This window comes from Schistocerca serialis, chromosome 4 (genome assembly GCF_023864345.2).
Source record: "Schistocerca serialis cubense isolate TAMUIC-IGC-003099 chromosome 4, iqSchSeri2.2, whole genome shotgun sequence".
In the NCBI taxonomy this organism is placed as follows: domain Eukaryota; kingdom Metazoa; phylum Arthropoda; class Insecta; order Orthoptera; family Acrididae; genus Schistocerca; species Schistocerca serialis.
In genome coordinates, this window is record NC_064641.1 from 7,337,499 (window position 1) to 7,481,677 (window position 144,179).

The 144,179-nt window shown below is 39.1% G+C and overlaps 1 protein-coding gene across 1 annotated transcript; it reads right to left on the reverse strand.

Moving 5' to 3' along the window:
- Positions 1-15,363: 15,363 nt before the first annotated feature.
- LOC126475055 (DNA-directed RNA polymerase II subunit RPB2) lies at positions 15,364-103,862 on the reverse strand. The gene is made up of 21 exons (XM_050102607.1): positions 103,733-103,862; positions 103,413-103,633; positions 94,168-94,372; positions 93,685-93,812; positions 89,697-89,855; positions 82,219-82,383; positions 77,050-77,246; positions 76,496-76,615; positions 73,040-73,226; positions 60,646-60,802; positions 56,975-57,132; positions 56,217-56,452; positions 52,947-53,169; positions 44,824-45,068; positions 31,386-31,479; positions 19,946-20,068; positions 19,341-19,559; positions 19,082-19,189; positions 18,725-18,999; positions 15,828-16,023; positions 15,364-15,695 (listed from the first exon to the last, which is right to left on the reverse strand). Exons 1-21 carry the CDS (start codon positions 103,746-103,748, stop codon positions 15,606-15,608), a joined length of 3,522 nt encoding a protein of 1,173 aa, XP_049958564.1. The 5' UTR covers positions 103,749-103,862; the 3' UTR covers positions 15,364-15,605.
- Positions 103,863-144,179: the final 40,317 nt, after the last annotated feature.

Here is a 144,179-nt window from a genome sequence, read left to right on the forward strand (position 1 = left end):
TGAGGCAATACTGCCCCCAGTACTTATTTTAGAAGCTAGATTAAGAAAAGGCAAACCTACGTTTCTAGCATTTGTAGACTTAGAGAAAGCTTTTGACAATGTTGACTGGAATACTCTCTTTCAACTTCTAAAGGTGGCAGGGGTAAAATACAGGGAGCGAAAGGTTATTTACAATTTGTACAGAAACCATATGGCAGTTATAAGAGTCGAGGGGCATGAAAGGGAAGCAGTGGTTGGGAAGGGAGTGAGACAGGGTTGTAGCCTCTCCCAGATGTTGTTCAATCTGTATATTGAGCAAGCAGTAAAGGAAACAAAAGAAAAATTCGGATTAGGTATTAAAATCCATGGAGAAGAAATAAAAACTTTGAGGTTCGCCGATGACATTGTAATTCTGTCAGAGGCAGCAAAGGACTTGGAAGAGCAGTTGAATGGAATGGACAATGTCTTGAAAGGAGGATATAAGATGAACATCAACAAATGCAAAACGAGGATAATGGAATGTAGTCGAATTAAGTCGGGTGATGCTGAGGGAATTAGATTGGGAAATGAGACACTTAAAGTAGTAAAGGAGTTTTGCTATTTGGGGAGCAAAATAACTGATGACGGTCTAAGTAGAGAGGATATAAAATGTAGACTGGCAATGCCAAAGAAAGCGTTTCTGAAGAAGAGGAATTTGTTAACATCGAGTATAGATTTAAGTGTCAGGAAGTCGTTTCTGAAAGTATGTGTATGGAGTGTAGCCATGTATGGAAGTGAAACATGAACGATGACTAGTTTGGACAAGAAGAGAATAGAAGCTTTCGAAATGTGGTGCTACAGAAGAATGCTGAGGATTAGATGGGCAGATCACGTAACTAATGAGAAGGTACTGAACAGAATTGGGGAGAAGAAGAATTTGTGGCACAACTTGACGAGAAGAAGGGATCGGTTGGTAGGACATGCTCTGAGGCATCAAGGGATCACCAATTTAGTATTGGAGGGCAGCGTGGAGGGTAAAAATCGTAGAGGGAAGCCAAGAGATGAATACACTAAGCAGATTTAAAGGAATGTAGGCTGCAGTATGTACTGGGAGATGAAGAATCTTGCACAGGATAGAGTAGCGTGGAGAGCTGCATCAAACCAGTCTCAGGACTGAAGAACACAACAACAACAACAACAACAACAACAGTCTTAAGTTCCCTATTTTGTTTAAAATTTTATTTGCATCCTCAGTAAACCAGTGCTCATTTAAGTAAACAGCTCTAATATTTGCTCATTCTGACAGAATGATTTCCAGTTAGTCTATTTTGGAGCTTTTACTGTTTTAAGTAGGGCCTATCAGTGTTTAAACCGTTTATATTCTAGTGGATAACATATCTACTTTGACTATTACTTATAGGCTTTAGCACATTTCTTCCAGATAATGGTTTGGTTTTGTCTTTCTTAATGCAACACAAGTTTTTCACCCCATCACTACCTATCAGTTTCCCTTATTTTTGAGCCCAACCTATTTACACCATTTACGCCATCTTTGGCAAGACACTTTGCACTTCGAAAAGTGTGGGGATCAATGTCAACGGCTCCTAGTTTATTGCACTGTTCTTTAATATTGTCGTTTATTCTCTGCACATAGCTGTCACTCATCGATCTCCTGTAGACAATGCCACTGATTATTATTCTGGAATTTGTGTAGAGGCGTCTGGCCTTTCGCATAATGCTCCTTGTGTGGTTTACAATTTCTTCTTTGCTGTTGTTTAGAAACGAATTTGATCCCACGTGAATAAAAGCAACGATTGGATTCCTGTTACGCTTATCTGCTGTGCTCTCACTTGAGTTTAAGACGTTGTTTAGATGTGTATGCAATTGATGCTTCCTGATTCCCGGTCGAACGCCGATTTCGCAATGCGCTACCAGTAATAAGGAGTTCACTTTCTGTCTTGCTATAAGGCTTCTTGTTGTCTTTTTTGTACGTTACGCTGATCCACTTAAATTTGTTTAGTTTTTCCGTATCCTTACTTACTTTTCTTTCGTAATGGCAGCTAAATTTTTTAGTGGTCAATCAGTTGTGTCACTTCGCGTATTTGCCGATGTATCCATCCAATATTGGCGTTTTTTTCACATACACAACGTTTTTTGTGTTTTAAGGCAATATTTTGCTGCTTTAGCAACGTCAGTCCTATTTCAGATCATCAGTGTAACTTTGAAGAATATGAATAATTTCGTCTTTAGAACTCAATGTGGATGTTAATCGTGCATTTTCGTCACTTATGTAGTCGAGGCATGTCCATTGAACATCGTCATTTATAAATTTCAGACACACGTTTGCGCACTTTTCGTGTAACCAAAAGTTGCACGTAATGCACTGAATTCCTTTGACTTATGGGAGCCTTTATATTTTATGAAGTAACAGCTTTTTCATGAGATGAGAAAAAATTTTATTTTCCAAGCACAGATCAAAAACTAACAAGAATAAACAACTCGTAACCAAGCCGACTACGGCAAAGGTAAATAACTATCAGCTGCAGCTTTCACCCGCTGTTTTTGGCGCAGTGGATAAATGACGTCGCCACATTAGCCCCCCTCCTTTTGAAACCGGGTGCACCAGGTATGTGGGGAAACTTGCACTTGATTTTTCTACCAGCTCTCGTGAAAACATCTGGTGCAGGCAATGGCTGCTCCTGTTCTGCACTTGCTGCCTCGTTGTCCTCTTCTGAAACCGAGGGCTCGGCGAGACTATCTGCTGTTTCTTTGGCCTCCACGTTTGAGGGTGATTTTGCAGACCGAGGAAGGAGTGTACCCTCTTCGGTGTAAGCAGGTTTAAGCCGCTCAATTGAGACTGTCTCTTCTTTACCATCCTTATCGATTTTGAAGCTGTGGCTTCCTCTTGTGATTACCCTGTATGGTCCAGAGTAAGGCGAAACAAGCGGCGGGCGCACCGTATCATCCCTAAGCCACACGTGGGACGTTGCTTGCAGGTCTTTATGTACAAACACTCTCCGGTCTCCATGTCTGACAGGGTTAGTGGTTTTGATGTTTCTCATTCTAACGCTGAGTTGTCTCGCGAATTGCGTGCATAGCTCAGGGGCGAACGGCTGTGTAGATGCTGGAACGATGAATTCTCCAGGAACCCTCAATTGCTCGCCATAAGCCAATTCTGCGGAAGAGCATTGTAAGTCCTCCTTCACGGCCGTTCTCAATCCGAGTAGGACCAGCGGTAGCGCTTCAGGCCATGACGTGGAACTACACATTAATGCAGCTTTGAGCGTGCGGTGTAGTCGTCCCACCATTCCATTACTAGATGGATGATAGCTTGTGGTGCGTAGGTGGTTGCATCCGCACAATAGTAAAAGTTCATTGAAAAGTTGGCTTTCAAACTGCCTTCCGCGATCTGTTGTTATGTTTTGCGGAACGCCAAACCTGGAGAACCATGAATGCAACAGTGCTTTTGCAACCGACTCCGCAGTAATGTCTTGTATTACAACTGCTTCTGGCCACCTGGTAAAACGATCAATGATTGTGAGCAAATAGCGTTGTTCTGAAGAGCATGATAGCGGGCCCACAATGTCCACATGTATATGTGAAAATCTTGCAGATGGCGTCGGGAAGTCAGCAACAGGTGCAAAGACATGTCTGCTGATTTTATTACGCTGGCATGTTAGGCATGCACGCGCCCATGCACGACAATCTCTTTGTATTCCAGGCCACACTACTTTGGAGGAAACTAACTTGGCTGTAGCTCGTACTCCTGGATGTGATAGGTTATGTAGTGCACTATAAATCTCGCGACGATATTCTTCTGGTATGTAAGGTCGCTCCTTTCCTTTTGCTACATCACACCAAATTCCGTCTGGAACATTTGGGACAGACACACGTCAGAGCTGCAGCGCAGTTCTCTGTTCCTCTATTAGACGGCGCAAGAAAGGATCTTCTCGTTGTTTAGACGCTAACTCGGTCCAACGAATTGAATTTAAACTGGCACAATTCCTAGACAGGCAATCTGAGACCAGGTTGTCTTTTCCTGAAATGTGACGCACGTCAGTTGTGAACTGTGCAATGTACTCGACTTGCCTGCACTGACGTGGTGAATTGAGCTCTGTGTCTCGTCGAAATATAGCTACTAACGGCTTGAGATCGATAAAAATTGCAAAGTGCCTCCCTTCGACAGACGTGCGAAAATGTTTATGGCTAAGTAAATAGCAAGCAACTCACGGTCAATAGCACTCCATTTTTGCTGCTGTCGAGTCAGGTTTTTAGAGAAAAATGCGAGCGGCTGCCATCTGCCATCAACTTCTTGCTGTAGCGCTGCACCCACTGCTGTTTGGCTCGCATCAATCATGAGCGCTAAAGGAGCGCTCAATCTTGGATGTCCCATTAGTGTTGCCCGAGAAAGACATTTCTTTAAGTCATGGAAAGCTGCTTCTGGACTCCATGGAATTTTACGATTTCCTGTTGTATTTTTACCTGCAAGTAACGTTGTGAGTGGCTCTTGGGCGGAAGCTAATTTAGGTAAGTGACGTCTGTAATAGTTGAGCATGCCTAAAAATCTGCGAAGTCCTTTGTAAGTTGTGGGAAGGGGCATCTGTTGTACTGCTTCAACCCGCTCAGGCAAAGGTGACAGGCCTGCTGCTGAAACCAAATATCCCAGGAACTTCACCTCGCGTTTTCCAAACGTGCACTTTGTTTCATTAATAATTATACCATACTCTGTCGGACGGCGGAAAAGCTGCCGCAGATGTTCGACATGCTGATATACAGAACCAGAGAATACTAAAATGATGTCCATATAACAAAATACGAATGGTAATTCTCGAAGCACCTCATGCATGAATCTTTGCCATATTTGGGCAGCGTTTCTGAGGCCAAATGGCATAAAATTGTACTCAAACAAACCGAATGGTGTGATAGCTGCTGTTTTTTTAATGTCAGATGGAGCCATGGGAATCTGGGAAAATGCTTTGGCGCAATCAATCACACTATATATTTTGGCATTGCTAATCGTACTGTTAAAATCAGTCACATTGGGTACTGGGTAGCGGTCGGGAATTGTGCGGGCATTGAGCGCCCTGTAGTCTCCACATACTCTCCATGAATTGTCTTTTTTACGGACCATGTGAATTGGAGATGCCCATGAAGTCTGTCGAACTCAGCTCGCGCCGCGAGCAGCTTCTCTGGAGGCAGACGCCGCGGGCGGAAGGCAACGGGTTGACCTTGTGTCGTGCTGATGTGGTGTTGAGTATTGTGTCTGCATTTCCTGGTTGCGTTGACGGGTTCGGTAAGTGCTGGAAAGTCTTGAAGCAGTTTACGAAAAAGTGATTCCTCCGACAGTGCTCTGATATTGCCTACAGTATACGCATCGTTACGACTGTCGGGTGTCTTCTTGCGTGACGCACACGTGTGCGCCCCGCTTAGTTGCGGGTACGAACTCGTATCACAATATCCCGACGCGGATGACGCGGTAGAGGAGCCGGAAATCTTCGTGCGGAAAGACACGGGCACATCGCGCTGCACTTGAACCGACGCGGAAGACGCAGTAGGCAATATCCCTTGTGTGGGAACTGTCACCAAACGACGGTTAACCAGGTCGCGCATAAGTCGGTAGTTCCGTAAAAAGTCCGCTCCAATTATAGGACTCGGCACATCAGCAACCACAAAAGTCCATTTTGGATGGAAGTTGGAATTCAGATGCAATGCCAACTGTTTCTCACCATAGGAAGATATTCTGGAATTGTTTGCCGCAGTCAGCACATGTTGCGTTGTTGTCGTGAGTATATCACCTCTCTTTCTTGGATAAACACTGACTTCTGAACCTGTGTCAATCAGAAACTTCTCACCTGAAGAGAGGTCCAGCACGAACAATCGGTGTGATTGGTTGACTGCAGATACCGTGGCGTTTTCACCTCTTTGAATCACGCTATGACTCGGCGCCTATGTTGTTGTTGACGAACGTTAGCGCCCTTTAACGCCCGCCTTTTAACTTTGGGCAGCTGCGGGGTTGAATACATTGACGGGCAGTGTTACCGAAGCGTCTGTGGTACCAGCACCACTGATCTGTCAAATCCTGTTGGATAGCATTTCTTCGTCTTTTCCAACTACGACTTCGTAGCTGCTGGTGGTGTGAAGTTACTTGCACGTTGAGTTTTGCCACTTGTGCTGCCAGTTGCTGTATGGTGGGTTCGGTCGATGAGCACTGCTGTTGGGGAGTATTATTGCATGTTCCTGGCTCACTGACGCCAGATTCCATCACACTACACGTTCTTGGGCCTCTATCCTGGCTGTAGTTGAATTCGGAACGCGCAGAAACTTCGGTTAAGGTGTTTGCGATGGTGTCTGCCTTTTTTGCTAAGACTTGCAATGGTAAGTCTGCTTCTGCTGCAATGACGGCACGGATGTTGGCAGGAAGTTTACGAAGCCATATTAGACGTAAAGACTCTTCAGGTAGGAGTTCCGAGCCGGCTAATGTACGTAAGGCTTTGAGTACTTGTGACGGAGTCTTGTCGCCCAAATCTTCGTATGCGAAAATTTTTTGTAGTCGCAAATCTGGTGACAACGTATAATGCTGTATGAGAGCTTCCTTTAGCACAAAGTAATTTTGTTGCGACAAGGTTTCTTCTACTTGCTCTATCACTTCTAAATTTAGATGTGAAACCACTATATTAAATTTGTCAATGTTGTTAGACACCCCACGCTGCCGAAATATGCACTCAGCCTGCGTAAACCAAAGCTGGGGGCGCGTCGGCCAGAACGCGGAAAGCTTAACATTTCCGTGTCGCGCGTAGGTACTCCCATCTTTTGCGTTAACATTTGTCGTTCCGTTTTGTGGCGAATCAAAGGGCGTGGACCGCGATCCTTGGTCGAACAGACTGTAGTCTTCAATCTTGATTCCACTGCCCTATGCTTTTGTCTCTGAATTCATTATTCTCGTCGGTATATATATTTTCTTTATGCTTCTGCTACGATTTTTCGGGGTCACCACTATGGGAGCCTTTATATTTTATGAAGTAACAGCTTTTTCGTGAGATGAGAAAATATTTTATTTTCCAAGCACAGATAAAAAACTAACAAGAATAAACAACTCGTAACCAAGCCGACTACGGCAAGGATAAATAACTATCAGCTGCAGCTTTCACCCGCTGTTTTTGGCGCAGTGGATAAATGACGTCGCCACAGACTACATGTTTTTTACACTTTCTGCACGAAGAACCATTTAATTTCAACTGATTTTGGAGCACCCAATCACCACACAATCCTACTGGCGCCATGTTGAGTTGTACTTTGGCTTGAAGTGATGCTATTTTTTTTAGTATTAACATTTCTTTAAGTACCTCCAGTGTCCCAATGACTGTAGAACAAAAGTAATGAGACTGTGAAATAGCATATAACACATTATTAGCAGCAAACGACCAGTTACTACAGCCTTTAGTCGCAGCAGAAGATATACCACGCGGGAGAGCATTGTACACACATTCATGGAATGCATATCCATTGATAGTTTGCTATCAGTCATGAAGGCCAGTGGATTGACAGCCTCCATATTATCATAGCATCCAATGTTGCTGAGGCTGTATATCAGTGATGTGTTTCTTCTTCCTTCATTTTATTTTATTTCTGGTGTATAACGCTTTCAAAAAGCAAGTCTGTTGCTGTTAGTGTTTATGCAGTGTTTTCTTTTGCATAAAGGGTGGTGTCATCAGCAACCTAATACGTGGTTGTTACGACCTATATTCACTGACATGAAACAGGATCAGGAAAAATCCAATGATGGATACCTGGTGTATGTCATGCTCCACTTTTTGTTCTTGGGAGATTTCTCCATGGATTGACACCACCCGCCTTGGTTTTCAAGGTCAGATTGAGGAGTTGCCGTAACACCTCCAGTACTGTAACACTTAAGCTTACTAATTGTAAGCAGTACCGGTATCTCGTGAGAGATGCAATTGGAGGCTCTGCTGACATCGCAGTATGTCAGTGCCACTCTCTCTCTGTCTTCAGTTTCCTCACTCATCTTTGTGTGTCAGTGCTGCTGTAACCATAAACTTTCCTTTGCAAAAACCATACTGTGTGACCTAGAATTCTTTATTGTCTCCAGAGTAACTTAATATCTGGAATTTCATTACAGACTCCATATTTTCAACTAAGAGTGGTATTACTGAAATTGGTCTGAACTGGGCAGTTCACATCGGTCACATTTTTGCAGACTGTCTGCGCATGCCAGTTTCAGAAATTCTGGGAATACACTAAACGATAAATACCTATTGGTTACTGTGGCTAGAGGCTGAGTAAGCTACAGACTGATTTTCTTTACGCCTGTGCAGGACGTGTCACAGATATCTGCCTACTCTGAATGTTTATAAGAATTTACTATTTTGACAGTATACTTAGGGCATACTTACTTCCAGTTTTTAATAGTGCAACATCTTATATCTTTTCATATGGGCTGTAGGATCTGACCTGAGTCTGGAATTTCACTCTCAATGTTTTTCACTACCATAAAATAGTAGTGATTGAAGAAATCACCGAGGACAGTAGTTTTATGGATACTGCCAGCAAAGTGTCATGAGCAGCCAAGGTGAGACGCACTGTGTGTCCTGTTCCTATTCCTGCTCTAAATGGACACTGTACGAGGCGGCACATACAGACATGCTGCATGAGGCAGCACTGTATTTGTAAGAATACCTGGAATAGATGCTGTTAGTCACTGGTAGTGGATGTTGGAGTGCCATGTGCTATCATTCTTCACAAGGACCACAGGAGAGCACCAAGGAATCTCTGAAGGTTCAACTCTATATGAGCGTCTGGCAACTGGTGTACGATTCCCAATGCTGATACAGTGTTCTACCAGGGGCTGCTTTGGCTGTCTCTTCCTCAGTCAGGCCAGAACCAATTAGCAGTTCTGTAGCATTTTCTGGGTGAATAATTCCTCACTGATGACACTAAGCTGCCCTTCCTAGACTGGTTTCAGCTCTCTCTACACACCTACAGGGATGAGTTGTGGCTGCTCATGACAGTTAGTGATCCAAAGTTCTCCTGGACCACCTGGAATGCTTGTTATCATTGCTGGCATGTGAGTCAGTAGGTTTTTCCAGTTGACAACAGCTTAACATCGCAACTGATGACTGGAACTCTTCTCGTTGATGGTGGCAGGATAACAATGTATTCAATAGTAAAAAAGAGCATTGCTTGTTATGAATTCATTGGAATAGCTTCATTAATCTGGAGCTCTGATCTTCCACAGTCTACGGCTGCTTGTGATGCCTGCAAGATGTTCCATTAAAAAAAGTTCTTGGGTATATTCTGTTAAAATGACAAATTTTAAGAACTGTGTTTAATCACCGATCATTATTCTTGCAATACATGTTTCTTTCACTGGAGGGACTGATGACCATACATGTTAAGTCCCATAGTGCTCAGAGCCAACCTTTCACTGGAAGTATTTCCCATTTGCAACTTTCAGCACAATCGCTTTCATATCATGGGAGAGTCTTCTTTAGCTAAGACTACAAGCATCCTACTCTACAGAAATGAAAGCCCAAGATGACTAGCACTTGGCCAAGTTGGCCACTGACTGTATAACGTCAATGAGATTTCGTGACATCTCAGATTGTTGTCCATATATTTGCGTCTGTGATGACCTCACTTCCATAAATGGTCACTTTGCTTAGTTTTCCTGAAGTCAGTGGCTAGACGAGCACTGGTACCTCTGTATGACAATGAGGAATGGCTACTGAATTGACTTCCTCCAAGATATGGTGATGGGCTTCATCCAACAGATTGACTGTAGTCATATTTAGTTGACTGGCGTAAATAGAACAGTTGTAACGAGTGACATCTGATGGGATAGGAATCATCAAAAACTCGCCTTCTTTTCTGCAGTAGCATACAATGTGTCCTGGTCATCCACAGTGGAGAATCACTGTTGTGTTTTGCCTGCTGTCCTATAAATGTCCATTCCCCTGTGTGGTGGTGGAGATAGCTGCTAAAGACCAATACACCTATTCTTCAATATTCTCCATTACCTCCTAATGCATTAAGTTGATGTTCATCTCTGGCCTGCTCCGTCTAACAGTCCTGGAAGCTATGAAACACTACACCTGTTCTCTCACTACATGAGAGAGAGAGGCAAGGTCATGATGATCTTCCACAACTGCCATAGGGATTGCATTCAGGAGGTGGTTATGTGTTTTTCACCTGACACTCAGCAGTTGCTTTTCCTCAATGCATTGATACCATCTGACGAGTTCCTCAGTAGTCACGGCATCCTTTACCAGAAGAGCTTAGTATATCTCTTCTGCAGCTACTTTCATCAAGTGTGACATTTCGTTGGCATTTCATGCAGATTCACAATGCGGCATATGCCACAGAATTCTGTATGTACAATTGTTGTTCCCCCATGACAGTGGGTCCTGTTCTTCAGTAGATGTTCTGCTACACAGACTTGTTGCCAGTTGTCACCAAACATTTTGTTATGTTCGGCTGGAATTCATCCCATCTTTGACATTGCTTTTGTTATTTTTGAAGAACCTGTTGTACCTGGCAACTTGATCAAATCCTTTGAGCCATTTTGTTGGGTCCTGACTGACATCTCTGAAGTACAGCGACAGATCACTAATGTGCAGATTGACTTACTGCTGGCTTGGAATCCATAGGTCTCCTGAATATATAGACCTTTGGAACAATTGTATTGCTTGTATTCAGGTTCCTATCACTGTAGATGACACTTTTTACGTTGCCCAATTGAAATCACAGTAATGTGGATATTTTCAAGTAACCTGTGTATCCATCACACAATGTAACATTGTAAATCCACTAGTCCAAATCTGAAAAAAGGGTAATCAATGAAATACAACACTTAGCATTATAACTGTGTATGTTAAAAACACCAATGTACAGCCAGAACAGAAGTGACCACCTGGTCGGAGATTGGGGTCATTTATGCAAATATCTTAATTCCAGAATGCTGGTGTTTATGCAAAAATCAAATATTCCAAACAAACATATTTCAAGTACATTCCAGAAAGGATAAATACTAAATAACAAATAATTATTTGTGTTCAGGTTTGAACTTATGACCCACAATAGGCCAGTCACTAACCACTACACCACACTGCATGCACAACAGCTCATGGCAGTATATTTAAGTTGTTCAGCCAGGTCCGAAGATAGAATGAGAATTGTGGTTACTTTATATAAAGGAAAACTTAGCTGGAGAGCAATAACAACTCTGCATTCAACAGGATTGTGCCAGTTTTCACCAGTTCACCCAGTGACTCAAAACTTCCATAAAAGGATAACCTATGAATAAATAGAAGGCACCTTGTGTAGAGAAGCATCTTGTCTATTAGCATTCACTTGTATGTACAAGTCCAGGAGTTGATGTTCAGGAATGGTTTTAAGGAGAAACAAAAGTTCAATTGATTCCACGAGAATGATGTGTAGCACATTAATTCAAGCATTGTGGGTTAAGTGAGGAATGAAAGGCAAGACCTATAATTTTTATGATAAAAGTTACCGTTTTCATGTGTAAATATGAGCCCAAGATGATCGGAAACCTCTGGGTGACACCACTGAAAGATGATGATGAAATTTGGCTTGTGGGGCACTCAACTGCACGGTTATCAGCGCCCATACAAATACCCAACCTTTGCTCAGTCCAATCTCACCAATTTCATGAATGATGATGAAATGATGAGGACAACACAAACACCCAGTCATCTAGAGGCATTACTGAAGGAGAAAGGCATTCATGAGACAAATAGTTTGTAAGGAAATATAGTGTTTTATTATTGATTTTATAATGCTAGCAACAAGACGTAGTGAAAATTAACCCCGGAGCCTGGGAGAGGTCTGCTCAGGGCTGAGCCTCCGGCAGCTGGGCCCCAGGGGAATCAGCAGACTGTCCACCAAGACACAAGTGACTGTGGCAGCAAACTGTGCTGTAGACACTGTGCTGTAGACACTGTGCTGTAGACACTGTGCTGTAGACAACGACATCCACCAGTTGGCCACCTGGACTAGTCACCGGCTCTATTCACAGAGGTTTGTGCTATCAGCTGAGAGCAGATGCTAACAGTAGAGCACTGCTTACCTGAACTAGTCTCTCCGAATGGCTTAAGTCCACTCCAGTCAGTAACAGAACTGTTTGCCTTCTATTCCATCCTTCCACAGTCTGGTCTGTGTATGTAGAAAATGGTAGTTGGTATGCAGAGTTGGAAAGTGAGTTTAGTCTCTAACCACTTTGCCCTAGCATCATTAATCCACTTACTTTGACTACACATGTCAACTGTGATAAATTAAGTAGTTGAACCACAAAGAGCAAGAAAAGTCTCAGAGTTACATTAAATTTCTTTGATTTTTAATTAATTGTGCTCAGTTCATAGTTTTATTTGTAAAGGTCCCTCAAAGTTACACTGGGCTTGCCAAATAATGTTTACTGAAGAGTAATAAGCATTAATACGTTCGATTAAAATGTTTATTTTGCATGTTAATATCAAACTGTAAAGATAATCACACTGCTGTGAACTTAATCTATTTCAAATTGTGGAACTATATTCTGTTATGGGGATTATGTTTCTAAAAATTGTATTGGATAATTTTGCAGGGAACAATATTTTAATTCTTTCTTGTAAATATGATTTTTTTTGCGTTCACTGTGTGTTTTTCAATATTAGTTGTTGACATATATCTGACAAGTAGCAGATAATTTTGTTTCCCACAAAGATGGCATTTACCTCATGGAATTCTTAATGGGGGCAGTTGTAAACAAACTTTTCTGCAATGTATAGCATACCGTGTAAAAACAATATATATAGTTAAATGAAAGATTATACATATTTTAAATGGGAAATGGTGGTGTAAATCACCTTTGGACTAATATCTGAAATGTTAAATCAATTAATTATCTAAGCTCAAATACTAATACTTCAATTTCTGATCCGTGTAGAGGATTTTGAGTAAAAAATTACTGCCGATCCTCTAGGACAATATCTAAATGACAGTACCTTTGCTGAGAAGTGTTCTCTCTTAACAGATGTAATATTCTGCCTCCATAGGAATATATGGTGCTACGTAACTTACTTTAAAGAGCATTACACGAGAACGAAACTAGAGTGAGGGCTTAAATAATGACTAGGCTTAGGATGACTAAGAAATCAGTATGCTGAAGCAGTGAATAATTTCTTTATCTTAGCAGTATTATTATTATTTCTTTCCAAACTAACAAGTTGCGTCAGCCTGTGCCACCTGTCCTGATACAGGCACAGGGTGTTTCAAAATGACTATTATGGTTTTATTAAGGCTTTGTAGCATTTATGTTCAACTTAAAATTATACATAATACATCAAATGAAAGAGGAACTAAAAACAGTTTTGTTTCCTTTGCACAAAGGAAGAGCATGGAATAACCAAGAGTGACTGAAGAACCTGCTGAACGAGTGAGATTCTTTCATGTGTAGCCCCAAGAACTCTATTCAGAAGGCTGGTTGTGAAGTAGCAATTCCAGTGGAGACTTAAGATTGCTGTTACAAGTTATAAAGCCTATAGACTTCTGTGAACATACAAACTTTTGCAAATGAAATGTTGCTACCTGACTAAGATTTTTTGGATCATGTCGTCTTCAATGATCAATTCACATTTCATCTAAGTGGAAACATGGACAAACACAATGTGTGGATCTGGGGTCAGCAAATTGCAACAAGATGGTACAGTTGCAATGGCAATCCCCTAAACTGAATGTTTCTTATGCCATATTCTGACAAAGTTTATGGGCCTTTCCTTTTTGGTGAAGCAACTGTGACTGGTGTTTCTTACATCGATGTGCTAGAACTATGGTTCTCTCCTCCATTGGAAGAAGTTGAACCACAGAACTTTATTTTCCAGCAAGATTGTGCACCACCTCATTAGCATAACTCAGTACACGCTTAGTCAAATGAAAACTTACCCGACTGCTATATTGGCTGCAAGGACTTGGATGATAATGATAATAGTACATGAGTTAGTCGAGCAATGGTGTCTAATTGCATCCAGTTTCCTCAGTGGCTCACAAGGGAAGTAGTGCAGAAGGACAAGAAAAAGAATGAAAACTTTGAGGAGCCTCAGCATCTGTGAAAGTCCAGTTCTATACAGAGAAAGTGTGTGTAGTTACATAGTAATCATGTTTCCAACCACAGATTAATATGGTAAGCTGAATTATGAAGTCAGTGATGGTATTCACAGACCTATTGCATAGTTAACTGAAAGTTTGGTAATCTTATTTGGCGCATTCATATATTAATGTGGATATTCCTCAGCTATCTGGATCTGCCAATGCGTAGCATAGGTAAAGGACTATTGGATGGTGGGGCAGATTATTTTTAATGTTCATCAATCAGTTAAATTATTAAAGCCACAAGATGGCATAAATTGGTAAAGTTTAGAACCATTGTGTTCAAATTTGAGCTGCAGACATGCTGCCATGGGCGTAAATGCTTTTCTGGCACTGTCATCCTTCTGGCGACAATAGATTATCGAACCTAAATGCCTCCAACCACCATGGTATTGAGCTCAATGGACGGACTACATTCTCTCAGAGTTGGCACACTGCTGTCTATGAGTATCTAAAACCACAGTCTAAGCCCAACTCTGCAGTGGACTCCGAGATTGTATCACTTTGTTACAGATCTTACGACAACAGTGTGAAAGCTACCACCATATTTGACAAACTTGCTTCCATCTCCATGGGAACCAGTCTTGGGTAAACTCAAATTAGTAGTAGCTAGGTTGCAAGATAGTACGCTTCTGCCTCATTATTATGTGAGCCCACAGCTTGATCAGTGAGCTGATGGTATCACAGATTCACCAACACTTATGTAAGAACTGTTGCACATGCATCCTCCCCAAACCCTCCCTTGTGTGTGCATGACCAACAATGATTCTTTCACTCTCACTCCTCACAATAATTCTTCTCATTTCTGTGGTAACACATGTCAATACCACCCCACAGAATGTCAACAGGTAGGTAAGTTTCCATCTCATGCCTATAGGGGGAGGGGGACGGGGAGGGGGAGGGGAAGTGCCGGAGTTTGAAAGAGAATCAGTTCTGTATTGGCTTTTGTGGAAAGTGTCAATTTCGTGCTTTGAGTGTGCAACTGATAATTGCAGTTGTAGCAAAGATACACTCACAACCATGCTAAACTATTTCAGTTGGTGCCAGAAGAACAATGAAATGTTTAAAGAATTCATAAGCTTAATTTGCAACCATTTCAATTATTTAAAAAAAAAAAACAAAAAAAACTGTAATATGTATTACCTGTAGAACATAGCCATTGAGACTGTTCACTTATGGAAATAAGATAGCTACATTTAAAAGAACGAATTTTTTTTATACAATTATAATTTAATTTATCTTTACTATAAACAGTTACATAATAAAATTGTACAATATCCTCAGGATATATGTGAACAAGCAACACATCACCACAAATCATAGGTGTAAAATACACATTTTCACTATCCACTGTCAAAATAGAAATAGTTCACGTTCTACTGGAAAGCCAATTTACAAATCTCCATATTGCAGACTTTTAAGAATTTATTTCCATTTCCATTTGCGGAGTACACAGTACTCATAACATCTGATAATGTCTGGTTGAATATTTAAATAACCATCAAACGTGGAGCGATATTCATAGCCATAAGTTCCTGGAACAACAGTTTCGCTGCGTATGGTAGCCTCACCTGTGATATCTGTAAAATAAAAATAAAAATAATAATAATAATAACAACAGTAGTAGCATGTTGAAAATGAAGGTCATTAGTTAGAGACAGAGCACACTATTAAATTATACTAACAGTCTTTGTAGCATGTGGGAAACATACCTGAGTCTTATTCTTGCAGCCTTTGCATTCAAATGTGTTATTTCTTAAGTTGGCAATTGCTATAAGCCCACAGAAGTTGCACACATGTATCCGGTAAGGATCGGAAACTTCAAATAACCTCTCCCTCAAAAATTGTGCTGCTCCGTGAGCAATTTGACAATCTCGCTCCATCTCTCCAAATCGCAAGCCTCCATCCCTGAAGAAGGAAATAGTAATAACTTAGTGCTGTGGTGTGTGTGTGTGTGTGTGTGTGTGTGTGTGTGTGTGTGTGTGTGTGTGTGTGTGTGTGTGTGTAGATATTATCCATTAACTTGGAAAGACAGAGTGGACAGGACAATCATAATTTTAAATGGAGAAACACAAATGCCAGAATACGGAATGAATAAATTCAGAATGAACGAAGCCAATGAAAAATGGGAGTGGGGGCAAGAATGATTGAGAAAGCTTTGACTACTTTAGCTATGCTGTAATAGTCTGACATACAACACAGTCTAAAGTGAGTAGGAGGGGGAAAGGAAGAGTTAATGAAAAAGATACTTAGGGAAGTTTTAGCATGGAGTTACACACCAGCAACTTTTACACTCACAAGGAACAATCATTTTGAGTGTTCTGAGATGTGTTTGTTAAGCAAAGTAAATTATTACGTTGTGTATGTGTCCAGACTACTCTCGAAAAAAGTGATAGTCGATTAGCCGAATATGTGTAGTTCATTCAGAAATCAAACAAGTAGTAAACCATTTGAATTGGAAAACCTGTGTGGACCACATTATTCACATAGTGTGTTGTCTCCATCACCAGCTTTCAGCCAGATTGGATAATGCACTGCTACCAAGGGCATATTTGCACAGGTAAATATGGCTATATTACAACACAATAACAGAGGAGAGACTTCAAAATGTTGTTTAATCTCTCCTGGAAGAAGAAAGGTATGGGGTTTAGGGAAAAAAAAACGGGGTTCAACTGATATGACCTTTGCAACAGGAACACCACTCTAAAAATATCTGGAAAAGGATAAAAGCATCACACTAGTTTTTCTAGAGATAGAGAAAGTCTAAAAGATTGTGTACCACGATCAAAAATCAAGGAATTCCTAGAGAGAAGAAATGTATGCAAGGCACTGATTGAGAAAATGAACATATGCTGCAGGAGATGTGTCAGCTGCATTCAATGGACAGAAAATGATAAGAGCGAACAATGAGAGACCAACACAGAATCCAGCAGATGAGTGCCTTGCCTCCAATCCTCATCACTGTGATGGACGATATAAAAAAGACAAAGGAACAATGTGGACCTAAATTGAAAGCAATGGTGTTCGCTGTTATAATCTGGGGAGATACAAATGATATCCAAGAAAAGCTGTATATCTGGAACAATCATCTTGAGTAGTTCAGTCTGAAAGGCAGTGAATCAAGACTATAGCCATGACAGTAATCAGACAAGAAGAGCATCCGAGTTCCAGCCAAACTGAAGACATGTGGAGAATGTGCAACATTTCTCATATTTGGGGAGTGTGACAGTGCTGAGGTGAATAAAAAAGGGTAACATAAGAAATTAAAGACACAGAATGGATGCAGGAGTAAAATCCTGTATTAGAAAAATTCTGTCAATTCAAGGTGACGCGAAATGGATCACAGAAACCAAGATAGACTAATTCCTTGAAATAATGATAAACGGAAAATAACTTGCTGGAGACCATCAACCAAGGTGAAGATGCATCAACAAAGTTGAGGATATCACCAAAAGACACCATGCCGTCCATATAATGGATGAAATCAATGGAAGTTTATAACATATAGTAAACCACAACAATCTGTGGAACTAAGTTAAAGACTGTCATATAGTGGAAATTCAGTGTAAAGTGGAAAATAAACTATTTCAGGGCGCAAATTAATTTTACACAGACATTCTTGTATCAGGCATAGAGACTAAAACAGATTCTAAAAAATCAAACTGAAATGAAATGCTTATCATTTATGTGTAAGAATGTAGTGTATATGACATTTTGTAAGAGAAAAGGAAAAGTGACATTCTAAATAAAGACTGTTTACAACCTGTCTGCTCTTCAATTTTTTTTTTAATTTTTTTTTTTTTACCAGAACTAGGACCACATCCACCTCTATCTCAATGACCTATGGCTGGCATTCTTTGTATTAAATAATCAAGATTGAACAACCTAGTCTTAATGTTTTATGGAAACAAAATAAATCTGACAGCAGCAGTATTTGTGTGGAAAGAATAGTGGTATTGTAAATGAGACTGTGATGTACTAATAAGACAATTTTTGGAGTATTACAGAAATTATGCAGTTGGATCCATGAGGACAAGCATAGAAAAAAGTTTGAAGAGGCTCTTCACCAGCATCCGCGAAATTGGAGTAGCAACCTGACAAATGATTTGTAATGTGACAAAATGTCCAGTCGATTCAAAGCCATCATTATTTGTATGGTTAAACTGGATGGACAAGTCAGTAAAAAGATTAAGAGAATGCAAGGGCATAGTATGTTCAACAGCACCATGCCAAATGAAGCACCACAGTGCTCAAATTCTAAGGGAGGGGGATAGAGAGAGGGGGGAAAGGAGGGAGATAGAGAGAGGGAGGGGAGGGGGGAGGGAGAGTACCATAAGTAAAGATTTAAAGGAGATGAAAATTGAATTATAATTTACTTTCAGACAAGGTGCCACTATTTCTGAAGCAACTTTACAATGCTTTGTGTAAGTACGGTATGCGAGAAAATTTATTAATAGTACTATTGAGAATAACTAGTGTGGAAACATTTCTGTTGTTCTGTAAAACTAATACACAAAGTTAATTATTGTGAATTTTAAGAAAAACAATGCTGATGCACCCAAAATTCTGAAATAATATATGCCCAAATCTATACTATAGAGAACTTTACCTGGCTCTGCCCTCCATAGGTTGACGCACCAATATCTGAACTGGACCACGTGCTCTGCTGTGAATTTTGTCGTCCACCATATGCTTTAAGCGCTGATAGTATGTGGGCCCTAAGAAAACCTGGGCATTAATTTTACGCCCCGTGTGACCATTGTACATAACCTCATTTCCACGTAACTGATATCCGTACTCTTGTAGAAGTGAGGAAATTTTCTGCACATTTACAGCATCATTGAAAGGGGTTGCATCACCAATTTCACCCTTGTTCGAGGAGACCTGGAAGGAGAAAAGTGTGTATACATGAACTGTCCATAATGCTATTACACTTGCACAACGCAGTGTTTGGTGTTATACAAACCTTCCCTTGCAAGCACTCAATCAAGTGACCAATCGTCATTCGAGATGGAATGGCGTGTGGGTTAATGATGATGTCTGGTGTGATACCTTCGCAAGTGAATGGCATGTCCTAAACAGAGATTATATTTTTTAGGGCAGGAAGATACACTTCACTAAACAAAATCAATAATTTCTGAAACTATGCTGCTGCTTCTCATAATACTTTTTACTGAAGCAAGTATAATAATTTTTAATAACATGTTAATATTCTAAATAATTACCTCTTGCCGATATTGTATACCACAGGTTCCCTTCTGGCCATGACGAGAGGCAAATTTGTCACCAATCTGAGGTATGCGTACTGAGCGGACACGTATTTTGCAGAACTTGTAACCCTCAGAATTTAGAGTCAACATCACTTGATCCACAATACCTGTCTCACTGTTTCGAAGGAATGTGCTTGCATCTCTTTTTGTGTATCTTTTCGTTGTTCCCTCCAACTGCAGGCAAAACATTCATATTCAGTTCTCCTCCTAGCTGTGGTGCACTTAAAGTACTTTTACTGACTATACTCCTCCTTACATCCTGATGGGTTTAAATTAGTTAATAATTCTTCTTCTATACATAGGGATAGCAAAGCTCTTAAATTGGTATTATTGTTAAAATTCAACATACACAATTAAAAAGTTATGTGCTGTGCTTCAATGTACTGAATTCTAATTTTATTCAAGCTTTTTCTCCTTGAAGTTATTTTAGTATCAATGTTATGCTTCACAAAGATTTTCTTCACTATGTATTACATGCAGAGGAAGCCAAAGAATATAAAGTAAACTCTGCAAAGTAGGAGCTTTTAGGGCAGATAATCAAGATCTATAGAAATACTTACCTCGTCTTCATTGTCTGGTAGTGTAATTGTCTTTCCAATCACAACATCATCCCCAGATACACGAATACCAGGTGATATAATCCCGTCGTCATCAAGTTTGTCATATAAGGCATTACGCATACCCTGTTTGAAGAAAATTGAAATTCAGTCCTCTGTAAGCAAGGCAGTAATAGAGACAACTTCGAAATTTGCACACTATTAACATTGAGACTCATACCGTGGTTTAGTTACTGGTTTGTCATGGTATTATACACTGATAGAAAAAGATCTCAATATCAAGGAGGAGTTGTGCGAGAAACTGAAGTTGGTAGGCATGTTTCTACATCTGAAAGACAATGCCTCTTCAAATTTCACCCTAATTGCCCATGACTGGCACTCGTAGTGCCACTAAAAGGATGCAAATCAGGTTTGCTTTAAATACATGTGGAATGGTTGTGAGCATAAGTTGCCTTGAGACTCACTACTTGATGTTACTCAAGAATATCTTTCAGGTGACACAGATGTCATTATCAACACCTCACTGAGTTTGAATGAGTTTGTGCAACACAGCTACAAGAAGCTGGGTGTTCCTTCTACGATACTACAGAAAGACTTGGCAGGAATGGACACACTGCACGTAACTGCTGGCAGCTGTGGTCATGAGAATGTAAAACTGTGAGGAGACCAGGCTCTGCCGAGAGGGAAGACCACTGTGTTTGGCATAGGGCTCTGGTGCATCATACTGCATCCCAACAGTAATTTAAACAACAGTTGGCACTACAGTGACACAATCAACTGTTGCACATCAGTTACTGCACCGAGGAAGGTGGCACAGTGGTTAGTACACTGGACTTTGAATTCTGGGGGACGGTGGTTCAATCCCGTCTGGCCAACCTGATTAAGGTTTTCCGTGATTCCCCTAAATCGTTTCAGGCAAATGCCAGGATGGTTCCTTTGACAGGGCATGGCCGACTTACTTCCCCACCCTACCCTAATCTGATGAGACCGATGACCCTCACTGTTTGGTCTCTTCCCCCAAATAAACCCAACCTCCCCACCAGTTACTGCAAGAACAGCTCCTAGCCAGACGCCCTGTAGTGTGTATCCCATTGACCCCAAATCACTGTCATTTGTGACTTTTTTGTTGATCCATTATGGATCGTGGGACGATGGCTGTCATGAACTTCTTGATGCAATAATTTACCAACAGCCATATGTATTGTAGAAATTTGTTTTATTTTATGAACTTCTATGTGCTACCAGTTTCGGCATTATATTGATGCCATCTTCAGGCCCCACTCGTCATAGTCGTAAAATCACTATACACGGAAGGAGCCATATAACTGGATCCGTGAATCAATTTGTCCTCCAACAGGTCTTGGTGGCCAGGCGACACAGACTCAGAACATAGAAGTTCATAAAATAAAATAAATTTCTACGATACATACGGCTGTTGGTAAATTATTGCATCAAGAAATCTCGACTTCAGTGGTGCCAAGTGGGAGCTCATTCGATGGCAAGATGAGGCCTGTTGTGTTTTCTGGTGAAATATGGTTCTGCCTCGGTGCCAGTGATGGCCTAGTGTTTGTGAAGAGAGGGCCTGCAATCAACCTGTCTGCATACTTGACGCACTGGACTTAAACCTGGAGCTACTATCTGGATGGTGCAATTTTTATATGATAGCAGGACCACTCTCTTAGTTATCCCATACACCCTGACTGCAAATTTGTATGTCAAACTAGTGATTCCACCTGTTAAGCTGCCAATCATGAGCAGAATTCCAGAGGGTGTTTTACAGCTGGATAACGCTCACCCACATACCGCTGTTGTCACTCAACATTCTCTGCGGAATGTTGGCATGTTGCTTTGGCCTGCTCAATCACCAGATTTGTCTCTAATCAAGCACATACGGGACGGCATTGGACAACTACTCAGTGTCACACACAAGCAGTATTAACCATCCCTGTATCGACCAACAAGTGCAACAGGCATGCTTGCATTCAACAGTCTGGTAATTATATCTGTTAATGAGGTACCAGCATTTCACATTTGCAATGGTTTATCTTGCATTTACGTTAACCTTAATCTTGCAAAGTTAATCACTAAAATATGTTACCTAGACAATTGTATTCCCAAAATTTCATTACTCTACATTAATTATTTTTTGGTTTTGCAATTTTTTCCCATCAGTGTACGTATTAAAATGAACATTTACATAGGTAATACAAAAATATAAGGTGTTAATCTACAAAGCAATAAAAAAATCCACCACTAACTTACATTAAACCTCTCAAAAATTCTATTTGTTCCCAGACAAGGTTCATCTATTCAGAATATATACGACAGTTAACTTCAATTATCCATAATTTATCATGTACATTAACGATCATACAACTCGTTCATAAACTTTGAGAATTATGCTCTGACAATTACTTTTGCTTTGCAGGTCAAATGGAGAGGTAAATTCATGACCCCAATTGGCACTAATAACTGCAAATTTTGTTACTGGATAACAAAGCAATCATCATCTACCCTAATCACTTAACTGCTCATTTGGTCCTGCACCATTGCTAAAATTACTATCTGGACACATGGCAACATATTTTCTCTACATATTCTACAATACCCATTTTACTTGCCCCTTCTCTGCAATAAACCACCATTTGGTCTATTCTACTGGCCCACCAGAAACAACATACTGATTCAAGGTTTAATGAAGCTGCATAACTGCCCCATCAGTTTGCAAGCCTAACACCCATCTTCTGCAGGACAGAACATATTAACCCTCTCGTAACACGTAAAGTGTATTACGAAGATACAGATCTGCGGGATCAGTCTTATGTGCACACGAAGTCACAACTTGACACTTATTTTGTCAGGTTTTTTGGTACTGCTGCACATACGCAAAACATTATTTTTCTTTCTACTACAGTCAACCATTATCTTGTGACTAGTGGTGTACATACTAAAGTTTGATTGAACAATTATTTTAACTCCTACATGTTGTGACAGAATACTGAAGTGTGTTTATACCCATGTTGGTCAAAACATTCATTTTTGCTACCACAGATATGATCACATCATACACATATCTACACACACATCCGTTACCAGCAAGCAACCACAAGGTGCATGGTGAGGGTACCTTGTACAACTCTTAATCACCACCTTTCTTGTTCAACTCTCACATAGGAATTCCCCATTTGAGTTCACAGAGCATTTTCACACACTATTGATGAAACCGTCTGATAACAAATCTAGCAGCACAATGATCCGGTGAGGATCCCAAGACTTTGGCAGTATTCAAGAACGTGTACCACAAGTGTTCTGTATTCTAAGAATTTTTAGCATATTGCAGCCCCATCAGCAGATTTTTCACTATATTAATGTTCTCTATTCAGTCTTCTTTTACATATGAGCTACATTTTCCTAGAATTCTCCAATAAACTGACAATCACCACCACCTCTCCAAGTGACCTTACATGATCTTTCCATTTCATATCACTTTGCAACAATACAGCTACATACTGAACTGACATAACTATGTCAAGCAGTACACCACTAATACAGTATTCCAATTTTACAGGATTCTTCTCCCGACTCATTATCCTACTTTTTCCAAACACAGAGGAAGCCAAAAGTCATCACACCAAATAGAAATCCTGTCTACATCATAGAGTATCCTCCTTCAGTCACCCAATGACAACACTTTCCAATACACTACAGGGTTTCCAGCTGTCGCAGATTGCTGCTCACCCAATCTGTCAGATTATGCTTTCTTAGCACACTCCTGACAATACCCTTGATTCTGATGAAAACTTACTGACAAGAATAACATACTGGGTTCTACTAGTCATAAGTCTTTTGAGCCACTCTCGTATCTGGGAACCTGCTCCAGATTTTCGTACCTTCGTTAACAGTCTGCAGTGGGTCACCGTATCAAACACTTTCCATAAATCGAGAAATGTGAAATCTGCTTCTTGTCCTTTATCCACAGTTTGCAGGCTATCATCCAAGTAAAGTGCAAGCTGAATTTCTCTAGAGTGATTGTAAACCTGTGCAGATTTGTGGACAGAAGCTTTTCTGTCTCAAATAGATGTATTACATTCTAACCTAGAATGTGCTTAAGGATTCTGCAGCAAACCAATATTAATGATGCTGGCCTGTAATTTTGCTAGTCCTTGTTCTTTACCCTTCTCCTATACAGGATTCACATTCACTTTTTCCATTTGCTTAGGACTTGGTGCTGGGCAAGACATTAGTGACAAATACAAGCTAAATAAAGGACCAATGCCAAAGAGTACTCACTGTAAAACTGAGCTGAGGCTCCGTCTGGCCCTGGTAACTTATTTGTTTACAACTCTTTCAGTTGCTTCTCATTACCAGGATGACTATTTCCATATCCTCCATAAAGGAGTCCATCAAATGATGGTATGTCTCTTGATTTTCCTGCATGAAAGATTTTTTTTAATGTGAAATTTAAAACTTCAGATTTCCTATACTGTCTTCTGGTGCCTCCTAGACTGGTTGACAAAGGACTGGATAGAAGCCTTTGACGCATTTACTGATCACAAGTATTATAGGGTACAGCAATCAGTTGCAAATATTTGCTGTAAGCTTTACTACTTGAAACGAATACAGTTACTGGGCACAACTGTTTCCCTATGGAATCAAACCACTTATGTTGCATAGGACCTAAACTATCTCTGGTTCTCGGTATCTTCTGCTACAGTATTATAGTCTAACTAGTTTACACTTTGTGCATCGCTCTTTTTATAGAAGTAAGAATTTTTATTAATTTTCATATATGTCAACATTTACACATTCTTCTCCACACTGTGAGTGCAACTATTTTTGCTTTCTCAACATTTTCTGAATTTTATTATTAAATCTCGGTAGATCTTTTCCATCCTTAATCCACGTTCTCAGCACATTACATGACTTTTTCAGTTTGAACTTTGTCCACAGTTCCTCTTTGTTCATCATACTGGAACCAAATGGTTTCCGATCTCTAAGCAGAAAGCTAATGACTTATTAAAAACTCTTTCCAGGGTGAAAAAAATAAAATAAAAAAAACACGGGCCTCCACAGTTCTTGATGGATTTATTAATTTCAGAATTTCAGTAACCATCATCACTATGGTGACATGATCACAAATATCTGTGTATATACTGACAATGTAATAAGGTCTTGCCTGTCTGTAACAACACACATAAAAAAATGTTTTGCATCAACCTGGTTCCCAGAACTCGGGAAGATAGACGTTGACTGTGGATATCTTATCACAGACACAGTCCCTCTGACTATTCAGAGATGTCACTAAACCCGCCCAAAGATGTAAACAACCACACATGAGAAGTGTCTATTAGAGGGAGGGCGCCCGACAGCTGATCACTTCCTGTCATTTCACGAGGAAGGAGGTATACGGCTCATTGTTATCTGTAGTTCAACCATGCCTAAACAGTCAATACTACAGTTCGATCGAGTCCGCATTGTTACTTTGTGCTAGGAAGGGCCCCCAACAAGGGAAGTATCCAGACATCTCAGAGTGAACCAAAGCAATGTAATGTATTGCGAATACATAGAAAGAAGGATCCTTTATTCTATGATTATATGATAGCGGAACAAACACTGATAGCAGTTACTTCTGTAAAATATCTGGGAGTAAGCGTACGGAACGATTTTAAGTGGAATGATCATATAAAATTAATTGTTGGTAAGGCGGGTTGAGATTCATTGGGAGAGTCCTTAGAAAATGTAGTCCATCAACAAAGGAGGTGGCTTACAAAACACTCGTTCGACCTATATTTCAGTATTGCTCATCAGTGTGGGATCTGTACCAGGTCGGGTTGACAGAGGAGATAGAGAAGATCCAAAGAAGAGCGGCGTGTTTCGTCGCAGGGTTATTTGGTAAGCGGGATAGCATTACGGAGATGTTTAGCAAACTCAAGTGGCAGACTCTACAAGAGAGGCGCTCTGCATCGCAGTGTAGCTTGCTGACCAGGTTTCGAGCGGGTGCATTTCTGGATGAGGTATCTAACATATTGCTTCCCCCTACTTATACCTCCCAAGGAGAACACGAATGTAAAATTAGAGAGATGTGATTTGAGACTTTCTCGGCGTATTCCATTCGTGAAATCTTCTCGGGTGATCAGCCAAGTAAAGGCGTCGTCTTCTCGCAACGTTTCGAAGGGTTTCGTACCCATCATCTTCGCTTGAAGATGATGGGTATGAAACCCTTCGAAACGTTGCGAGAAGACGACGCCTTTACTCGGCTGATCACCCGAGAAGATTTCACAAATTAGAGAGATTTGAGCGCGCATGGAGGCTTTCCGGCAGTCTTTCTTCCCACGAACCTTATGCGACTGGAATAGGAAAGGGAGGTAATGACAGTGGCACATAAAGTGCCCTCCACCACACACCGTTGGGTGGCTTGCGGAGTATAAATGTAGATGTAAATGATGTTCAGACATGGAGGAGACACACAAACTGTCGATGACATGCCTCGCTCAGGCCACCCAAGGGCTCCTACTGCAGGGGACCTACCTACGGTTTATGGCTTGGAGAAACCCTGACAGCAATGCCACCATGTTGAATAATGCTTTTCGTTCAGCCTCAGGATGTCACGTTACGACTAACTGTGCGCAATAGGCTGCATGATGCGGCAACTTCATTCTCGATGTCCATGGTGAGGTCCATCTTTGCAACCACAACACCATATACCATGCTACAGATGGGCCCAACAACATGCCAAATGGACTGCTCAGGATTGGCATCACGTTCTCTTCACCAATGAGTGTCCCATATGCCTTCAACCAGACAATTGTCAGAGATGTGTGTAGAGGCAACCTGGTCAGGCTGAACGCCTTATACACACTGTCCAGCGAGGTGCAGCAAGGTGAAGGTTCCCTGCTGTTTTGGGGTGGCATTATGTGGGGCCGACATAAGCCACTGGTGGTCATGGAAGGTGCCGCAACGGCTGTACGATACGTGAATGCCATCCTCCAACCGATAGTGCAACCGTATCAGCAGCATATTGGGGAAGGCATCCATCTTTAAGCATGACAATTCGCACCCCCCATCGTGCACATCTTGTGAATGACTTCCTTCAGGATAACAACATGGCTCGACTAGAATGGCCAGCATGTTCTCCAGACATGAACGCTATCAAACATGCCTGGGATAGACTGAAAAGGGCTGTTTATGAACGACGTGACCCACCAACCACTCTGAAGGACCTATGCTGAATCACTGTTGAAGAGTGGTAGAATCTGGACCAACAGTGCCTTGCTGAACTTGCGGACAGTATGCCACAACAAATACAGGCATGCATCAATGCAAGAGGACGTGGTGCTGGGTACTAGAGGTACCGGTGTGTACAGCAATCTGGACTATCGCCTCTGAAGGTCTCGCTGTATGGTGGTACAACATGCAATGTGTGGTTTTCATGAGCAATAAAAAGGGCGGAAAAGATGTTTATGTTGATCTCTATTCCAATTTTCTGTGCAGGTTCTGGAAATCTCAGAACCAAGGTGATGCAAAACTTTCTTTGATGTGTGACATTGTTTCAAATATTTCCAGTGTGTGCAGGCTGCCTCACTAGCTGCTGAAGACAGTTTTTGAAAAACTGTGTTCAGAACTATTTCACAAGACACTGTCGGTGCCACCAGCAATTAATCCATAGATATAGAAGTTTATGCTTTGTACGATGAAGTTGCCTTCAGCTAATACAGCATGATGATGGTACTTCCACGTTTCTGTCTAGACAGTCTTTGAATGTTACTACAACTGTTACAGCAGAATCGTGTAGCAGGAAAAAACATCAAATGATTAAATTCCATTCACCTACGCCGGTTACTAATTCAATGCCTCGCTGAAATATTTCAGAGTTTTATACTTTAGGTTTCATCCAACCCTCTGTTCACAATACAATTTGAACACAACTGCTTTCCTGGAGGGTGATAAACTCTGAAACTTTGTTAAGAATGCTCTGACAATTTACTGTTAAAATTTTTACATTGGAAATGTGTGTACTTTGCACACAAATCTGATTTGCTCTACCTGTACTGACTGGTAGGTGTTCATGAAAGAAGCTCAAACTACAGCCAAGCCTATAAAGTCCCCATGCACTCTCCACAAGTACACTGCCACATGAATAGCCATTTCCTCTGTGTGTTGCATCCCTTATCTGTCAAAGAGAGTTCTGCAACTCTCCATCCCACAATGTATGTTCAGAAATCTGCAGCCAAGACTGTCAAAACACTCATGGAGAGATGAGACCCTCTTGCCTGCTCCAAACCAAAGGTCTCCCATCAATTCTAGATATGATACTGCAAATTGTAAGCTCTGTTTGTACCCACAAGTGAAGCCAGCAGTCTTCACAACTTCCACCAGCCAGCCACAAGAACTGAGGATGGCCTCAGAACCCAAGTGACGTGTCGCTTTTGCTGACATCAGCCGATACTTGAAGACAACTGCAATCTGCACCTTTGACAGTTGTAGGCAGAGCATCCTCCTCATCTCTGATTAAGCCACACCCAGCAGACATACCGATCACATAGTGGACTTCTTTCCAGCCCTGGACACTATAAGGCACTCCATACTGCGCCTAACATTGAGGCTCCTCGTAACTAGCCAACCTTTCCCCATTTGCTGCTCAGTCCCTGTTGAAGGATTGGCCACTTGTCCACTTCCTGAATGAATAGATGAGGCCTGACGACCAGTCCCCTCATTGACTCTCCACTTTAAGCGACTCAAATGAGTTATTACCTGTCACTCACTAGTTGGCAAGGGCAGTTCCCTGCATCAGGTACACTTTAAGGTGTAGCGACAGCAGAGCCCGTAGGCAAAACAAATGGCACCTGAAGTATCCCAAGCAACATGAGAGTTCCTCCACTGCCACTACACCACATGGCAGCAGCCTGCAGACAGCTGACCGCTGCCAACAATGTCTTCAGCTGTTTGCAAACTGTGGCCAACTCCTCCTGCATCTGCACACTGTGTGCACACTCCCCATCTGTCCTAATACTAAAATTTGAACGAAAACAACATAATAAAAATGATGAAAACAAACCTTTTTGTCTTTTAGACAAGGATTTGTGACTCCACGATGGCAAACAACCTACTCTCCCAGTTGTTAAGGAATGGAGGATGGTGCCTGACTGAGCTCTTTACAATAGTCGTCGGCTGTTCAGACCAAAACAAATGACAGCGGCAATACAGGCAGCCTAAATCTACAGCACACAAAACTATAATGCAAGACTATGCCTCTTAAATGCACAAACACCTAAAGAATTTAAGAAATTAACTACAAAATTTTGTACACACAAACTTCTACTATGAAGCAAGTAATATAATGCACAAACAAACTGTTCTCCTGTTGATTCCCTGAAAAACCGGCACATGACAGCCAAAAATTCCTGTTCGTTTCACAAGCTTGTGTCTCATGCATCTCACAGATGTGAACAGGCCACTGTAAACCATTATAACCACTGTTCAGTATGTTATGTAGGCATTATGACAACCAATCAACTAGCTGAGCAATCAGACGGATGGCAACTGACAAACTACAGTTAAGTTACTGTTTATATGCTGCTTAGTCCACAAAAAGCTTTGTTTTGTAACTTTCGGGATTGGATCTTCACCTGTCAACCAAAGTTGTCTGAACTGCGTAGGATGGAACAGTACCTCAGTGCTGAACAGTCATTTTCCTATTTTTATCGTGTTCAACTATGCTACCCCAGACCCTCCTTTTTATGTTTGGCATCTGTTCCTATTTTGTATCATCGTCATAACCAATTGTTTTCAGTCTATTTGGACAGTTCTGTCTTTTCTACCGGTTTCACAGCAGTCCCAGTAATTACAGGCTCTGCAGCAATTATATTTTAGGCAACCTATGGTATACCCTCATTTTTCTCACTGCTAAAATAAACCACCACCCTCTTCTGTACATTGTTACCTCTTCGGACAATAGTATGTAAAACATACCCACATACAGGGTGTTTCAATAAGAATGACCTGATTTCCGAACTCCATATTTACTGATAAAAGCATACTACAAACTCACAAAATCTTAAAAGTTTTAGTTATGTTATTACAAATGCTCTGTGTGTCCACCACCAGCAGCACAAATAATATAGCTAAATTTATCAAACTTTACACAATGTATCTGCTTTTACAGACACCACGCTGCCTGCTGTTCTGTTCTTCACTTCTTCTCAACACAAGGTAAAGGGGAGATGAACACAATTTCCTTCACACATCCCCACAAGAAAAAAAAAAAAAAAAAAAAAAAAAAAAAAAAAAAAAAAAAATATCACAAGGGGTCATGTCTGACAATCTTGGAGGCCAAGAATGCAAGACAGGGCATCATCCAGCATTGGGTAAGAGTGTCATTGAGAAATTCACATGCCAATGCAGTGGTGTTCCACCCTTTTGGAACATGAAGTCATCAGAGTCCTGCTGAAGCCAATTCTGCAGCACTTGAAGGTAGCATATTCCAGCCACTGTGTTTTCCTCAAAAAAGAATGGAGCATTCATTTTTTCACGAGAAATGACACAAAAATGTTCATTTTGGGTTAATCTCTATCGTGCTCAATAATGTCATGAGGGTTCTGGAAGCCGATATGCGTACGTTATTTCGGTTTACTTTACTGCTAACATTAAATGTTGCCTCATCACTGAAAAGCAATCAGAGTGCAAATATATCTTCTTCCATGTCCTTTAGCAGAGTATTGCTGAAGTCAACTTGTTTCCTTTTATCACCAACCTAAAGAGCTTGCACTAATTTTAGTCTGTATGGTTTATACATCAAACGACACCTTAACACTTGCCGGACAGTCTTACCAGTTCTCTGCTTGTGTGGCAAGTAGACTTCCATGGGCTCTGTTCAAACATTTGTCAAATTCTTTCCACAATGTCATCAGTATGGCAAGATTGATCTGGACTCTTATCTTTGCATAAGCATCCTGTCTCAAACTGGCGATACCAATGATTAATTTTTTCGGTGCTGACAGATCAATGCCAAAATGCCGACAAAGAATTCTGGACTGAAATCACTGACTGACTCGATCTTTGTAAACCGCAGCACACAAAACACCTTCTGTTGAGCAGACACCATCTTACTCTGACTGACTACAAAGTGAGAAGACGCAATGACTGACATCTAACTGTGTTTTTTTAACTTTAGGCCACTCCAACCCAAACATCACATATTTAAATGGGAACACCTACGTTATTCTATTATCTTTGTTGGAAGTTTGAAGTGGAAATAGTGCATTAAAATGAATTTTATGCTGCAGATGCCAGGCATACTTTATGGCAAATTAATATGTAGACTGGAGAGTCAAGCAAATTGTTTGAGAAATTTGATGATCTAATTATCCTCCCCAACCAACATGTGGCTGGGGGGAAAAAAGTGGCAAGTGGAACACTGCAAATATGAGCTAAAAATTGCTCTTACCTGACAGGTCTGCCTTGTTGGTTTTTCAAATTGTTCCTCTTGATCACCAATCCGCTTTGATTCAGCATCCTTGTAAGATCGGAAGAAAACTGACCTGAAAGATTTTGATATATCAATTATATCAATTGACTTTAAATTCTTGTTTCTATAATTATGCACTGTTAGATACCGGCCAACCCTCTCCTCAAGAATGAGTAGTCAATGTCAAGAGAGTGAGAAGTGCATGACTACACCCTCAAATGAAGATCAATGTAGATTGTAACCATACTAACACCACAAAGGAAACAACATGCAAAGCAGAATATTTGTGTTTCAATTATATTTTTCATTTTAGAGGTAGCCTGTATATGAATAAAACAAAAGTTGAACAAGACAATTTCTTACTATAATTAATGAAGCCAAATTAGGCTTTTGCTGAGCAATAAATATGCACAAGCTTGAAACAACTTTACTTGATGTTGGGCATCACAAATAAGCATTAAATGTGTTTGTGACAATTTCTGGCTTATGCTAAACTTTCAAGGGCCAAAAAACAATGAAATTTTTGGACTCTGTTTTCTGCTTTTAACTCTGAAACAATACATCCTACAGAAAATTTCCAAAACACCAGAATGAAGGAGCATAAAATTTTGTGTAAAATGACCTACTGAAGAGTTACAATTGACAGCCATTTCACCACTATCAGCAATTTATACCAAATTGGCAGAAAGGTGAATTACGCTCACATGTCAACACCTGTAACTCGAATACAGCTACTCCACAAGGGAAATGTCAGGCATGAAAGTTATAGAGCATCAATTTCTACTTAAAAAGAGTTCAAATATTACAATCCACTCTCTTCTTCGGAAAGATAAAAATAAAAATGTGAATAATTCATAGTGCTAAAGAAGAAACGTGGACGAAATTGTGGACATGTCGAGTTCTGTGAACATTTGTAATTTCTAACTTTTCTCCCCCCATTACATGATGTTAATGGGGAATTTCAAATACATATTATTCATATGAAAGTAATTCTCACATAGGTAATACTAGTCACAAAGGAGATAAGCAGAACAAGCACTAGCTTTCACAAATTAGTTTTCATCCTATGAATTAGATAGATAGCGCATTTTAATGATATCAGCAGCACACCTACAGCTAAACCAAGATGCCACAGCTGTACAATAAACTGACTAATATTAAGGTAAGTTCAAAAGTGTATACTTAAAGAAACAAATAATTAAAAATGAAAAAGATTACTTTCATTTGCACCACGGACGTGGGAGATAAGGAAGGCTCTCACTGGCTTGCTGGTGGACTTTTATTTCATTAAAGCGCTCTCTCGTGACCCCCCCCCCCCCCCCTCCACACACCACAAATTCTTTAATCACCAAGCCATAAAGCACTTATCACCTTAATCCATACTTCACTAATCATGCAGACCAAATATGGACTTATAAATCCTGGTCTCAGTCAGAAACATTCTGATTGCAAGATCAGACAATCAACCAAACATGATAAGTCTTCTAATGAATAGAGATTAAAAAAATACCTGGCACATGAAGTAATGCAACAAAACTTTTAATTTACATAAAATGTTAGTTTCTTATGGTACCTTTTTTCAGTTGTTATGAGACACTTTCCTTATTGCTTCACTTACACTCACTCTTAGCTCTTCTAAACAGCTGGTTCAAGTTAAAATCACTAACTTTGAATGTAATAATCTCAGTTTTCATTCTACTCAGAAAATAATGAGAAAATCTGCATGTGACAGCAATGTTTTTACATTGTGTAATGTATTAATATTGTAGTTTTCTTATTCTTACGGATGCAACTTTGGCAATTTAGGTTATGTGCAGATTTTTTTGAAGAATTCGGTAGGTAGGGTTTGAGGGGGAACAGTGACACCAACTTGGCCGAGAACTAGGAAAAATGTGGGGTGGGGAGTGGTAAGCACGCAGAAAATTTCGTATCATACTGCCACCCATGGGAGCATATACTACACACCTCGGCTTCTTATTAACATCCACAATGTTCAACCCTCGAGTGGGCGGGCTGTTTTTCATAACACGAGCAGGTGCGTGGTGCACTTTGTACACATGAAAAGAATAGGTTTCCTTATGTCACCAAGGTAAGTCACATATGATCAAAATCACAGTTTAATCTTAGTTCATGTAAACAAGGAGAAAATAAACTTACATAATATGAACTAAACTACTGTTTTATTAAACAATAATGAAATAAATTCTCACTATAACTCTCTGTTCCCAAGGACAGGTGTTAAAGAGACAGTAATACGCATTTGAAGCATTAAGCAATGCAGCTGCATCAGATCTCGGTCAGCTGCTTATTTGATCACTAATTATCTTGTAGACAACTGCCCTAATGTGGGATTATGTTGCTAGTTCGTAACTGGGGTAATTTTTTTGAATTTATCGTATATTTTTTCTCGCCTAGCTCACTTTGTATTTTATATTACTGCTGCTCACTTGGGCATACGACAACACAATTTATCGCTGTGTTACCTGAAGCAATACTGAAGGAATAGGTATAGGTTTACAATTGTGAAGCAAAAATGGGACTGCACAAAATCTTTTTACTTTTGGTTGGTGTACTTTATACACAGGCGTGCCCATTCGAGGCTAAAAAATGCAGTTTGCCTGACTAAATTCATAGTCAGAAATTGAATCGATTAAAACTAGACAAATATTCAGCAATAGTACACATTTCCGCAGGGGCTGGTTAAACTAGTCAGGAATCAGCAAACACAAGGGGTTATGTTAGCTGCTGATTCAACACAGCCAATGAGCGAGCAGCAGGTAGACAACATGTCTGAAACCAACAAATGAAGGCATACAGTCACATTTTCAGATCAATACAGATGAGGAATCCACTATGAAAAACCAGCTTGTTCTCATGTCTCACTGAAATTAAAACCCCTGAAGTTGCGCATCTTTTTTTGACCCTCATTGATTAGGTGAAAATAATTTCAAATAATGATACTGATGATAATGGTAAAGGAAGTGATGTAAAAAATTAATGTAAATCAATTCTTTTTGTTTACTCAAACAACGGAAAATCCAGGATGGAATGTAACAATATTCCGAGAAGGACAGTTGCCACCCACCATACAGTCGAGATACTGAGTCACAGACAGGCAAAACAAAAAGCTTTAAAGTGTGAAAATCTGTTTGTTGTGCCTATGTGCGACTCAGCATCTCCGCTATAAGGTGAGTGGCAACCTTCCTTCCAGAATTCTTTTTGTTCATTTTATTTCTCTTTGTACGAGGGCAGTTCAATAAGTAATGCAACACATTTTTTTTCTCTGCCAATTTTGGTTGAAAAAACCGGAAATTTCTTGTGGAATATTTTCAAACATTCTCGCTTCGTCTCGTATAGTTTCATTGACTTCCGACAGGTGGCAGCGCTGTACGGAGCTGTTAAAATGGCGTCTGTAATGGATGTGCGTTGCAAACAACGGGCAGTGATCGAGTTTCTTTTGGCGGATAACCAGGGCATCTCAGATATTCATAGGCGCTTGCAGAATGTCTACGGTGATCTGGCAGTGGACAAAAGCACGGTGAGTCGTTGGGCAAAGCGCGTGTCATCATCACCGCAAGGTCAAGCAAGACTGTCTGATCTCCCGCGTGCGGGCCGGCCGTGCACAGCTGTGACTCCTGCAATGGCGGAGCGTGCGAACACACTCGTTCGAGATGATCGACGGATCACCATCAAACAACTCAGTGCTCAACTTGACATCTCTGTTGGTAGTGCTGTCACAATTGCTCACCAGTTGGGATATTCAAAGGTTTGTTCCCGCTGGGTCCCTCGTTGTCTAACCGAACACCATAAAGAGCAAAGGAGAACCATCTGTGCAGAATTGCTTGCTCGTTATGTGGCTGAGGGTGACAATTTCTTGTCAAAGATTGTTACAGGCGATGAAACATGGGTTCATCACTTCGAACCTGAAACAAAACGGCAATCAATGGAGTGGCGCCACACCCACTCCCCTACCAAGAAAAAGTTTAAAGCCATACCCTCAGCCGGTAAAGTCATGGTTACATTCTTCTGGGACGCTGAAGGGGTTATTCTGTTCGATGTCCTTCCCCATGGTCAAACGATCAACTCTGAAGTGTATTGTGCTACTCTTCAGAAATTGAAGAAACGACTTCAGCGTGTTCGTAGGCACAAAAATCTGAACGAACTTCTCCTTCTTCATGACAACGCAAGACCTCACACAAGTCTTCGCACCAGAGAGGAGCTCACAAAACTTCAGTGGACTGTTCTTCCTCATGCACCCTACAGCCCCGATCTCGCACTGTCGGATTTCCATATGTTTAGCCCAATGAAGGACGCAATCCGTGGGAGGCACTACGCGGATGATGAAGAAGTTATTGATGCAGTACGACGTTGGCTCCGACATCGACCAGTGGAATGGTACCGTGCAGGCATACAGGCCCTCATTTCAAGGTGGCATAAGGCCGTAGCATTGAATGGAGATTACGTTGAAAAATAGTGTTGTGTAGCTAAAAGATTGGGGAATAACCTGGTGTATTTCAATGCTGAATAAAACAACCCCTGTTTCAGAAAAAAAATGTGTTGCATTACTTATTGAACTGCCCTCGTATTATCAAAAATTAGATATTCGATACAAAGCATAAGTTTAAAATAGGAATAAAGATAACTTTTTTTGGGCAGATACTTTATATCAAGGAAATGTTTTTAATTGTGATTCAAAAGAGGGGTGTCCATAGTCTGGGTTTTTTAAACTCAGGTAAATACGGTAAATTTTAAGCCGATGGAGGTTTATAGAAGTCTGTTCCCTCAATTCCAGCAGGTAAGAGTAGGCAGCTGAATTCATGAAAAGGATGAAGATTTAAAGTTAAATGTCTCATCAATGAGTCTCTGGAGAATGAGCACAGGTTTAGTTAGGGAACGATCTATGCCCTTCTCGAAGGTCCAGGAGACATCTTGATTAGTTTAGAAAAACCACAGGAAGCATGAAGCACAATGACTGGACAGAATTTTGATATTCACTTCTCTCAATTTCTAGTCCTGCGTGCTAACCTGTGTCCCACCTTGCTCTGTCAGGTGAACTAAACATGACTTCCTAGCACAAAACTGAATCACTGGCAATAAAACTGGTCCCATATGCATACAAGAAGGAAAATTACAGTCAATTTCATATGAGGAATTACCCACGAGTGTCATTTATTGGATACTTACAGAGTATATGTAGAAATGAATGTTTAAATCACATTTAAAAAACTGATTTTTTGTCACTTTGTTACTTTAGATGAGTCACGGGTCAAACCCTTCACACCATAAATAAAACAGCCATCAAATGATTAGGTGAAACCTGGTGAGACTTTACAAAAAAAGGCAGAGTTAATCTCATCTGGCAGAAAGGATGGACAGTATACACGGAGGTGATAAAAGTCATGGGATACCTAATAATATCATGTCAGGCCACCTTTTTTCCTAGCGTAGTGCACCGACTTGACATGGCGTAGACTCAACAAGTCTTTGCAAGTCTCCTGCAGAAATATTGAGCCATGCTGCCTCTATAGCCCTCCATAATTGTTGCCGGTGCAGGATTTTATACACAAACTGACCTCTCAATTCTGTCCCACAAATGTTCAATTGGATACATGATGGGTGATCTTGATGGACAAACCATTTGCTTGAAAATGCCAGAATGTTCTTCAAACCAGTCATGAGCAACTGTGGTCCACTGAGACACACACATTGTTTGGAAACGTAAAGTCCATGAATGGCTCCAAATGGTCTCCAAGCAGCCAAACATAACCACTTCCAATCAATGATCAGTTCAGTTGGACCAGAGGACCAAGTCCATTCCATGTAAAAACAGCCCACACCATTAATGGAGCCACGATCAGCTTGCACAGTGCCTTGTTGACAACTAGGGTCCATGGCTTCGCGGGGTCTGCACAATATTCTAACCCTACCATCAGTTTTCACCAACTGAAAGTCAGACTCATCTGACCAAGCCACAGTTTTCCAGTCATCTAGGGTCCAACCGATACGGTCACAAACCCAGGAGTTGTGCTGCAGTTAATGTTGTGCTGTTAGCAAAGGCACTCACATTAGTTGTCCAATGCTATAGCTCATTTATGACAAATTTCGCTGCACTATTCTGATGGACACATTTGCCGTATGTCGCACACCGATTACTGTGGTTAGTTCATGCAGCGTTACTTGTCTGTTAGTGCTGATAACTCTGCACAAACGCCACTGTTCTCTACCATTATTGAAGACAATCGGCCATTGCATTATCTGTGGTGAATGGTAGTGCCTGAAATTTTGTATTAACACTATCGATCTCTGAATACTCAATTCCCTAACAATGGCTGAAACGGAATGTCCCGTGCATCTAGCTCGAGCTACCATTCTGTGTTCAAAGTCTGTTAATTCCTGTTGTGTGGCCATAATCACATCGGAAATCTTTTCACATGAATTACCCGAGTAGAAACGACAGCTCTGCCAATGCACTGCCTTGTGTATGCGATACTACTGCAATCCGCATGTGCATATTGCTATCCCACGACTTGTCACCTCAGTGTATTCTGGGGTGCAAAATTCGTTATTCTTATTGGTTACTTTACAAATTGCAAAACAGTAGAGAGTAAATACTGTTGAGTACTTCAGGACCAAATGGATTAAAAAATATGACAACAGGCCTGGATTCCCACAAGGGGGGGAAGTGGGGGGGGATCTAGTTTTTTCATGACAGTGCCTGTTTCTAGAAACACACTGACGTTTGGAAAACTCCACCTTCACCAGATCTGGCACCCTCTGGCTCTGGTTTCCAAAAACTTCCACATCTGAGGAAATATGCAGCTTGCACACACTGAGTAAACTGAAAAGTTTAGTGTGAATGGCACCATGTCAACTACAGGGCAGAATAACAGATGTCCCACGGAAATGACTGTGCCAAATATAAACTAAGCTAGATATTTCCTTATTGATAATGAGTAATCAGGTCTACATAGAAGTAAATTCATACTGCTGACCTAATGGTTTTATTTTCTAATGAAATGTTTTGACAGAGCACTTTTCTACAATCATGGCATTCAAGTATGAAGAAACAAACTGACATCTGCTATTAGGCATGATTTTATTACCACTGAACTGTGCATTTTGAGAGTAAAGCCCCATATCTTCAGGCAGTACTTCGTTTTACATATTATTTACAGAAACTGTGTTAATATATATCTGAATATTCCCCCCCCCCCCCCCCCCCCTACACTGCCACTCTTATGTCAGAAGGTAAGTCTCGTTTCCAATACTCTAACAAATTAAATTTTCCTTTAAAGTTCTAATTATTTCAGCTGCTAAGTTTTAAAACACACTTTGCAAAAATTTTAACTTGTAAACTTCTGTGTTTTATTTGCTTTTTAGTTTAATCCACATTTATAAATGAAGAGCATCATTTCAAATCATACTAAGTTCAAAAAACAAATTTTACAGGAAGAGCAAAAAAACTGATTACTCCTGAGCTGGAAAATTTTTCACAAATTGTAAAATTTGAAGTTGCTGTGTTAGAGGGTTACTTCCAAAAACAGGAAAAAGTGAGAGCAATTTGCATTTGTGTTCTTCACATTTAGGGAAAATGTGTTTACTTAATATGCTTTGAGCCAATGATTTATAAAATATACAAATAAAAATGCTCACTGAAGTAAATACATAACTAACAAATTATTTTTGATATTATAGAACTTTGTCTTTTAATAAGGAATTGAATTTTCCACAATACACATTCTAATGTACAGAGTGTTCATAACATCCTCCTTGCTGTCAAGTGACTAATAGGATTTATATCAAACTAACATTATATTTATATAATAGAGGGAAACATTCCACGCAGGAAAAATATATCTATAAACAAAGATGATGTGACTTACCATACGAAAGTGCTGGCAGGTCGATAGATACACAAACAAACACAATCATACACACAAAATTCTAGCTTTCGCAACCAACGGTTGCTTCGTCAGGAAAGAGGGAAGGAGAGGGAAAGACGAAAGGATGTGGGTTTTAAGGGAGAGGGTAAGGAGTCATTCCAACCCCGGGAGCGGAAAGACTTACCTTAGGGGGGAAAAAAGGACGGGTATACACTCGCGCGCGCGCGCACACACACACACACACACACACACACACACACACACACACACACACATACACATACAGACACAAGCAGACATTATATTTAAAATCATGTTAATACACAAAAAATATCCCATTAACCATTTTTATGTACAATTCACATTATCTTTCTGCTATAATTCTGTAATGATATACTGTATTGGTTAAATGCTTGGTTGTGTTCAACTGTTAATTCAAACTCTAAATCGTGCCCCCCCCCCCCCCCCCCCCCCAAGTTGACACACCAACTTCTTCCTCATTGGCACCCACTGGCAGTTACAAACCATGTTTGCATAGAAACGTATATCTTCTATAGCCATACCCTCAGCCGGTAAAGTCATGGTTACATTCTTCTGGGACGCTGAAGGGGTTATTCTGTTCGATGTCCTTCCCCATGGTCAAACGATCAACTCTGAAGTGTATTGTGCTACTCTTCAGAAATTGAAGAAACGACTTCAGCGTGTTCGTAGGCACAAAAATCTGAACGAACTTCTCCTTCTTCATGACAACGCAAGACCTCACACAAGTCTTCGCACCAGAGAGGAGCTCACAAAACTTCAGTGGACTGTTCTTCCTCATGCACCCTACAGCCCCGATCTCGCACTGTCGGATTTCCATATGTTTAGCCCAATGAAGGACGCAATCCGTGGGAGGCACTACGCGGATGATGAAGAAGTTATTGATGCAGTACGACGTTGGCTCCGACATCGACCAGTGGAATGGTACCGTGCAGGCATACAGGCCCTCATTTCAAGGTGGCATAAGGCCGTAGCATTGAATGGAGATTACGTTGAAAAATAGTGTTGTGTAGCTAAAAGATTGGGGAATAACCTGGTGTATTTCAATGCTGAATAAAACAACCCCTGTTTCAGAAAAAAAATGTGTTGCATTACTTATTGAACTGCCCTCGTATTATCAAAAATTAGATATTCGATACAAAGCATAAGTTTAAAATAGGAATAAAGATAACTTTTTTTGGGCAGATACTTTATATCAAGGAAATGTTTTTAATTGTGATTCAAAAGAGGGGTGTCCATAGTCTGGGTTTTTTAAACTCAGGTAAATACGGTAAATTTTAAGCCGATGGAGGTTTATAGAAGTCTGTTCCCTCAATTCCAGCAGGTAAGAGTAGGCAGCTGAATTCATGAAAAGGATGAAGATTTAAAGTTAAATGTCTCATCAATGAGTCTCTGGAGAATGAGCACAGGTTTAGTTAGGGAACGATCTATGCCCTTCTCGAAGGTCCAGGAGACATCTTGATTAGTTTAGAAAAACCACAGGAAGCATGAAGCACAATGACTGGACAGAATTTTGATATTCACTTCTCTCAATTTCTAGTCCTGCGTGCTAACCTGTGTCCCACCTTGCTCTGTCAGGTGAACTAAACATGACTTCCTAGCACAAAACTGAATCACTGGCAATAAAACTGGTCCCATATGCATACAAGAAGGAAAATTACAGTCAATTTCATATGAGGAATTACCCACGAGTGTCATTTATTGGATACTTACAGAGTATATGTAGAAATGAATGTTTAAATCACATTTAAAAAACTGATTTTTTGTCACTTTGTTACTTTAGATGAGTCACGGGTCAAACCCTTCACACCATAAATAAAACAGCCATCAAATGATTAGGTGAAACCTGGTGAGACTTTACAAAAAAAGGCAGAGTTAATCTCATCTGGCAGAAAGGATGGACAGTATACACGGAGGTGATAAAAGTCATGGGATACCTAATAATATCATGTCAGGCCACCTTTTTTCCTAGCGTAGTGCACCGACTTGACATGGCGTAGACTCAACAAGTCTTTGCAAGTCTCCTGCAGAAATATTGAGCCATGCTGCCTCTATAGCCCTCCATAATTGTTGCCGGTGCAGGATTTTATACACAAACTGACCTCTCAATTCTGTCCCACAAATGTTCAATTGGATACATGATGGGTGATCTTGATGGACAAACCATTTGCTTGAAAATGCCAGAATGTTCTTCAAACCAGTCATGAGCAACTGTGGTCCACTGAGACACACACATTGTTTGGAAACGTAAAGTCCATGAATGGCTCCAAATGGTCTCCAAGCAGCCAAACATAACCACTTCCAATCAATGATCAGTTCAGTTGGACCAGAGGACCAAGTCCATTCCATGTAAAAACAGCCCACACCATTAATGGAGCCACGATCAGCTTGCACAGTGCCTTGTTGACAACTAGGGTCCATGGCTTCGCGGGGTCTGCACAATATTCTAACCCTACCATCAGTTTTCACCAACTGAAAGTCAGACTCATCTGACCAAGCCACAGTTTTCCAGTCATCTAGGGTCCAACCGATACGGTCACAAACCCAGGAGTTGTGCTGCAGTTAATGTTGTGCTGTTAGCAAAGGCACTCACATTAGTTGTCCAATGCTATAGCTCATTTATGACAAATTTCGCTGCACTATTCTGATGGACACATTTGCCGTATGTCGCACACCGATTACTGTGGTTAGTTCATGCAGCGTTACTTGTCTGTTAGTGCTGATAACTCTGCACAAACGCCACTGTTCTCTACCATTATTGAAGACAATCGGCCATTGCATTATCTGTGGTGAATGGTAGTGCCTGAAATTTTGTATTAACACTATCGATCTCTGAATACTCAATTCCCTAACAATGGCTGAAACGGAATGTCCCGTGCATCTAGCTCGAGCTACCATTCTGTGTTCAAAGTCTGTTAATTCCTGTTGTGTGGCCATAATCACATCGGAAATCTTTTCACATGAATTACCCGAGTAGAAACGACAGCTCTGCCAATGCACTGCCTTGTGTATGCGATACTACTGCAATCCGCATGTGCATATTGCTATCCCACGACTTGTCACCTCAGTGTATTCTGGGGTGCAAAATTCGTTATTCTTATTGGTTACTTTACAAATTGCAAAACAGTAGAGAGTAAATACTGTTGAGTACTTCAGGACCAAATGGATTAAAAAATATGACAACAGGCCTGGATTCCCACAAGGGGGGAAGTGGGGGGGGAAATCTAGTTTTTTCATGACAGTGCCTGTTTCTAGAAACACACTGACGTTTGGAAAACTCCACCTTCACCAGATCTGGCACCCTCTGGCTCTGGTTTCCAAAAACTTCCACATCTGAGGAAATATGCAGCTTGCACACACTGAGTAAAATGAAAAGTTTAGTGTGAATGGCACCATGTCAACTACAGGGCAGAATAACAGATGTCCCACGGAAATGACTGTGCCAAATATAAACTAAGCTAGATATTTCCTTATTGATAATGAGTAATCAGGTCTACATAGAAGTAAATTCATACTGCTGACCTAATGGTTTTATTTTCTAATGAAATGTTTTGACAGAGCACTTTTCTACAATCATGGCATTCAAGTATGAAGAAACAAACTGACATCTGCTATTAGGCATGATTTTATTACCACTGAACTGTGCATTTTGAGAGTAAAGCCCCATATCTTCAGGCAGTACTTCGTTTTACATATTATTTACAGAAACTGTGTTAATATATATCTGAATATTCCCCCCCCCCCCCCCCTACACTGCCACTCTTGTCAGAAGGTAAGTCTCGTTTCCAATACTCTAACAAATTAAATTTTCCTTTAAAGTTCTAATTATTTCAGCTGCTAAGTTTTAAAACACACTTTGCAAAAATTTTAACTTGTAAACTTCTGTGTTTTATTTGCTTTTTAGTTTAATCCACATTTATAAATGAAGAGCATCATTTCAAATCATACTAAGTTCAAAAAACAAATTTTACAGGAAGAGCAAAAAAACTGATTACTCCTGAGCTGGAAAATTTTTCACAAATTGTAAAATTTGAAGTTGCTGTGTTAGAGGGTTACTTCCAAAAACAGGAAAAAGTGAGAGCAATTTGCATTTGTGTTCTTCACATTTAGGGAAAATGTGTTTACTTAATATGCTTTGAGCCAATGATTTATAAAATATACAAATAAAAATGCTCACTGAAGTAAATACATAACTAACAAATTATTTTTGATATTATAGAACTTTGTCTTTTAATAAGGAATTGAATTTTCCACAATACACATTCTAATGTACAGAGTGTTCATAACATCCTCCTTGCTGTCAAGTGACTAATAGGATTTATATCAAACTAACATTATATTTATATAATAGAGGGAAACATTCCACGCAGGAAAAATATATCTATAAACAAAGATGATGTGACTTACCATACGAAAGTGCTGGCAGGTCGATAGATACACAAACAAACACAATCATACACACAAAATTCTAGCTTTCGCAACCAACGGTTGCTTCGTCAGGAAAGAGGGAAGGAGAGGGAAAGACGAAAGGATGTGGGTTTTAAGGGAGAGGGTAAGGAGTCATTCCAACCCCGGGAGCGGAAAGACTTACCTTAGGGGGGAAAAAAGGACGGGTATACACTCGCGCGCGCGCACACACACACACACACACACACACACACACACACACACACACATACACATACAGACACAAGCAGACATTATATTTAAAATCATGTTAATACACAAAAAATATCCCATTAACCATTTTTATGTACAATTCACATTATCTTTCTGCTATAATTCTGTAATGATATACTGTATTGGTTAAATGCTTGGTTGTGTTCAACTGTTAATTCAAACTCTAAATCGTGCCCCCCCCCCCCCCCCCCCCCCCCAAGTTGACACACCAACTTCTTCCTCATTGGCACCCACTGGCAGTTACAAACCATGTTTGCATAGAAACGTATATCTTCTATAGCTCTCCAATCATCCACAACACTTTTATGCAGCAAATTATTCACATTAGTCTTCTATACTTCAATCACTTTACTGTATGGCAATTTAAGTTGATGAGCATGTTTGGTTTTCTTTTCCCTCTTTCGGCTTCCTCTTTAATCACCACCTACAGCAAGTTCTTCCCCCATAAATGAAAAAGTGGTTCCCTTACACACAATTCCCAAGGAAAAGATAACTCATTATTGGACATTTAGCACTGTTGAGAAAAGTGGCCTATTTTCAGTACAACAATTGGAGCAAAGTAATTAATGAGCTTCATATAGTGTTAACATTGCACACAACACAATTTGAAACAGCTGGTTTTCAGTTGCTACTTACACTGTTAGAGAATATGGATTGTGACAATCGGATTTCACATTATGAAAGATTCCTTCAGTAACTATATGAAAATATATCATGGCAGACACAACACGATTTGAAATGATGCTCCTCATTTGGCCATTTTAAGTCGGTATTTGTACTTTAAAAATTATGTAGATAAATTAAGCAGATTCTACCTGAAGAAGCCACGCTCCACAGCTGAAGCATTCATGATGACACTGTCTTCTTGGTTGTAACCTGTGTAGCACAAGATGGCTACAACTGAATTAATACCAGCTGGAAGTTCTCTGAATCTTAGATATTCCATAGAACGTGTTGTAACCAGTGGCTTATGAGGATAATACAGCACATGAGCCAGGGTGTCCATTCTTACGTGGAAATTTGTAATGTAAACACCCATAGCTTGTTTACCCATAGCACTCTGCAACAAAACATCCCAAGATAATACAGTAAACATAAAAATTAGAAAAAATCAGGGATAACATATGCAGCATTTTACTTATCAAATAAGCAAGATCAAAGATTTTTTTATATACTGAAGACAACACTGAAGAGACTACTGAAAAATAATATCTAAAAATAAAATTTCAGAAATATTCTCCATACACATTGTCAATGTCAGTAAAACTTTCCTGCATATCCATTTCAGTTGCAATCTAACAAAGATGGATGGGAATGGCATTTGTGAACATTAGATCAGAGCAACAAACTTCTCCACATTCCACCAGCTTGCATGAAAGGCTGCACAGAAGTTCAAGATATGAATTGTATTTAGTGAAAAATTTATGCTACTACCTTTTCTTTAATTGCTTCTTAAATTCTGGTGCTGAAAGCTTCTTCCACAGACAGGTTTCAGTTCAGATCCCTATAGGTCAAGCACAAATGCACCAGCGAGCTAGTGGCATCTGCTACTGAGTGAGTTTCATACACAATAACAGTTATACAAAGTTACAGATAGATATTTTCTAAAAACACAATATGTGCACATATGGCTGCACCAGTACTTCTGACACATACTGCTTTACAATTCTCTCCGACCTATATTTAAACACTGTATTAGCTAATGCAAACACTGCCTCCAATAAAAAGCACACGATCCCAAACTGGTAATGCAAGTAAAAAGTTAATTTTTGCAGTAATTCAGTGCACTCCATGTTACAGGTTCAAAAATATGCAACAAATTTGGTTTTAATGCAAGAGGGATTTCCTTTTAATTTAACAGATTCTCATTTCAGGTACTATCAGAACGTACACTAATATAAATATGTGATTTTCTGACTTCCATTGACTCCTCTGAAAAAGTTGTACTGAATGTGCTTTTGTTACTTGTTATCTTCACCGTGTAGAGATACTGAGCCCTGGACATAAATAACTTTTTCACACAGCTATGGATTATGCACGAGAGGCTTTAACTGTCTTGAAAGAAAGTTACCCCCACTGAAGAGAGGGGATATATGTAGCTCTCTTAAGAGAGAGAGAGAGAGAGAGAGAGAGAGAGAGAGAGTTTAAGAAATATGTTGCTCAGCCCAAAGTGGTTAATAGTTACCAGGTGCAATCTGCTGCATTATCAGACCAATTCACCACCACCACCACCACCACCACCACCACCACCACCACCACCACCACACCACACCACCACCAGAGTTTTGTCAGGCCGTGACTAACAGCAAACTTTGTATATAAGAAACTACGAGGGTAATCCCAAAAGTAAGGCCTCCTGTTTTTTTATAAGTACATAGACCTGTTTATTTCTACAATGGTTTACATCAGTTTAAAGCTTGAACATTTAGCTATTTTTTGGCAATCACCATTTCTGCCAATGCATTTTTGTAAATGCTGTGGCAGTTTTCATATGCCCATGTCATACCAGCTCGCCACCATGCTGTTTAGAAAGTTGTGAACCTCTTCTTTCACCTCGTCGTCTGAGCTGAATCGCTTTCTGGCCAAATGTTCTTTTAACCTAGGGAACATGTGATAGCCACTGGGCACCAAGACAGGGCTATAGGGTGGGTGGGTGATTATGTTCCACTGAAACTGTTGCAGGAGAGCAACGGTTTGCCGAGTGATGTGTGGGCAAGTGTTGTCATGGAGAATGTGTACGCCCTTGCTCAACATTTCTCTTCTCCGGTTCTGAATTGCCTGTTTGAGTTTTCTCAGAGTATCACAGTACCTGTCAGCGTTAATTGTGGTCCCAGCGATTCAGTTAACTTTCTAAACAGCATGGCGGCGAGTTGGTATGACATGGGCGTACAAAAACTGCCACAGCGTCTACAAAAATGCATCGACAGAAATGGTGATTATGTCGAAAAATAGCTAAATGTTCAAGCTGTAAACTGATGTAAACCATTGTAAAAAGAAACAGGTCTATGTACTTATAAAAAAATAGGAGGCCTTACTTTTGGGATTACCCTCATGCAAGACTTATCTAGAATCTAAAACGTGAGCAAAAAGTAATGGGAATTTGTTTTTTGCAAAGTGTCTTTTTGCCAACATGAATTCTCGCTCGCTTTGAAAGTTATCACTCTCTGCCAGCACTTTTTCGAATCTTGGAAGGACTTCTGGAACTCACTTTTCATTATGGTATTCAGCTCCTTCGGCGATCCTGTTTTATCTCATCTATAGTGGCAAAACAACAACCTTCTTGATGGTTCTTTTCAGAAAGAAGTCCCAGAGGGCCATGTAAGGCAAATACAGTGGCTGAGTCAACATAACTGGTTTGTTTTTTTTGCCAAAAAATTACAAACAACCATTGAGGTGTGAGCAAGAGCATTATCATGATGCAGTTTCCAAGAGTAGTTCTGCCAAAATTCTCTTCAGATTTCTTCATGCAAATGGCACATAACTTCCAGGCAGTATTCCTTAGTGATTGTATGACCACAATGTAACAACCTCAATATGCACTATCCCATTGTAATCTAAGAAAACAGCAAGAACAACTTTTAAATGATCAAATTTGTCAATTTTTTTGGGTCCTAGCTCTTCAGGCAGTTTCCAATGGGACAATTGGGTCTTCATTCCAACCTCATACCCATATACACATGTATGAGGGCTATTCAGAAAGTAAGGAACATTTTGGCATTTAAACTAAGTACAAGAAATACATTTTATTATAAACATCTGAAAGAGCGACCGACTTAGTACTTTTCCACTTAGTCACCAAACACACTGAGGCACTTATCACAGCGGTGGACAAGCTTCGAAAGACCTTCATCGTAAAATTCTGCTGCCTGACACTTCTGAGACATCAGCCAATGACTCACACTTGCCTGGAGTTCCGCGTTGTCATCAAAGCCTAGCTTTTGAGTGACAATTTCAAACAACAAAGTCTGTGAAACAATGTTCAGGCGTCCACTCTTCTCTTCATCATGAACACTGGTTCGGCCATTTTTAAACCGAATGCACCATTTCAGGATAGAACGTTCACTCATTACGTTGTTTCCGTACACTTTGTAAAGTTCACAATGAATTTCTATAGGTTTTAGGATTTTTATCAACAAAAACCTTATCACAGACCGCACCTCACAACTGGCAGGATTGCAGCGCACATTTCAAATTCGAATATTGGAGGGGGAAAAGAAAAAAACAGGCGCACAGAGGCATTCCTGCTATCACGGATGGATGCCGACTGAGCTGCCAAGCACGCACATACCAAAATATACACGATTGGCGCGCGTTTATCGGCGTCAGACGGAAACCTTCCCTACTCTCTGAATAGTCCTCATATCACCACCTGTTATCAGCTTCTTTAGAAGTTCTGGGTCATTCTATACTTCACGGAGCAATTCCTGAGCGATCTCTCTGACATTGTTTTCAGTAGAAATTCAACAATTCTGGAACGAACTTTATTGCTACTTGTTTCATGCCCAAAATGTTCGAAAAAATTGCTTGGCATAAGCCAAAGAATATGCCAACATCATCAGCAACCTCTCCGATGGTGATTTCGCAACTTTCCAGAACCATTTTCTTCACTTTTTCCACATTATCGTTGCTTAATTGATGCGCCAGGGCACCCAGGGTGGTTGTCATCTTCAACACCACCTCTTTGAAACACTGGTATTAGTCAAACTCTTGTCTTACTCATATCTCTTCACCAAAAGCCACAGTCAACATTTAAAACACAGTGCTGTACTTTATTACATGTTTCAAGTAAAATTTAACACAAATTCTTTGATCCCTCTTTTTCCAACATAAAAATTCGCTGAGCACTCAAAAACACACGTAACCTTTTCGACTGTCAACAATACAATAAATATTCAAAACAGCTGATTATGCAAACATATGTGAGGAATACATGTACCAACACCACAAAAAATTTTGAAACTCTGATGTATAAAGCCCGCAAAATTAAAACATTCCTGTAACTTTTTTATCAAATCTCTTAAGTTCTGCTAGCCAATCAACTGACGACAAAAACATAAAAACCATTAAAATTAAGTGCGGGCCTTGGGCTGTTTCAACATAATCCAACAGCTGTAACACACTTGTACATGCTTCATATCCTCCTACGCGGAAACATGCAGCCTTCTGTGACAAGACAAACAACCAGTAACAGACTGACAGTGGCACTACGCTGATCACCACATAATCTTCTGATACAAAAGAAGCATTCCGATTAAAAATCATGTGCGAAAATGTGATATAGAGGTGATGTGGAAAATTTTACCGGCAAAAATCTATTCCAGAGACATGTTAGCACTGTGACCCAAAGTAGTTGATGGAACATTAGAAAATCATGGCAGAGTTGTGTATTGTGTTCTTTATACAGTTCATTGTATTGCAGTTTCCAAACTGGGATAAAAATTCTGTGGATGAAACAATCACAATGCTAAACATACCAGGTAGCCAACCTTAATTTTGTTTGTGCAGTACAATATGCATAGTGTGTGCAGACAGTAATGTTATCTAGGGGTAGCATCTGATTAGTTATCAAAACATCCTCAGTCCCAGTTGGAACCACGCCACCACTTAAATTTTTTATTCAAAACTTTTAGCAATGGAGGCCAAGGGATTCCAGAATATGTCGCCCTCATTCTGCCAACGCCCTTGTCAAAGGGAACGAAGGAGCAGACAGAGCTTCAGGGCAATCTCTTGCTCTTGGGGCAGGAAACTGTCCCAAAAAGGCAGAAGAATCAGCAATTGTCAACAGCATGAGGCTGCAGAATGCAGAGGAAACCACTGCATTAAAGACACACTGTGTATCCACAGGACATATGGCCTGTAATGGAAAGAGTACCATGATGATCTCTCCACTGGCAAAAGTTTTGCAATAAATTTCAGCTAGTAGTTGTGAATACTCTGTTCAAGAATCACAAGAGGAAGAGGTATATTTGGAAAAGGCCAGGAGATATGGGAAGATTTCAGTTAGATTACATCATGGTCAGGCAGAGATTGCAAATCAGATACTGGATTGTAAGGCGCAGCCAGGAGCGGATATAGACTCAGATCACAATGTAGTAGTGATGAAGAGTAGGCTGATGTTTAAGAGAGAACTCACGAAAAATCAGTACACAATGAAGTACCCAGGAATGAAGAGAGACGCTTGAATTTCTGACGCTATGGATACTCTGATAAGGAACAGCTCCATAGGCAGTTCAACTGAAGAGGAATGGACATCTCTAAAATGGGCAATTACAGAAGTTGGAAAAGAAGACAGGTACAAAGAAGTTAACTGCGAAGAAACCATGGGTAACAGAAGATGAAAAAAGGAAGTACAAAAATGTTCAGGGGGAGTACAAATCACTTAGGAATGAGATAAATAGAAAGTGTAGGGAAGCTAAGTTGAAATGGTTGCATGAAAAAAAAAAAAAAAAAAAAAAAAAAAAAAAAAAAAAAAAAAAAAAAAAAACCATTGTCACAAGGACTGACTCGGCATATAGGAAAGTCAAAACAACCTTCAATGAAATTAAAACCAAAGGTAGTAACATTAAGGGTGCAATGGCAACTCCACTGTTAAAAGCAGAAGAGAAAGTAGATAGGTGGAAAGAGTTCACTGAATGCCTTTATGAAGAAGAATCAGAAATTAAAAGTTCTTTGGATTACTTAAGATCAAATAAGGTAGTAGGGATTGATAACATTTCAGCAGGATTTCTAAAATCATTGGGGAAATTGGCAACAAAATGACTTAGGAAAATATCATCCGCACAATTCCGAAGACTGCAAGAGCTGTTAAGTGCAAAAATTATCACACAATCAGCTTAACAGCTCACGCATACAAGTTGCTGACAAAAATAATACAGACACGATGGAAAAGAAAATTGAACATATGTTAGATGATGATCAGTTTGGCTTTAGGAAAGGTAAAGGCACCAGAGTGTCAGTTCTGACATTGCAGTTGATAATGGAAGCAAGACAAAAGACAAGTTGAGACACATTCATTCATAGGATTTGTCAACCTGGAGAAATCATTTGCTAATGTCAAATGGGGCAACATGTTCAAAATTCTGAGAAACATAGAGGTAAGGTATAGGGAGATATGGGTAATATACAACATGTACAAGAATCAACATTAAGAGTGGAAGATCAAGAACGAAGTGTTCAGATTAAAAAGTGTGCAAGACAGGGATGTGGTCTTTCACCCCTACTGTTCAGTCTATACATCAAAGAAGCAATGATTGAAACAAAAAATGTTCAAGAGTGAAATTAAAATTCAAGGTGAAAGAATATCAATGATAAGATTTTCTGATGACATTTTTGTCCTATGTGAAAGTGAAGCAGAATTACACGATCTGCTGAATGGAATGAACAGTGAGTACAGAATAGGGATTGAGAGTAAATCAAAGAAAAACGAAAGTAACAAAAAGTAGCAGGATTGATGGTCATGAATCCGATGAAGTTAAGTAATTCTGTTGCTACCTAAGCAGCAAAATAATGTGTAATGGACAGAGCACGGATGCCATCAAAAGCAGACTAACACTGGCAAAAAGGGCATTCCTGGCCAAGAGAAGTCTATTGATATCAAACATAGGCCTTAATTTCAGGAAGAAACTTCTGAGAATTTATGCTTGGAGCACAGTATTGTATGGCAGTGAAGCATGGACTTGGGGAAAACCGCAGAAGAGAATCAAAGGACTTGAGATTTGCCACAGACAAATGCTGAAAATTTGGTGGGTTGAAAATATAAGGAATGAGGTGGTTCTCCACATAATCAGAGAGGAAAGGAATATATGGGAAACACCGCAAGAAGAAGGGACAGGCTAACAAGACTTCTGTTGCAGCATCGGGGAATAACTTCCATGGTACTACACAGAGAGCTGTAGAGAGTAAAAACTGTAGAGGAAGACAGAGATTGGAATACATTCAGCAAATAATAGAAGTGCTACTTCGAGAGGATGCAGTTAGCACAGGAAAGGAATTCGCGGTCGGCCACATCAAACCAGTCAGAATACCGATGACTAAAAAGAAAAATCACAGTAAGAGTTGGCACTGAGGGTTACAGCGCACTCTGTAGAGGCTACCAGCTATCATCTTATCTGTCCCCAAACACAATACACAGCAGATTTCAAATGGTAACACTAGTCTGTTTTGTTTTGGGTTCGAAACAACAAGTTCCACTTTCTGAGGAGTTTTTCTGCTTTTGGCTTCTTATGTAACACTTGCATCTCACCCCAAATCATTTGAGTACCTTTTTACAACACTGCACCAAAAGCAGGAACACACTTCCGTTTCATATCTTTGTATGGTCTTCTATTTACAAATGCAGGGTCCCACAGGCACACAACTTACACAACTTAAAGAAGTTCATTCTGTAGAACAATATCACAGAAATTTTTATTCATATTTAAGTGAGTTTCATCCTTTAAGATCATATTACACATAGAGATATTAACAGTGGTATTCATTCCTCATTGTGTGGTTCTCTTCTTGCCCATCCATGTCATTACATCATATATAATTATGACTTTAAACATGCAAGTGGCCGATAAAAGTGTTTGTGGAGGACAATATCATGCTGGTTCTCAAGAACAAATTAATAAACCGCTCAAAAAAGTTTTGTAATGCCTTCATAAGTATCCTAGTTTGTAGAGCATTGCATCAGCATGGCAACCCGTGTGACCAACACTTATTCTCCATCATTCACTTTGTACTAATCATGGAAGTGCGTGGCTGACAGTTTCCGCAAAGGAACAATATGGCCTACTATATATACTAAAATAAGTGATACTAAATATAATACAAAGTCTTGCACAGTAATATTTTAAGTGTTAACATTAATTTGTATGCTTTACTGATATTTCGCATCTCAGCACATATTTTGCAAATTTATAACAACCTGTAAATTAAATTTATTCCTTTTACTAACCTGGTAAGTGTTCCTAGGGCTCTGGTTGTGGTCAGGGAATGGGATGATGGAAGCACATACACCAAGAATCATTGCCGGATGGATTTCACAATGCGTGTGTGTTGAACAATAGGCATACGATTTGTCATGACGCAAGTCATCTAGTGACATTGCAATCATAACAGTTTCTTCTTCAAGTGTATCAATGTATTCAACCACACCCTCAGCAACAAGCATCTGCCACCTAATTACAGTAAAAACAGCATTTAAAACAATCTTTCACATATAATATCTAATACTTTTAATAAACTTTCATACCAAGCAATTACAAACAGTAAAAAATATATTTGCAAAGGGGTAAAATAGTGTAAGTATTGAAAATATATATTGTGTGTGTGTGTGTGTGTGTGTGTGTGTGTGTGTGTGTGAGTGGTGAGTGAGTGGTGAGAGAGAGAGAGAGAGAGAGAGAGAGAGAGAGAGAGAGAGAGAGAACCTTGCCCTATTCCACTAATACATGGAGTGGGGGGAACACTGTCTGCCTGCCTGCCTCCACATATGTCTTAACAACTTAAATGATGGGAAATCAATGTGGACTCTAAACGCTTAATGCCATCCAGGCTGTGCGAGTACATATCTTTAGCTCTAATCTTGCACAGCTTTTAGAATAAAACAAAGGAGCATCTGTGCAAAATTTCGTTCAGATTGGAGATTATCAGGTTGGAGACGATCAGGTTGGAACCACTGAGGAACCTGAAGAGGAATGGCCTCGTACACAGGAGAGGGACATAAATGGTCACAGGTCTGTTTGAAACACACTATACAAATGCTGAAAAATCTGAACTAGCATATGCTTTTAGACAGATGTCAACTGTCCTGGGTAGCTTAGTTACAATGTCACAAGAAATGTTTAACCCTTCACGCCTCAGCTGTAGTGTCGCAGAATGTTACTATCTTTGTTGCTAATGTAAAGTGATGGGATAGGAGATAATAATGTTGCCTAGTTGTTCTTCCATGAAACTTGTCACAGTTTCCTTTGTCAGTGGCCACTTGAACGTGACATGGATCTATACTATTACCATTTCGTTCGTGCTAGTGGTCTGCAGCTGGGACTTTGCATTATGGATTCCGTAGCCAGGTCTTCATCTACTGTTTGTGTTACAGACCATGACTTTCAGGATACTGTTTTAAAATGGTCTGAAGATGGTTTAGTACATAATGTTGAATCAGATGGTGACAACAAAAGTAAATGTGAACAAAATTCAGAATAGAAACTGTGTGAAAGTGAAGACAAACTTGTTCTGTCACTGTGAATTTCTTGAATGAAACATGTGAGCAAAGTGATGAAGATGGAAGTGTAGAAACTTAATCTTTAGCTGAAGGTTCTGCAAGAAATATATTTGGTCAAAACAAATATTGCAGGTCGTCAAAGCTCCATCAAACGATGGTCAATGTCATTATTTTTCTGCATGTTGTACATAAGTTGGGTGAATGGGTTTGTCCTTCATAATTCCCACGAACAGAATACTTAGGTGAGCTGCTTTAATTTTCTGAAGAAGCTTGCAAACTCATTGGCGACACCACAGATAAAAAGTGAGTGAACAACTAACTATCATATCCCCCTAAACTTCACGCATCCAGTAACTGTGTTTTGAATGTAGCAGAACGAAGTGCAGGAGTTGTTGCAGCATGATTGGAAAAATGCAAAACATGCTCCATCTGTGACTTAAAAATAAGAGAAAGGTGCATTATATTTGCCATTGTTGCAAGAACCAAACCCAACTAAACCTCTACAAAAATTTCCAGCGAATGCAAAGAAAACCTGAGAACATAATTAAAAGCCTATAAAGTACTACAGCAATTTTAATTTTTTAAAAATGTTTTATGGGAGTTTATATTTTTATTGTTACATATATAACAAAAAAATATAAACTCGCACGGGGTCCCGGGTTAGATTTCCGGCAGTGTCAGGGTTTTTCCTGCCTCGATATGACTGGGTGGTGGTGTGTCGTCATCATCATCATCATCATCATCATCATCATCATCATCATCATATAACAAACAATAAAAAAGTAAAATTTAGAGTGCAAGGTATTTGAGTTTTCACAGCATCACCATTGTCATGTTCATTTTGTGCAATTTTCTGTTTGAATGTTTTTTATGTAAAAATAAACTTTAAAATTTATTTGAATATATTTTTGTTTGGTATTAATGTAAACTTTTACACAAACAACTGAACTGTTTCACTGAAATTGGTGACTGCAATTTTTATTGTTATTTAACAACAGTGGTCTGACCTGGGATATACCGACAAAAAAATTACCTGTGAAGCTAAAGGATAAATGAGGAATCTATAATACACAGAACCCACATTTTGCTCCCGAAAGATTCACAAAGATGAGATCAGACTAATTACTACATGCACATAAGCATTTAATGTCATTTTACTGTTGTTCAATGACAATGGAATAAGAAGAGATCCTAATACATGGTACAGCGAGAAATACCCTCTGCCATCCACTTTATAGTGGTTTGCTGAGTGGTGGGCGTGTGTGCGAGTGTATACCTGTCCTTTTTTCCCCCTAAGGTAAGTCTTTCCGCTCCCGGGATTGGAATGACTCCTTACCCTCTCCCTTAAAACCGACATCCTTTCGTCTTTCCCTCTCCTTCCCTCTTTCCAGATGAAGTAACCGTTGGTTGCGAAAGCTTGAATTTTGTGTGTATGTTTGTGTTTGTGTGTCTATCGACCTGCCAGCGCTTTCGTTTGGTAAGTCACATCACCTTCGTTTTTAGAAATATTTTTCCCACGTGGAATGTTTCCCTCTACTATATCTAATGAATGTTTTCCTAGACAACCAATGCACCTACATCAATCACTCTCCAACAGCCAATGAGCATCCAGTAGTGTTCAGAGTGCTCTGCTTGGAATGTCATACCCAATAGGAGCATTCAACATTATTGTAGCAGATTGTTTAGTGAAATTTTATTCCACTTGTGAGTTGCCTTGGCTGATGGTTGTGACAAGCAACAAATTCTACACAAGGAACAGGACAGTTTTCAGTATACACCCTTACACAAAGTGCAAAGCACTTGTATGGGCGAACTGCAACTGCCACTTGGAACAGGCAACAATGTAATCCCCTTCCATTTCCTAAACTGTGGAACTGTCCATGTTCACGGATATTGCTACAGTAGAACAGTAGTACACAGGAACAGTGTATAGGGATCCCAAGTGAACAATAAAAAAGAAATGACTCATCATTACTGATTTAATTGAGGAATGTTACTACTTACCCATAGTTGTCATAGTCCCGCTCTTTTAATCTATCAATGTGTCTCTTCTTTAGGAGTAAACTACCATTTTCGACAATGAGCAGAGGTCTACAGATTCGCCCTGCATCAGTGTAAATTCGTATTTCTCTGTCACGAATATCACGGATCATAGACACTTCACTCACAATGATATCCATCTGCCGTCGTAGTTTCCTCAGTGTTGCCATTAATTGTTCAGGGTCACGATGAATGCCAACCTATACACATAATTTAGCAGCATTAAGTACTGTCAACATGATACTATTCACAATATTAATGACAAAATTCGAAAACTCAATGCTATATCAAATTTAATTCTCTTTAGAAGATTCGACATACTTTCCAATGGAAGCAACTACTTTGCTGAATACCCAAAAGCACACCATACATGTATTATTCCTACAAAATCAGGGATCACTCTGAAGATAATTACAGCCCTCACAACACATCTTTGAAGTTTCATTATTTTCAAAAATGGTTCAAATGGCTCTGAGCACTATGGGACTCAACTTCTGAGGTCATTAGTCCCCTAGAACTTAGAACTATTTAAACCTAACTAACCTAAGGACATCACACACATCCCTGCCCGAGGCAGGATTCGAACCTGCGACAGTAGCGGTCTCGCGGTTCCAGACTGCAGCGCCTAGAACCGCACAGCCATTTCGGCCGGCCATTATTTTCCCTGCAGATAAGAGTGCTATGTAGCTCATGACCATCTAAAACAAATTTCTAGTACATACCCAACAGCCATTGACAAAAATCTTTGTGGCATCAGCAATTGCAGATGGGGCAATCTCTTCTAAATTTTCCATGCTCCATTCTTCCAAGAACTCCAATATTGGAGATGGCTGAGATCCTACAGATATGTAGGCCATCAGCGCCAGATTTTTTACCAGACCTGGAAGTTTTAAGGAAATAATTAGGAAAATAAAATACCATTTTTACAAAGAGGGACTCTGATGACTAGGGGTCTAACAGCACTTAATACAGGAATATGCAATATACCTTTGTAAGCAAATCACAGTTGTGAATATCAGAAATAGAGCTCCACTTGGCAGATATTTCACGCCAAAAATAACACAAACCTATTCTTCCTGACTGAAGAACTATATCAGATACAAAGGAAAATATAATGTGTGTACAGTGCCATTAATCTGTATCCATTTCAGCAGAGCATTATGAAAGGTGGCTCAAATGTAATATCCCATTCACTAAGGTCACTGATGACTGATCACTGACATACATTTGGCAAGGAAAACACTGCTGTATCCATACATCAATGGAATTCTAATCAATACTTCAGCTGTGATGCCACAGTTTCTTTACTGTGTGGACTTAGTAAACAATTTAAAACTACTGTGTTGTCCATACAAAAGGTACTTTAACCACAGTAATGAGACTGAATAAAATCTGTATTTGATAAATAAAAGACACATCCAGAAGATTTCATAATGGTGCATAATTAATCAATGGTTACAGCAAAGACAGTATACACTGCATTAATATTTGTAACTGAATTGTTTTTCTTTTACTGCTGTGACTAATTCAAAATTTTTCACTCTTCTGTCTACAACCTGAAAAACTCTGTATATTAGTTAATAGGCACACAGGCACGCAAATCCATACACTATGGATTGGTGCCAGTAATATGGTTCTTAATTTATAACAACCTACTGTTAGTAAGGCAATTTAGCTGATAATTTTTTTCCATCTCAGTGTTGGGTCCCACTGACTGCAGAAGTGCTAATAAACACAATGATGATCAGATTAATGGAAAACCTTTTGTCATTAGAAGTAGCTATAAACAGTAAATAATTCCTGCAGTTTATGGGAGAGTATATGTAAACTTTGTAATTACAACTCTCTTCCCTGGACTTGGCAAGCCTGGCTAACAGCAAAAATGCTGAAGGTTTCTGGACACTGCTGCTTCCTGATGAAATGATTCCATGAACTACCCTAATTTATAAACTGGTGTTTTTACTAAATGGTAACCTTGTGTAAATAACTAGAGATTTAAGGCTTCTTGAAAACAAAATGAACTATATCATTTCCGTGAGAACTGATGTGTTTGATTTTTGTGACTCTTGGATTTTCTCGTTTTGACCATTGGTCTACAGAATTTTCTTCACTAATATTTCTGATGATGTTAGATTGCTCTGTTTGGGAGTTAAGTAGATCATGGCAATGATATATGACACATGTTTGTTGTTCAGTGATACAAATTTCGAACCTAATGGAATGGAATCAGTTTGTTTCAGAGCTAATAGTAGTATACAGGTGGTTACATTTCTTTAACTGTCTCGCACGTCAAGGCAGGGCTAGTAATATTTGAACTACTTTGTTCATACCCCTGGTTTTGGGAATTAATCCAGGTCTGCCAATAAATTTTTCCTACAATGGCATAATTTCCTTGTGAAGTGCACACCTAACTACACTAGGACTGCTTTGACGCTCACCACTGCGACTACGAGTTGCAAAAGTAAAAATATGTCTATTATATGTATCAGAGGACTGATCGTTATTTAGAAACAAACATAGAAAAACAAACTTATACAATGAACTTGCTTTGGTGCCTACATACTGTTTCATGGTCATAATCTCTAAAACTGTTCCTTTACCATTTCAGATTTATTATTGACTTCCATACCCAGATTCGCTAGTTTCAATACTTTTTATCATTCCCTTATGTTATATTTATGTGACCCTCAATCTTTTGCTAAGCACAAGCTGCTAAGCTATCAGGAGAAAGGCTGCTGTTCCTAAAACCTGTCTTTATGGGATTATTCTGCCCTTACTATAACCTCCAAGAATTTTTTTACTTGGTTTGGACATTTCTAACTGTGTTGAAATAAAAAATTTCATTTATATAGTGATAAGCATTTCAGCTACATCTCTACATCAGAGGATTTAACTGAAACGGAATACAATATATATGTAACATGTTTAATTTCATTCAGGAACATAATTTACATTTCAGTACACTGGAGGGTTCAAGGTGTGTGATCATATTAAATTACTGTTTATCACCTCCATGAAAAGGTCTTGGTGCACTACAGAAAAAATTAAGTTGTCTATTTAAAAATTATTCAATACCACTCGGTAATCACAAAGTGTATTCACAAAATAATTAAATTTTGCTGTCTGAAGCAGAAATATGCTGTTATTAACAAGTGTGTAATTTGTGAATTTAACATGTTTTCACTTGCAGATCTCCATGGTACTGAATCAAGGTTATGGCCAGCCAGGAGTGGGCGGAAGGAGACAAAAATTTTCCTGCTGCTTTGACTACAGAGGCTGTCTAGTCTACATGACCCTTCACACACTACTGTAAGCTGCTCCAGAATGAAGTGGCATTCCTCATGCCCAATGAAGAGCAGAAAATTTTAACAGCTGTGTGTTAGCTATGCAAAAATTATACGTACAAAGTCTTTCAGTGACCCAAATTATGAGTTTGAAGAATCCTAAGTACAATCTTTGAAGTGTTGCAGTTCTATAAAACTTGTGTTTTCTGAAATAATAGCGTTTGGCAGTAATTTACTAATAGAACAATCAAAACATAATTCATTGTTAATAATATATCTGAATACTTATCCTTATTTGACTATTCACTTGGGTTAAATTTTTAAGTATGAGCCAAGGCATTACAACCACTGCCCACAACAAGAATGAAATCACTTGGTTGTGTTGTGGGAAACGAAACATATAAGAGGGCCAGAGGAATGAAGAATCATTTGACCAATTAAATGGACTGAAAAATAAGAAAGCCACTGATGTGACTGACTGCTACAGGGCAGATTATTACGGCAAAACACAAGGAAATGAAATCTCCAAGCATGCACTGCACCACAGACTTGAGGCAATGGGAGCAGTTTTATACAATAAAGGACATTCACCTGAGCTTGCATAGGATTTGGGATAATAATCTACAGCACCTTAACAGCAACAGACTACAGGAATATTGTCGCAGGCATCTTCCAGCAGGATAATTGTGTGTCATACGGCAAGAAACATGCTACAGTGGTTTGAGGGGCATCACAGTTAACTTAAGCTGATATCATGGCCACAAAACTCGCTTGATATGAACTCTAGGGAACAAATCTCTGATGATACACTGATGATACAGGGTGCCAGCTCCGCACTCACAAATCACAAGTTTACAATTTGCAGGAACTACAGACCTGTGTGTAAAAATCTAGCACCAGGTACCCACAGATTCGTACTAAGGATTTATTTATCAATGCATTCTATCATGCAGAACTACTGCTGTATTGCATTCCAAAGGCAGACCAAGAAGCTGTGAAGCAGGTGATCACAATGTTTTGACTCATCAATGTACAGCATATGAATCATAATTGTTTAAAATGACAAAACTATCAAATAGCACCATTGTCAGCTGTGAGGATATACGTACCTACAGCAGCACCTTCTGGTGTCTCTGCTGGACAAATCATCCCCCATAAAGTATTGTGTAGCTGACGGGGTTTTGCCAGTTTGCCATCTCGTCCTATAGGTGAGTTCACTCGACGAAGATGGGACAGCGTTGACGCAAATGTAAGCCTATTCAGCACCTTGTCATGAAAGAGAATCTTATATAGGATTTTTTAATATTTTCAGTAGACAAATAATAATTGACACTGATAAACATATAAAATTTATAGGATAACAAAAAACCATCACTATGTCATTATGTTTTATAACCCTTTCTCATCTATTACACATGCCAAAGCCTGATACTTCCTCTTCCTCCTCCACTTCTTTAGTCCAAAGACAGGTTTGATACAGTTCTCCAAGCTAGTGTATCCTGTGCAAGCCTCTTTGTCTTTGTACAACTTCAACTGACATTCACCTGAACCTGCTTACTATATTTATATCTTGGTCTCCCTCTACAATTTTTACCCTCTGCCCCCCCCCCCCCTCCCCTCCACTTCCCTCCAATACTAAACTGATGATTCCTCGATATCTCAGAATGCGGCCTTTCAACTGATCCCTTATTTTAATCAAATGACAGTGTAAGTTCCTTTCATTTCATCCATGTTTGACTACCATACAAAGCTACTTTCCACAACAAATACATCCAGAAAAGACTTCCTAGCACTTAATTTTATATTAGATAGTAACAAATTCGTCTTTTTGAAATTCTTTCATCACTACTGGCAGTCTTCCTTTCATGTTATATCTAAGGCAACTATAGTTCTTTTTCTGCACCAATAGCAAAACTCATCTATTATACTGTCTCATTTTCAAATCTATTTCCCTCAGCATCAACTAATTCAATTTGAGTATATTACGCTGCCTTTTTATGCTTTTGTCAATTTTCATCTTATATCTTTCACTGTCATTCTTTTCAACTACTTTTTCAAGTACTTTGCTGTTTGACAGAATTACAAAATCATCAACAAACCTTGTTGTTGTTGTCATCGTCTTCAGTCCAGAGAGTGGTTTGATGCAGCTCTCCATGCTACTTTATCCTGTGCAAGCCTCACCATCTCCAAATAACTACTGCAACCTACATCCTTCTGAATCTGCTTAATGTATTCATCTCTTGGTCCCCGTCTACAATTTTTATTCCCCAAACTTCCCTCCAATACCAAACTGGTGATCCCTTGCTGCCTCAGAATGTCCCCCACCAACCAGTCCCTTCTAGCCAAGTTGTGCCACAAATTGCTAGTTATGTGATCTATCCTCTATTCTACAGTGGTCTTCTGTAGCACCACATTTCAAAAGCTTCTATTCTCTTCTTGTCTAAACTATTTATTGTCCATGTTTCACTTCCATGCATGGCTACATCCCATACAAATGCTTTCAGAAACGACTTCCTGACACTTAAATCTATACTCGATGTTAACAAATTTCTCTTCTTCAGAAACGCTTTCCTTGCCATTGCTAGTCTACATTTTATATCCTCTCTAGTTTGACCATCATCAGTTATTTTGCTCCCCAAATAGCAAAACTCCTTTACTACTTTAAGTGCCTCATTTCCTAATCTAATTTCTTCAGCATCACCCGACTTAATTTGACTACACTCCATTATCCTCGTTTTGCTTTTGTTGATGTTCATATTATATCCTCCTTTCAAGACACTGTCCATTCCGTTCAACTGCTCTTCCAAGTCCTTTGCTGTCTCCGACAGAATTACAATGTCATCGGCGAAGCTCAAAGTTTTTACTTCTTCTCCATGAATTTTAATACCTACTCTGAATTTTTCTTTTGTTTCCTTTACTGCTTGCTCAATATACAGATTGAATAACATCGGGGAGAGCCTACAGCCCTGTCTCACTCCTTTCCCAACCACTGCTTCCCTTTCATGCCCCTCGACTCTTATAACTGCCATCTGATTTCTGTACAAATTGTAAATAGCCTTTCCTTCCCTGTATTTTGCCCCTGCCACCTTCAGAATTTGAAAGAGTATTCCAGTCAACATTATCAAAAGCTTTCTCAAAGTCTACAAATGTTAGAGATGTAGGTTTGCCTTTCCTTAACCTATCTTGTAAGACAAGTCATAGGGTCAGTATTGCCTCGCATGTTCCTACATTTCTACAGAATCCAAACTGATCATCCCCAACCATGACTCATTAAACTGATAGTTCAGTAAGTTTCATGTCTGTTACCACCTGCTTTCTTTGCAAATGGAATTATTACATTCTTCTTGAAATCTGAATGTATTTCGTCTGTCTCATACATCTTGCTCACCAGATGGAAGATGTTTTGTCATGGCTCTCTCTCCCAATGCCATCAGTAGTTCTACAGGAATGTTGTCTCCTCCCGCGGCCCGGTTTCGACTTAGGTCTTTTAGTGCTCTGTCAAACTCTTCACGCAGTATCTTATCTCCCATTTCATCTTCATCTACATCCTCTTCCATTTCCATAATATTGTCCTCAAGTACATCGCCCTTGTATAAACCCTCTATATACTCCTTCCACCTTTCTGCCTTCCCTTCTTTGCTTAGAATTGGTTTTCCATCTGAGCTCTTGATATTCCTGTATGCAGTACCTATCTTGCCCTTAGTGGTATATGCTTCTATATACTTACATTTGTCCTCTAGCCTCCCTGCTTAGCCATTTTGTACTTCCTGTCGATCTCACTTGTGAAATGTTTGTATTCCTTTTTGCCTGCTTCATTTGCTGCATTTTTATGTTTTCTTTTTTCATCAATTAAATTCAATATCTCTTCTGTTACCCAAATATTTCTACGAGCCCACATCTTTTTACCTACTTGATCCTCTGTTGCCTTTGCTATTTCATCTCTTAAAGCAACCCATTTTTCTTCTACTGTATTTCTTTCCCCTGTTCTTGTCCAATCGTTCCCTAGTGCTCTCTTTGGAACTCTCTACAGCCTCTGGTTCTTTCAGTATATTCAGATTCCATCATCTTAAATTTCTACCTCTTAGTAGTTTCTTCAGTTTTAATCTACAGTTCATAAACAATAAATTGTGGTCAGAGTCCACATCTGCCCCTGGAAATGTCTTACAATTTAAAACCTGGGTCCTAAATCTCTGTTTACCATCATATAATCTATCTGAAAGCTTCCAGTGTCATCAGGCCTCTTCCACGTACAAAACCAGTCTCTGGACTGAAGACCACAACAACAAGGTTTGCCAATGAACTCTTAATTCTGTCAAACAGCAAAGGACTTTGAAGAGCAGTTGAACAGAATGGCTATGAAAGATACAAGATTAAAATTAAAATAAAGGCAGAGGAACGTTCTCAAATTAAATCAGGTGAGGCCGAGGGAAATATATTTGGAAATGAGACAGTATAATAGATGAGTTTTGCTATTGGTGCAGCAAAATAACTAGAGTTGGCATAGGGATGACATAAAATGGAGACTGTTATAAAGATTTTATTCCTTTTCCAATTTTTTTCTTTGGTTTTCCATACTGCTTGCTCAAAGTAGATATTGAATAACATCGGACATAGGCTACAACCCTGTCACACTAATTTCTCAACCACTGCCTCCCTTTCATGACTTTCAACTGAAGTGCCAACTAGTTTCTGTGTAGGTTGTGAATAGCCTTTTGCTTGCTGTATTTACCCCTGGTACATTCATGATTTTAAAGAGTGTATTCCAGTCAACATTGTCAAAAGCTTTCTCTGATGACCTAAAATAAGAGTTGTAGGGCCAGTATTGTCTAGCTTCTTCCTACATTCCTCTCGAACCCAAACTGATCTCCTCAAGGGCAACTTTTCCCAGTTTTATCATTCTTCTATAAATAATTCGTGCAAGCATTTTACAACCATGACTTCTTGAACTGATAGTTCACTAATAGCCCCCACCTTAGCCTTCCTTCTTTGGTGCTGGAATTACTACATTCTTATTTAAGCCAAAAGGTATTTTGATAGTGCCTGTCTCTTACATCTTGCACACCACGTGGAATAGTTTTGTACTGGCCAGCTTTTCTAGGTATATAAGTAGTTCTGAGGAAATGCCGCCTACTCCACGTTCCTTGTCTTGATTTAGGTCTTCCAGTCCTTGTTAAAATCCTCTCACAGTTTCATCATCATCATCATCATCATCATCATCATCATCATCTCCTTCCTCTTCCCTTTCTACAATATTGCCTTCAAGTTAATTTCCCTTGTACAGTCCCTCTATATAGTCCCTCCACTTTTTAACTTTCCCTTCTTTGCTTAATACTGTTTTCCATCAGAGCGCTTGATATTCACATGCTGCTTCTATTTTCTCCAAAGGTCTCTAATTTTCCTATAGGCAGAGTCTATCTTTCCAGTAGTTATAAAGGGCAAAGCAAATAGAAGTGGCGTAAAGAATGGATATGACTGGACACGAATGTCTGCATATAACCACACTCTTGTCATGTATTCCACACCAGTTCTGAGCATAGTGCAGACTGTGACAGTGCAAGTGGAGCAGTGCAAAGGGGACAACAGTATTTACAACGGTGCAGCCTGTGTTTGTTGTGAAAAGTTACGTGACAACAAACTCATGGAAATGGTGTGGCCAGTTGTTTACTGAGAAATTTAATTTTGCCAACGTGCCAGAAAAGTGAGCCACACAATGCTTAGTCTAAAAATGGCGTCAGCAGGATCTGTTTTGAACAAGTCAAAAAGTTCTAAAACGTCTTCTCGCACCAGAAAATATGGCTGCAGTTCATCAGAAAATCTTTCAGAGTCCTACCAAATCAAACCAATGCCTGCTGCAAGAGACCAGCATATCACATCAATAATGCAAGCGAATACTCCACCTGGACCTGCACGTCCATCCCTTCCGAGCGTCTGTTGTTCATGCATTAAAACCAGCAGATGCTCCTCAGCAGCTCCAGTTTTGCGAATGACTGTTCACTAAGATAGAATGAATGGCTTTGACATGGATCTGTTCTTTATATCTGATGAAGCCCTGTTTTCACCTGAGTGGTTATGTCAACTCTCAGAATCACAGGTTTGGGGCAGCAGATAATCCACATAACTTCCACAAAATGCCACTACACAATCAGAAGGTTGGGGGTTTGATGTGCGGTGTCTGCACACTGCATTATTGGTCCCATCATTTTTTATCAGATGCTGTCTTTAGTGCGTTACATTGCCAACATTTTGAAACCATTTGTGCAGCATTAACAGAGAAGGAAAAGACCTACAGTTACTTCCAGCAGGATGGAATAACTGTACATACGGCCTGCTCAACCTTCGAGCACTTTTATACTCACTTCATACCTGACACAGTTGTTAGCAGAGGTCAGTCTGGCTGCAGACCTACCTCGCCACCCAAGTCACCTGTGCTTTCAATGTGCCATTACTTTGTGTGGGGGAGCCCCCAAGCCTGAGGTGTATCACAACAGCCCTCACAGTCTTCAAGAACTGTGGCAGAACATTTTGAATGAGATTGTAGCAATTCCAGCAGTCCAGCTTTGATCTGCCTTAAACAACTTGCTGACCAGGGCCCAAAAGTGCCAAGAGATGAGTGGTGGTCATTTTCAACACCTGCTATAGTCAGGTTATTACCGTATTTCCTTCCCTCTGCTGTGTTTGTTTCTATCATGGAACTCTGTTCTCCAAGCTACTTATTTGCCCCACACTGCACATGGTTCTAAAGGTTTGAATTTGTCCTCCAGTTCCTGGTTAGCCATTTTGCATTTTCTGCCAGCCTCATTTTTGAGATGCCTGGATTCCCTTTTGCCTGTTTCACTGACTGAATTTTTACATTTTTTTCTTTTCATCAATTACAATCAGTACCTCCAGTGATATCCCACTACTTCTACTAGCCTTGGCTTAACTTATTGATCCTCTTTTGCCTTGACTGTTTCAGTTCTCAAAGTTATCCATTTGTCCTGTATCATTTCCCCTTACTGGTCAACTGTTATCTAACATCCATTGGAAACTCGACAATCTCTGGTTGTTTCAAATTATTTACGTCCCACCTTCTTAGTATCCTAACTTTTTGCAATCTCTTATGTTTTAATCTACAGTTCATAACTAATAAATTTTGGTCAGAGTCAACATATGTCTCCGGGAATGTCTTCCAATTTACAATCTGGTTCTGAAATCTGTCTTATCATTATATAATCAACCTGCAACCTTCTGATGTCTCCAGGTCTCTTCCATATATATAGTACCTTCTTTCACGATTCTTAAATTAAGTGCTAGCAATGATTAACTTAAGTTCTGTGAAAAATTCTACAAGGCAGGACCTTCTTCATTGTTTGCCCCACCTGTACCCTATTTCTCCTTCCTTTCCTTTTTCCACTATACAATTCCTGTCTTCCATCAGATTTTGCTCTCCCTTAACAACCTGAGTAATTTCTTCCGACTCGCCACACATTCTTTCAATCTCTTCATCTGCAGGGCTAGTAGGCATAAAAATTTGTATTACTGTGCTGAACATTGGCACAATGTTTTACCTTGGCTATGATAGAAACACCCACTACACTGTTCACAGAAGCGTACTCTCATTTCTATTTTCTTATTATTGAAGCTATTCCTGCATTACCACTAAGCTACTTACCTGATTAAGGGCTCTAACACCTAGAATACCAGTTTTGTTTCTTCTGATAACATCCTCCCGAGTAGTCCTTGCTCAGTGACTTAAGTGGAAGACTATTTTACTTCCTGAATATTTTACCTTAAAGAATGGCATCATTTAACCACACAGTAAAGTTGCATGCCCTTGGGTAAAGTAACAGCTATAGTTTTTCGCTTGCTTTCAGCCTATAATTATGTAGGAGATTGAATTTAATTCTACAATTATCCATAGGAAAAAATTAACATGGGTTCCAGTTCACCAAAATTTTTCTCCAGAGCTCTGCAAGAAGCCTCTGTATCCTTAACCAGGCAAAAGAAAAATGTGAGACAACTGAATTATCAAGAAGAGTAGGAATGACCTACAGTCCTTTCTGTAATCTACATATAGTTTTTCAAACAATGTTTTCTACATATTTGAAAATGAAAGATCAACCAGTTTTGATTTGTGGCAGAGGCAAATGGAATTTTGCCATGAAAACCATTCCAAAAGTGAAGTTTGCTCAGCAAGCAATGGATACATACCTGTTTAGAATCACAATGGAGAGTCAAGAAAAAAGAAATGGGCAAACAAATGGAACACTGGAGTAGAACGTGTAATTACAATTGCAACAAAATTAAATGGAAGTGAACTGGACATGTAAGCAGGAGAATGGCAGGTACATGAAGCAAGGAAATACTACGCAGATTCAAAGAGAGAAGCACAGACTGAGGTGGCAATATAACTGTAGATAGTGGAAGACATTAGGAAATGTGTAAGTGCAATATGGATGCATACAGCTAAAGACCACGAGACATGGAGAAGTATAGAGAAACTCTTGATCCAGCAGTGACGTCAAATGACTGACAAACATTTAAGTATTCATCAAAGGGGAAGAGTAAAAATGAAATGTCAGATTTAGTAAATAGGAGCCATAAAAAAGAAAAAGCCTGGTGACTGCATAAATATCTCAAATACATTTTACACCCATTAATTGAGTTATGTAGAAAATTACGCATCACTTTACATGCCACCAAATGTTAAAACTGCATGGCATCACATGGTTAAATGTATGAATAATCAACAACAGTGTTTCGACAGGTTTAATGGTGAATGACAGAGGCTACAAATTTTACAGACAAAGTTTCACGGGTTGAAGACATCCGCTAAAATATGTTTGTAATATCCCAAGGTTTTTAGCACAAATAACTTGACATTGATGTGTTGAATATTCAGGGCGTATATGCAGACAAGGAAAAAAAATTCCCGGATTTCCCAGTTAAAAGTACACTTTCTCCCGGGTGAAAACAGTTTTTCCCTGCTAACTGACAGTATATTTTCTCTCTGAACTGTATAACTTACCAATCCTTTGAATAGTTCTGGTTTTATACATGGGCGTAAAATTTCCCAGTGATTTAGAAAACGAAACTCAGGGAAAACAACACGTTTTGGAAAGATCTTTGATGTGCAGCAACATGTACGCTGCATATTTTCGTATTACAAAAGTATAAATTCGAATTCCACCAAACAGGGCATGTTACTTTCCAAAGCACTGAAATCGAGATTGAGATGCGCCTTTGTAAGCTAGTCATAGGTCATGTCATATGATCTCGCCAGCCGATGACAGCAGATATTCAGAGCTTAGGACACGTGATGTCAACCATTAGCAACATCACTGTTAAGGAACGAGAACACAAAAACAGGAAAAGTTAATGGTTTAAATTAATATACATAATTTTGCTGCAAGAGAAGCAAAGCTTTCACATACAATATGGTCTCTAAGGTTAATACGCTGCAAGAGAAGTTAAGCTTTCACATATAATGTTGGTCTTTTATGCGAGTATTACACTATCTTAATCACACAAATGAGCCAGTAAAATTTTTAATAGCGACATATTCTTCTAAATGGCTCACCATCAAAAGGTTGATTTTTAAATGAGAGTAAAACGCTCTGTGTTGCCATAGAGCGCAATATAACAGGCGCCAGCGCACTTGGGCAGCTACGATGACGTAGGAGGCCCGTATGTTCGTACGCGTAAAACATTGAAAGATCTTACATTATGTCATAAAAGAAACAAGACATCAGAGGATACTCCAAGAACATTGGAATTTCATGACTCATACTAAAATGTGCACATTCATATGTCCAGATTCCCAATGAAGTAGGCCTCGACCTGATATTAAGTTATTCATTGTGATTTTCGGGAACACCAGTACTATGTTATCTCATGTTTGGTTATTTATGATACATGCTAGAAAATGAAAACATGCACTTGAAATGCAGCGAAGAGTTGAAACTAGCCAATAGTGTGGAATTATAAACTTAGTTTCAAATATATTAACTGCCTCAGCAGAAAGGATTAATAAAAGATAATTTCTTTAGCAAATCGACAAAATAACTTCATTGTTCTGCAAGGCGATTAATGCTTGACCGTCAGAAAAATGGAAATAAAATAAAATCTGAAACTAATAACATATTTTTGCCTTCTGTAACTATGTGAATATATTTCAATTCACTTGATAGCACCCGGCCACAGAAATCCGTTTTGTTTTCATTTGACATGAGAGTAGTGAACGAAGAGGAAACAGCAAAATCACTAAATGTAAACACAGGTCACATGGAGTCTACCCACTTCCCCACTATAACTCAGACTGCTCTTGCACATCAGTCCCGGATCTATGATGTTTCCGAACTGGAGTAATACTAGAAATACTAGATAGTGGTGCCCCCACCCCCCCTTCCTCCCACTCGAGCGTTGGAGATAAAGAGTCAAAAATTTTAAAAAATCAAATTTTCAAAAATATTTTCATTTTGTAGCACACATCTTTCTGAAGATGTCTGATGCATAAAACATATATGTTCGAGGAAATGTATGACACGTTATTTGGTCTTAAGTGTGCCAAAGTGCAGTGCTGTGCCTCTTCACACAGCATTCTTCTATTGCAAGTCATTGTATTTCGCTCTGTGGAATTGAGACATGTACATTTTGTAATGGATGCCATCAAGCTATATTCAGGACAGTGGAAATTAAAATGTCCTGTAGTGCCTCTCCTACATCCTGCCCCTCTTTTTCTCACAGTTAATACTGGATGGGATTATTTGTAAACTAGAACTCTTTAGAAAATTTGTACTCTTTATTCCCTATTAGCTAACAACTTGCTGCTTTGTGTGACATAAAATTAGATGTGGGATACGTAACACCAGTAAAGACAAGGGACAAGCAAGACAGTACCCGTTTCTTCAATCCTTAGCACCTAGAGTTTTTTTTCTCTCTAATCTTGCTACAGCTTTCCTTTCTGTGAAAGAATCTATTACCTTACCAAAGCTCGTCAAACGTTTTGCTACATGAAAAATTGAAATGTCGTTGCCTAATACTGAAAAACTTGTTAATACAAATGGGACCCAAGACTGGTGTGATTTCTGGATCTGATTACGTCTATTTTGTCCCCTAGATATTTTGTCTCCTAGATAAAACAAAATAGGCTTTTTAATATTGCAGCAATTGTAACACACACCAAATAAACGAGGCTGTTGTGGCACAAATGGTCATTTTTATAACACGACAGAATAAAATTCACAAAGTACCAATATCAAATGCCTATTAGGCCTAGTACAAGCAAAAAGATTTATGTTAGAAAATAGTTTCACACTTCATTCACACGCTCCACTTTCTCAAGTAATAGATCGAAAAGTAGTAGTACGAAATTTTTATACATATACGGAATCGTCATATTCTTCCATAATTTGTGTGATGTCCTTGTTTTTCTCCTTCCTCATTCTAATAGTTTTGTCATCACTAATTTTGTAACGACTACTGCCAATGTCAAAGCTTATTCGCTGGTTAACTTCACTAACTCTGCCAGGAGCGCTGGTTTAATTATCCTGCCATTATTCTCCGGTTAGGCGTTGTTACATGTTCGTACAACACGTTTTCTGCGCTACTTCCAGAATAGAACTTAAAGCGGCTGCTAGCCAGAGACTACACAACTGGTCATTACTATTATAGCGATCTGGCCAAAACTTTTCTACCAAAATTTCATTTTCTTGGATACACCGTGAAGATAATACATAATATTTCTTACCTGTTAGTCGTTTATTTCCACTCTGGTAGTCTGAATTTATGGATTTCACTGGTTATTATAACAACGCTCATCATTCGCAAACCCAGTCAACCACATAATCAGACAGTGGTTGGTATTCATCTCTTCGGCTTCACTGCGCTCAGCTCTTATAGTTGCTTTTGTCTGCAGTAAAGTTTATTTTTAGTTGCGACGAGGATTCCCCTGACAGACACATCACGTACACTATGCACGCATTCACAAATCATTCAGAAACCAATTTAGAATGTGTTTGAAAGTCATATGAATCCAATGTGCGCTGGATGCTTGGCACTTTGTGTAACACGGTTTTTTTCCCCCCCTCAAGAATATGAATTTGCCCCCCTCTTACCCCCTTCCCCCCCACCTCCTAGATCCAGGCCTGCTATGCATGCATGAATCTGGCAGTTTTGGTGTGTCAGTAAAATTTTTTCCCAGTAGCATCTAGCTGCTGGCTGTGACTGGTTACACAGCCAATAGCCACATTTCTGAAGCCAGAAGCGGGAGAAGGCATTACTCAACTGCACATGTGCATTATCTCACTAGTAACTGCTAAAATGAATCTAATGCAAACAGTTGTGACACCATGCTCATCAGAGGCAATTTGTTGTTACGAAGCATTGCATAGTCTTCCTAAAGTCTGACACATTTTTCTGTTGGCAAACGTTTGTATGAGCACTGTGTTTTATTGTTTTATATGGCAAATTTCCTTTGCAATTTAAGTTTTATTTTCGTTTGTCCTCTCATTCATGTTTTATTGCTGCAGTATTATTCCTCAATAGTGGGATACAGTAATATCCTTTGTTAGAGTATCGGTTCTTACCAGTAAAAATTAAAAAAATTTAACTGAAAATGAAAACAATGAAAAATTCCGGGGTTTTTCCCAACCCGGATCCCCCTGTTGTCCTGGGTCGTATACACCCTGATATTGCATAGTGTCTCTCACTGGCACCTGTTGTTACTAAGCATCGCTCAAACAGCTACTGTAATTGTAGTAATGACATATTTTTCAGCATATTATTACTGGTTGAATCAATTCTTTGCTTTGCTCTCAAGGACTGACACCAACTTTTTTTCCGCTTTCCCATTGCGTGTGCGTGCATGTGTGTGATACTGTCCTACAAATGAAGGTATCACAAGAGCTTTCAAAAATTTTGAACTGAATTTCAATAAACTGCAAAGCCAGTTGGAGGTAGGATCCGCTAGAAAATTTTGTGTACTACTTGTGGAAATTATGATTCATTAACATAAGTACAGAGATCATGTTATTGTCATACAAAATGTGATGCTATACAGTATTTGTCAGAAATGAAACAGCTGGTTTATTAATAGTATAGCTGCAAGGAGAAGTACAGCATCAAGATTCGGGTAGGTTGGTTGTCTCTAATAAATTACTTAAATGCCATCCCTCTGTTCTCTTTAATGGACTGTACCAGGAAACACACCAATTAGTAGCCACGTATGTAGAAAATTTTATTACAGTCAATGATTGCTGCTTTTGCAAGTGGCATTACGAAGAAACTCTGTGTTACATCTGTTATAACAACCAAACACCAGCTGAGACTTCAAAAGAAGTAAGTGCTTTATGCACACAGCAGCTCCCATGAAACATGTCTGCCAGAGTAACAGGAAACGTGTTGTGACTGATTGTTTGTCACCTTAGGAGACATCAGATGGATGAGAAATGTCAAAGGCTGTACTATTATGAAAATCTGATGGCTAATCCCATGTGTAATTGAAATTCAAACAACAGAACTTACCTGAGAGACTCCAGCCCTAGCCTGATGAGCCTTTTTCTGATCACCCCAATTGCCAGTAGCCAAAGAGTACCGCAGACCATCTGTGATTATTTTTGTCTTGATAGCCAGTTCCAAGTTGAAGTCTTTTCCACGATCTATAAACTTTTGGGCATACATGCGCACCTCTTTCATCAGATTTTTGAAAAGCCTGTAAAAGAAAATACATCCCTTTTTCTATTCAGTAACACAGACCTACCACCAACAACTTTATTGCAATATTGGACAATATTCTAAAGAAGTCACAGTAGCAGTCAGTGGTACACAAATATAGTGAAGCTGCCAACAGTCTGCAGCTTGATTTGAACAGTACAGTGTTTTACCACACATCATCCTATTAGAGGTCTCACATCCTTGCCTTCCTCTTCACCTATGGACTGACTTAAGTTTCAGTTTGAAATTGACTTCAAACCACAGCTCTTCTTTCTTCATATTAGCAAACACCGCCAGCGATAACTGGCCAAAATTCTGGGACCGACTGGGGATTATGATCTTAGACATTGGGTTTAATCTAACACTTTAGCTTCTGAGCCTCCAATATACAGTGAAAATAGAAAACAAATATTATGACATAAAGAAAATGAAGCCAGACAGACTTAGCTAAATAACCAAATTTTATGATAACATGGGTACAATACAGAAACTTAAAGAGTACAGTACACACGGAGGAAATGCGATATAATTAAAATTTGACAGGGATCATATATGAAAATACCAAGTAAAAGGAAATTATTTGATCTACAAGGGTTGACTGAAAAGTAATTCCTTCACCTTTGTAACTCTTCAACAGTTGGCAGCATTGGTATACGGCACATACTGGCTTGTTCCTTAGCCTATTCTCTACATCTCCAGTTGGCGGGAAGCCATAGCATTGAACGGTTGTGTTGTTGCAGTGTTAAGTATGGAACCCTGTGCAGACAGTTGGTCAATGCGATTTAAGCAACGTGCATTCATTCAATTCTTGATAGCAGAAGGTGTCACCCCAAAAGAGATTCATCAGAGAATGAAAGCAGTTTGTGGTGATTGTGTTGATGTGAGTACTGTGCATCGTTGGGCAAGTAAGTTTAAAGATGCTTAGGCGGGAACATCTGACATTCATTCAGGACAAACAAAGAGTTGGACGTACTGCGACAGCAACCAACGAGTTTCACAAGCAAAATGTTGACATTGATTCCGGACGATTGTCGTATCACTCAGAGAGAAACTGCAAGCACAATCAGCATTTCACAAGAACGTGTGGGTCACATTATTGCTCTACTTGGCTATCGAAAGATCTGTGCACGATGGGTACCCAGGATGCTGACTCCTGAAATGAAAGAGCACAGACTTTAAATTTGCCAGTAACTCCTCTCACGTTATGAGAATGAAGGTGACGCCTTTCTCCATTCTACTGCGACAGGAGATGAAATGTGAGTACACCATTACGATCCGGAGATGAAATGACAGTCTTTGGAATATCGACACAAAGACTCACCCCAGAAAAAGAAATTCAAGGCGCAGCCCTCAGCTGGAAAAATCATGGCCACAGTGTTCTGGGATGCAGATGGTGTTATCCGTGCTGATTTCCTTGATCATGGAACAATAATAAACTCAAGAATGTTACGTCAATACACTGCGAACTCTGAAACGATGGCTAACAAGGGTCCAAAAGGAAAAGGGAAATGTTTTCCTGGAGCATGACAATGCCAAAGCACACACTTTACGTGCCACCATAGCAGAACTTCAGAGACTGAATCTCACCACAGTACGGCATCCTCCATACAGTCCAGATTTAGCACCGTCTGACTTCCATCTGTTCCCAATAATGAAAGACAATCTGCAGGGACATCATTATGCCTCTGATGAAGACATTGAGAGAACTGTGAGACTGTGGTTGCTGAAACAGAGCGTCGACTTCTTCAGTGACTGCTTCAGAAAACTTTTTCATTGCAGGCAGAAATGTATCCAACTGGCTGGTGATTATGTGGAAAAGTGAACATTAGCAATTAAAGATCACATTGTAAGGAAGATTTCTGTGTGATTTATTAAAATATTCCCATCCAAACCCAATTAACGAAGGTGAAGGCATTACTTTTCATTCAACCCTTGTATAATTCATCAAGGTAGAAAAATCGAACAGCACAGTGGAACTAAGGCTACAAGTAGAAGCACTTAACAAGGTAGTGAAAGTAATGTGAGCACTAAGACAAACTGATGTTTGTCTCATCTGGAACACAATAGTGCTAATACTAATAACAACGTACTACACGTTCATAACTGGGTGAAGTACATCCTAGTTGGTGGGCAGAGGGAGGATGGAGCTATTAGACCATTTCAGAGAATATTAAGAATGATTTAGAAAAGGCTGTTCCTGCACGGATCAGATGATGAATACGAAACTGATCATATAGACCAGGGCTCCCTCATACACAGAAAATCACGTGCATTCAAAGCAAAGGGCTGAGAATGTGTGCACAGTGCATCAGTCTAACTAGGCTTAATTCGCCTCAGTTCATCTTGCATGGTGAAGCCGTCTGTGAGCTGTTGAGTGTGTTGAAAGGTGGCTTATTCAACATTGAAACAGAAGTGCTGGACAGTTACTAGAAGAATGGAAAAATCAGCTCCAAAAAATGCAAGATTTCTGAAACTATCTTCAAACCAAAGTGGGAACTTTTTCATTTTTTTGTTAGTTTTAACAATACATGTGTAGTACAGTAATTACTTGTGTAAGAAAGTTGTCTACTGAAAGACACAACAAAAAATTGCATTCAGAAATGTATAGTGAAATCATAGAGGATGCCAGAGAGGAAGAATTAAGGAAGCTGCGAATACTTGCAGACGAAAATTCTGCATACTCAAATGAAGTTTTTACTAGTTTTTTAGCATATTTATTTTGGTTAAAGCTCCACAAAAATGAACTGAAGTCTGTTTCCATTTCTTTCAAATGTGTCTTCATTTTTTGTTTTCGCTTGTATTATTTGACTCCACTTTAGAGCAAAAAAGTGGAAGGGTGCTGTGAAAGGACTCTTCGAGGTAGTTATAAATTTGTTCTACATTTAGCAAGAGTTGGCAAGCTGTTTAATGGAAGGGCTGTTAATAAAGAATATTCTATTGGACGTAGCAGAGACAACGGATCCAACATCATCACCCACATTCAGCAAAATACCACTTTCCATTATGGCTATATCTCGGCGAATCAGCAACATTACTGGGAATGAACACTTGGCAGCCAAAACTGAAAATGACTCCATCACATCAACAAGGCCACGTTTTCCCGGTTTTCTCCCAGATGAAAAAATTCCCACAGTTTTCCCGGGGCGTATACACAGTTTCATAATTTTCTCAATAAACCAGAATATTGAGACTATGAGGAAACTCCAGTCAAAGAAAAAAAAAAAAAAAAACAAGATCAATCTTGCCAGTAAAAAAAGCATTTCTCACCCTCTAAATAGGAAGGCCAGCAAAGGTCCTGCGAGGTCTAACCTCTTGTTACCGTAGTGATCACGATCATCCAACTCACGTCTACCGAGAGCCGCTAGAAGCAGCCTATGCACCATGTAGCTGTAAATAATCAGATGTCACACATAGTTAAGACAGCTCTGGAAGTAAAGTAAAATTAATTTCAATTAAAATGGGTTATCAAGGATGAAATTTTTGTTTTTGCAAAATGATCAATTAACAAGCCTGCCCAAATTTCAATAACAATTTCACATGTGGAACCTGTAAGCTTCCATTTAAATATAAATGTGAATGTGTTGTAGAAGACTCCAGTAATTAGAACGTCAATTTTACAGTGCATGCAAGTTAACAGTTTCTGACTTGATACCTGAGCTTTAAAGGATTCTATTTTCTACAATGTGAATAATTTTCTTTAAGGAAACTTTTTTTAAATGGAGTAAATAGTTAAAATAAATGCTTCTGATAACCGGAGTGTTAAAGCAGTAATAAAGTCAATGTAGAATTCAAAAACACTAAAATTTGATTCTAATACTTACCCCAAGAAATATGCTTTCTTTGTTTCACAAAAATCTGACACACCTACATGTGGCAACATTTCTTTCTGCAAAATTTCTCGTGCGTATTTTATACGCCTCTCTTTAGTGACACCAGGTCGCGCTCCTCTTGTACCAATGAAATTCAAGGCAACATTTTGTTCCTGAACCACAAATGCCTCATCCAGAGATGGCTTTACCTGTATACACAGACAAAGCAATTAAATGACATTTCTCACACGGAAAATTTCATCCCTCTATAACTTACAAAATTCATCACAGCATGAGCATTATTACCGAAGCAATAGCATTTTGAAAAAGTACACATAATATGATGATTGGCTCATGGATATTTGCCTGGCCAACAATACAAACTGTAAACTTCATTACTTCTTCTGGTCACTGGCAGTGAAATATCCTTATAAATACAATAAAAAAGAAGAAAGCATGGTTGACTCAGGGTTAATCGACTAACCCACGAAGTCATCTGTCCCTCAATCAAGAGAGTTCATCTGGAATTAGTACCATCAGCTAAAAATTTACCTGAATTATGAAAGTATGGAGGAGAGGTAAAAACAGAACACTGAAATCAATATTGATGCCAGAGAAGAGAGAGAATTTAAAGAGCCACCCACATCTGACCCCTGACAGTCCGATCAAGGACTGTGTCAAGGGTGGCACCATTTTTCCGTTTGATACTGAGGTTGGCACTGCTCTGGTTCAATAAGTCGCTGGGCAGCAATGGTATCCCTCTCTGATGGAAGGACTGGTATCTGCCAACAATGGGTCGGGAAAGAGAGAGTGCACACTGAGCAGAGTTGCCAATTGCGCGACTGTACAGAACAGCTGACTATAGTGAAGCTGATATTGAACTGAGTACTGGCTTGTTGACGGTAGAGGAACACATCTTCCTCTCCCCCCCCCCCTCCCTCCCCCCCCCCCATCTGTCCACACCCTCCCCCCCTTTCCACCAAAAACCATATCCCCACTCTCCTTTTTGCACATTCGCAAGAACCTCCATCCTAAAAAAACTACAAAGTCCACCCCACAGAGTGCCCAATATCCATACAACCACTTCGTGTGTGTAATGGACCTCCGCCTATTAAGTGTATTAAGTGGAATCCAAAACCCCACCATCCTACAGCTCAAGTCAAGGAATCTGCAGCCTACATGGTTGTAGAATTGTCGGTGCCTCAGATTCAGGACCTACACTTGCCTCTGAACAAGTAGTCCGCAACTGGTACTGTCAATGATGCTATCTTAGAGAAATGAAATTCTTTCCTCAGCACTTAGCACAGTTCTGATTCAAAATTCTACCAAAGTTCCATTATTAGCAGGCCCTGTTTATATCAAACACCGGTGAGTCTAGTCGAAAATACTTTTGCTCATCTAAAAAGTGAGGCAGTCTAATGGTCCAGTCAACATGTGAATTTGGAATACAGGTGGCAACAAAACCTTGCAAAACTGAAATGGATAAGGCAATATATCATTTATCCTGCTAGATTTTCCTTATATCCACACTAAAGTTCAAATTTATTAAATGAAAATCAAATATAACCATAATCTCCCTCGCGAATACTTAAAAGATTTTCCTGCAAACAGCCATTCGAGGCTTGTGCTCAAGACTATCACTCAAAGCTTCTGCCACACAGTGAACACACAAAGCGGCTCTTATAGGCTGATCCAGATTGATCTGACAGTGCTGCTTTTAGTCTCTCAGTGCCGATGGCAAATGGAACACTCAATATGTGAACTAGCGCATACAATTCTGTGCCCAAAAGGCACCTCCTCTCTACTTAGAAATATTCCTGTCAATTTGGATTCTGTTTGCATCTTGATTTTTCCATAATGTGTTAATCTAAACAAATATGGCTTTTACAATATTCCACGTGGAACTGAGTCATCCTCACCCTCTGAACTGGACACTCATCTCTGTACTGTTTAATTTCACACTGATTTCCCCAAAAACTGGTACATCTTTATTAATTTACAACAAGAATAAGATGCTCAAATTAGTACATGCAAACTTAATTTGAGGGGGGAAGATAACATGATTTTTTTAAAATTTTATGCCAAAATTCACATTTACCAGAAACATTCTAAAAACAATAAATGTTGGCAACACACTGCAATAGTACATTTACCATTAAAAGTCCAATCCAACACTCTTAAAAATCAGCACTTCAAAATTTTCAAAAAACTGACTTACGAAAACTATTATTCTAACTATGGAGAACCTTAGGATTAGGAACCTTTACGTATCTCTCCACAATTTTAGTTACAATTTGCATAATTTTAATTACAATTACTTTTAATATGCTGTTGCACAATCTTATGTTCCATAATCAAAAGTTAACAATCTGTCATGCACTCTTCACTTATTCAGTTAATTATTAGAATAAAACATTTTTGTCTGTTTCTGCCTTTCATTTATGGTAATACTTTATACTGAAAGCACTTCATTGAATTTTTACATAACTATTTCGACTGCAAATAACAACCTTTCAGAGCGCACAACTCCTTGAAATAGGACAGAATCAAGGGAAATGGAGGTACTTTTCTTTGTTGAAAATGACAAGTTTGACTGTGAAGAACATTTAATATAATGTAGATGCTTCAGATGAAGAAATGTGGTAACATCAGTGTGTGGCTTACAGAAAACAGACTGTTATATTATTAAGTTTTTGAGACACACAGAAAGACCGGAATTATATTAACACATGAGGATTGTTTGGTCAGCGAAAGCTAACATTTTTAATTCTTAAGAGTAAAGAGGGATGCACTCCTGTAAACTATCACTTCCATAGACATTAGATATTAGCTGTATGAATGCATGGTGTCTGTTCTTTCAGACATGTCTGAACGAACGGACACCACACATACTACTGATTTTATTACAATAATAACAAGTACTGACAATGAATTGAGTAAGTTAATTTATTTACTTTACAAATACGATGTCCTTTGGCATTTTATTTTGAAGTAACTCTGCACACAACATCCTGCTGCAGAGAATGCTCTGCAACATGACAGTCTTGACCTTGGTATCTGTTTCACCACACATACCATCTGGATTCTTCCCCTGGACACAAGTTCCTAAGAACTCCACATGTGAGAACTGGCGTTAACATGTCCTTGGTCCTCACCTCCTACGTGGTCTTAATTTACATTAATTTCTTCAGTCTCAGCATTTCTTCACAGCATCTACTGCTTTCTTAAATCACTTTTAGTTTTCTAAACCCTATTTTCTGACCTGTCTATTTTTCCTTGCCCTTCACAACTACCACACACAATGCACTTCGTTTGAAAGCTCTTATTAACACTTGCACAATGTTTTGTCAGTAAACTCTGTCTTGCTTATTACCCTATCTTCCACCTTTAAGCTCTCAGTTCTTCAAATCTCATCTGGTGTAGTCTCCAACAACCAGTCTTTCCTTCTCATCCAGTCCAGTAAGTCAGCCCTGACCCACAGTTCTGGGCAACTTTTAGAAACACTCCCCATTTCCTAAACCTTGCCAGTCCTGTCCCTTCACCCTCTTCCTTCCCCTTCTGCCAGAAGAAGGAACCACTGGCTCCAAAACCTTGCAAATTTCCTTAACCTTTGTACCTGGGCTTTCCTGCTGCCACTTGTCGAGTAGATTTTTTTTTTATCTTATCTTCTAGTCATATTATATTCCTGTATTAAAAAAGGTATTTTCAGCCCAGTAACGGTTAATTGGAAACAAGTTGTGTCATTTCACCAATTTCATGCAGGTTTTGATCAAATTTGTATGAATTGTAACACTGCCGTCCTTTTAACACATACTTTATTGGGATTTGTAGTGAATAACTAACAGTAGCATCCTGCATGCTTCATTTTCAATAGGCTTCCAGCTGAAACAAAAAATATTGATGCTACGCCAAGATTTTTAGAGTTGCATTTAAACGTTTCCTTGTGGTACAATTCTTTTATTCGTACAGGAGTTCTTCACAATAACTTCCAGTCTCTCAGTAAAATGTGAATAATTTCAGGTTTCTGGAAGTAACTTTTCCTACTGTTTTAAATTTTAATTTCTTCATGTTTACAATGTTAATTAGCATCCATTATGCAGTATCATTTTTTAAGTTTCCCTCCACTTACATTTAAGGAAACAATGTTCATGTGTGCAAAAAGATGTAACTGACATAAAATGATATTGGCATTGTGTTTGCTTTCACATGGAGCTTACAAACATTGTGCAGTTAACTTCCTTGAGCTCTGGTCTCCCTATTCTCAGAAGTGATTAAAAATAGGAACAAAAAATACCATCAGTACTTCGTTTTCTAACATGGTTAATCAGCAAATAACTATAATCTGTGCACTGTTTTTTTGTCGTTACGTTATGGTATACAAAGTTGCGTATTAAGGACAGTTGCCACCAATAAAGGAATTATGAGTGTGTGTCTTCCAGATACAATAGTACTTGGCAAAGTGAACTGGTTACCTGGGCAGGATGGCAGTCCTGTCATGTTAATGTCTGAGAATAAGGGGAGGAAGCATTAGAATACACTGCAGTACTGTTACATGAGGAGCACTATCACACACTACATGTCTTTACGTATCACAGACTGAAGAGATCATTTAGAACAAGGACAGAAATAGAATTTCTCACCTTGGTTCCCCATGAAGCTTCAGTGATAGTACCTATAAAAGTACCTTCCCTGGTGATGTCACTAATGTCCACAGCAGTGTCTTGAATTGTCTTGAATCATCCGTCTTCTGTTTCAGACATACAGGATTATGCTGACTCTTTATTCAATTCTATGCTGACCAATTTTAATATCTTTCCTATCTCCTTGTCCATCAGAGCCTCTCTCATCCAGTAGCCATTCACTTACGGTATATCTTCTAATGTCACAAAGGTAAAAGCTAATACCACAGGAGCAAAAGCAAACTGTCTGCACATCTAGTGGTTAGTGTTTTTGGCTAGTAATGCCGATGTCCAGGTTTTGTTTCCTGGCAGCCACTGAGACGCTAATGCAGTAACATTTCTGCCACTAGTTATTTTGGCCATCTTTACTTTTACACCACAACCTCAACAATCTTGTAAACAATATTATCACAGGTAATACAATAAAAGAATAAGTACAGTATGTTCAGATATGTCATATGGCCTTTGCATATCAAGGATCTAATTCTGAAGTTTTACTCACCATTTCCATCATTTCAGGATCATCAAAATCGTATATTATGTGTTCAAGGATATCTCTGTCAGCAACAAACCCCAGTGCACGAAATGCAATAATGATGGGAATTTCTTGTTTGATATATGGCAATATAGCAACAATGCGCTGTCCAATTGCTGACTTCTTAATGCTCTGTAACACAAAGGCAGTCACTATAGCACTCAGAATAGGAATCATCAATACAAAATTTGATGTAATGGTACTTGTTAATAATGTTCAAGGTTACAAGTTTCTGTCAGAATTACAAAATATTTAGTCACTTGGTGTCTCCAGACCTGTTACACTATGTGAAGCAGCAGCAATGGAAAACCAGCCCCCCCCCCCCTCCACTTTTTTTAAGAACAGAATCTTTTTTTAGCCTGAAGACTGCAGACCACACTTCAAACTACTGGAACTCAACTCATCATAGAGGGTAAGGAAATTAGAATTTATGTTGACAAGATATAGGGGCAATGCACTCGGCAAAGAGTGGAAGTAGAAACTTACTATCTAGGGACTGCGTGGAGTATGTCCTATATTACACATTGCGATAAAAACAAAGACACAAAAGATGAAGTTTCACCATTAGTGCCAATGTAATATCTGGTTGCAGTGGGTACTGCATCACACCTGTGTGATTCCATTACTTCTTTGACAGTAAGTTTCATTCCTGTCAAAGACAATGGTGAATTCTGTCAAAAGCTTCAATCTTTATGGAGAATGTGTGTGACAAGTGCACCAAGAATGTTTCGTACAGTAAATTCACTACAAAAAGTTTTATGTTTAGAATTAAATTTAGTTCCAATGCTAACATTCCTGAAATCCAGTGAGGTAGTCTCATTTAGTAGTTCTAGGCAATTTTCTTACTAAAGTTCTTGCTAGTATTGTATCAGTAAATTATCTTGGTGATCTGAAGGGAATTGTGATACTAAAAGTATTTATGCAGCTTTTCTTGATGAGCAAAAATAAATTTTTTTATTGGCATATCAATACTTCACCTTACTTTATAATAGAAGGAAACATTCCACGTGGGAAAAATTATATATAAAAAAAATTACTTTATTAGATATAAAATTGTAATTTACTGGTTACAGGTATTTTCTGTGTGAACTAGATTTAAGTTTAGTTCAACAACCTTTTTTTTTCCTTTTTAAGCAGAAGACATTACCTGCAAGTACTTTCTTGCTTACTGCATTTCTTCGACTATTGAAAATTACTTCAGAACTGACACTTCAGCAGGAGCATGTAGATACGTGGAGCAGAGCTGCCACGTTCCACACGGAACACACACGCAATTTTACATTTCATTCAATATCCTCAAACTCGCAAACTATTAAATGTACCAAAATACAACTAGCATCAGTATGTTCTGGAAGAGCTACACTGTTTTCATTTTAGTTTTATTTACAATGGCAAATTATTGAGACAATATAGAGACTATTTATTAAATTGCATTTCCTTGTGACATTGTCGAATTTGAGTTGTTGGACAATTTTTTGTTATTGAATTTAGGACGACACATTATGCGAACAACGCTTTAGGAATACACATTTTCATCTGCTCCCAACAAGAAGTATGTCAGATTACCGTAATTTGAGTTAAACGTGACACATAATGCTTTGCTAAAGGGGCCCTCACATGCTCAATATTTATTGCGCTGTGAGGACGAGAATGGCACAACAAAGTTGTGCAATATTTATGCCTGGGATGTGTCAGTTAAAATTCTGCCTTCATCAGCGAACATGTCAGTGCCTGATGATGTGGAACTCCTCTGTACTGCAACTTGCAAACCAGAAGTAGAATTTAAGAAGGATTGATGAATCAAGTCTGAAAAACTTCCAGTAAACATTTCAACGGACCAGGGCCTCTTTCACTGCAGCATAGATTCATAAACCACAACTACAAATTACAAATTAAACAAGTGACCACTCTAATTTACCACGAACTTTCACTGTTTTCTATGTACGTCTCTACTGTTAGCAACTATTGGAAACAAATTCCACTCCAAGAACAAGTGCTGCTCATCATTGCAAATTTAGTTTACCACTCCGATATCAAGCCTCATTCGATATGATTTTTCATAGCTTTTGCATGTTCCATTCTTGAATCTGACAGTACTAAGCATCAACTTGGGATACCCGAGTTAACTCTGTAACTGTAGCAGCTGTGTTGGGATAAAAGGTCGTAATAATTATGTTCACGTCAGTAGGCATAAAACGGCTTTTCCTCCATGTACAGTTGCTTCTTATGGAGAGACTGTAGAACTTTAAGAAGAATTTTTATGTGAAAATAAGAATGACAATGATTTTGATTGTGACTGATTCATTTGTGAACAATTTGAGTGAAATAACTATGGAAACAGTCCACCCTGAAAACTGTTTCAAAAATATCACAGTTTGAAAAGTTTTGTATTGTAATGCTTATGTAAATATATTGACTACAGCAGCACTTTTTGTTTTAATGTGCACTCTAACTGTTTGTCAATGGCCTCACTGTTTCCAGAAGAAGTTTGTGCAAGTCTTTGTGGCATGCTTGGATTGATTTAAATAAGAGTGCACAGAGATAGTCTGTGTCTGCATTACAGAGTGCAAAGCAACAGCACACTCCATCTTTCGTCATTCACTTTCAGTTATTTTCAGGAATTTATTTGGAGTGTATTTAATTTCTCTCTGTCTTAGCAGGAACAGCCTTTTATTGCACAATACTACCCTTACATGGTTCAATATATTCCACAATATATCAAGTACATGTCAATATTTTAAAACACTGTAATGTCATGTGACTAGGGCCTCCCGTCGGGTAGACCATTCGCCAGGTGCAAGTCTAATTTGACGCCACTTCGGCAACTTGCGTGTTGATGGGGATGAAATTATGATGATTATGATAACACAAAACCTGGGTCCCTGAGCGGAGAAAATCGTTGACCCAGCTAGGAATCGAACCCGGGCCCTGAGGATTACTTTGTCGCGCTGACCACTCAGCTACCAGCGGCAGACTAAAACTCTGTAGATTCCAGTATATTGTGCAAACTGTCAATACATGGTCAGTACCATTGTGCAATGAATATTACGCATGTAAGGGCCCCTTAATGCATATTGCATTTTCTCATCAAACTTTACTTTTTCTAATGTAATGGGATAAAAAAACAACAAACATTGTGTGTTTGCAAGAAAGAAGAATACTGGTACAAAATACACTATCTTCATATTGCAGCAATTTTATTACACACAAAGGGATTTACAATCTGTGATGAAGCCTGGAACCTGAAATGAACTTCATTTGGGCTCAGCATCCTCGTTAATATCCAAAACTTGTGAAATACCAGGTGGTTATAATTAAAGTGCAGCTCCTCACAGAGGTGCAGTGTGGGCTGTAATTATTCTATGGCAGTGAAACTTAGTAAATATTCTAATGCATTAACAGAGAACCAATTTACGTGGGAAAAAACTTAGTTCCAATTTTGGCCACCATGTGCAAATCTGGCACTGTGAATGCATGAAAGACATACAGAAATGTTTCCGTATGTGATGGATTAGAAACCGGACATGGAATGAAGAGGTCAAACTGTTTAACAAGGCATATTGTTTATTTTATTACTGACCACCGCTTGCACAATTTGTCAATGTAAGCACAAAAGACATCAACAAGATGCTGTACAATGATACATTTGCACATGGTGGTGAAAACTGGAACTAACCTTTTGCCATTGTAAATTAGTTCTGCATTAACGCATTAGCATATCTACTAAGTTTTATTGCCATACGATAATTCCATCCCACACACTACTTCCATGAGTAGCTGCACTTCAATTACAGCCACCTCATATGATTTCACTATGCCGGTCATTAAACCCCACACACGGAACAGTCAGCTGAATCCCACACTCACATCTTTTTCTGTGGTAACAGAAAAATTACTGACATTACTCTGCTGTGACAGAGGCTTGAAGAGAGACTGTCACTGTCATTATTTAATGAAATGAATACTTTACATAGTATCTAAGACAGCTTCATTTCACCATGCATTTAGTATTATGCACTGGTAACATTAGCGGCTTTCTTCCAATTTTCAGACCCGACTTTCCCAACAGCTTTATTGGCGACAGCTTCAACTTCAGATAGTAATTCGTTCTTGTATTTGCTGGTAAAAAATGTTTACTTTAGGTCTGCATCAATTTTAATGGATTTAAATGACAGTAATATTATGTCAGCCTAATGAGTAAATGCTCTTGTTTTTGCCAGGTCATTGGTTTCTTACCTGGGAGAAGATTATTTGTACAGGGATTAGTTTCGTAGGCTCCAAATTTTTATGACTATCACTTACTTCGACACTTTCCTGGTGAAGCCAACCAATCAAACTCTCGCTCTGCTATGGTAGGAATCTTGTCAATAATAACAGAATGGTTGGGATCATTATCAAGAACTGGTGACAGTGCAGGCATGTAAAGCATAAACCACTTCCATCGACTGACCTCTTACAGTAATCCATTGGCCAACAATTCTATGTTGATCTTTTCAACAAAGAAACATTGACAAACCCGCTTCTGGTATTGTTTGGTATCATACAACACAGAATAGTAGTAACATAAAATATTAACCCCACAAGTGTGAAAAATGAAAAATCTCAGTACGCAATGAACAACACCACAGAGCAACTTACTGTCTAAGGTATATTGCAAGTGCGGAGTATTGTGGCGAGGGTGAAGGTTTGGCAACCACAGGTGGTTGCTGCAGTTACACGTCTCACTATAGTGAGCCAAAATATTCGCTTAAGTGTGCCATGCCTCCCACATGGAGCCTCACCCAACTACTACTGTTGCAACTATCATTCCTAAAGCAATTGATATTTGGATGTCCTGGAGCAGTTTTATAGGGAACTATGGATATCTGATCAGAACTGTCAGATATTCATAATTTCTTTCTCTTGTATGACATTAGGATCAATCATACTGCTACAGCTGACATGCAGTTTTGCTGCAAAATAAAATGCCTGTTCTTTAGCATCCTCCACTTTAACCCAGCTTCATGGAATGTGCCTCATCCATTTCCAGACCTAATGTGTATGAAAGGTGGATGATGTCACTGTGTTTATGTTTATGAAGCAATGTGCACATTGAATGATTCCATCAATGACTAACATTAATTCATTAATTAATTAAATAAACATAAATTAACATTAATGAAATTAATGTTAGATTAATTTACATTAATATTTATTCCTCTCTACAATACTGGGATTTCCAGGATGGAATCAACAAACAAAGAAGTCAACAATGATGGGCAATCACTGATCACCACACAATAGCCTGCACATGTGCACTATCTGATCAAAAGTATCCAGAAATATCTTCATCTACATTTATACTCCGCAAGCCACCCAACAGCGTGTGGCAGAGGGCACTTTACGTACCACTGTCATTACCTCCCTTTCTGGTTCCAGTCGCGTATGGTTCGCGGGAAGAACGACTGCCGGAAAGCCTCCGCGCATGCTCGAATCTCTCTAATTTTACATTCGTGATCTCCTCGGGAGGTATAAGTAGGGGGAAGCAATATATTCGATACCTCATCTAGAAACGCACCCTCTCAAAACCTGGACAGCAAGCTACACCGCGATGCAGAGCGCCTCTCTTGCAGAGTCTGCCACTTGAGTTTGCTAAACATCTCCGTAACGCTATCACGCTTACCAAATAACCCTGTGACGAAACGCGCTGCTCTTCTTTGGATCTTCTCTATCACCTCCATCAACCCGACGGAGTGGACTTTAATATGGGGTGCATCCAACCTTCACCTTTATGATGAGAACTCTGCTGGGGACTCTTTCAACAAGGTTTCCGAATTTCTGTGGAGGAATGGCAGCCGATTCTTCACCAAGAGCTGAAACCAGAGAAGGTAGTGATGTTGGACGCTGGGGGTTTAGAGTGTAGTTGACATTCTAACTCATCCCGAAGGTGTTCCACAGGGAATCTGGGATGGCCAGTCCAGTTCGGGAATGTTTTTGTCCACATACCAATACTTCACAGATATTGCTTTGTGACAGGGTGCATTGCTATGCTGATACAGTCATTGCCTCCTAACTGTTCCTCTGCTGTAAGCAGCACACTATGCTGTGAAATGTGTTCATGTCGTCCCATACTTAGCATTTTCTTTAGCACAATAAGAGGACTACACAACCTAACCGAGGAGAAAAAAAAAAAAATCACCATACCATAACACCACCAGCTCTGCACTTCACTGCTGTCACTACAGACAATGACGGGTAATGTTCTCCAGGCACTCACCAAACTCATACCGTCTCACTGCCACAGGTTGTTACACAATTCATGACTCCAAATCACTTGTTTACAGTCATCCACCATTCCATGGGGACACCCTTTACACCACCACAAGTGTCATTTAGTGTTGACTTCAGGAGTATGTGGCTTGTGAAGAGCTGTTCAATCCTTGTGTATCTCATCTTTTTAAGTCCCTACCCACAGTCCTTTTACCATCTGGACTGCTAGTGGTACTTTCGGAATTCACAAGTGATTCCTTCCACTGATTTCATGTGATTTTGTACAACTATCTTTTGGAAAGCTTGATAGTACCTGTCTGTCATTACAGGAGGTCTGCCAGGTCTTGTTTTAGCTGTGATTGTTTCTTCACATTCCCACTTCATAATTGCATCAACAGTCAACTTGGCCAACTTTAGAAGGCTTTAAAGGCCCCTGATGGATTTGTTGCTCAGGGAAAATCCAATGACTAGTCCACATTCGATGTCACCGAGCTTCCCTAACCGACTCATTCTCCTATTACTGTTTCTCTAGTTAAAACAAAATACTCCCTACCTCCTTTCATACTGGCAGGTCTGCCTCTAGTGGCATCTAGTGATTAATCCCACAAAACGTAGGGAGGTACAGATACTTTTGTTCAGATAGTGTACATACCTAGATCAGAATTTTTTTTCCTAATCTTTAAAGGGTGCCTGAACACCATTCAACTCCAGGTGAGTGAGTGCCTATTTATAGCCTTCACTGTTTATACGAGCACAGTAATCATTGACAGTGTACCATTATAAGCAATGTGAAATTAGTTTTTCAATAATTTGTATTTTAAAGATGCTGATTCCATGAATTTCTGAACGCAGGATGCATATTTTACTACAATACAGAGCTTTAAAACATCTAGTGAGTGAAGAAAAACACAGCACACAATAATTACTTTGAATTTATAATGACGACATACTCCAAATGAAATTAAAATCATACCATTGTCACTTTCTTCCTTGAAACTGCAATGTAAATGTTAAATCTGATGTACTGACACTGTTTAGAAAATGATAATTGGTAGTTACTTAGTACCATAACAACCAATCTTATCACTCATTTCTTGATTACTTTAAGAAAAAAATGTAACACTGGTGGTTATATGTGAATGGGAAGAGGAACAAAAATTCACAGAAATCACAATATAGACAAAAAATCTAATTACCTGTCCACCCCGAGCCATCATGTTGACCCAGAGGGTTGAAGTAGGACGCGATGAATGTTCTAGGCAGGAACGAATTTCTGCTTTGTATGCATATTTTCCATCTTTCATGCTGAACACATACACTGTATTTGTTGCCATTTTCTCCTGAGCTATCAGAACCTACAAAAACACAAACATTAAAACATCTCTTATGCATGTAAGCCCAAAAAATAAATCTCATCAAACAGAAATATCACAATTTCTACCAATTTACCATAGAAAGATCCTTGAATCAAGCAAATTTTGACTTGGAAATAAAGACAATTCAAAGCAAATTAGCCGTATGAATCTAATATCTAATGAATTACTGTTTTTATCATACTTCAATACAGAAAGACTTACATTTAAGTATTATGGAAGCTGAAGTTTGTTGATTGTATCAACACATTTCAACTAATAATTACAGTTAAAGTATATTCACTACAGAATATAAACTTGTGAAAAAAACTTGACTTGTTCAATGTTTACAGCACTGTCTTAAACAGTAAGAGTAAGCAACGTTTTGGCCAGTCGGGGAAGGAGGGGATGGGGATAACAAGGTGATAAATTGTGTGTAGTGTCTACAGATGGGCGAGACAAGATCCAAGGTGCAGACCCACAGCAAGAGGTTCTGTGGTGCCTATACGCTCCTATATTGGTATCCCTGTGTAACAAATTTTGCATTTAACAATGGTGCAAGCTTGGAGTTACTGTTTGTATTTCTAAGAGTTATAGTATACCTCTCTCCTTAACAGCATACAATGAAAAAAATGAAAATGCAGTCATCACTAATCTTACTAGAAAAGAAATGGCGGGACCACTGGATTTTACACATTCCAGCTGTAAAGCCAGGAACTTTATAAGGAAACTTGGTACAGATCCACTTATACAAAGAAGAAAACACACACACACGCACACGCACACACACACGCACACGCACACACACAAATGTTATTGCAGTTGCTGCCAGGTTAATAAAAATTTCAAAAGCTAAGTTGGGATATGGTGTATAAATAACCTAAAGAAAATACTATAAGAAAAGATCTTGTTTGAAATCTCAGTATGCATGTGGCTGGTGTCTATGAACTCGGGGCTCTTGCTGAATTTGATCGAGTGTATTCAGAGTACCTTACGTCTGTACGATGCCGGATGAAAACAACGGCTTCCCGAATTCGTCAACAAAATATTTTGATTGGCAAACTACTAGTGATGCTTATGAAATATAAAATAACGGCAGTTTTGAAACCAGGCAAAGACGAACTCTATGTGGCTAGCTGTAGACCCATCTCCCTTCTTGGTACAATTGGAGATGCTAATTCTCAACTGCATCCAAGAGAACATAAAATAATTCCAGTGGAACAGAGTGGCTTTATAAAAACAGAGTAGCTGAAATCAAGTGCTAATGATCTGAAAAAGGGTTGACTATTTCAAAGATCTCACATGAGCTACATCTTTCGTCAACCTGACTGCAGTTTACAATATAGTATGGAGAGGAGGATTGGCTCCGATGTAATTGTACATTAGATACAAGCAAGTTTACTTAACATGCTTCCTGATCAAATGCTTTCAATTTTACTGAATAGAAAAGCTAGTAGACAGAGAATCCTGAATAATAGACTGCTCAATGATTAACGCTGGCTCCCATGCTGATTGGTTTGTACATCCACAACATTCCAGCAACTAGCTCCATGAAAATCCAGTACCTAGATGAGTTGGTATAATGGGTGTCCAAAAAGTTTCCATTTGAGGATGTTGCTATAGTGTACATGCAATGTAGTGCGACTTCAATGCTGGTATGTAAGAAAGAGATTAGTGTGGCATTCATGTCTTGATGATGTGTGTCCAATACATGCAGTAACATGAACTATGGCAACATCATTACTAAATACGTTCAAACAGGGCCAACAAGCTGTTATTCTTTTCCTGGCTACCAAAGACCAAATACCAGTAGAAGTTTTTCGGAGAATGAGGAACGTGTGCGAAGGCAGCACGTTTGTCGAAAACCACCATTGTGAAATGACGTGCCAAGTTCCAAACTGGTCTATCAGAGAGCAGGAGATTAGTGTTTAACATCACGTCAACAATGAGGTCATTAGAGATGGAGCAACTGTCCCAGCATTTGACTGGAGCGATTTTGGGAAATCACGGAAAACCTAAATTATGATGGCCGGATGAGAGTTTGAACCTTGTCCTCTTGGTCTATCTGAGACCAGCCTCATCCATTATGATGTCTCCATCAGAAGAATGGTACTGTGCAACACTGAAGAAATTATGGTGTGCAATTAAGGCCAAACGTTCAGGAAAACTAGGACAAGGGGGTGCTGCTGCTTCATGATAATGTACGTCCCCACGTTGCAAATGTCACAATAGAGAAGTGGCGCCAGCAGTCCTGATCTCTCCTCATGTCACTATACAGCTTTCGTCCCTGAAAAACAAAGGCTTTGATGGGTCAACAATTCCTGTCAAATGAGGACATGCAGCAGGAATTTACAAACCACTTCAAATAGCAAGCAGGACGCGGCGTTTTACCATACAGGTATCTTGTGCGTTGGTAAGCTAATTGTCTCAATGCTCATGGCGATTTTGCCTCATTAGCATACCAATTCTGGCCTTTATGGCCTTCGAACAAACTTTTTGATTGGCCCTTATATGTCTGAATAAAGGTATCAAGTATTGTTACAATAACTAAACAAGTACCTTACAAATGGAGATGTCAACCAAACCCAAGCAAACAGAGCAACAGCGTTCCATCTCAATAATGAAGAGGAAAACGCAGGAAGTTGCACAACATTTCATGCAGTATAAGTTTCCGATAACTATGTCCCCACATTTCAATGTATCAAATGGACACACTCATTTAAGCGACACTGCACACACCTATCAAAGAAGCTTGGCTCAACAGCAAATCTATTCCACAACATAGCCGGCAACAGATGGGAAGCAAATGCAAGTATGCTATGCAATGATGCACTTTCACTTGTGTACTCAGCTGCTAATTATTGTGGGTCTGGATGGGAAAATCACAAATGTACAACTCAGATAGATGTATGTCTTAATGAGATCATTACTGGCATTGTCAGAGCTACCTGCAGTCAGTGGCTGCCTGTTTAATCCAATACTGTTCTTTCAGATATCAAAAGAAAAGCTGGCAAGGTGAAAATGCTCAGATTCTCAATAACATAGAGCCATATAAGAATGCATTTCTTAGGAGTACTTTCCAGAATTTGCCAGCTTTACACCCAAAGTCATGCAAGCCACCTTGGGTCAATCTTCAAGTTACAGAATTCACCAAGATATGAAAACATGCTGGAATGAACATTCACCTGATGCAAAACTAACAATGAAGGTTGCAGAGTTTTTATCTTCCCTTTCACAAATGGCTGACAAATGCATCCCATATCAAACAAGGGAGAGATGGCTCATATCGAAGTGGTGTTATAGTGAAAGTGAAGTGTGTGACAGACGTAGGAAAACAAACAATAGGACATCTTTTAGAGAACTTCCCACTCCACACTTCTAAGTTGACTGCAAGACTTGCAAGAGGTGACACTGCAGTCTGGTTGCCAAAATATGAATTCCTTACAAATTTATGTTCTGTTATATCGTACATAACAGCAACAACACAAACTGAAATTTCTTGTTATAGATAGGGGTAGTGTAATTACAGCAATTTAGTGATGCCTCATCTTTCTTCAATAGATCCACCACCTGACACCAACTGCCATCTTACAGGCCCCTGCAAGTACACTTTGGGCAAATCTGTTTAAGTTACTGATGTCCAGGTTCTCTTTCCACGCTGATGTCCAAGTTCTCTTTCCACGCTGATGTCCAAGTTCTCTTTCCACGCTGATGTCCAAGTTCTCTTTCCATGCTCACTAGGGGACTGACAGCATGGCTTACTTTTTTACAGGAAAATATTTGCAATCAACAGCAAACTAAATTATTTCATCAAGTATAAAACAAATTTTACCTTCTCTGATCCGTTTATAATGAAGTATCCGCCAGGATCAAGAGGACATTCATTCAACTCAGTCAAGTCACGATCCGTGAGAGTGCTCAGCAAACAATAAGTTGAACGAAGCATTATCGGAATTTTTCCTGTAAACAATTGGCTCATTGTAATAAAAATCGACAGAAGAAAGCTTTGATCAGATAAAGAAATCACAGCAGTTATCAAACATTAGAAACTTAGCAACTATAAACAACATAAGGTTTATAGGTATTTAAAGTAATTACATGGCAAACCCTCACAATAAATAAAAATAAAATGGACCCCAAATACATATCACATTCAACCAGCTATATGGGTACATATTCAACCAGAGATTCAGTTTCACAACTGAAATATTGAAGTTTTCAGAACTTACTTTCCTGGTTTTAAATTTTGCATACATTAAACCAAAGTTGCCAATTCTGCAGTAACAATCTTACTATCAGAAATCTCCATACTAACCAATGAATGTTTTCTGATGCAGTGTCTCAACAGGTTCTTCTTTATGTTTTTCAACCCTCTTCAATATATCAACATAAAGTGGAGCAGAGTATGTCAAGTTACGTAGCCTTGCTTCATTGGGCATCATTGGTGAAGGGGCACCATCTTTCTCCCAGTGAGTTGGTTTTGACAAATATATTTGCTCAAATTTCAGCAAATACCTTGGCTGTTAAAAGAGACACATTTTTGACATGAAAATCTATAAACAAAAGTTGAATTACAGTATATATTGCAACGGTAATAATACAGACTACATTACCAGTCAAGAATGACTCCATCTTTATTTATGACCTATGGATATTCTTCAAATATAAAGTACAAATAATATGAATATGTGGATGTCAGAGACATACAGCATAAGCTAGAAAACAAGACAAACATAAAAAGCACAATTTATCTGCAACTGCAAAATATGACTTGGGTTGATTCAGAAAGAGGTGGAGGGGGAGGGGAAAGGTTAGTGTAAACTTACATCTTAAAGAGGTTTAAGACAAACCAAGTTAAGTACCAATGTCTAACTTAGAAGTTCATACCTTGCATATGCTAGTACAAATAAAATAACAAAGGTAACTTTTAGACAGAGAGAGACAGTAATGGTATGAAGTCAACTTTGGAATGTGAAGGGCATGCAAAAAGACCGCTTTTATTCCAATTTCAGATTTTGGAGCATTTAAGACCTGGACTGAGATTACAATGAGTGTAGTTCAGCAGTGTTTAGCACTATAACATGAGTGAGTGTGACGAAAATAGGTTAACATCCAATGTTAGCAGACGATTTCACTGTTGCCCCCACTCAACGTGACAGTCAAGACTTTCTTACTGAGAAACCTTGGTAGTGGCGTGACTAAACGTTTCGTGCCGTTGACGGCCGATGTGAATGCCGCCATTTGACATGCATTGCGGAATGTTTTGAAGTGATGCGACATGACATGATGGCAAGTCTGAATAGGCTTCAAGGATTTTCGGAAAGGAAGTTTTCACATTGACTATCTTCGGGCTAAGTTGATGCTGATTAAGTAGTAAGTGACACTGACATCGTCTGCTACAAGTAAGTTGTAACCTTATTCTCAGCTAACACAGATAGTTTGGCCTGGTCACACCACTCATACATGCTATAGTAACGGATTTCGTGTTATTATGGCATTTTAGTCTTAATTTTATTGATTATTTTGGTTTTATGAAACTCTGCATAGATCCCGTGAGGATTAGGATATTTTTATGAGGCCAGGTATAAGTATAGAGACCAAATAAATGCAAGCGACCGCTTATTTGGGTTTTATAATACACAGACAACTTTCTGCATAACTAAGAACATCAATAGATTAAATAATGTTCATTAAAATATTGTTTTTGTTGGAATTGTGTGAACAATATATTTCGTGTGAAATGGCGGCAAAGTGCATCATGTGGAACATAATAGACCTCTCTCTGAGTTTTATGTATGTAATTAAATGTTTCTTGGTTGTTGTGTTCAACGTATTTTACCTGGAAGTGCAAATATAGTTACTGGCACTAAATGTATTGTACTCACTATTACTTATTCAATTGTGTCGGCTCTAACAGTTTTTAATAGTGTAGAATCAGTTTTGTTGAAGGTAAAATGTAGAGAGACTTTTGGCAAAACCGATCACATCATTAAAGCATTTCACATGGCAGCATTCACAGAGGTCATCGAGAGAATGGAACAAGGACGTCACGTCAAGGTTTCTGAAACACCTTTGGGAACTCACCACACACGTATTTATCGCGAAAGAATACAAAAGGTTGCTTCAAATAATTATTTTATTTCTATCTCGGGAAACACTTCAAACAATAACTATATGAGAATCTTACTACGCCGACAGCGACAAAGATAATCCTTTTAAACTTCACAGAGAATACTGTTCACTTGTGGTGCCTTGTGTGCTTGATGCCATCACATGAGCCACCCCCCTTTTTTTTCTTTTTTTAAAGTCAACTGCTCCTGGAATATGAGGTAACTTGCACTTTACTTGTCAAACAACCTAATGTAAAAAGTGAGTGCAGGTGCAGGTTGCTCCCATCTGGTGTCAGGCTAGTTTATACCATGGGTGCAGCTTTCAGAGACTCCACTTTCATGTGCAAGTTCTAGGTACGTCAGTAGTCTGGTCCTGGTGAAATGTCGGCATAAGCAAACTTAAGCAATGGATTCAGAACATGTGTGCTCTGCTGCTACAACCACTTTGTTTTACAAGACATCTGGTTAAACAGATAATAACACCGCCCTCAGAAATTGTACTGTTTCTACAACTTTGACTACGGAAAAGTTTCAGATTGATAAGATCAGAATATGTTAGTGGAGTTGGAACCAGACTTTAATATAATCAAATAGATAAGTTACAGTATGCTTGTTATAAACACAGCAAAATACTGAGAACAAATTGTTTTACTATAAAGGAACAGAGCACTGATGAAACTCAGGTCCAGGTTTTACTGTAAACAAGAACATTAAAAACATTATTACATAGACTAAAGTAGGTCCAGACAAAAATCAAGGTTTGTTGTTCCTTTTACTCTTAAATTGACATTCTGACAGAGCTTTACATACCACATTTGGATACGTATGTACAGGATTTTTCCTTTTTCCTTTATGAAGCTGACAGACTAATATTTTTGTAATGCACATGAGACAAAAGCATTACTATTCTAGTAATAACTGCTCACAAATTATTTGTCCAATACATGAATTTTCACTTCACCAAACCACTTCCTGATCCAATTACGTCATGTGGTGTAATTTTGAAGTCCGGTATTGTCGCAGAGTCCATAATAATACACAGTCAAAATTTTTACAAGAAAATGAAACTGACAATGGGATTGAACATCTCAAAACTTTTAAACTGTGTCACTAAAAGCTCAGAAATCACTATTTATGCTACATTACTGTGTGCAGTATTCCACATGTCTGCTACTCATACTGCAAAACTCTTCCTTTAACACTATCCCTCTGACTGAAAGCCAACAATATTTACTTATCACTTTCCAACGCCTTTTCTAATATTCACAGCAGACCTTCTCATTAGAGTCCGAACTAGCATAACTATGAGAACCAGAACAGCTAAAACATAAAAATTATTTTATGTGTAATCTGGATGAAATGTGACTTTCTCGCAATCCTTGGAGCAGAAGCCCGCATTTAGTACATATACCTTCATCAATGTTTGGACTGGTGGCAATTTTGAAACAACTAAATTTCTTCCTTGTAATAAAATTTAAATTGTCACCCATGTATTAGGGTCATTCCATGTCAAGTCACCCAGGCCTTGACACCAACCATGTCAGATTTTGATGAAACTTGGTACAATTACTTCTTTTATCATCCTGAAAGCACTTGTAAAAATTTTTTGCTCTATTTCTTATAGTTTTTTTTATAAATTTTTAAAGTTTTTAGATTTGGCGTTGTTTCAGCAGTCGGAAATCGTAACTTAAACGTGTCCTCACAACTAAAAAAATTTGTGTGTTAAAGAATACTCAAGATACCAGTATGAAATTTTGGAATAAGTTTGTGTATTATATCTAAATGTTAAAGAAATTACCTTAAAGATATATTAAAATCTTCCAAATGAAAAAAAATTACAATTAGTTGTTGGGTTTTTTTTGTTTGTTTAGTTTTACAAAAACTGCAATATCTAGAGTCTCAGACCTGATAGAAAGCTCAAATTTGTTTTAAAATACTCTTAATTGTATAGGCTATTAGAGAAAAGAAAAATTATGTTGGCTTTTTAACCTGTTCAATAGTTATCTAATTTTTTAAATAATATTAATTATATTTTAAAAATAATAAGTACCAAGTGACAGACACCAAAAATAAGTTTTTGTCTTCTTGGAGTAACAATGTATGCTTGGATTTTGTTTTGTTATTCCTGTGTTTTGAAGTAAAAAATTATTACAGTGTTAAATAGTGCTTGGATAGTATTTTATTAGATTTACTCGAACTTTCAGTAAGTACTGTTACTTAGTTACAGAGATTCTTTTCCAATATCCTATAAAAGTAACCAGAACAGTAATCAGACCAAAAGTGAAATCACTATGTCAGATTTTCAAACCTGTAGCGTAGGGTTATTTAAAAAATCTGACTGTTTCCAAACAACCTACACACCTTCAAAAAAGTTACAACCGGTACCTGAATTGAGTGAGGAAGAAAAAAATTTGATCCACTTACGATCTGGAATTAATCTGCGTGAATTTAAGAATATATGTTCACACCACAGCTACTACTTTTTAAATGTTTTTGAAAAGTATCAAACAACATGTGTAGACCCACTAAAAAAAACACAAAAAGCCCATCAAAAGTCATTAAAGTGTAGGCTTGGATATTTCTAAACAATTACTGACAAAAAATAGTAGCATAAAACCTGGACAAAAGTTTTGCTCAACATGCCGTAACTTTTGTGAGGAAAAATTAAGAGTTGAAGTCAATGAAAGTGAAACAGATGATGAAGTCATGGTTGAATTAGAATCATTGGAATCCAGAAATGAATCCCTCGTACAAACAAACATTGCTCTTGATAATTTAGGTTTAACACCGATAAAACTTCATGGCTTGTCAGAACAAAGTAAAGGGCCTTATTTTAAAAGGAAGGTTAGTAGTATTGAAAAGACTGCAAAAAAGGCGGTTTCAAAAGCATTGAAATATGATGCACCAAGTTCTGATGATGACGAAGAAGATACAAGTGTCGTTGAGAAAGCAAAGGATTTTGATGTAATGATTTCTCTTATGAAAGAGAAGAAGTCATCTGTTGGAAGTCTAGAAAAATACAGATTCTGACCTTGGCTCCAGATTCTTGGAGTCGAAATAAAGTGATGAAAGAATTTAATGTAAGTGAGTACATGGTGCGACATGCTAGAAAGCTAAAATCTGAAAATGGTATTTTGGAAACTCCTGGTCCAAAAAAAGGTACAACTCTTTCTGAAAATACAGTAAGACTTGTAACAGATTTTTATGAAAAGGATGAAAGTTCCAGAGTGCTACCTGGAACAAAAGACAAAGTAAGTGTTCAAAAAAATGTGTACATGCAAAACAGACTCATTTTGTGTAACTTGAGAGAACTCTATTATTCTTTCAAATGGGATAATCCCGAGGTAGAAGTAGGATTTTCAAAATTTTGTTTCTTGAGACCTAAATGGTGTATCCTTGCTGGTGCTGCAGGCACACACACTGTATGTGTATGCAGTATCCACCAGAATGTTAAACTATTATTGGATGCTGTGAAAATTGAAGAATGTTATAAAGACCTAATTAAGATGCTTGTGTGCAACACGAAAACCAAAACTGCATGCTACATCATTGCGACAGCTGTCCTGCAAATACTGCACTAACTGAGTACTTATCTGAAAAACTAAGTGAAGATTATGATTTAGAAGAAGAAATTGTAATCAGTCAGTGGGTTAACACAGACAGGGCAGAAATGATCAAACAGTCTATCAGTGTTGAAGACTACATTTCTTTATTGGTTAGGTCATTGGAAAAGCTCACCCCGCACTCGTTTATAGCAAAATCCCAATCAGCAGCCTTTAAAAGATTGAAAGAAGACCCACCACCCAAAACAGCAATTATTGTGATGGATTTCAGTGAAAATTATTCCTTTGTTATACAAAATGAGATCCAAAGTTACCACTGGAATAGAGGTGGTTGTACTCTACACCCAGTTGGAATTTTCCTAGGATATGAGGAAAACTGTTTTTGGTTCCAACCACTGTTTTATTAGTGATGACCAAGAACATGACACTGGTTTTGTTAACTTTGTACAAAAAGAAATTACAAAGTGGCTGTCATTACATCATACTGACACTGACTCAGTTCACTACTTTACAGATGGTTGTGCTGGGCAGTACAAAAATAGAAACAGTTTTAAAAATTTGACTGAACACTTGAGAGACTTTAATTTGAAGGCCCAACACTCTTTTTTTGCAACAAGTCATGGGAAGTCAATTTGTGATGGCCTAGGAGGAACTATTAAAAGAATTTTAAGGAAAGCCAGTCTACAGCTTTCGGATGAAGAACAAATAATGACAGCAATCGATGTGTACAAGTTTCGTGAAAAAAATATTGAAAACATTCATTTTCACTTTATTGACAAAAAAGAAGCTGATTTGCTACAGTTAAAACTAGAAAAACGTTTCTTCAGCAACCTGAACCATTCCTGGAACAAGAAGTTTTCATAACTTCAAACCACTTCCAACAAACAACCTTGAAATTAGGACTACAGACAGTATAAAACCCTCCTTAGTCTTTTCTTTCCATTCTTCTTCTGATTGGGTTCGTGTTGAACCATCCATAAATAGCTATGTGGCTGTAAATTATGATGGTAACTGGTACTTTGGACAGGTAAAAACAATATTCAATGATGAAGAAGATGCAGAAATTCTATTTCTACATCCTTCAGGACCAGCTGCATCATTTTATTGGCATGAAAGAGAAGATTCTTGCATAGTGCCTTTGGAGCACAGAGTCTGTGTAGTAGACGCACCTCAATCAAGCAGCACTGGAAGAATGTATTACTTCAAAAAAGACTGTATCAAAAGAACTGAAAGCTCTTGGATGAAGTGGAAAAACAGTTTGAATCAGCATTAATGTTTATTAAGAAGACAAAATTACTCAAAAAATTCAATGTTTCAAGCAATCAGCTGGGTTATACGTAAGTGTTGTAAGAACACTATCTTTGTACATAATTCTAATGTAATCTACTATAGTTAATAAACATGTTAAAAAGCCATCATTTTTGTTTTATCAAGTAGCCTATATGTTTAAGAGTAAATTAAAAAAAATTGAGCATTCTATCAGGTCTGAGACTCTAGATATTGCAATTCTTATAAAACAAAACATCCGTTAAAAAAAGAAAAAAAATACATATATATTCATAGAAAATATTAATATATTTTAATAGTATCATTTTTATCTTCAAATATGTATAATAAATAAACTTGCTCCAAAAATTCATGATGTTATCTAAAAGAGTTTTTAAGATAAGCAATTTTAAAGTTTTGAATACAAATTAAATTTACCATTTCCGAAGGTTCGGAAAACGCAAAACATAAAAACTTTAAAAATTTATAAAAAAAACTATAAGAGATACAGCAAAAAAATTTGCAGGTGTTGTCAAGATGGTATTAGAACCATTTGATCCAAATTTCATGAAAATCTAAGGAGGTGGGTGTAAAATTTATTTTTTATTGGGTGATTTGATATGGAATGACCCATTATCTATGCCTCACAATATCAATTTTTACCCTTCATAAAAGTCACTACAAGGAGCAAGACCAAACTGAACCCATTACAACACACAACGCGAAATCCCTAAACGCACCACCAGAGGGTACAACAAACTGCAACATAATGACACCAACACTCACGCCACACTCACAAACCAAACTATGCGCCGTCATGATGTCACACACAACAGCCTTACGTCATGAGTCAAAGACGACAGGTGGGATCAGACGCCTCGGTCTACCCGAAAAGACTCCTGGCACTTAAATCTATACTCGATGTTAGCAAATTTATCTTCTTCAGAAACGCTTTCCTTGCTATTGACAGTCTACATTTTATATCCTCTGTTTCAACCATCAGTTATTTTGCTCCACAAACACCGAAACTTATTTACCACTTTAAGTGTCTCATTTCCTAATCTAATTCCTCTGCATCACCTGATTTAATTCGACTACATTCTATTATCCTCATTTTGCTTTTGTTGATGTTCGTCTTATATCCTCCTTTCAAGACACTGTCCATTCCACTCAATTGCTCTTCCAAGGCCTTTGCTGTCTGACAGAATTACAATGTCATCAGCAAACCTCAAAGTTTTTATTTCTTCTCCATGGATTTTAGTTCCTACTCTAAATTTTTCTTTTGTTTCCTTTACTGCTTAATCAATATATAGATTGAATAATGTCGGGGATAGGCTACAAACCCATCCCACTCCCTGCTCAACCACTGCTTCACTTTCATGTCCCTCAACTCATAACTGTCATCTGGTTTCTGTACAAATTGTAAATAGCCTTTCGTTCCCTGTAATTTATATATGCCACCTTCAGAATTTTAAAGAGTAGTCCAGTCAACATTGTCAAACGCTTTCTCTAAGTCTACAAATGCCAGAAATGTATGTTTGCCTTTCCTTACTCTATCTTCTAGGGTAGGGTCAGTACTGCCTCACATGTTCCAACATTTCTACAGAATGCAAACGGATCTTCCCCGTGGTCAGCTTCTATCAGTTTTTCCATTTGTCTGTAAAGAATTCGTGTTACTATTTTGCAGTCATGACTTATTAAACTTGTAGCTCGGTAACTTGCAAACCTGTCAACACCTGGCTTCTTTGAGATTGGAATTACTATATTCTCCTTGAAGTCTGAAGGTATTTCACCTGTCTCATACACCTTACTCACCAGATAGTAGAGTTTTATCATGGCTGGCTCTCCCAAGACTATCAGTAGTTCTAATGGAATGTCTACTCCCCGGGGCCTTGTTTCGACTTAGGCCTTTCAGTGCTCTGTCGAACTCTTCACGCAGTATCATATCTCCCATTTGATCTTCATCTACGTCCTCTTCCATCTCCATAATATTGCCCTGAAGTACATCGCCCTAGTATAGACCCTCAATATACTCCTCCCACCTTTCTGCTTTCCCTTTTTTGCTTAGTACTGGTTTTCCATCTGAGTGACACAAAGTCTCAGCAACGTGAACAGTTAAAATATCACCCTTTTCCTTTTATTACAAACTGGTGGAACTGTTTGGTCGCGACACTATTTGTGTAACGACTATTTCAAGTAAAGTAAAAACATACAACTTCCATTCGAGTTTCAATCTTGGCAAACTTAAGAATTATACCATGACTTCGTACGAATGTATCTTAGAAAAATGATGGGAGTAAAACCAATGATTATTAAACTAGGCTGATGTTTACTCTTCTGTCTGTGCGGATGTATCTAAATAAAAATAAAAGCTGCCTGTATCCAAAATTTTAACGGAACACACACACACACACACACACACACACACACACACACACACGATGGTTTACATCAACTGCAAAGAGAATTTTACAAGTGAAACACAGTCAACGTCGGTTAGTACCGTGTTCCAAATATATTGAAGACTGGTAATCTGTTCGTAATCAGCTCAGAGGCACTATTCAGTACGACAATACTGCAAGCTACAGCACTAAATGGCAAAGTGAAACTAAAAAACATACAGGATTCTCAATTTCTCCTGATGTATGCTGAGCTTCTGCCTGCAACTCGATTTGTGGTGAATCCTCTACGATACGTTGAACCGACATCTGGATAAATTCGTCGAATGAGTCCAACTGCTGTCGCACAAGACCCTTTTCATCAAAATACGCGTTGATAACAATCCAGCAGGCCTCCTGCCACAGTTCTGAGGAGATTTCCTCGCCATCGTCTTCATACTGATCTGTCATAACAATTGAATAAATATTAAACATGCTTGTTTGCAATAATAGTGACAACTAATAGAATAATCGGAACACTCATATAAAACATAACTACTTACCTTCGTCATCATACATCCTGTGTTGTTAATAAAACTAAATCACTTCAAATTACCAAGCACCTTCCACCAACAACTCCACAAAAAACAGTACGAACTACGAAGTACCACTGTCAGTCAAAGATAATGTTGAGTTCGCTTATACCAGTGATCTCGGTACAGGGCTCACTGGTCTATACAGGATACTGTGAAAGATGTCGCCAGAGAGAGGCTGTGTGTGATTTGGCTAGGCCGAGTCATACTAGATATCAACGGACAGTCACATCACGACACCGTAGCGTTCTAGGGTGTATCCACACTGGACGTTACGTCAGTTCGCCCAGCACCGATCGTTGAAAGTGAGGTTATGAATTACCACTGCGGTAAAAAAGTCGGAGTATTGTATCGGTATTGAGGAACTAACAACGATAAAGTTTATTAATGAACAAAGCAAAACTCATCACAGATGTCCTTGATCAACTTTGTGTGGTAAATTACTGAGGAGTGAAACAAGATTCCAAAACATCGACACTAATTTGCTAACGAAAATACGTACGTACAAACCCTGAAACAATATTTATATCGAAATAAATAGAACCTATTCATCCGATTCATTTTTGTTCATTTTATGTAACAAATCACGTCATAAACAATAGTATTTTCTCCTTAAATAGAGCTGACTTTTGTACATAGAAATTTATTTAATGAAAATCGCTCCATCACCTTATTTATAAGTGAAGCCAGATATCTGAAAACTAACATTTATTTAGGTTTTACAGTAACAAAACAGAGATGACACATACACTGTTAGTCAGATAGTTTTGTAGTGACCTATTTCTGACAATCGATCCCTACAAGTGTACAGTGCTTCATAAACATTCCGTGAAGTGTTAATTTGCGTGCAGTGATATAGTTATTCTTTGACTTAGCTTTAGTTAGTTATTCCGTGCTGTTCATGTCTACACAATTCATTCATGTGTGTAGTGTTCAGTTATTGCTAAATGTATGTGGGAATAAAGGAATTGTTTTCTCCAACACCCACATTTGGTGACACCCGACGAACTACGTAACATCCGCGTCGACTTCAGCGTTTAACGAAGTTCCGCAACGTTCCCGTTTGTAACTTCCGCGCCAGCCGCGTCGCGCTCGTTTCAGCACGATAACGATCGATTCGCCAGTCTCAATTCAACCTGAAGCCAGCAGTGCAATTAACAGGGTGACAATAAAACCTCCACCATTCTGGTTACATAATCCTCTGTTGTGGTTTGCCCAGTTAGAAAGCCAGTTCGTCCTCGCACAAATATCTGCGACCGAAACTATTTACAGCTATGTGGTTGCAGCACTTACAGAAGGTCTAGCAGCAGAAGTACAAGATATCCTATCCGCACCACCGGATACCGATCGTTATGCATCCATTAAAAACACATTAATAACGCGTTTGTCACAATCAGAGGCAAAACGACTAGAGAAGCTACTGCGCACTGAAGAACTCGAAGATCGCACTCCATCACTCTTACGACGTTTGCGCACACTGGCAAGTAACACTGTAACTGATGATGTGCTACGAAATATATGGTTGTCTCGGTTGCCGTCAGACACTCAAAAAATTCTCACGGTATGTGCAGGAGATTTAAACGCACTGGCACAAACGGCCGACGCGTTACCTGAAATGTATCCCACATCAAGTGTCTCAACATTAACGCCACAGCAAGAAAATTCGCCCACAGTGACGCTAGTCTCCCTACAATCACAACTGGCAGAGCTGACCACACAGGTAGCTGCATTACAAACAACGCACAACCGCCAACGGCCACGCCGCCGACGGTCACGAAGTAGCAGTCGATCACGATCACTACAGAACTTATGCTGGTACCACAAGACATTTGGTAATGATGCACGAAAGTGTACGCCACCTTGCAAGTGGAAACACGAGGCAGACACCGTAGCAACAGTGCAAACACTCGCCGACTTTTTGTGACAGGCCGCGAAACAAAACTACAGTTTCTCGTCGATACAGGCGCAGAAGTGTCCGTATATCCAGCAAACCGCCTATCACGCCGGAGCTGCGACGACTGTTATCTATACGCCGCCAATGACTCCAAAGTTAGAACATACGGTCGAGTAACATTATTCCTTAACTTGGGGCTACGCCGTGTGTTTGAATGGCAATTTACAGTGGCAGATATATCACAGCCTCTTATCGGAGCAGATTTTTTTGTCCTTCTACGACTTACTGCCAGATCTGCGACGTCAGCGACTAATAGATTTGACTACTAGTCTGCATACAACAGGAAAAGTCCGTTGTATCACACCACTAGAGGTACGCACAGTCACAGGCGACACACCATATATACGATTACTGAAAGGATACCCGGAGATCACACAGCAATCGCCTACTCTCCCACCAGTCAAGCATATAACCGTCCACCACATTTTGACCACGCCAGGGCCACCAACTCACGCTTGGCCTAGACGTTTAACGGCCGAAAAGTTAAAAGTGGTAAAGCAGGAATTTCGCAGCATGCTGTCACAAGGTATCTGCAGAGTTTCTAGTAGCAATTGGGCATCCCCAATTCACATCGTGCCTAAAAAGAAGAATGGATGGCGCTCCTGCGGTGACTCGCCAACTCAATGCAAGGACCATTCCAGACCGGTACCCAGTTCCACATATAGAAGACTTTTCTGCAAATGTTCACGGTAAGACTATATTTTCTACCATTGATCTAGTTCGAGCTTACTATCAGATCCCTATAGCTGCAGAAAACATTCCTAAAACAGCGGTGACAACACCATTCGGTCTATTTGAATTCACCCGAATGCCATTCGGACTATGTAATGCCGCCCAGACCTTCCAACGTTTTATGGATGAGGTTACAACAGATTTAGATTTTTGCTATGTGTATGTAGATGATTTATTGGTGATGTCTGCATCGGAAGAGGAGCACTTACAGCATTTCGCACAAGTGTTTGACTGCCTACGCACACATGGACTAGTAATTAATCCTTCCAAGTGTGTTTTTGGTGAGAAAGAGGTCCACTTTGTAGGATATTTGGTGAATGCACAGGGTATTCGACCGCCACACAGTAAAGTAGAGGCCATAAACAAATACCCCCGCCCTTTCACAGTCAGAGAATTACGACGATTCATTGGAGTAGTGAATTTCTACCAACGCTTCATTCGCAATCATGCACTGATAACTGCACCATTGAATGAACTACTTAAAGGCGCGCCTAAACCTAACCACTGTGTGCACTGGACTATCGAGGCGGACACCGCGTTTCACGCTATAAAAAAAGCTGTAGCAGAGGCCGCGCAATTAGCACACCCGGTCGCGCATGCTCCACTCGCTCTCATGGTTGATGCTTCGTCCACTGCCATTGGTGCCGTACTTCAGCAACAAATTGATCAGTTATGGCAGCCCATTGCATTTTATAGTCATTAGTTGTCACCATCTCAGCAACGTTGGGCAACTTATGACCGTAAGCTGTACGCAGCTTATGCGGCAGTAAAAAAATTCAGACACGCATTAGAAGGGCGACCGTCCACGATTTACACAGATCATAAACCGCTTACCTATGCCTTTAAGGTAAAGCCAGGGAAAGCATCGCCCAGGCAGCTGCGACACTTAGATTATATCAGCCAGTTCACGACCAGCATTGTGTATGTGGAAGGGAAGCTAAATGTTCCAGCTGATGCACTTTCTCGCATAGAAGCAGTGTCCACAGTACCAGATGACATCGCACAGGTGGAAGCAGTGACAAAGGCCATTGATTACGACGCCCTCGCGCATGTGCAACAATGTGATAGTGAGTTGCGTGATCTATTGCAACAAGAGAAAGGATTGAAGCTACAGCTCGTGACATTTCCTGAAGCAAGCATTGAGTTGTACTGTGACGTAGCAAGAGGAAAGATACGTCCATTTGTGCCACAGCAATTCAGAACACAGGCAATTGCATCAATGCACAATCTGTCACATCCAGGAGTAAGAGCCACACTCAGATTGGTCAAACAAAAATTTTTATGGCCATGTATGCTCACAGACTGTAAAACATTTGTGAAGCAATGCTTGGCGTGCTAGAGGAATAAAATCACACAGCATGTCAGGGCACCATTAGACACATTTCTTCCACCAAATCAGCGTTTTGACCATGTGCATGTTGACATCATCGGCCCACTCTCGACATCGGAAGGCTACAGTTATTGCCTCATGGTGATTGACAGATTTACTAGGTGGCCTGAGGCATTTCCAATGAAGGATATCACTGCAGAAACTATAGCTCAAACATTTTTTCGTGGTTGTATTGCCCGGTTTGGAGTTTCACTGAGAATTACAACTGATCAAGGACGACAATTTGAAGCCTACGTTTTCAAAGCATTGGCTACGTTATTAGGTACGAAACGCATACGCCCCACGGCATACCACCCCGCATCAAATGGCTTGGTTGAGCGTCTTCATCGACAGTTAAAGGCAGCACTGAGATGTCACGCAACACCGAATTGGACAGAGACATTACCTATCGTAATTTTGGGTCTACGAACGTCATTCAAAAGTGATGTGAAAGCAACAGTAGCAGAACTGCTGTATGGACAAACGTTACGCCTACCTGGAGAATTTCTGCATAGCATGGCAGATGATACAATCACAGCCTCAGAATTCGCCACAAGATTAAGAGAGCATATACGCCAATTGAGACCAACAATGCCCAGAAACCAGCTTGGAAGACACTCGTTCGTTTTTGCGGAGCTAGACAAGTGCACGCTTGTATTCTTATGCAATGATACTGTGCGTAAACCACTGCAGCCTCCATATGACGGACCATATCCGGTAGTCAGTATGGATACCAATACTTTCCGCATAATGATTAACGGTACACCCACCATAGTTGCAGTGGACCGTATCAAGCCTGCATTTCTGGACGCAACAGACACCACAGCTACTACTGAACACAAACCAGAGAAGACAGGAGAAGCTACAAGATGTGTTGCTGTACCCCATGAACACCACAACGCTCAGCGAACACGTCACTGCAACACCAAGACCGACGTCGAGGACTACTACACCACTCTCTGATAAAACCACTGACACACGTGATGCACCGCCCGGTTTCAAGAAAGAAGTAGTTACAAGAGCTGGATGGCGTGTGAAATTTAATCTGCGGTATCATTAGCATTAAAGGGGGGAGTCATGTAGTGACCTATTTCTGACAATCGATCCCTACAAGTGTACAGTGCTTCATATACATTCCGTGAAGTGTTAATTTGCGTGCAGTGATATAGTTATTCTTTGACTTAGCTTTAGTTAGTTATTCCGTGCTGTTCATGTCTACAGAATTCATTCATGTGTGTAGTGTTCAGTTATTGCTAAATGTATGTTGGAATAAAGGAATTGTTTTCTCCAACACCCACAGTTTCATCTTTCGAGAAAAATAATCCATGGGACATGAAACTAACTAAAGCCATTTTCACACACATAACTAATATTACGTTAAAGGTTATGGCTTCCTATAGTGAAATCCGTGAGCAACCGTTCACACAATGCCACAAATTCAACGTAGTTGCACAGCTTTCAATATGGTATCAACTGAAAACATAAAAGGGGCGGAGAGGGGGGGGGGGGGGAGAAATCAATGTTATAGTGCCTTTAGAGCTGTGACCAGAGTGAAATACAAGGAAGACGAAACACAAATGTTGGACCTTAAAACAGATTTCGCGCAGGGATAAATCAGGAGCCATAAACACATTTATAAAAGAACTAACACTCAAAGACAGTACTGCTGTCTGCTATGACAAACTGAAATAAATGATCGTATGGTACTGAAATCAGGGTAACCTCACCTGGAGAACTTCGGCTGCTGAGTTGCAAGTTTTTTCAGCTGATGCCACATTGGGCGACGTGCGTGCCGATGACGATTAAATGATGAAGAGGGCAACACAACACCCAGCCACGAGCGGAGGAAATCACCAACCTGGCCGGGAATCGAACCTGGACTCGCTGCGCCCCAGTGAGATGCACTGCCACTCAGTTAAGGAGGCGGACTATTGCAAACTAACCAACAGCTGGCGTGTGATTATTATCTGCAGACACCCACTCTTCCAAGATTTTAGAATGTTATTGTATTCATTGATGTAGCAATTCGAATAATTAATTTTTAGTTTAATATCTGTCACATCACACTCACGGACTATTCTCGCACATGATCCGCAATTTATACAGCGCCTGGTCTCACAAACATGAAGTCTATATGAATCGCTTTTTTGTTTACATATTATTTCTTTATTCATCCAAAAATCTTCCAAGATTGTCAGATACATCACTGGTTTGCAAGATTGTCAGATACATCACTGGTTTGCAAATATGACACACACACACACACACACACACATACACACACGCACACACACACAGCTACAGAAGGTGACAAAGTGTACCTGTCGATCTCTGTTTTAACACACACTGAAATCGACAGAAGTACAGCAGCAGTTACTCCATAGTAACTGCGCCAGAATGCTTGTGTATCGAAATACAGCCACCAGGAAGCAGTGGTGGAAAGGAAGTGGCACAACAAAGTACAACTAGGAGAACTTCTTGTGGCGCAATAAAAAGTTACGTCTCTTACGTTGTGCATGCAACTGCAGTATGCCAATAGCTGTGGCACAACTTTTGTTGCGTGTTTGAACGTGGCTTAACTAAGTGTAAATTCCAACTCTGTTTTGTCATTGTAAAGCTTAAATCATTTTTCATTGTCACATATCTGGCCTCATTTAGGGAAGAACACTCAATGGAAAGAATATCCAAGTCGTCAAGGAACTTTTGGCATTTGCCTTGAAAATAAAGCAAAATAACAAAAAAAAGATTTAAAGATAAAAAAATACGAAATCCAGTACTATAACATGAGTGAGTGTGACGAAAATAGCTTAACATCCAATGTTAGCAGACAATTTCACTGTTGCCTCCTATCAAAGTCACAGTCAAGACTTTCTTACTGAGAAACCTTGATAGTGGCGTGACTAAACGTTTCGTGTCGTTTACCGGCTATGTGAAGGTCGCCATTTGACATGCAATGCGGAATGTTTTAAAGTGATGTGACATGACATAATGGCAAGTCTGAATAGGCTTCAAGGATTTTAGGAAAGGAAGTTTTCATGTTGACAATCTTCGGACTAAGTTGATGCTGATGAAGTAGTAAGTGGCACTGACATCGTCTGCTACAAGTAAGTTGTAACCTTATTCTCAGCTAACACAGATAGTTGGCCTGGTCTTGCCACACTAGCATATCCTAGTAACGGATTTCGTGTTAGCATGGCATTTTAGTCTTAATTTTACTGATTATTTTGGTTTTATGAAACTCTGTGTAGATCCCGTGAGGATTAGGATACTTTTCTGAGGCCAGATATAAGTATAGAGACCAAATAAATGAAAGCAACAGCTTATTTAGGTTTTATAATACACAGACAACTTTCTGCATAGCTAAGAACATCAATAGATTAAATAATGTTCATTAAAATATTGTTTTCGTTGGAATTGTGTGAACAATACATTTCATGTGAAACGGCGGCAAAGTGCATCATGTGGAATATAATAGACCTCTCTCTGAGTTTTACGTATGTAATTAAATGTTCCTTGGTTGTTGTGTTCAACGTATTTTACCTGGAAGTGCAAATATAGTTACTGGCACAAAGTGTATTTTACTCGTTATTACTTATTCAATTGTGTCGACTCTAACAGTTTTTAATAGTGTAGAACCAGCTCTGTTGAAGGTAAAATTGTAGAGACATTTTTGACAAAACGGATCAGAACATTAAAGCATTTCACATGGCAGCATTCACAGAGGTCATCGAGAGAATGGAACAAGGACGTCACGTCAAGGTTTCTGAAACACCTTTGGGAACTCACCATATACGTAGTTATTGCGAAAGAATAGGAAAGGTTGCTTCAAATAATTATTTTATTTCTATCTCGCGAAACACTTCAAACAATAACTATATGAGAATCTTACTATGCCGAGAGCGGCAAAGATAATCCTTTTTAACTTCACAGAGAATATTGTTCACTTGTGGTGCCTTGTGTGCTTGATGCTGTCGCATGAGCCCCCCCCCCCCCTCTCTCTCTCTCTCTCTCTCTCTCTCTTTTTTTTTTTTTTTTTTTTTTTTTTTTTTTTTTTTTTTTTTTATTTTGAAGCCAGGCGCTCCTGCAGTATGAGGTAACTTGCACTTTACTTGCCAAACAACCTCATGTAAAAAGTGACTGCAGGTGCAGGTTGCTCCCGTCTGGTGTCAGGTTTGACATTTGTTGTCACCTATTCCATGGAACTGTCCATCAGCTTGTCTATTTTCTGTTGAGGAAGCGAAATGTCGGGATAAGTAAGTAGAGTATCCTCTTCCATGCATGCTGGTTTGATCCTCTCGATGGAAACTGTTTCTTGTTTTCCATCTTTGTGCGTTTTTGAATATGTGGCTTCCCTTTTCTATCACATTGTAAGGACGAGCATAGTGCGAGATAAATAGGTGACATACTTCATTGTCCTGAGGCCACAAATGATACATTGTTTCCAAGTCCTTGTGCATGTATAATGATAGTTATCATGTAGAGCTCTACAAGAGTCCTACGATGTCCACATGGAGATGTGAAAATTTGCCTGTGCGTTTTGGGAACTCAGCAATTGGTGCAAACACATACCTTCCATTCTTGTTTCACTGATATGTTGAACACATACATGCCCACACCCTACAATCTCTTTGCACCCTGGGCCGCATCACTTTGGCAGTGACCATCTTAACTGCACCTCGCACATCTGGGTGTATCAGATTGTGCAGCATTTCGAAAACTTGCTGGCAGTATGGTTCTGGAATATAGGTCCACTGTTGACCTCTTGCCACGTCACATCAGATTCCTTCTGAGACATCTGGAAATGGTACTCGTTTGAGTCATAATCCAGTGCATGGTTCCTGGAGAAGACTATGTAAAAAAGATCGACGTGCTGCTCTGATGCTAACTTATCCCCATGAACAGATCATAGATTGACACAGTTCTTTGATTGATAGTCTGCGACCACATTCTATTTTCCTCTTATGTGCTGCACGTGTGTTGCGAACTGAGTTATATATTCGATGTGCCTGTGCTGACATGGCGAATTAATCTCTGTGCTTCATTCGAAAGTGGAAACCAGGGGCTTGTGGTCGGTGAAGATCGTAAAACGTCTCCTGTCTACAGCTGTGTGAAAATGTTGGACTGCCAGGTACACTGCAAGCAATTCATGGTCAGTGGCGCTCCATTTTTGTTGTTGTGCATCAAATTCTTAGAGAAGGATGCAAGTAGCTGTAACTTCTGGTCGGACTTTTGTGGCAAGGCTGCACCTACTGCTGTCTGCCTTGTATCTACCATAACAGCTACAAGACTGCCCAGTTTTGGATGCCCTAGTAGCTCTGCACAGGAAAGATATTCCTCATCTTTCCTGTGAGCAACGCTGTGAGTGGCTCCTGGGATACCGCGAGTTCAGGAACATGGCGTCTAAAATAATTTAGCATTCTCAAAAATGTGTGAAGGCTTCGACCCATTCACGTAATGGTGCCAACCCAGCCGCTAACAGTAAGTGTTCCAGGAAATAAACTCCAGTCTTTCCTATGACAAACTTCACTTCATTAATAATGATGCCATAATCTTGCAGCAGGCGGAAAAGCTGTCGTGGGTGCTCTGCGTATTGATCTACCGAAGCAGAGAATACTAAAACGTCATCCATGTAACAAAATACAAATGGCAAATAGCATTACTTCAGGCATGAACCTCTGTCACATCTGCACGGCATTACTGAGACCGGATGCCATTAAATTATGTTCCGAAAGTCAGAAACGCGTGGTCATTGCAGCTTTTTTAATATCCGCCAGAGCTATGGGAATCTATCATACTAAATACTGTTGCGCCACCAATGGTATTGCTGAAGTCCATCACGTTAGCAATGGGGCACTGGTCAGGAATTGTCCGTGCATTGAGTGCTCTGTAATCGCCACGTATCCTCCAGGATTTTTCTTTTGTTTGGAACCATGTGAATTGGCGATGACCAGTCGCTATCAGAACTAGTTACAATACCTGTTTTTAGCACTTTGTCTAACTCGAGCAGTTTCTCTGGAGCCAGGCCCCACAGCGAAAAGTATAGAAACAAAAAAGTTTTGTGTAGAGAAACATATAGAAGCATGTGCCTGTGAGCTTAAATTAAATAAAGGCACATTTATAATTGTAACTGTATATAGGTCCCCATTGGGAAATTTTCATCTGTTTCTGAAAAATTTGGACTCCTTGTTGTGCTATCTGTCAGACAGGGGGAAGCAAATTATTATTTGTGAGGACTTCAATGTAGATTCTCTGAAAGAGGGTAATAGGAAAAATGACCTTGAAGTATTACTCGGTTCTTTCAATTTGACACCTGTTATTGATTTTCCTACTTGGGTGGTAAAGGATAGCAGTTCACTGATAGATAACTTCTTTATAGACCAAGATAAGTTTAACCAGATAAATGCTCAGCCTGCTGAGAATGGTCTTTCTGATCATGGTGCACAGCTAGTTACAATATATGACATAGCTCCATTCAGCAGTACTAAACAGTCCTCCAAAGTAGTATGTTCAGTAAACGATTTAACAATTGCAATTTTCAGGGAAAGCCTACAGCAGTTAGACTGGGATGAGGTGTACTGTGAACCTGATGCCAATTTAAAATATAATTTTTTCATGACACTTTTGTAAATGCATTTGAAAACTGCTTCCCCAAGAAAATAGTTAAATATACTTGTAAGAAACCATTTAACAAACCATGGCTTACTAAGGGCATAAAAATATCTTGTAACCGGAAAATGGAAATGTATCTGACAGCAAGAAAGAGTAGTGACCCAGAAACTATCAAACATTATAAAAACTACTGTGCTATATTAAGAAAAGTTATTAAAAAATCCAGAAGTATGTGTATCATGTCTGAAATCAGCAACTCTGATAATAAAATTAAAACAATTTGGAATATTATTAGAAGAGAAACAGGTCAACCAAGAGCACAGGAAGACAGTATTACCATCAAATTGAATGAAAACTTTACGAACAAAAAGTCAGAAGTTGAAAATATTTTTAATAATCATTTTCTAAATGTTGTGGATATAGTAGGATCCAGGTGTTCATTAGAAGATGCTAGGCAGTTAATGGAAGAGGCCATACCTATGCAATTTGATACAATTGAAATCTCACCCACTTCTCCCTCTGAAATTAGGAGAATAATAAACTTGCTTAAAAGCAAAAACTCACATGGAGTTGATGGCATTTCCAGCAAAATACTAAAAGCTTGTTCTCAACAGATAAGTAAGATTCTCAGCCACCTGTGTAACAGCTCTCTGGAACAGGGCATTTTCCCTGATAGACTGAAATATGCTATTGTTATACCCTTGCATAAAAAAGGGGATGATCTGATGTCAAAAATTACCATCCAATCTCCCTTCTAACAGCTTTATCCAAAATTTTTGAGGAAGTAATGTATTCAAGAGTAACTTCACATAGCTGTAAAAATGAAGTACTAATAAAATGTCAGTTTGGATTCCAGAAAGGTTTTTCAACAGAAAATGCCATATATGCTTTCACCAATCAAATGTTGAATGATCTGAATGGCCGAACACCACCCATTGGGATTTTTTGTGATCTCTCAAAGGCTTTTGACTGTGTAAATCATGAAATTCTGCTAGACAAGCTCAAGTATTGTGGCATGAGTGGGACAGTGCACAAATGGTTTAATTCGTACCTAACTGGAAGAGTGCAGAAAGTTGAAATAAGCAGTTCTCATAATATGCAAAGATCAGCACATTCCTCAAACTGGGGAACAATCAAGAATGGGGTTCCACAAGGGACGGTCTTGGGTCCTTTGTTGTTCTTATCATATATTAATGACTTGCCATTCTATATTCATGAAGAGTTCTCTTTGCTGATGATACAAGTATAGTAATCACACCTGACAAACAAAAATTAACTGATGAAATTGTCAATAATGTCTTTCAGAAAATTACTAAGTGGTTCCTTGTAAACAGACTCTCACTGAATTTTGATAAGACACAGTACATACAGTTCTGTACAGTAAATGGTATGACGCCATTAATAAATATAGACCTTAATCAGAAGCATATAGCTAAGGTAGAATATTCAAAATTTTTAGGTGTGTACATTGATGAGAGATTAAATTGGAAGAAACACATTGATGATCTGCTGAAACGTTTGAGTTCAGCTACTTATGCAGTAAGGGTCATTGCAAATTTTGGTGATAAACATCTTAGTAAATTAGCTTACTACGCCTATTTTCACTCGTTGCTTGCATATGGCATCATATTTTGGGGTAATTCATCACTGAGGAATAAAGTATTTATTGCACAAAAGCGTGTAATCAGAATAATAGCTGGAGTCCACCCAAGACCATCCTGCAGACATTTATTTAAGGAACTAGGGATATTCACAGTAACTTCTCAGTATATATACTCTCTTATGAAATGTGTTATTAACAACCAAACCCAATTCAAAAGTAATAGCAGTGTGTATAACTACAATACTAAGAGAAAGGATGATCTTCACTATCCAAGATTAAATCTAACTTTGGCACAGAAAGGGGTGAGCTATACTGCCACTAAAGTCTTTGGTCACTTACCAAATAGTATGAAAAGTCTGACAGATAACCAACAAGTATTTAAGAAGAAATTAAAAGAATTTCTGAATGACAACTCCTTCAACTCCATAGAGGAATTTTTAGATATAAACCAAGAAAAAAAATTATAAAAAAATTAAAAACCAAAAAATAAAAAAGTTGTTATATTGACTTAATTATGTTGTTAAATTAACTTAATTATGTCACGTATTGGAAAATTTGACTCGTTCCACATCATTACGAAATATCGTATTCATGATCCATGGAACTAGTACTAATCTAATCTAATCTAGCAGACAGGCAACAGGTTCTCTTTGAGTCGTACAGATTCGACGTTGTATTCAATGTTTAGCCATTCCTCCAGGCACTTGCAGGTTCTGTAACTGCTAGGAAGTCAAGTAGTCATTTGTGAAATGGGCAGCTGACAGGTGTTGCTGTAAAGCTGATTACCACAACCGAATTTGCAATGCCTTCCAGAGTTCTTCCTGCATGGCACATCCATGTGTGTCCTGCGTCATTGCTGAAATGGAACTGCAATGTTGAAACCTTGATGCAGTTGTCGTGGAAGAGGTATGAGATGTCTTCACGAGGTAAGTCACTGGCACCTCATATTGTATGAAACCTGAATTGGAAGGCATTGTGGACAGTGCTTCGCTTGCATGCACTGGCACCAAGTAACAGTTGACTAAATCTGGCATGAGGCGACGATTTTACAGAAAATCTGAAATCTGCACATATGATAGGACCAGACACATCTGCAATTATGAAAGCCCACGAGGTGTGAAAATTTCGGTTCAGTTGGATTTCTGGTCGTCTCTCTCCATATGTCAGAATTTTCGAATTGTTAGTTGCCATTACTTCCAGATGGTCATTGGAGATTTCAATGCAAAAGTTGGCACCAAGAAACAAGGCGACGCAGTGGTGGGCAACTATGGGATTGACGACCGAAACGATAGAGGTGAGAGATTAGTCCAGTTCGCTGAGTACACCAGTATGTCCATCATGAATAAGTTCTTTAAGAAGCACCCTGACCGAAAATGGACTTGGAGAAGCCCAAATTTCAGTGTCAAAAATGAGACAGACTTTATTCTGTCAAATATTCCGCAGATTGTAAAAGATGTATCAGTGCTAAATCAGTTCAACACTGGCAGTGATCACCGTCTTGTGAGAGCAAGGGTCGAACTCAATGTAATAAATGAAAGGAGTAAACTTATGAAAGGGAAGAGAAGGGTAATCAACCTCAAAAACCTGGAAGAACATTCCTCGAAATTCCAAGAAGTCCTCCAAAGCAAGTTCCACATAACTAAAGATTGTGATTTGGCGGAAATGATTGTTTCAAGTGCACAAGAAGTCGGTGGCCTATGCCAAAAAAATAAACAACCAAAGAAATTCAGTGCCAAAACTGAAACCCTTTTACAACAGAGGAGAGAAATGAAAATCCAAACCGATCGTGACATGGTGGCGTATTCCGAACTGTGTAAGGCAGTGCGAAGAGAAATGAAAACTGACATACAGAAATTCACTGAAGACACCTTGCGAGCAAGCTTGGAGAACAAGACAAGTTTAAAGTCAGCCAAACGCAAACTCACAATAGGTAAAAAGCAGATTATCGCACTCGATGGAAATGACAGTCGAATCACTGAAAAGGAGGCGGTTTTGAAGTTCATCAGAGACTTTTATAGCAATTTGTATAGCAATCCAGGGGAAAATTTGAGTGTATCTAATTTAAATGATATATCTAGTGTTCCAGATATACTCCCATCGGAAGTCAAGTGTGCTCTAGATAGCATGAAGAAGGGAACAGTGCCAGGTGATGATGAGCTCAGCGTTGACATCCTCAAAGGAGAGGTAACAATAAATCACTTGGCAAAAGTATTTACTTCCTGCCTGCACTATGCTTCAATCCCACTATCGTGGAACAAGGCTAAGATTATTTTGATACACAAGAAAGGAAGTATACACAATATTAAAAACTACCGTCCTATCAGCTTGCTCTCAATTTTGTACAAAATTTTTACAAAGATCTTGTTAAACCGAATTAGTTCCACCTTAGACTCAGCCCAACCTATAGAACAAGCTGGATTCCAAAGCAATTTTAGCACTATTGACCACATTCTGACCGTTAGTGAAGTGATAAGCAGAGCGAATGAATACCAACTGCCTCTCTGCATTGCCTTTGTTGACTTTGAAAAGGCATTTGACTCCGTTAGCCATGTAGCTGTCCTCCAAGCTTTGAGTGAGCAAGGAGTGGGAGCAGCATACATTGAAGTGCTCAGGAAAATCTACGAGAATTCTTCAGCTTATGTTAACATCGGCGAATCAACTCAAGAATTCCGCATCATGAGGGGTGTCAAGCAAGGCGATCCCATCTCCCCAAAACTGTTCTCTGCTGTATTGGAAATGGCTATGTCAAAGCTGAGCTGGGAAGGTAAGGGAATTAGAATTAATGGAAGAAGGCTTACCAACTTGAGATTTGCTGATGATATTGCCTTACTGGCCAAAGACTTCGCAGAGCTCAAAAACTTAGTTACAGATCTTGCATGGGAATGTCAGCTGGTTGGCTTGAACATGAACCTTTCCAAAACAAAAGTAATATCCAACAAATGGGTCCCAGCTGGAGATGTGAAAGTCAAGGACAGTCTACTAGAAGAGGTCAGTGAATATGTCTACCTTGGCCAGATTATAAATATGAAGGGAGACATAAGACCAGAAATCTATCGGCGCATCAAGCTTGGCTGGCAAGCATTTGGGAAGAATTCAAAAGTATTCAGATCAAAAATGCCAGTAAATCTGAAGAAAGCAGTATTTGATCAATGCATTCTTCCTGTGATGACGTACGGATGCGAGACATGGACACTGAACTCATTCACAAAAGGGAAACTTAGGACAGCACAGAGAGCCATGGAGAGATCAATGCTGGGCTATACAAGAAAGGACAGGAAAAGGGCAGATGACATCCGGTCTGTGACGAAGGTTAATGACATCTTAGAGAGAGTAGGTTCCTTGAAATGGCAGTGGGCTGGCCACGTCGTAAGAAGAAAAGACAACAGATGGACGAAGTTAGTACTAGAGTGGAGTCCGAGAGAGCACCAGAGGCCTAGAGGAAGACCACCAGACAGATGGGACAAAGACATCAAGAAGATCGCTGGTAACACCTGGCAGAGAACTGCCCAAGACCGTCCCACTTGGAGAAGACTTCTGAAAGCCTACCTGAATCCACGACTCGAAGAGGCCACATCATCTAATGATTGAATTGGCTGATGATGATGATGATGAGTTGCCATCAATACAAGTTCTGTTGTTGCTCTCCTTGTGTCTGTAGCCTTTCTCGGACAGCCACTGATGTCTGGCCCCACGTTCACCAGAACTTTTTCACCCAAAGCATAGTTGTACACAAACAGATCATTGGAAACTACTGCTTGAGGTCAAAATTGCGTTTGTACTTTCGTGTATTTTATACTGTTTTAAGCATCTTTGCAGCATGGACAACTGCAGGACTGAGTGCATTGGCTAGCAAGTTTCTCAAAACGTTTTTGATACCAGCATTATTGTCCCACCAATGCCTGGGTTCAGTATTCTTGCGCTTCTTCCAGCTGTACCTATGTATCTGTTGCTGATGGGAAACTACATGCATATTGAGCTTGGCCACTTGTGCTGCCAATTGTTCCACACTGTATCCTGTTGGCGTACATTGTAAGTGTGAATCCTTCGTGTTTGTTACAGGAGTTCACACTATTCTCATCGGTTTCCACCTGTGCCTCAGGGCCGTCGCCTCACCTAGTGTTGATTGTTTCCCATGTAGTAGGCTACCCTAATGTGTTTGCAACAATTTCTCCCGTCTTGACTAAGTCCTGTAATGGCGCATTTTTCTATGCTGCTACAACACGGCAAATATTGGCCGGAAGTTTTCGTAACCAAAGCATCTATAAGGACTGTTCAGTTAGAATATCTGGCCCCATCAAAGTGCGGAGGTTTCTGAGTACCTGTGATGGGCCCTTATGCCCTGTACAATCTTCTACAAAAAGAATTCTTTTAAATAGCTCTGGAGATAATATGTACTGTTGTATGAATCCCTCCTTGAGCGTAACGTAGTCCTTTTGTCCCAAGGCATTCTCAAGTGTGCAATCACTGTATTGAATTTATCACTGCTTACTAACAATTGGATCTGCTAAAAAATACATTCAGCCTGTGGAAACCAAAGTTGTGGTCTCATGATCCATAACAACATTCCCATTTCAGACATCTGCTAACTTCTCTTGAACATTATTCTCTATAGCTTCTGTTGGTGGCAAATTAACTGTCGAGAATCCTAGCTCTGGTGAAATACCGTGTTCCGTCTTAAGTCTCGCCGCCAATATTTCAGTCAGCAAATCCATTTCTTTCAAGAATGTATGTTTCCCCATTTCTTTATTTTCAGGGTCACCACTTGGGAAATCACCATATATGTATTTATTATGGAAGAATACGAAGGGTTGCTTCAAATAACTATTTCATTTCAATCTAGCAAAAGGCACACTTCAAAGAACAACTATATGAGAATCAACATGAGTTACTATGCGGACAGCAGGAAATATAATCCTTTTAAACTTCACAAAAAAAACTATTCACATGTGTAGCATCGTCTTCCTGATACCGCCACACCCTCTTTACACAGAATTATACACATGCAAATGTACAGATGTGCAAGAGCTTGGCGCATTTGCTCATAAGGCATTCAGTCATGTGCAGTTTGGATTTGAAGTTGTTTGTTCGTGTTCCACTGATTATCAGTTTTTCAGTGAGCCATTAAAGGAATTTGGCATGCTCTCCACTTAGGTGTTAGCAGCACAGAAAGATTTCTTCTGCTTTCTGATCTACTTTTTTTGTTGTTGACATGATTTGTGTCAGCTGACAAAATAGTACAAAGAGCTTGTAATGCTGATAGGTGAATATAGACATACATTCTTCTGGGATCAAAGAGATTGACAGCATAAATGTTCAAGGTGACGAAATATGCTTGGTAGAAAATTGCTGAAGCAATCGAATGTCCCACTGTGAACATGAGAAAGCCTGTAAATGCAGTAGATGGTTGCGCCAGGCAGGAACACAGTGAGTAAGCACAAGCTTCATAACTGTTTATATTAAAAAGGAAAAGCACTATAAATATCATTGGAAGGAAATGGGTGTGAATATGTATCTATTATGCTCATTCAAATTAACAATTTACAAAAGACCTGATCATTCTCATTGCTTATATTCATGCTAGCTGTAATTACATGCTTGATAAATCATTGCTAAGTCAGAGATATTTTTGTAGTAAATAAAAATTATTTTCTCAGGATCACATATTCTGCCGAGTAACAAACTAGGTAGCAGAATTTATCAAGTATCCTATTTGCCAGATTGTATATACTTTTATATTTCGTTAATTATATTTTATTGGAATTTTCTTTCGTATATGTACTTCCATAATATTCCTGAATTGCTTTACACATGTCATTGCAGATATCAGAAACTAAATGATTTAAAACAGCTATTGAAATGCAAAACAATCGCCAACAAAAATGGTCCTGGTTGATAATAAACAGTGTCTAAATACTTGCCTCCCTTGGAGTTATGTTGACCGACAGTAATTTTAAATTTCCTGCTAAATTGTGATGAGAAATCCCAAAAAGTTTCAACTGACATACGTGCATAGTTTTAGACTGATGCTGAGGAATGCTGGAGCTGAAATGCAGTGTTAGTGCACTAAATCCATTCACATTTACGTTAAAATTGAGACACTAAGTTGTATATTTCATACGCCAAGTTGTATATTTCTGTTCTCCATTGTGACTATAATGCACGTATGGCTGTAAACATTTATTTGTAAGTACTGTACATGTCACTGGTGATGCACAAAAGTGAATCCACTGCACATTGTTTTCAAATGTGTATTCACTTGTTTTCGATTCACTCTAAAAAGGGGGCTAAGGAAGAATGTTCAACAACAACAATGGTGGGAGGTAAGGGGAAGGTGACTCTGACGTCATCTGCCAACACAGGAAATTGACCTTGTCTGGCCTTGCTCATTCATTCCATGATAGTCGGTCACATGATTTTGTGACTGCTTGTAATGTATTCTATTAATTTTTTCGATTTTGTAATACATTGTAAAAGTTCCAAAAGCTCTTTTTCTTATGAACGTTACTCCACAAAAGAGACTAGTTACATGTAGATTCACATTCGACAGAATGAAAAGCAACCTCAAAACAGTCCACAATTATTAATGATCTGGCACAAGAGATTTGGACACATCCATTTCAGAGGTCTGAAGAATATGACTGACATCAACTTACGTCCTGGTTTGAAAATATGTTAACATGAAGACCTTCAGTGTCAGTCACATGAGTATGACAAGATGAAGAGAAAACCTGTTGATTCAAATTTGGAACCAAAATCAAAAGTTCCCGGCGAATTTATCTGTGCAGATTTGAGTGGATAGATCAGAAAACCATCTCTTGATGGTGTCATTTCGTACAAGGTTTTCAAGGATGCTAGCACTTCATACAGAATTATGCATTCTCTTATAAGTAAACATTTTTGGAATTCCAGAGACTGATTGAAAGACAAAATGGAAATAAAATCAGAGATTTGAGAGGTTACTTTGGAACTGAATTCATAAATAAGCAATTAGACGATAATTACAAGAAAAATGGAATAATACACGAGAAAAAAATTTCTATGCACAACAGTAGAGTGGCCACACTGAGCAAGAAAACTGGTCTGTTATTGAGTGTGCACGTACTGTGTTATTTGGTGCAGACTTATGGGCAGAGGCAGTAAATTGTGCTGTATATATTTTAGATCGACGACCATGAAAAGAAAACAATAAAGTTACACCATATGGGAAATGGTGTGGAAAAGCTCCATCTTTAAAATACATAATGAAGTTTCGATCAGCAGCATATGTAGACATTCCTGATCAGTTTAGATCAGTATATGATAGTAAATCGAAGAAATTGATCATGGTTGGCTATGAAGGATATAGTACCAATTACTGCCTGTACAATCTTGAATCGAGGAAGAAGAAACCTGTGTCTTAAGCTTGGAACAGAGATATGCTGAATTTTACCTAGGAGACCATCCGGTAGAAGATGTTTAAGATGAATCTGAAGAAGATGATACTAATGAACCAGTCAAAGAAAATGAAGATGAATCTAAGAGGTCATTCAAATCTGAGAACACCTTCTCGTTCTCAGGATCAAGATTTAACATGTACTGTCATTATCTCTGAACCTCAAACATTTAAATAAGTAATGATATCACAAGAATCATCACAGCAATGGAAGACGAAATTTCAGTTTGAAGAAGAACAAAACTTGGAATTCTACACCTACACCTATGTCCATACATTGCAAACACTGTGGCATTCATGACAGAGTGCAAGTTCAGTTGTACCTCTTATTAAAGTTTCTTCCTGTTCAATTCACTTATGGAGTGCTGGAACAATCATTGTCTAAATGCCTCTGCGTGTGCAGTAATTATTATAATTTTTCATCATGATCCTTATGTGAGCAATAAATAAGGGGTTATAGTGTATTAATAGAATTATCATTAAATGTCGGTTCTTGAAACTTTTTAATAGGCTTTCTCAGGATATTTTATGTCTATCTCCAAAAGATTGCCAGGTCAGTTTCTTCAGCATCTCTGTAACACTTTCCCACAGGTCAGACAAACCTATAACCAGTCCTGATGTGTATGTTCAATATCCTGTGTTGGAGCAATTCCCACACACTTGAGTAATAATCTCGAATGGATCACACAAGTGGTTTATAAGCAATCTTCTTTGTAGACTGATCGTACTTCCCCATTATTGTACCAATAAACTGAAGTCTACCACCTACTTTACCCATGACTCGGCCTATGCGATCATTCCAGTTCATATCCCTATAAAGTGTCACAGACAGTTATTTGTATCAGTTGACCAATTCCAACTGTGAACCACTGACATTATAGTCATAGGATACAATGTCTTTTCCTTTTTGAACTGCACAATTTGGTACTATTACCAAATACTCGTAAAACAGTTGGATGTAGGTAGGTCTATCATGCGAAGCAGAATTATGCAGGAAAAAGTTGCTGTTGTGAAACTAGATTGTATGCAAAATGCTACTCGCTACGAAAGACATCGATTATGAAGAGACTTTCTCTCCTGTGGCATGATACGAGTCAATTAGAGTTTTATCAGCCATAGCAGCTTTACAAGAAATTGAAATCAGGCAGTTTGATGTCAAGACTGCATTCCTTAATGGGAATTTGAAGGAAGACGTTTACATGGAGAAACCAAAAAGGTTTACAAACTGAATAAAAGTCTATATGGACTCAAACAGTCAACACTCTGTTGGAATATAAAATTATTACAGTTTCACACAGTGTTTGGATTTGAGCAATTGAATGTAGACAAATGAGAGCTTGCTGGTCTGTAGGTTTCCAGAAATATTCGAAACATTTTTATAACAATGAGATCAATGTTTGTGTGGCAATGGAAAATACTTCTGTGGATTGGAAGCTGAGCACAACCAGCCTGCAAAAGAAGTCTACATCGGTCAGCAAGCATATAGCAATCACCTACTTGAGAAGTTGAGAATGGATGATTTGAAACCGAATTCAACTCCACTTGAAAATTGAACCATGTTGCACAGTAGACACTCTCCTGCAAACCAACAAGAGGTAAAACAGATGGACTGCAAGCCCTATCTACAGGCAGTTGGCAGATTAATGGTTGCAGGAACTGTCTCATGGCTGTACATGATCTTTGCTGTGAGCATGGTGAGTAGGTTTCTATATAATCCAGGTCTTGATCATTGGCATGCTGTTAAAAAGATTATTAAGTACCTGCAAGGGACCAAGGACCAAGCCATAAGGTACAAAGCTGACTCTACTCGACTGATGGTCTACTCCACTGGCAATTTTGCCAGTGACTATGACACTCGTTGATCAACAACACGTTATGTGAGCTTGTTAGCATCACTTACCAAATAGTATCAAAAGTCTGACAGATAACCAGTATTTAAGAAGAAATTAAAAGAATTTCTGAATGACAACTCCTTCTACTCCATAGAGGAATTTTTAGATATAAATTAAGGAAAAAAATTATAAAAAAATAAAAAAACACAAAAAATAAAAAAGTTATTACATTAACTTAAGTATGTTGTTAAATTAACTTAATTATGTCATATATATGTTATTTCATGGCGGCTGCAGTGTAACACGTGTTAAGTTCGGCTCGCGAAATTTAGTTGAATTCGAAGGTGTTCTCGCAGGTGGTGTTGTCTAGTACAAGTGGAAATCGTGAAAACAACAGTGTTCTGTGCAGTAGTGCTATTTTTTTTTCTGTGCTCCGCCAATATCTTCGAGAAAATGGTAAACAGAAGAGTGAACAGCAGCGCGTCCAGCAGCGGGGAAGCAGCAGGTGCGGCGGGCCCGCTCTTGGCGGAAGGTGCGGCCGCGGCTCCCGGTATAGCGGAGCTGGTCCGCTCTGAGGTAAACGCTGCTGCGCTTCGCGATAAAAACAATCTCGATCTGATAGCAGGCACTATATCAGATACTGTAACGGCAGCAGTATTGGCCAAAATGCGTGAAACTGTTGAGGCCAATACTGCCGAAATTACAGCACTAAAAAAGTCTGTGTCTGAATACGAGAAAAAGGCACGAGAGTTGGAAGTCAAACTATCCGCCGCAACTGACGAACTAGAACAGTACCAAAGGCGAAATAGTCTACGACTGTTTGGAGTAGTAGAAAATAAGGAAGAAGACACGGACAACCTGCTTATACAGGTTGCGCGTGAAAAATTAGGCGTTGAAGTGACCAAGGCAGACATTGACAGGAGCCATCGGGTGGGACGAAAATTACCAGGTGCCACCAAACCTCGTCCAATAATAATTAAATTTGTCTCGTACCGAAAAAGGGCAGAGATCTTTACCCAGAAGAAGAAGTTAGCAAGGACAGGGCTTACAATAAGGGAAGATCTGACACACGAACGGCTAAAGATTTTAAACAGTGCCATATCCCATTTCGGTCTTCAGAATGTGTGGACTCAGGATGGCAGAGTAATCATTAAGACAGCAGCTGGAAAGAAGACAGTCACAAACATGACAGAACTGAATAGTATTAAGTGAAGCTACTCGAGCCAAAAGTGCAAACTTAACACCATTTGCAATTGTAACAGCCCCAATACTCAGATATAGTCTTGTAATTTTATTAATTTTTTAATTATACCCATATTTGTACCTTCAACTAATTGTTTTTGTAACTGTATTAACTTTTCACTACTTTTTTTTTGTCTCTGTAGCTCTAACCATTACTTAATTTTAGTTACTGCTAATTCTTTTTTTCATTTTCTCAGTTTATTTTCTTCCGTTCTGAAATAGTTCTATTGCAATTATTAGTCTCTCCTTTAGTTCATTAATCACCCATCTCTTCGGTTTAAATTGTTCATAACAAAAATCACTATCAGTATCACTTTAGCAAATTTCAATCTAATTGTAGCTTCCTACGATAATCACTAACAGTATCACTTTAGTAAATTTCAATTTAATTCTAGCTTCCTACGATAATCTATTAATTACTAAGCTTACTTCTCTCTGCTGGCAGCATCGGCCTCTTAAATCAATCCCCTCTCCCTTATTTCCACCCTAAGCTGTTTCAAATACGCTAATTACATTTCTCCTCGTACGACAGAGGATACACAGTGACAGACAGCCGTCACTATTTTGGTCATATTCTCCTTGCACAGAATACCCCTAATCCATTTTCTATACTCCCGCAACCTCAGGAAATCTTTAGCAGGCGCCTTTCTTTCGGCACTCGCGGTGTCACAAACAGGGCGTGCAAAATCTCGGACACCCCTGTGTTATGTCACTTGGCGGAAGCAGCGGCCAGTGCCCCTCGCGGCAGGTAGTGCCTAACAAAGGGACAAACCAGTCTGCCACCCTACTCCAGGCAGCTCGGCAGAACGCGTCAGAGCTTTTAGCAGCTCACTGCAACATCCAGTCTTTACCTGCGCATTACGAAGAACTTAGCCTCCTCTTCAACCAACTAAACTACCACGTAATCCTCTTATCCGAAACGTGGTTGAAACCACACATATCCTCTGCATCTTTTCATCTCCCAGGGTACACATTTCTTAGGGCAGACAGATCAAAAAAGCGAGGTGGCGGGGTCGGCGCGTATATACGAACAGATCTCAAAGCGAAAGTCTTATGTACGTCAAATCCTGCTGAAGAAAAAGAGGCTGAATTCATGTTCATTGAAATAAATATACAAAGTCGGAAATTCTTGACTGGCGTCGTGTACAAGCCGCCAAAAATAAGCACAATGAGTTTCTTCCAGTCGGAATTACATTCACTTCAGTGCCAATACGAACATGTCATCGTAATGGGTGACTTGAACATAGACCTGCTAAGAGACACTCCCTCCGCAATAAACCTAAGAAGACTGTTTAGTTGCAATAGCATGAACATTCTTCCATTACAACCTACACACCATACGGCGCACAGTCATACTCTTATAGACGTAATCGCAACGAAACAGACTCACAAAGTAAGAGATGTTGGTCAAACATCGGCCCCTGGCCTCTCAGCACATGATGTAATATTCCTGGCCTACTCTGTGCAGCCCCCAAGGATCAAATCGCGTTACATAACTTGTAGGAACATGAAACGTATTGACCTTGACGCTCTAACAGCCGATTGCTCAGAAATCTCATGGCATCAAATAATCAGAAAACCCACAATCGACGGCAAAATTAATGAACTTGGTGATAAACTCACTGCCCTATATGACAAACATGCACCTGTGCGCACAATCCGTGTAAGAAAATCTCCTGCTCCATGGCTGACAGCTGAATTACGTCAAATGATGACTAATAGGGATGCTGCCCACAGGCGTTTCAAGGCAGATCCGAAACCCGAGCGTTTCGAAGAATATAGAAAGCTACGGAACAGAGTGAAACAATGCATTCGCAATGCTAAAATCAGGCACGCTCGCTCCCTTGTATGCAGCGATCTGACGCCCACGACTCTATGGAAGAATCTCCGTAGCTTGGGGGTCGGAAAGGCAAAATCGGAAACTACTTTTCATGTGTCAGCTAACGAATTAAATGAATTCTTCTCTGCACCTCTGAATACCAGCACAGCTGATAATTACCGTCCACAAGAATCCCCAAACAGGATAACTAACAACGATACCTTCCATCTAAAACATGTAACAACAAATACGGCAAGAAAAGCAATAATGAGAATCTCTTCTGATGCAATAGGCAACGACAGTATCGGTATAACCATGATTAAGAATGTTGCCGATATCTTAGTATCTGTCTTAACTGACATATTTAATTTTTCCCTCGTGAACGGAATATATCCTACTGCATGGAAAAGAAGCCTAATTCGACCCATCCCTAAGATCGAAAACCCGCAACTGCCTAGTGATTACCGACCAATTAGCATACTGCCTGCTGTTTCCAAAGCACTTGAATATATTGTTCATGACCAAATCACTGAACACTTGCATGAATTCAGCCTATATGACAAATTTCAATCCGGTTTCCGTAAACATCACAGCACAAACACTGCTCTAATTAAAGTAACTGATGACCTGAAATATGCCATCGACAATCGAAAGGCAACAATATTGACGCTACTGGACTTCAGCAAAGCTTTTGACACTGTTAACTTTGACATATTGCTCAGAAAAATGCAACAGCTTAATTTCTCTGATAGTGCAATGAGATGGTTTGAAAGCTACTTAAAAGACAGACAGCAATGTGTCGTCTGCGTAAATGAAAAATCTTCCTGGAAACATGTTTCCTCGGGAGTGCCACAAGGATCAGTCTTAGGACCACTTTTGTTTTCTTTATATGTCAACGATATTTCATCGGTTCTGTCCTCCTGTAAATATCATTTCTATGCCGACGACCTCCAGCTCTACCTAAGCGTCAGACCTGAAGATGTAAACACTGCAATCGCTCAGATGAATGATGATCTGTCTTCAGTAGTGAGATGGGCGAAAAACCTGGGGCTTAAACTAAATGCAAAAAAGACGCAAGTAATCTTAATAGCCCATCAGAAATTAATAAGTTCAGATTTCCGCGAACGGCTACCTCCTATTCTGCTCGATGGTACTCCAATACCATATCAGAAAACAGTGAAGAACTTGGGTGTAACTTTGGATGAGCATCTCAACTGGGCGGAGAATACAGTCGCAGTGTGCCGAAAGACGTCTGCTTGTCTCTATGCTCTCAAAAAGTTTCGGAACATATTTCCACAGGACTTGAAACGCCAGCTCGTGCAAGCACTTGTTCTACCGAACCTCCACTATTGTGATGTGATTCAACAAGGCATGAGTAGTGAAAACAAAAGACGGCTAGAGCTAACCATGAATGCCTGTGTGCGTTACACTTGCAACATTCGCCGATATGATCATGTTAGTGCTTCATACTCCGAGCTAGGGTGGCTGCGGCCGGACAAATTGCGTGACTACCACACTCTATGTCTACTCCACCGACTCCTCATCGCGCAAGCACCCCAGTACCTTGCTTCAGAGATTAAAACCTGTCATGTCATCATAATCGAAACACGAGGTCACTCTTATTTGGTATCCTAACTGTGCCCATTCACAAAACAAAAACTTTTGCAAACTCCTTCTCAGTTGCCGCTGTCCGCCTCTGGAACAAACTGCCCCTTACCTTGCGCAAAATTCGATCTCCTGCTGCTTTTAAGAAGAAGTTGAAGCATTTCCTACTATCATCCTCACAAAGTTCTCCACAAAATTAATGTACAAGGACAATCCCCTCATCAGTCAAATAGCAAAGCTAGCGTCTCCTATCTTGCTCCTGAGATGCCTTCCTCTTCATCTTTCTCTATTAGCCACGCAATCTTCTTTTCCTTTATATTTCCTTAATTATGTTTCATCATGTCTCTATTCTTCTCCTCCCTTCACCATGAGTCTCCCTCATACTCCCTGCTGCCGGCACTCCTATCTAAAATCTGTCTCTTCAATAATGTCTAATTATAACAGTACTTGTGACCTAAGAATATAAACTCTATATGTATGTATTTTTCCAGGTGTACCTTTCAAATTGTTTATTTCACTTTTTGTACTAGATGTAGTTTAACATGCCTACTAAAACATATGAATGTAAAATAAGTAGAATGCCTGGTTAGATGTAAGAGAGGGCCTGATGGCCCTAATCTTGCCAGGTTAAATAAATAAATAAATAAATAAATAAATAAATATATTGGAAAATTTGACTCGTTCCACATCATTACAAAATATCGTGTTCATGATCCATGGAACTAGTATTAATCTAATCTAATCTGGGTCTGTGACATGGTATTCACGCCAGCAGAAATGTGTAACCATATCAAAAATTGAGGCTGAATACGTAGCAGTGTCGACTACTGCTACTGAAGTTGTTTGGTTTGCATGATTTACTCAGTGGACTCTGTTTTCAGTTATAAACGCCAAAAACACTCTACGTCGACAATGGAAGTGCTATTTGCTTGATTAAAAACGAAGCTCTGTCAGAAGTGTCAATATGGAGCTAGATCAGCTGTTTCGAGTGGTTTCTTTTTCAGGCATAGGTTTGGTTCCTGTTGATGGTATTGGGAAGTGGGACTTCACAAGACATGGCCTGCATCTCTGTAGGAAATGGGAGGGTAAATTGGCTGGGATCATAGCCAAATCTTCAAGGGAGGTAGAGGGGTGCACTGAAACTCATGGAGTACCTCTTTTTTACGCTAAGATCAGTGTCCAGTGATTCAACACTGAATGAAGTTAAGCTTAATGAGAATCTCGGACAGCTAGGTACTAGAGATGTTAAAATACCACAAGATTCTCATAAAAGCGCAGTAAAAAATATTGTTAGTATATCGCATCAGGATATCAGGGGATTATAAACATAGTAGATGGGCTTCTTGTTTGTTGAAAAGATTTAGACACTGAGAGTGGAATAGATGTACAATACCTGTCCAGACATCATATAGTAACAGATATAGAAAAGGTAAATGTAGTTGGATATAAGGTTTCAGCACATGTAAGTAGAGACACTATGGAGAAAGGAGGAATTGCCATAATTGTTAAAATTTATCATATTGTGAAAAATTTAGTGTAGAGCAATGTACGGGACCATGTGCATGTGAACTTAAACTAAATAATGGTACTCTTATAATTCTAGGTGTTTATAGGTCCCCACTGGGAAACTTTTAGCTATTTTTGAAAAACTTCGATTCTTTATTGTGCTATCTGTCAGTCAGAGGGAAGTAAATTATTGTTTGTGGGAATTTCAATATAGATATTCCAAAAGAGTCCGATAGAAAGCTTGACTTCAAAGTATCGTTTGGTTCTTTCAGTTTGGCATCAGTTACTGATTTTCTTACTCGGGTGGTATAGGAAAGCATCACACTGATAGATAGTGGTTTTATAAACTAAGATAAATTTAGTCAAAAAAAATCTTTTCCTGTTAAGAATGGTCTGTCTGTCTGAGTACAAAGCACAGGTAGTTACAATACATGACATAGCTCCATACAGTAATGCAAAACAGTCCTCTAAAATAGTGTGTTCAATTAACGATTTAACAATTGCAAATTTTAGGGAAAGCTTGCAACAGTTACACTGGGGTGAGGTGTACAGGGAACCTGATGCTAATTTAAAAGTTAACCTATTTCATGATACCTTTGTGAGTATATTTGAAAACAGTTTCCCTAAGAAAACAGTGAAATATAATTGTAAGAAGCCATCTAAAAAGCTATGGCTTATTAAAGGGATAAAAATAACTTGTGAATGGAAAAGGGACAGGCATCTTACAGCTACAAGGATTAATGATCCAAAAACTGTGAAACGGAAAAGCTACTGCCCTGTATTATGAAAAGTTATTAAAAAGTCCTAAAGTATGTGCATTATGACTGAGATTAGCACCTCGGATAAAAAAAATTAAAACAATTTTGAATACTGTTGAAAGGGAAATGGGGCAACCAAGAGCACAGGAAGACTGTTTTTCTATAAAAATTAATGAAAAGTTTGCTAACGAAAAGTCAGAAATAGAAAACATGTTCAATTATCATTTTTTAAATGTTGTAGAGAAAATACGGTCCAGCTATTCATTAGAAAATGCAAGGCAATATATGGAAGAGGCAACACCTATGCAATTCGGGAAATTCGACCCACAACTGCTACTGTGTGTAGTGTTCTTTTTATTATTTCGAGTAGTTTTAAACTGTGTGAAGAAATTTGTTTATACACCTATATTAACGATTTAATTAATATTTCCGTTGCACGTCTTCTGAAGCGACGTTTGTGACACCTTCAAGATGTGATTCTCCCCACCAGGTTTAACAACTCCTGAAGCAGTTCTTGGAAGTGCGCCAAGAAGACTGGGAGCAGCTTAGGGCCCATGGTAGAATGAAATATTACATGCTGGTTCCTATATCATCTGCAAAGCAAAATACAGCTCTCTTCTTCTTTGTATACAGCAATCTTTTTTTTTAAGAGTATTTCGAGCCTCCTGCTACTAGTTATCCGACACAATCAATTTTTGTGTGTGAAATAGCTATTGCACCCGCCTTATATCCCCTACATCACGAACACATAGCCAGAAATTAATTATTTATTGACTTCAGCAGTATTTCGGAATCGATTCTCAGTCAGACATTTGCCTTAGGAGTAGCTCTCGCGTGCGTCGGTATCCCGCAGGGGTTTACCAGGTAAACGCTGCTTTGTTTGCAGCTCGATTCGACCACGACCGACAGCGTGTGCAGGCCCAGCGGTGGTACACTACAGCACAAGAGATCGAGAGAGAGAGGGACACAGAGAGAGCACAAGTTTCGACAAGGGATTTCTCGTGTGTCAGATATCAAAGGGTTGCCACTACCTGATGCTTTTGTTCAGGGATTAGCGTGACATCCAGTCTGTCAGTTATGGGGCTCAAGTGGACCGTCTTGGAACCGGTGCATGGCGCATCCGCTAACGTACAAGTCTCTTTGCGACACGCTGAGCGAACTGTGTGTGTAGTGGCGCAAGCCAGCAAAGGGTGCAGTGTGGCGGACGGTGCGTGCTTCGCGATCGAAAGATTTTTTAGTAGTGTAATTACTTGTGATGGGTGTTTCATTATAGTATTCCTTGCGCGATCTGAATGAAAAAGCGTCACAGTTGCTTAAATATTCCATATATCGCCTCCTGTCTCATAAATTGTTTAAATGGACGATATTCCACACTTTGCCTAAATTGTTTAAAGAATATTCCATACACTGCAATCGATTTCCCGCCAAATTCTATACATAAATAAATAAACTATATTCTGTACATGGTCTTGTACCCCATAATCTGCCTAATAAACAATACTCCACACATTGTCTAAATTGTTAAAACAGCATTCCATACACTGCAATCGGCAATCGATTCCCCACAAAATTACTTAAATAAATAAATAAACTTTATTGTCTAAATTGTTTAAACAATATTCCATACACTGATATCGATTTCCCTCCAAATGGCCAATCAAATGAGTATTTTTCCTGCCTATTTTCTAGTGTGTGAGGGGAGTAGGAGGGAGGGGAGGGTTGGGTGATTTACTTGAGAGGAAGGATTTAATTAATTGATCGATTTAATTAGGCAGTCAATCAAATTGATATCAAAAGTGTGCTTGCATCGGCGAGGGGAGTTCCCAGAGTGATTGAGGAGGAGGAGGGGGAGGCGGATGGGTGGGGGAACAATATCTTAAGCACCTGTCAATCAAAAGAAAGGATTATCCTCAGGGGATCATAATCCTCTTAGCAGAACAATAGGTTAAGGACCTGTCAATCAAAAGAGAAGAGTAGGTTTGCCCCTGAATTTGTACTTGTGCCTGAATGTATACTTGCCTCTGAATGTAGGCATCCCACAATGTGCGCTGAAACGAAGTTTGTCCCCCTACTAGTGCTGTCGCTTCCCTAAACTTATCCTCCACATGTTCAACAAGAATAAGAGGCTTCGTAGCCAGAAAGCAGTACTCACAGGTTTTGCTGCACACTACATAACGAGGTGATTATTGCTCACTTCGTTCTATAGCGCAATGTTCCACCCACGGTGTAGCTACGGAGGGGATCGATTTGCAATCATATTTTTCTTCATCAAACTCACCTTTCCCTTACTTAGAGACTGCTGGGGCCATTTGGTCCCCACCAAAAGATGACTTAGTTAGCTTTATTGCGGATCTTCCGTCCCAATGCCACCCACTCCAACCAGGGGCTCTTCCCACCAGCACCACCCAGCCACCTGGCGCGATGACTGTTGCCGGGAGTCCTGATGCCCCAAGAAGACGGACATCTACTCCTTGGCATATGTGGAGAAGTTGCAATTCAGGCATCATCAATGAGATCCCTGTGTAGTCAGGGGACTATGACCAAGAGAGTACATTATGACCCCTCAACAACAGACTGGCTACTGGTTGCTTTGAAATCTAGTATTGTCATGGGCACAAAAGAGGACAACAGTCAAACGATGGAGATTATGCACCCTGTAAGGTGCCCTCACCCAAATAGCTGCAATATGCGTGGTGTTGCAGTGCCATGACAATAACAGGTGCAGAAGATCATGATGCATGAGGGATATATGATGCACAATGAATGCATCTTTCTCCAAATGACCCACACTTTGGAAAAAATTGGACAGAGTGGAGGTCAAACACTAATACGGGATCCTAATGTATTAGGCTGAAAAGTGGGAAACTTCTTTTAGTCGCCTCTTACGACAATCAGGAATATCTCAGGACTATTCAAAGCCCTGAACCCGCAGGGAGGGGAGTATTTTAGTAATTATTTCGATTTCGTGACACATTACAAAGGTTCCAAGAGGACTTAAATCTTTTTCTTCTGTATGTTCTTCCCTATGAGCGCCCAAGCATACGTTGGTTCACACTTGAGTGAACGAAAAGCAATGTCAAAACATTCCACAATGAATTTGAAATGGCAGCAGTGACACAGGCCGTCTACAGAACAGAATGAACATGATATTAACGTCAACATCTCTTTGGAAGAACATTTTGAAATCGACCTTAGAAGGGAGATCAGTATTGTCATTTGTTAACATCAGAAGTTAGCATTTTTTCATTACACTTACTTGTGTTATAATAGTGGATTTCATGTCTAAATGTATTCTCAATCTTTATTTCGTTGTTTTACACTGATTTCATGACACATTGCTAATTATCCATGATCACTTTTGATTTTTTTACATTGATTGCTCTACTACAAACGAGGCCACGAATCTGAAAGCAAAAAATTGCTTGAGTGTTAACAAAAACTGAACAGAAAAGTCACTCACACTGTTATAAAAGGAACATAAATTGATGAAGCAATTTTGATTAAGTGACCATTTTTAAGTAAAGAAATGAGCTACACTGAAGAAGAAAAATACATTTCTTTCTCACGTTGTTATCAATCATGATGGGTAAAGTATGTATGCCCTTATAAGATTTTCTGATAATGTTGCTTTACTCTCGACAATTTACCCTCCAAAACTGATCAAGAAAATCCGATACGAAGTTTGCTTTGACTATTAATAAAGTTTACCATTACTAGTTCCCTAATTATGATGCTATATACTGACTTTTTGTGATATGAACAACTTCACATTCACTGTATGGTGTAGGGCTAAGCAAACTGATACCATACTGACGTTTTCTCTAGTATGAACACTCCACCATTTGACAGAGAAGTCACTCAATGCTCTGTTCCTTTCGCTAATGCTGAGTGTGATCGGCCTTATCTGATAGCGAAAAATGATATAGATCTTATTGTAATACATGGCTAGTGAAAAGCTATATTGCACAAAAAGAAGATTACGAACTGATGTAACAATTCTCATAGAATTAGAATATAGCAAGCAGGAGCAATAGCAAATGACATCTGAAACAAATGTATTTTTCTCCTTCAGTATCCCTGACTTCTTTACTTAAAAAATAGTTGTAAACTTTGTGTCATATTTCTGTAGTGAATAGCGTAGCTTTTTGTCATATTAGATGGAAAACAGATTTTTTTAGTTTCTTATTACCAGATGGTTTGACGTTTTTTTCTGGACATAGGAGCAAATCCAAATGTAAACAGTGGATACTCTCAGGGTATTCAAGACAAATTTCTAATATGTCCTACGTGTATGAATCGTCTGGTACGTTTCTCACGTAAGGTTTTTCGAACCTCTATGGACGAAGCCATTCAAAACTAGATACTGTATGATGCTGCAACGTCGCTCAGCTGTATAGGCTTTTCACATCCAGATATATGACGTAAAATTCGTCAATGTTATCATTATAATCGACCATGAATCTGTTGGCGTCTACATGTCTGCAAGAATAATGCACAGTTCCGCCACAGACGTAATGCTCAGTAAACTGGATTAGTTCAATATTGGTATTGAATTCTGCGTTTGTAATTTTTAAGCAGAGCACCCCATGCTGAGCAGGTAAAGTAATACCAAGCACTGGGTCCAATTTATATCTCTTAATGAAAAGACTGTGGAAGTTTTCAAAGGAGTAGAACGTCATTTTTTAAATATAAATCGGAATATTCTCCAAATATTTTACACTTCAATATATTCTATACACTACCAGCTCCTCGACACTTGGTCTTTGTAATCGTTTTGCTTATTAATAAACCTTTAAGCTTTTAAATTGATAGGTGGCGATCTTCCAGCAGAAACGATTCGTTGCTCATTTACTCACACAGAAAAACTCCCTTCTGATTACCTAGACTCAACTTTCTATCATTGGGAGAAAATGTTGTCATTATTTTGAGTTTATCGGATATTAGGTAAGATCCACATTTTTCAAGGAAGCACATCAAGAAATTTAGCGAACTGATAGATCTGAAATTTATATTTCAGAACATATTCAGCAATAATTATCGTAAAATGTTTATATTTTTCGATATTGGAGGGCAGAATGAAAATGTGACATGGATTTAATTTTATTTATTTATTCATCGCCATATGTTGTCTGTTGTTCAGATGTTTTCCTGCTAAAGAAATGCCCATCGCAATTCCTCAGATTGTGGAATACAACAGGCACTGTAGAGTGAGATCTGTTATTTGCATGACAATTACTGTGTGCTGCTTCTTGGTGCACACTGGTGAAATGACAGTGGTCTTCCTGCAGAAATGGCAACTTTCTGCTGAGTGAAATGCTAATACTTCCTCAAGGCTTAATACCATTTTTTTATTTTGTAATAATAATGTGTTCACAGTTCAAGCGATTGCATTGAGCTTTCAGTGAATCATTTCATGCAATCACAGCCCCTGTAAAATTAAAGCTCGGAATATTCGTAGTGATAGCTCTATTTAAGTATCAAGCACTGCTGAATGGTTTATGCAATTTCATCTGCTTGGAGATGAACCATAGTGAGTACTGCAACTGCAACCAGCAGCTGGTTGCAACATGCATTCCATGTCAGCATAAATGCAGTTTTAGTTTATAACACTAACATACACTACTGCTATATCATAACCTTAATGTTGGAGGCAGATCATAAAATAAAACTATCTTGTTAAAGCAATTGTGGTATAAAGCAACAGAGTAGTGTTACCCTCTGAAAAGATTTTTGTTGTGTTGACCACGATGTACTTAACGGAAGTGGCTTATCGGAAGTGAAAGTCAGGATTACATTAATATTTAAACGGTAACAAACAACATTTTACATATCCACACAGTTCAAAAAAAAAAAAAAAAAAACGTTCGCCAGCCTTATTAGGCATGAGAATGATTAACAGTCTCGTTCAAGAAAATAGATATGAGTAACTTTAATGGACCAACACAACTTATACTTTTCCACACGAGAGTGCAATGAACTCTGGCACTTGCATATGATACCGTTAAGGTTGGAGCTGACAGCTAGAGCAGAACAAACTGTTTGTGTAACTATAACAGATAATGATACATACTATTATGTTCAGGGCTTAGTCAAAATTAATGGTTTCAATAATATTACTATTAATATTCACTGTAGAATCATGAATTGGACATAAGTTCAGTATTACTTTTCAAACATTTCCCTATCTGACAAAAAAATTGTTAATGATGTTCACTGCAAAATTATGAACTGGGTGTAGGTTAAGTCTCTCTCAGCTAAATACCTTTCCATTTTGAGTGAAAGTTAAATGTATTTCACTAACAAACATTTTCTCAGTAACCTTTGAATAAAAGAAGTTATTGTTTTCATAGATAGTGGTCCTTCGGTTAATTGTTGTCTATCATGAGCATAATGGATAAACTGTGGATCCTGTTACACTATTAATATGCACTTTCAATACACAAGAGAAACAAATACTTAGCAAGCATGAGTATATAACTTTCCAGAACTGCAACTTCCAACTTTTACTGCAGCGAGACACGAAATTGACATATTTGTAAGATACTAGCTCACCTTTTTCGATTTACAACAAGTAGAAATATGATCATTTACTAAGCAAAACTTTATAAGCCTCATTTTTAAGAACTTTTAATTTTAAATTTGACAGCAAACTGTTATAATAACTGTTGGTACTACTTTATTTCTTTAAATTCTTTCTTTCACTTTAGTTTTTTTAGCAAGCTCACAAACTTTTAATAAGCAGTTTTAATTGCAAAATTACTTTCAGCAAACATTATTTACTTTGGCTCACTCTTTTGCTATATTAACTTTAACTTTCTTTTTACTATGTTCATTAGGCATTAATTAGTAAAACAATGGGCTTTAATGTTCTTTCAATAGGGACACTCAGTAATCACTTTAGCATGGGAAGGATCCTACGTGGAAATGTGACAGAGGATAAACCAAGGTAAGTTTTCATAAATAGTATTTTGGTTTACCTTATATGGAAAACAAATAAATCATCCACATGAGGTGATCCTTCACTGTACATTTCTTCAATTCCCTGGTTTCGTTACAGTGATTGCACAACGTGGTGGCGAGTGCATGTTGGTGGTTGGATTTGCAGGTGGAAATGCTGGCCATTTCTTGGTGGCGATGATAGAAACCAATTCCAGAATAGTTCCAGCTCTTTATCTATCCACCCAAGGCTTTGGCACATTGGAAAACGGCACCAGCACAATACACAACTTTTACATGAGAAGTTGACAGTTTGGTAGCTCGTCCCCAAATGACTCTTTGTTCCATCTTTCTATCCATGCCAACCACATTTTGTGCACGCTTCACAGTTCTGTTCCCAAGGGGAACCACACCTACTTTTACATACAAAATAACTAAGAACCCTAAGTGAACGTCAGCAGTTTACATAACAGCAAACTATCACTTTAAACAAAGCATATCGTTTGCACACATTGGTAGTTCTACACAAGATTATTTAAATAAAATTATTCAGTTTTAAAGATAACCAAAGAGATTGTATGAGAAAGACAAAATACATAATTTGCTCATATTGTACATATTACAGAGATTACACTTCCTACAATCTAAAAGACATCAAAGTTTTCAACTGAGTGAAGATTATACATGTTTTATACAGTACTGAATTAATAATAATAACAAAAGCTCAACGATGTACATTTGAATAAACAAAAAGCAAAATGAATCAGTAAAGAGTTAGGTAGTGTCTGGGTTGTGATGTTACACATGCCCCATGTTTCGTTGTGGTTTCCCGTAACAGATACTTCAAGGAAACATCTATAACACCTAAGTGGTTGTGGCAAAATGAAAAAAAAATTATACCATCCAACTTCAGTTGGGAGGAAAAAATACACATAGCGGTCCAAAATGTTCGTTGTGCATAAACATATTACCATATTCAGAATCTAGCTTTAATTATCACTGCTGTGTTTTAAAATAAAACAGTCCAAAATTTTAAGTTACACCAGAAAACCTATTCTCAAAACATCTACAACTATTTGGACAAGATTCCATATACATTTTATAATAACTTTTCACTGACTTCAATAACAATAGTCAAACCATAACACATTGAACAATTAACCTAACTTACTTCACTGTCTGCCTCTGCACTAGCAGTCCATGTTATAAATAATTAAACACATTTTTCTACATATACAAAAAATAATTCAAATGAATCATTACAAATTCACATTCTGCTCATTAGGGGTTTGGCAGTCTTTTGTATGTAAGCAATTAGACATATAAACACTATTTTGCACAGGCACATTAACAAGACAGTTTTTTGGTAGATACACTGCCCAATACTAATCTTGGCAGTTCGTGCATACCCATCAATCTTTTGCCCCATAATGGCAAGTCCCTTACTGCCTGCTACGGTTGGCAGTACTTACTTCATTATCTATATAACTACCCTACGTGAGCAAGTCCTTTGGCTATTGCTCACGTAGCAGTGCAGGTAGTTCTCTGCTTCAGAACTAATTGGTATTTTTGTAGGTTTGGTTTGCTGCCCAATAACAAACTTTTGAGCAGTTTATTGCCATCATCTCCAGGTTTTTTCATCATTTTGTCACATCTTTAGTACAAATTGCATTAACGGTATAAAACATAATACCTGCCACTTTGAAACAGTAATTAGACACTGGTAATAATAAAACTTTCTTTACACCATGACAACAACAGGTAACATACACATCACTCATCAAGAAAAATTTTAATGATATTTTTGGTATAATGACAATGATAAGGAGATATTTGAGAGTCATAGATTTGTGGTTTTTCTCCCCACTTTCTTACTCAGTAATATTTCTTTTATAGTCAATATTCAGTTTAATTATCTTTACAAACATTTAGGTTATCACATATGTCAAGATCAGGACAATAATTTTATATCCTATTGCAAGTGATTTCTGCCAACCTTTTGTGGCACTAGACACATACATCTCATATCTATTTTACACACATTAGTCAGGTTTATCTCCTCAGTTTTGAACACACATACAGTTTTTCAACATCATATTTATCCCTTTTCTCAAAACATCTACATTTAGTCATATTATAGCATTCATTTACCTTGTTTTCAGTATCCTTATATTTTCTTATCCATATTTTTCCATTTATTTTTCCGTTACATTTTCGCTTTACAATACCCACAATACTTACATTATTCTTGGTCATTTTCTAGTGTGACCAATTTTCTACTCCACATCTCTGTCACAAACATCTACTGTATATTATATTATTACCGCACTATTTACTTCATCCTGATAGAGAAGAAGGAAAGAAGATAGTCAAAGTTCCGAATGAAGAAGAGGAAGGTTGAAAATACGAAACGAAACGAAAGTAGTGTTGGCAACGACTGGGGTACCTAGTGCTCATCAGACACCTGACAGTGCAAAGAGTGCATGTCCCCTGAGGGTGAACAGCCCTCCTCTGACGACATGAACCTTTAAATATACAACATAGTCCAAACTTTGTAACTTCTATTCTTTAAGTAAATAAGAAATTTATTATTATTTTGTAGCATAAAAAATCACTCACATAAAATTAAACAGTTTCTAAGCAAAGTCATAAGTACACTACAATAAATAAACAACTTTCCCACAAGCCTCAAGATCAATAAAACAATAATTCACTTTCAGGTAACACTCAGTTACAATAATAAGATAATGCATTATATTAATAATATACAGGAAACATTCCTCACACACAAAGAAAGAAAATATGTTAGTGTCTGGAAACGCTTACTTTCCATGTTAGAGCTCATTTTATTACTTCTCTTCAAATCACATTAATCATGGAATGAAAACACACAGCAACAGAACGTACCAGCGTCATTTCAAACACTTTGTTACAGGAAATTTTTTAAATGTCCTTTGACTGAAAGTGCAGGAGCTCCATCGTGCATGAACCACATGTCGTGTCGTACTTGCAAAGGCACGTGTTCTAGCAGCACAGGTAGAGTATCCCGTATGAAATCATGATAACGTGCTCCATTGAGCGTAGGTGGAAGAACATGGGGCCCAATCAAGACATCACCAACAATGACTGCCCAAACGTTCACAGAAAATCTGTGTAGATGACATGATTGCACAATTGCGTGAGGATTCTCATCAGCCCGCACATGTTGATTGTGAAAATTTACATTTTGATCACGTTGGAATGAAGCCTCATCTGTAAAGAGAACATTTGCAGTGAAATGGGGATTGACACATTGTTGGATGAACCATTCACAGATGTGGACCCGTGGAGGCCAATCAGCTGCTGATAGTGCCTGCACACGCTGTACATGGTCCGGAAACAACTGGTTCTCCCGTAGCACTCTCCATACAGTGACTTGGTGAACGTTACCTTGTACAGCAGCAACTTCTCTGTCGCTGACATTAGGGTTATCGTCAACTGCACGAAGAATTGTCTCGTCCATTGCAGGTGTCCCCGTCGTTCTAGGTCTTCCCCAGTCGCGAGTCATAGGCTGGAATGTTCCTTGCTCCCTAAGACGCTGATCAATTGCTTCGAACGTCTTCCTGTAAGGACACCTTCGTTCTGGAAACCTGTCTCGATACAAACGTACCGCGCCACGGCTATTGCCCCGTGCTAATCCATACATCAAATGGGCATCTGTTAACTCCGCATTTGTAAACATTACACTGACTGCAAAACCACTTTCGTGATGAACACTAACCTGTTGATGCTACGTACGGATGTGCTTGATGATGGTACTGTAGAGCAAAGAGTCACATGTCAACACAAGCACCGAAGTCAACATTAACTTCCTTCAATTGGGCCAACTGGCTGTGAATCGAGGAAGTAGAGTACATACTGACGAAACTAAAATGAGCTCTAACATGGAAATTAAGCGTTTCCGGACACATGTCCACATAACATCTTTTCTTTATTTGTGTGTGAGGAATGTTTCCTGAAAGTTTGGCCGTACCTTTTTGTAACACATACACAACATCCTGCCCCCAGTCCTTTTATTAACAAGGCAATCTTTTATGGTTGACCAAAACAGTTACTCAAGTCTGGTGGCTTTTTAGGTCTCCCATTTTCTACATTTTTCACTAGGCTATTCAGATCTTGCCAACATTTTGTTTCATTGGGTGGCTTTTTAGGTCGTGGAATTTAAAAGTCTTTAGCAACATGAAAGAGCTCCTGTTCTGCTATCATTTCATTGGGTGGTTCGTTCTGCTCCTGTAATTCACACTGTTTCAAAACATTTGTTAAGGCTTGCCCCATCGTAATATCATCAGGAGGTCCCTGCAAATTATGTCCCTGTACTACATTACTGAATAATTACTTCGGTTTTAGCCCAATTCTACTTCCTGTGTCTAGCTTTGGAAAAATGTCACTAATTTTTTCATACCCTCTTTCAGTAAAAGTATATTCACTTCCATTTATTCATGAGAATTCATCTTCGATGGAGTCATCACTACTCCCTTCCCCACCATCAGATTCACTTAAGCACGCGACTTTTGAACAATAGGGAAAGTCAGTATATTCATTCTTATTTGTATCCATATACCCTTCATCATCTGAACTATCACTGATTCCATTTTTGTCATCAGATTCGAGCACGAACGCAACTTTCAGACAGTGGAGCAGTTCATCATTCAATGTTTCAACCACTTCGTTTTCCGGATCATTTTCTACACAATGCACATCATTTGGACACTCAGGCACTTTATTGTATCACTTTGAACGATTTCTACCTTAACTTCATACTTGTCATATACATAGATAATCTTCATTTAATTTTCCTCTTGGATATCGTTCTCAGACAATCGTACGAAATTCCTACCTGGTCTTTCTGCATCAGAACCACAAAATATGATTTCAACCGCAAAAATTTCGTCTGCACTGTTTATTACGTCATAATTACTAACACCATTCTTTACATAATTTCTTTACATCTATTCTTTCTCAGATTAATCAGTTTTTGACT

Excerpts from the sequence above, each read along its gene's own strand:
- LOC126475055 (XM_050102607.1), bottom strand. Across the intron at positions 89,856-93,684 it reads TTATAAACGGATCAGAGAAG|GTTCTGATAGCTCAGGAGAA; the intron begins GTAAAATTTGTT and ends GTGTTTTTGTAG. Across the intron at positions 60,803-73,039 it reads CTAGGGCTGGAGTCTCTCAG|GTGCTGAATAGGCTTACATT; the intron begins GTAAGTTCTGTT and ends TTTCATGACAAG.